At 43.0% G+C, this 121,896-nt stretch overlaps 4 protein-coding genes across 8 annotated transcripts; 2 read left to right on the top strand and 2 right to left on the bottom strand.

Moving 5' to 3' along the window:
- Positions 1-2,163: 2,163 nt before the first annotated feature.
- Positions 2,164-9,682, top strand: LOC139562892 (high choriolytic enzyme 1-like). The gene is made up of 7 exons (XM_071381022.1): positions 2,164-2,250; positions 3,338-3,380; positions 3,477-3,653; positions 3,725-3,842; positions 4,106-4,284; positions 4,561-4,630; positions 9,463-9,682. Exons 1-7 carry the CDS (start codon positions 2,173-2,175, stop codon positions 9,632-9,634), a joined length of 837 nt encoding a protein of 278 aa, XP_071237123.1. The 5' UTR covers positions 2,164-2,172; the 3' UTR covers positions 9,635-9,682.
- A 1,281-nt stretch (positions 9,683-10,963) lies between these two features.
- On the bottom strand, positions 10,964-12,391 carry LOC139562893 (FAS-associated death domain protein-like). The gene is made up of 2 exons (XM_071381023.1): positions 12,037-12,391; positions 10,964-11,597 (listed from the first exon to the last, which is right to left on the bottom strand). Exons 1-2 carry the CDS (start codon positions 12,332-12,334, stop codon positions 11,308-11,310), a joined length of 588 nt encoding a protein of 195 aa, XP_071237124.1. The 5' UTR covers positions 12,335-12,391; the 3' UTR covers positions 10,964-11,307.
- A 1,207-nt stretch (positions 12,392-13,598) lies between these two features.
- Positions 13,599-72,303, bottom strand: LOC139562737 (anoctamin-1-like). 5 transcript variants are annotated; one of them, XM_071380701.1, is made up of 25 exons: positions 72,189-72,303; positions 66,463-66,635; positions 46,477-46,821; positions 42,109-42,207; positions 41,470-41,621; positions 38,990-39,044; positions 38,534-38,585; positions 38,297-38,352; positions 38,162-38,203; positions 35,212-35,276; positions 34,895-35,029; positions 33,854-34,014; positions 31,931-32,013; positions 30,420-30,491; positions 29,312-29,386; positions 26,696-26,897; positions 26,308-26,419; positions 26,059-26,116; positions 25,560-25,660; positions 25,228-25,370; positions 23,212-23,364; positions 22,619-22,671; positions 22,293-22,477; positions 16,496-16,601; positions 13,599-16,335 (listed from the first exon to the last, which is right to left on the bottom strand). In XM_071380701.1, exons 2-25 carry the CDS (start codon positions 66,568-66,570, stop codon positions 16,123-16,125), a joined length of 2,826 nt encoding a protein of 941 aa, XP_071236802.1. In that variant the 5' UTR covers positions 66,571-66,635; positions 72,189-72,303; the 3' UTR covers positions 13,599-16,122. The 5 variants fall into 5 exon arrangements, with proteins under 5 accessions (XP_071236802.1, XP_071236803.1, XP_071236801.1 ...); XM_071380702.1 differs by lacking the exon at positions 72,189-72,303 and adding an exon at positions 71,823-71,846; XM_071380700.1 differs by lacking the exon at positions 72,189-72,303 and adding an exon at positions 71,190-71,424.
- Positions 72,304-114,864: 42,561 nt separating this feature from the next.
- Positions 114,865-120,615, top strand: LOC139562995 (apoptosis regulator BAX-like). The gene is made up of 6 exons (XM_071381218.1): positions 114,865-115,207; positions 116,001-116,049; positions 116,139-116,300; positions 118,049-118,181; positions 118,744-118,848; positions 119,953-120,615. Exons 1-6 carry the CDS (start codon positions 115,141-115,143, stop codon positions 120,049-120,051), a joined length of 615 nt encoding a protein of 204 aa, XP_071237319.1. The 5' UTR covers positions 114,865-115,140; the 3' UTR covers positions 120,052-120,615.
- The last annotated feature ends 1,281 nt before the right edge of the window (positions 120,616-121,896 follow it).

Genomic DNA, 121,896 nt, shown 5'->3' with positions numbered 1-121,896 from the left:
TAGCTAGCTAGTGTGCTAATCCCAAAAAACTAGATAAACAAATTGCATGGAAATTCTGTCATGTTGATGTTAGCTAGCGAAGCTACCTAGCCACTAAACGTGATCTACTTAGCTAGCTAACTATATCATGCCAAAGATTATCTCATGCTAAATCGTCTAGCAGAATTTCTATATTCAAAAAGACGTTTTAGGTTTTACCTAATGCTAGCTAGCTAGCTAATATTTCCTAGCTAGCTCAGTAGTTTCTTTCGCACAAACTCTTCTGTCTGGCCTCTGCACACTTCTCTCCATCCTTTCACGACACACTGTCACATTTTTTATATTTTTAAATGTAACCTTTATTTAACACATGATGTCAGTGTCAACACAACATTTTGGGCACGTTCCAGATCATCTTTATTTCAAGGGTGTTTCACAGATGGGCAGATCTCACAAATTCGGGGGAATTTCTCTGAAACCAGCGAACCACACCAATAATATGGCTTGAAATCTTCAGCTGAAGCCTTCATTCCTGGAATAAATAAGTGTACCAATGTATCATCAGCGTTTCAAACGTGAGGCAAGACACATCATGGGAGTTGACCATTGGTCTGAAAACCAACCATTTCTGTTCCTGGGACAGCAACAATTCATCACACACAGAAGTGAGAAAATAACTATTGTTTAACTGTGCAACCATTAAAAAACAAGGTTGCATGATGATACACAAGGGTTCAATATTATACGCATTTGTAAGTGTATTTATAAATGATTAATAGCTGCAGGTAAATAGTGGCTCACTATTTGGTTTTCGCACTATTTTGACCAATTATAACCCATTTATATAACCCATTTATTAATGGTTTATAATGCATTTACAAATGATTAAATAACCGTTAATAAAGGAATTACAAACCCTTGATAAACCCTTTATAAATGGAATCTTATTGTAAAGTGTTAAAAAAAAAATTACTTCTTAGGTCAATTTCTTAAAAACCTCTGATAATTGTGTCGTTTGCCCTTCTAGGACCTTGCTGGAAACCTTACATTTTACATTTAAGTCATTTAGGCACCTTCACAATCTTATCCAGTCTGTTCTTGTTGCACACATTCAAATGACTAAACCAGGCCACCATAGAGATAGAGTGAGTATATAAACACAACAGTAAGGAGATATAGCTACTTTCAGCCCCCATCCATACTTTATAGATCTGCACAACATTTGCCTCTTTCATGGAGCTATGTGCACAAGAGTAATGTAATATCTATGTTGAATGAGAGAACCCACTGACAGGTAATGAAGTTTGTTGGCTGCCAACAAAGATTTCGGAGCAGCAGATATTCCATGAGAAGATTTCACAGTATGTTATTGTGGCTCAGTTGGTTTTTCTGCCACTTGCAACACTAGGGTTGTGGGTTGGATTCCCACAGGGGACCATTGCGAACGAAAACGTATTCACTCACTTCTGTAACTTGCTTTGGATAAGAGCGTCTGCTAAATTACTCAACTGTAAAAAAGTTATTTTAGAGGCGAAGATTGTCAACGTGTATTAGATAATTTTTTATTCTGTTCAATGAGAGAATTACAAAAAAAAATTTGGGTTACACTTGTAACACACCTGTCACACCTCAATGTATAGCTACTCTTTCTGAATATGAAAAATGCAATGAAAGAAGAAAAAAATTCTAACTTTAAATAAGAGGCTTCATTAATTGAATTACTTATATGCATCCTGAAAAGGTAGAATGACACACAGAGAAGGGCACACCTGTTTGGAAAACCTCAAGGTCAACCATATTTAGCCATGATATGATGTCATGGTACAAAATGTTTACATGCACACCTCACACATGTCATGTTTCACACACGTTTCAAGGAGTTCCTGCAGAATTTCCACATGACGTGCAGCAACCTCGACTCAATATGACATTTCCTTACCTGTCAGCATATATTTGTGCCCATATTCACTTATTTGTGGGTCTGTTATCTATATCTACGTGTATATTCTTGAGGAAAGAGTATAAAAACGACGCTAACTACTTTCATTTCACCCATTCCTTCTCGGAGCTCTAAGGTAAGCACCGTGCTCAGTGTTCATACTGTATGTGTGTGAGCTTCAATGACTAACACTATGGCTGGTTTTAAGGATTGTCCCTATATGGTTGTATTTATCCTACAGTCCTTTTGCTGCCATGTTTGTGTTGAAGTTCACTGTGGGTCTCCTGACCCTGATGCTGGTGTCCTCTGCCTGGGTTGAGGAACTGACTGAGGTGAGTGACACAGGATACGAAGCTACCATGCCATAAGATCGCTGCTTTGCTAAACTCAATCGAACAGTCAACGCATATTCAAAGTAACACTAGGACCTACTTGGACCCCAGTAACATTGGGACCTTAAAAATACTTCACACAATAAAGCTCCAATGGTATTATAGTTTTGGCTATATACTCCAGCATTTTGAATGTGAAATTATACAATGTCTATGAGGTTAGCGTGCATATTGTCCGCTTTAATTTTAGGGTATTTTCATTCATATTGGGAGAACCGTTTAGAAATTACAGCACTTTTTGTCCAAACGTCTATTATGTGTATTAAATAAGTATTTGGTCCCATATTCCTAGCACACTGTGAAGCGTGTGACTCTACACATTTGTTGCATGCATTTGCTGTTTGTTTTGGTTGTGTTTCAGATTATTTTGTGCCCAATAGAAATTAATGGTAAATAATGTATTGTGTCATTTTGGAGTCACTTTTATTGTAAATAAGAATAGAATATGTTTCTAAACACTTCTACATTAATGTCGATGCTACCATGATTACAGATAATCCTGAATGAATCGTGAATAATGATGAGTAAGAAAGTTAGACGCACAAATATCATAACCCCCCCCAAAATGCTAGCCTCCCGTTATTGTAATGGTGAGACGTTAGCATGTCTTGGGGATATACTATTTGTGACATGGATGAAAATACCCTCAAATGAAAGCTGACAGTCTGCACTTTAACCACATAGTCATTGTATCATTTCAAATCCAAAATGCTGGAGTACAGAGCCAAAACAAGAAAAAATGTGTCACTGTCCCAATACTTTTGGAGCTCAATGTATATTCATGTATTGTGTTCTTCACGAGTTCATATACTCTATGTTAATTTTATATGTATTCTCCTTTGTCATTGTCTGTATTTTTTCACGTTGTCATCCAAAGTTCGAAGGTGAGAAAAAACTGTTTTGGCACTATCTCACATTACCAAGCATATAAATAATAAAAACAATGTCATGTCATGATTTAGCAGACTTAACAGATCCAATGTTCTTTCTTACAGAGATTGTTGTGGAAGAAGACACCTCTATTGAGCTCTCTGTTGGTGAGCTGCTGACCAGAGCCGACAGAGACCTCAGTAAGTTGGTTCAATGCTCAAGGAATAAAAAGAATGCAGATTAATTATTTGGGACTAGCACCCATAGTAACCTGTTCTCCATGTTCTTTACCCAAGCCCCCGAGGCCGATGAGCCTACTCTGATGGGTGACATTGCCATGCCCTCTGAGAAGAATGCTAAACCCTGCACCGCCACCGGGTGTCTGTGGCAAAAGTACAGTGATGGAAGAATCTGGATGGCCTATGTCATTGCCAACACTTCTGTAAGTGTTAGCTTTTGTATGTTGAGATATTGTACAAGCAATACAATCATTTCACTACAATCATTTCCCTATCTCTTGTTGTTAATTTGATCTCTATAACAGCATCTCGTGAGATAGCCATCACCCAGCGTGGTCTTGACTCCTTCGCCGAAACCACCTGCGTCCGCTTCTTCCAGTGCCAGAACGAGAGGGACTACCTCAGCATTGAGTCTCGCAGCGGGTGAGCCTAAATTTCAATAACATGATTAAACAATTCGAATATCACATCAATACATACGTAGTTGAATTTCCCTTTGAGGATCATAATCCATGCAATATTTGTTTTTGCAAACCTGCACTGTCAGGTGATCCCCACCACTTTTATCTCTTATGAACACATTACCCTGAGGTTTCCTAAAACCCTTACAATGAACTAGATGATTAGGGTAGGCCCTACTTCTGGCATTGGATTGGTGAACCTTGACCCTCTGCTCTTCTCCCAAGATGCTACTCCTATGTTGGCCGTCAGGGTAACACCCAGACTGTGTCTCTAGCCCACCAGGGCTGCCTGTACCACAGCACCGTCCAGCATGAGCTCCTCCATGCCCTGGGCTTTAACCACGAGCAGACCCGCAGCGACCTTGACAACCACATCCATGTCTACTGGGAGAACATAATTGATGGTCGATACCATGCATTTATCCTGTTTCCCTTTAATTGACTTTCACTTTACATGATAAGAAACTGCCTCTATCTCTAACGGCTAATTCTAACAAAAGACAATGGATTTGTTAAATTGTATATTTTGGGGGCTTGTCAGCCAACCTGCTTTTTGTTTTATGAGCTGTTGAGTCATCTATAGATATAGAGTTATCTATTGTTGTTCATTTCTATTTAATATTGTAACTGATTGATCTTGCTCATAAAGTGGGGTGAAACACAGCCTATCAGCTCTATGAACATGAAGTACCACTTCCACAAGATCGCCAACCTGAACCAAGGTGTTAAGGGCCTCCTTAAAGGAGGGAGGTGCAGGAATCAGGAGCAGGAGAACAGGAAGTCCCAGTGGCACAATCGTTTATTTAAGACGTCCCAACTCAGCAACAACATGGGGGAGAATACGCCCAAACGAGGTCGCCACCCACAGGGAAATAAACGTCACACACAGAGGAGAAACCTCTACTCCTAAACACATACCAAACGGTACAAACTGCCGTGAAAAGAAAACCCCGTGGTGCAGACACGCACCACTAACAAAGATACCACAGCAAACAATCCCGCACAAAGACTAGCAGGCAGCGGAGGTAAATAAACCCCCCGAAATCAACTAATAGGACACAGGTGTAAACAATACAGACAGACACAAACAAAAAGGAAAAATGGATCGGTGGCAGCTAGTAGGCCGGCGACGACGACCCCCGAGCACCGCCCGAACAGGGAGAGGAGCCACCTTCGGTGGAAGTCGTGACAGTACCCCCTCCCTGACGCGCGCCTCCCGCAGCGCGCCGACGCTGGCCTCGAGGACGACCCGGAGGACGAGACGCAGGGCGATCCGGATGGAGGCGGTGAAACTCACTCAGCAGAGATGGGTCCAAGACGTCCTCCACCGGCACCCAGCATCTCTCCTCCAGACCGTACCCCTCCCAATCCACGAGGTACTGCAGGCCCCTCACCCGATGCCTGGAATCCAGTATGGATCGCACTGTGTACGCCGGGGCCCCTTCGATGTCCAGAGAGGGCTGAGGGACCTCCCGCACCTCAGCTCCTTGAAGCGTACCAGCTACCACCGGCCTGAGGAGAGACACATGAAACGAGGGGTTAAAACGGTAATAAGGGGGAGGTGTAACCTATAACACACCTCATTTATTCTCCTCAGGACTTTAAATGGCCCCACAAACCGCGGACACAGCTTCCGGCAGGGCAGGCGGAGAGGCAGGTTTCCGGGTCGAGAGCCAGACCCGGTCCCCCGGTGCGAACACCGGGGCCTCACTGGGGTGGCGGTCAGCGCTCGCTTCTTCAGCCCGTTTCAGTTGCCCGTGGACGGCCTCCCAGGTCTCCTTCGAGCGCTTCACCCAGTCCTCCACCACAGGAGCCTCGGTCTGGCTCGGATGCCACGGTACCAGGACCAGCTGATACCCCAACACGCACTGGAAGGGCGAAAGGTTAGTTGAGGAGTGGTGGAGTGAGTTCTGGGCCATCTCTGCCCATGTTACGTACCTCGCCCACTCCCCTGGCCGGTCCTGGCAATACGACCGCAGAAACCTACCCACATCCTGGTTTACTCTCTCCACCTGCCCATTACTCTCAGAGTGAAAACCAGAGGTCAGGCTGACCGAGACTCCCAGACGCTCCATGAACGCCCTCCAAACCCGGGACGTGAACTGGGGACCCAGATCAGAAACTGTCTACCGACAGGTGTGACCAAGGCCGCTGTGGAATGGGGAGGGGTTGTAACTTCCCTCAGGGCAGGTGTCTAGGAGCCTTGCACTGAGTGCACACTGAACAGGAGGAGACATAAACCCTCACGTCCTTAGCTAAAGTGGGCCACCAGTACTTCCCCCTAAGGCTTCGCACCGTCCTATCGATACCCGGATGACCAGAGGAGGGTAACGTGTGCGCCCACCGAATCAACCTATCACGAACACCAAGCGGGATGTACCTCCGTCCAGCTGGACACTGAGGTGGAGTAGGCTCTGACCGAGATGCCCACTCGATGTCCGCGTCCACCTCCCACACCACCGGCGCCACCAGACAAGAGGCCGGAAGTATGGGGGTGGGATCGATGGACCGCTCCTCTGTATCATACAGACGGGACAGTGCGTCTGCCTTAGCTTTCTGGGAACCTGGTCTATACGATATCGTAAATCGGAATCTGGTGAAAAACATGGCCCACCTTGCCTGGCGAGAGTTCAGTCTCCTCGCCTCCCGGATGTACTCCAGATTACGGTGGTCAGTCCAGATGAGGAAAGGGTGTTGAGCCCCCTCAAGCCAATGTCTCCACACCTTCAGAGCTTTTACAATAGCCAGCAACTCCCGGTCCCCCACGTCATAGTTTCACTCCGCCGGGCTGAGCTTCCTCGAAAAGAATGCGCAGGGGCGGAGCTTCAGTGGCGCGCCCGAGCGCTTTGAGAGCACGGCTCCAAACCCAGCCTCGGATGCGTCCACCTCCACTATGAATGCCAAAGAGGGATCCGGATGAGCATCTGAGCTCCTAGAGTGTGCGGCTCTCCTTTATTTTCAAGTTTTCTACTCTGCTAGCCAGCACCTTGCCTAAATAGGTGTGCATTTCTTTGTCTTCTAGATGGATCCGGATGAGCCATCACGGGAGCATCGGTGAACAGAGTCCTCAAGCGACAAAATGCTCTGTCTGCCTTCAGCCGACCACCGCAGACGCACCGGTCCCCCCTTCAGCAGTGAGGTAATGGGAGCAGCCACCTGCCCAAAACCCCGGATAAACCTCCGGTAGTAATTGGCAAACCCTAAAAACCGCTGCACCTCCTTTACCATGGTGGGAGTCGGCCAATTACGCACGGCTGCAATGCCATCACACTCCATCACCAACCCTGATGTTGAAATGCGATAACCCAGGAAGGAGACGGCCTGTTGGGAACACACGCATTTCTCAGCCTTGACGTATAGGTCATGCTCCAACTGTGTGGCAGAATATATCAAAATGTCATCGATATATGCCACCACACCCTGCCCGTGCAGGTCCCTGAGAATCTCGTCTACAAAGGATTGGAAGACTACTGGGGCATTCTTCAACCCATACGGAATGACGAGGTACTCATAATGGCCGGATGTGGTACTAAATGCTGTCTTCCACTCATCTCCCTCCCGGATATGCACCAAGTTATACGCACTCCTGAGATCCAGTTTTGTGAAGAGGCGTGCTCCGTGAAATGACTCAGTCGCCGTAGCGATGAGAGGTAGCGGGTAACTCTACCCCACCGTAATAGAATTTAGACCTCTATAGTCAATGCACGGACGCAGACCTCCCTCCTTCTTCTTCACAAAAAAGAAACTCGAGGAGGCGGGTGACGTGGAGGGCCGAATGTACCCCTGCCTCAGAGATTCAGACATATGTTTCCATAGCCACCGTCTCCTCCTGTGACAGGGGATACACGTGACTCCTGGGAAGTGCGGCGTTTACCTGGAGGTTTATCGCACAATCCCCTCGTCGATGAGGTGGTAATTGGGTCGCCCTCTTTTTACAGAAGGCGATTGCCAAATCGGCATATTCGGGGGGAATGCGCACGGTGGATATTTGGTCTGGACTCTCCACCGTCGTTGCACCGATGGAAACTCCTACACACCTACCTGAGCACTCCTCTGACCACTCCTTTAGAGCCCTCTGTTGCCACGAAATAGTGGGGTTGTGAAAGGCCAACCAGGGAATATCCAGCACCACTGGAAACGCAGGAGAATCTATGAGGTAGAGACTAATTCTCTCCTCATGACCCCCCTGCGTAACTATGACCAGTGGAGCCGTGGCCTCCCTGACCACCCCTGACCCTAATGGTTGACTATCTAGGGAGTGCACATGGAATCGTTTGTCCATCTGAACAAGGGGAATCCCTAACCTATGCGCGAAACCGTGGTCCATAAAATTCCCCGCGGCGCCTGAATCTACTAGCGCCTCATGCTGGGAATGGGGGAAAAACTCAGGGAAAGAAATTAACACATACATGTGAACAACAGGGGGCTCTGGGTTAGCCTGGTGCTGACTCACCTGGGGTGCCCGAACAGTACTCGGCCTGCCGTCTCGACTCCCAGACGAGCTCCTCCAGCACCGGTCGGCAGTGTGCCCTCTCCGAACACATCCAGTGCAGGAGGAGGCTCCTCCTCCAATCGCCCTCGCTGCAGCACCCCTTAACTCCATGGGGATTGGAGCAGAGGAGCTGGGGGGTGGAACCAACAGGACCCAATCCGGACGCCCGCGCGTAGCCAGCAAGTTGTCCAACCTGATGGACATGTCCACTAGCTGGTCCAGGGTGAGGGTAGCGTATCTGCATGCTAGCTCCCTGCGGACGTCCTCACGTAAGCTGCACCTATAGTGGTCAATCAGGGCCCTGTCGTTCCACCCTGCGCCGGCGGCCAAGGTCCTGAACTCCAGAGTGAAGTCTTGTGCGCTCCTCGTCTCCTGCCGTAGATGGAACAGAAGCTCACCCACCGCTCGACCCTCAGGGGGATGGTCGAACAAGGCCCGGAAGCGGCGGGTGAACTCTGGGTAGTGGTCCCTCGCCGAGTCTGGTCCATCCCAGACCGCGTTGGCCCACTCCAGAGCTTTGCCTGACAGGCAGGAGACGAGGGCGTTCATGCTCTCACCTCCCGAGGGAGCCGGGTGCACGGTTGCCAGGTAAAGCTCCAGCTGGAGCAGGAAACCCTTGCACCCGGCAGCTGTCCCATCGTACTCCCTCGGGAGCGCGAGCCAAATACCGCTGGGGCCGGATGACGCCGGAGAAGGTGGTGGTGCTGGTTGGAGTGTGGCTGGTGGAGGGGTAGGCAGGCCACCCCTCTCCCATCTCTCCATCGTCGCCATCACTTGATCCATGGCGGTCCCGAAACGGTGGAGAACGGTGGTGTGGTGTTGCATGCGCTCCTCCATGGACGTGGAGAGCGTGTCAGCTCCTGCTGATTCCATAAGTGGTGCGGGATTCTGTTAAGAGCCTCCTTAAAGGAGGGAGGTGCAGGAATCAGGAGCAGGAGAACAAGGAAGTCCCAGTGGCACAATCGTTTATTTAAGACGTCCCATACCTTCCTCAGTGTCCTTTCATTCAGGCCAAGATATACTGTAGCTTCAGCAGTGACATTGTTGAGTAGGCCTAAATTGTGTTGCATTGTGATTTGTGTGGTTACAGGTATGCCTTCTCCAAGAACAACCGCCCCACCATGGAGCCCATCCCCAACAACAATGTGTCTTTCGGCGAGGCCACCCAGATGAGCAAGAACGACATTGACAGGCTGAACAGGCTGTATGGCTGCTGTGAGTACTGCCACACTGAACAATTTACTGTTCATGGGTTTGGATGATTAAAATCTAGGCCAAGGCTGCGTGAATGGATCAAACCTCCTCGTTCCACCCCCTTGGATGCCTCTTCCCCAGAGCTAACATAGCTCTAATATATCTAGAGCTTAATAACAATGTAAGAATTGTGACATTGAGGGTGGGAGGATATATCACACTGGACATAGCTTTATGTGTATGATTAAATAATCACTCTTTTTTTCTCTTTTCCCTCCAATAGAAACAGTTGGATACCTGTGGTCTCACTTCCGATGGACTCAAGATCATTCCGCTGAAGGAGTAGAGTGACCTCTAGTGGTAGAACTATTAATGTAATTTGTCTCTAATAATCACAATAAAAATCTGATCAATTGAAATCAAAAGCTTCATCTGTATCTATAATTCCATTTCAATACAGTTCTCCAAATAAGTGTCCATACAACACGCTTTACTCAACATAAGTATTCTAACATGCTGACCAGACACGTCACGTGCGCGAGCGTCGCAAAATTAATTTTGAAATCCATGTTATTCAATTATTGCACCCACACTGCTCGCGCGTGCCAACGAGCGTCTGCGATGCCAAGGGCTTAAATAGAACTCCTTTCTATTTCTGATGCAGATCGCGCTGCAAGTCCTGCCTCTCCCATCTCCTCATTGGTTTATAGAAGCAGGTACCCAGGTGCCATCTACTCATTGGTTATACCCACATGGGTGATTGAAAGACGAACTGTTTTGCCGGTCGTCGTGGTAATACTATGAAAGTTTAGATGCCAATCACATATATACGTTCAAAGATGAAAAAGCCTGGAAGGAGGAGAGATGACTAGAAACGATTCGGTTGGCCGTTTTGTGTGGATTAATTGTCGGAGTAGAGGACCTTGTGCATTTCAGGTAAAATAACAACTCAATGTTTATATCCCAGGACAAATTAGCTAGCAACAGCAAGCTAGCTAAATAGGACAAATTAGCTAGCAAGAGCAAGCTAACTAGCTAAATTGCCATACATGTTTAATGCTTTTTGACCTGTCCCCAAATTAATGTCATTGGTTCAGAGTTTGTTTTGATATTTTAACCTGCGTGTCTTGATCGCGTTTGTTGTAGGGGGACAAAATACATTTATGCACGATAGCGCACGATGGCGCATGCACGCAGTCGGTTTGGGTTCCGTGTAATGCTTTGGACAAGTATTACAGCAACTATGGAACATGTTCACAGTAACCCCAAACATAAACATTTGTGGGTTTTGTTGAACTTGGAATGGCATGACTACAATCATAAACAAATCAATTTTTGAGTTTACTTCAACATTAAATAATTAGAAAAGTATTTTCACCAGCTTGAGGGAAACAGACTTCTTCAGATTTTTTTTATACTAATCTCAACAGTGGATACATCAATATCACATTTAAATGCACATTATCTATACAATTTTATAATATCCATAGTTTAATCAAGTTTCTCCCAAATTCCCTTACAATATGTAGTAGGAATGTATGTACCCAGAGTGCACTGGGCTACTCTCCATAAAATTATACTGGCCCATGAATATACTGGTATACCAATATTGCCAACAAATTGTGGTGATTTACTGAATCTTATAAAAGCACCAAACTCATTGTGAAAGCAATGAATAAATAATCCATTGAGTAAACAACATAAGAGGCCTAAGAAAAGATGAAGATTGTTTGCCACACTTTCACTGTCCACCATTGGCATTAAGTTTTTCAAGTTCTGTCTGTATCAGATCAGCAGTGTAGTTCTGATCACAGGAGCGAAGGGCCTTTATCAAAGTGTCTGTTTTGGCCTCAGCTTTCTGCATTTTCCGCCATTCCTTCAAAAGCTCCACCACTTGCTCTTCCAGGTTATTCGGGTGCTTCTGCGCGATATGGTCCAGTTTGGCCTCTGGCAGACCAAGTTTACGACCATATGTTCGCCACTTCCTTCCAATTTTGTTAGTGATCACTTCTGTTGCAATGTCAAGTTTTGCTGGGAAAAGAGAAGATGCCATGGAATGTAAATAAGTCAACTACAAAAGTAATATTTCCAACACAATGCACTATATACAGTAGGCTATACATTATCTGAGGCATACAGTTGCATTTTATATTTGCCCTCAGAGGAAATACAATACACTGGCAAACATTTACTGTATGGGAGAGCATGTCAGAAAGATAGTGACAATGTAGCCTAATATCTTTCATAGCAGTTGTGACAGGGTTCCCCAGATAACATGTAGCCATGATCTCTGATACATTCTTACACGCATTCAACAAGACATTGGTCCTCTGTAGAATTACTAAGCAACACCTCCACTTTACAGTAACTGTTGAAACAGGCGTCACAGCCCAAGAACAAATGGCCTATGCTATGGTATTTCAACATTTTTCCATTAATATTCGGGAGTGGGGAAAACCACTTAATTTACCTTGCTCCTCATCGTTAGGAAGAGAATTCGGTGATCCAGCATATTGACTTTCACAGTTGGTAAGTTTGTCCGCAAGATCTAGGCGCCCAATGTCTGTCAAAAGCGAAACTAGAAATACTGTGTTGTCAGGTCCAAGTTTATTTCTTTCCATTAGGACCATGAAAAGTTGTAAGCCACTGGTCATCTTCTCGAGACGATTTTTTCCTATTTCTTTAATACACAGGAACTTCATTTTCTCCAATTGATCACCAACAAGTTCACCTGAAATATTCAGCAAAAGGCTGTTAAACGTACTCATCTTGACTGTAGTGAACCAAGTAAATATCTCACACGACAGGTCTTCTTCTTCTTTGGGATTGGGTTGGCGGGTCGCATCCAACTTTCAAGGTGCATACACTGCCACCTACTGTACTGTAGTGGGAGGCCAGGCACGGCCTAACTACTTTCAATTCTCTTAATTAGTCCTGTTCCTCTAAGAAAATGAAATAGATCAATAGACACCACTTCCCTCCTGTTGTCTCCCCCCACTACACCACCCAAACCCCAACCCTGTCCTGCCTCTCTAACCCTTTCACACAATCTCTCACTATCTACGTCATTCAATTCACAAAATAATCAACACATGTTCCACTGTTTCCTTCACTAAACACTCATCACACATACCTGTTTCATGTCTCCCTATCATCCACAACGTGACATTCAAACCTCAATGCTCAAACCATAGTCTACTCCACACAACTTCCTCTCTCCTACATCCCATACTCCCCACATCGTCCTTTACTGACTGATGCATGCAATAAAATTGCCTCACCTTACTACTAGCATCCCACTCCCTTTGCCAAAGATCCAGCCCTTTTACCCGGATCAAGGACTTGACTTCTCTGCGGTCCAGCGGGACCTGAATATCTACCCCCCCTTCTCATTACCCTCCACACCCACATGGGTGGGAACCCTACAAAAAACGACCACCACTCCCACCCTCTCCAATCCCATTAACTTCACCATCATCTCCCATCTCAAACCTACAATCATGACCATCATCTCTGCCCCATAAACTGACACAATCAGTTAACCGCTTACATGCTCCAACATTAAAATCTGGGATATACACCCCAGCCCCCACCCTTCCACTGACTAAAAACAAATAAAATGGATTATCTCTACATCTCTCCACACACCTTCTCACGTCCTCACCCCATCCTCTCCTAGACTCAGTCATGTCCACGTACGCCCTCTGCTTACCCTCTCCTTGCCGCACGCACGCACGCACGCACGCACGCACGCACGCACGCACACACACACACACACACACACACACACACACACACACACACACACACACACACACACACACACACACACACACACACACACACACACACACACACACACACACACACACACACACACACACACACACCAGCTCTTGCCAATGTTTCGCTTTTGATTTACACTGGGGGTGCTTTTGTTCCATGTTCAGGGTGAAAATGTTGTATTGCATTGCTAACAGTAGACATCAATTCTATAACGAACACATGATACAAATACATATACACTTCTCATAACTTGTATTATTTTATTGTAATTAAAATATCCTAAAACTTTTACTCTAGGCTGACAGACCTCTAGTGGAAATATAAGCCTGAAATATGAAATAAATGTAGTACTATCCTATTCAAATATAGTTGTAATGTTGCTGTACAATTCAGGCAAATATTTAAACACCAAGTTTTTCTCTACTGCTCTAGTATATCAAGATGAATATCAAGGATTGAAATATCTAAGTATCAGTTGGGAATAAGATGCCACTAGCTCAAAAGTAGTATTGTGGCTGCCATTCAGCATTGGCCTATAAGTCATACAATGAACATAAAATATTAGTAGTTGAAAAAAAACAAGAACATGTCCTTGCATCCGAAATTTAAATATGAGGTGATGCAATATTCTGCAATGGCCTAATAAATACATTTTAGACTATGTTAATGGCCATCAGAGTTCTTTCTATAAGCAAAATGAAAGACATCTCATATAATCAGTATCCAGGAGTAATGTAATATTCCAAACATATTATATTGCAAGAGGTCAATGTTGATACATTTCAATACCGTAGACACACAAAATAGAAGTTGAAGACAGTTAAATATCATACATATCATTGAAAATATAAAATATATAATAATTGTTAATTGTGAATAATGTAATACATTCCAACAGTCTGGGTGGCAGGTTCCATGTCATTCCATTGAAGTGAAGTATCTACATTTTTTTCTGTTTGATCAGAAGTCTCATGGCACAAAAGAGACTAAATCAAAGGTCTGTCACATTCCTAAACACAGACATAGAATTACAGATCCTACTGTATAAGAAACAGTGGTCACAAACAAGCAAAACATGACATGGTACCACAAAGGATATATATATTTTTTCTTTTCTAGTTTGCTTTTGTGCTTCATTTGTAAATATGTCCTTGGTTTGATCATGAGGTTTTAAAAATGCTTTTAATAATGTTGTTTTTCTTGTGTTAAGAAAAAATGTATGAACGTTTCTCCTGTTTTACAAACCATATACACTGAGTGTACAAAACATTAGGAACACCTTCTCTTTCCACAACATAGACTGACCAGGTGAATCTGGGTGAAAGATATGGTCCGTTATTGATGTCACCTGATAAATCCATTTCCATCAGTGTAGATGAATGGGAGTAGACAGGTTACAGAATCATTTTTAAGCCTTGAGACAATTGAGACATGGATAGTTTGTGTGCCATTTAGAGGGTGAACTGGCAAAACAATAGATTTAAGTGCCTTTGAACGGGGATGGTAGTAAGTTCCAGGCGCACAGGTTTGAGTGTGTCAAGAACTGCAACGCTGTGTTTTTTTTAACGCTCAACAGTTTCCCTTGTGAATCAAGAATAGTTCAGCACCCAAAGGACATCCAGCCAATTTGACACAACTGTGGGAAGCATTGGAGTCAACATGGGCCAGTAACCCTGTGGAACGCTTTCGACACCTTGTTGAGTCCATACCCTGATGAATTGAGGCTGTTCTGAGGGCGAACGGGGTGCAAGTCAATAATGTTTTGTAGACTGTGTATATTGATAGGATTCAATATTGACTATGTATTGGATATGCATTAAATAGTACAGTTTACTTACAAATTATATACAAAATGAGCTGACAAAATACCTTCTTCCTTTCCTTGAAATAGTTGTTGACATGATCATCGATGCTTGGCTACTGTTTGACAAATAAAAGTAATCTCGCTCTTTTTTCCATAATAATATCATCACGTAGACTATATACGCAGTCTAGCCAACAGCGCGCAGATACGTTGGCTAGAGCGCACTTGCCAGTACCAGAATTGGCACACTCGCTATATAAAGTATAAAACATTTTTGTGAGAAAACATCAGTAAATTTGAAAATGTGATGGAAACCTTTAACTTGTAGGCTATTTTGTGTTCGGTATGTTGGAATTTAACGCAAAATATATTCTTATGTGCACTAAGTCATCATGCACATACTTTCATCTGCAACATGTACATTTGATGGAAACATCTCTGGTGGGAAAATGTGCATATTGTTTTTATGCAGATTGTAGAATATTTGCATGAAAATCTGTCGCCAATTGGATGGAAACCTAGCCCATGATAGATATGATTTAGTATAATAACAAACAGGACATAAAACACATGACATAAGGGAAAATTGGCATGGTAAACAAGCAGAATGGCAAGCTCCTTTACCTGATCTCAGTGTCTTAAAAAGGCAAAAGTTACAAAATAAAAACATTAGCTAGCAAAATTGCATATTCAAAAAAGATCTACATGTTTTCCTGCATTGTATAATTTTTGTGCAAAAGAGAAAAACAGCCCTCTGAGCCTTCTGCCTGATACCTGGTTCACCAAAGGTTGGGCAATGACTTGCTATAAGTCAGAAGGGGTGCACGTGCAGAAGCCTGCCAATAACTGCCTCCCTCTTTTCTTGAGTAGGCCACTGTGTATGTGGAGTGTCCAAGTCCAGACAGGGGGGCTGAAGGTTTTTGAACAGACCAGATGAACGGGCAGATGGAGCCGCCCACCAGGGCACTAGCAGTTAGAAGGTGTATGTGAGGCAGGGCGAGATCGGGGCTGAAGAGGACTTTGGTTGGCGTGGCTGTCTCGGAGGAGCTTTTTGCCCTCTTCCTCCTTCATGAAGAGCTCCACCATGAGGATCTTCTCCTTGTGGATCTGCAGACTTATGTCCTTGGGGATGTCTGGGATCAGCCAGTCAACAAAGTCACTCATCAGCATCACCACATTCTAGAAGGAGAAAAGATGGTACGGATCGAGACATTTCTTTCACAATTCCTTCAATAAAATTCCAAAAACAGTCATTCAAAAGGATATGACAAAATGCTTTCAGCATAAAATGATTGAACCCTCAATGACTCATATGTTTGTTTTTGTTTAGGCATCTGACCTGAAAAACAACGACAAAGGCCAGCCGGCAAGCCAGTATAGCCCAGAACTCCTTGGAGAGGTCATAGGGGGTGTTGGACCACGGTGTCTCTCTGTAGTCCTTGTATCTGGAGAGGGGATAGAATTGGCAAAATTATTTACTATAAATGACAACGCATCCAACCAGTATGATAGACTTCACACACATTCTCATGATGTAACACCTATTTGAAAGAAGGCACAGTAAACATGTCGTCCCCCACGAATGATGCAGCGCCCCCCACTTGTAGGACAATTAATGGCAACAATTTCAAACGGGGGAGATTATACGGACACGCCTGGTGCCCAAATTGATGATGAGAGTCGACTGGAGACAAATGGATTCGGTTCAGTCAGTCGTCCTGATGAGCCCTTCCCAGCTAGCTAGTTGATGCTGGCTAGCTGGCAACAACAGCAGCATGGCTCTAGTTAAAACTTGTAAAAGAAAGTTATGTTTTTTTCGATGGGCGAGGGAGAAAACACTTGCAGTATTGGTTACCATCTGGATGTCATCGTGACATGCCAATAAGCTAACGTAATGACAAGTCGGTGTGAATGACAAGGGCAACAGTGTTATATCGAGGTATTTCCCAGTTACCAATGTTGCTTCCCACTGGGCAGCAGTTGCTTCACCGGTCAGCTGTATCACATGTCGCTGGCGGTAGCTACGTTAGCTACTTTAAGGAAAATATTTTTCATATATTTTTATTTTATGTTTAGCTCAAATAATATAATAAAAAAATATGCATTAAGGTGTCATGTCAGAAACATGGCAAAAAAAATTGTAGACATTAATAAATGCTTATTTTTTACAATGGTGGGGTAGCGTCAAGACGGATGTGCGGGGGCTTCAAAACAGCGCACTCTGTCAGTCATCTAGTGTATATATGCACTGAATAAAAATATAAACACAACATGCAACAATTTCAAAGATTTTACTGAGTTACAGTTCATATAAGGAAATCAGTCAATTGAAATAAATTCATTAGGCCCTAATCTATGGATTCCACAACTGGGAATACAGATATGCATTTGTTGGTCAAAGATACCTTAAAAAATAAAGTAGGGGCGTGGATCAGAAAACCAGTCAGCATCTTGTGTGCCTCATGCAGCGCGACACATCTCCTTCACACAGAGTTGATCAGGCTGTTGATTGTGGCCTGTGGAATGTTGTCCCACTCCTCTTCAATGGCCGTGGGAAGTTGCTGGATATTGGCGGGAACTGGAACACGCTGTGGTAAATGTAGGTCCAGAGCATCCCAAACATGCTCAATGGGTGACATGTCTGGTGAGTATGCAGGCCATGGAAGAACTGGGACATTTCCAGCTTCCAGGAATTGTGTACAGATCCTTGCGATATCGGGCTGTATATTATCATGCTGAATCATGAGGTGATGGCGGCAGATGAATGGCACAACAATGGGCCTCAAGATCTTGTCACGGTATCTCTGTGCATTCAAATTGCCATCGATAAAATGCTATTTGTTACTTGTCCGTAGCTTATGCCTGCCCCTACCATAACCCCACTGCCACCATGGAGCACTCTTTTCACAATGTTGACCTCAGCAAACCGCTCGCCCACACAACGCCATACACACTGTCTGCCATCTGCCAGGTACTGTTGAAACTGGGATTCATAATTTGTCCACTGAAGTAGGTTATGACGCCGAACTGCAGTCAAGTCAAGACCCTGGCGAGGACTACGAGTACGCAAATGAGCTTCCCTAAAACGTTTCTGACAGTTTGTGCTGAGATTTTTCGGTTTTGTGAACCCCCAGTTTCATCACCTGTCCAGGTGGCTGGTCTCAGATAATCCTGCAGGTGAAGAAGCTGGATGTGGAGGTCCTGGGCTAGCATGGTTACACATGGTCTGCGGTTGTGAGGCCGGTTGGACGTACTGACAAATTCTTTAAAATGACAGCTTTTGGTAGAGAAATGTACATTCAAATCTCTGGCAACAGCTCTGGTGGACATTCCTGCAATCAGCATGCCAATTGCACCCTTCCTCAAAACTTGAGACATCTGTGACATTGTGTTTTGTGACAACACTGCACATTTCAGAGTGACCTTTTATTGTCCCCAGCACAAGGTGCACCTGTTTAAGGATCATGGTGTTTAATCAGCTTCTTGATATACCACACCTGTCAGGTGGATGGATTATCTTGGCAAAGGAGAAATGCTCACTAACAGGGATGTAAACACATTTTTGCACAAAATTTGAGAGAAATAAGCTTTTTGTGCATATGGAAAATGTCTAGGATTTTTTATTTCAGCTCATGAAACATGGGACCAAAACTTTACATGTTGCGTTTATATTTTTGTTCAGAGTATATAGATCATTGTGCACAGTGTTTCCTTCTCTCCTGCTTGCCGACTGCCAAGCACTGCTGAGGGAAGTAGCTCGATAGTGTAGCCAATATCATCACGCCAGTGTGACAGCTAAAACACATTTATTGGAGTGATTTTCACCCAAAATGTACAAAATGTACATTAACATCTATATTTTGGGAAGGGAAAAACAAACAATTACTCTGATAAAAACAGAATGATTCTGGACACTCTCCCAAGTCCCCACTATGGCAGACAAGTTTTAAATGATCACTGAATTTTCTAGCCACAAGCATAAACTAGCTAGCTGGGGAAGGATCATTAGGATTACTGACTGAACTGACTGAACCCAATCTGTTCGTCCCTGCTCAACTCTCACTGCGTGACATACGTCATCAATTTTGTGAACAAGGTGTGTCTGTATATCCTCTCCCAATTCAACCTAGACTAACTGAAAGTAACAAAACATGTGGCCGTTATAGTGCCCCCATGTGGTTGATATGAATGTTCTTGAGTCTTGAGAAGGGTTGCAAAGAGACAATATATTACTGTAAACTTGTGAAGTTTACCAGTATACAACCAGAATGTTGGTTTCATTCAAGGATTATATGTAATCTATCACAAGACAGACTATTACAGGTGTCTGTAGTTATCTTTGGCCCTCTGTGCCCTCTGTGTGGTGAAATGTATGAAATAATGATTATTTTTTATAGAACGACAAAGCTGTTAAACATTATCCTAAACCATCCTAAACCATCAAGTGAATACCATTGGTGTTTAATATGAGGGTTTCAGCATGATCCCTTTAATTACATACTTGTATATATTTTGTATTTATTTTTCACTGAAGCTGGAGACTCACATCTCCCTCACTAGCTTTAAGTATCAGCTGTCAGAGCAGCTCGCAGATCACTGCACCTGTACATAGCTCATCTGTAAACAGCCCATCTATCTACCTACCTCATCCCCATACTGTATTTATTTATTTATCTCGCTCCTTTGCACCCCAATATTTCTACTTGCACATTAATCTTCTGCACATCTACCATTCCAGTGTTTAATTGCTATATTGTAATTTACTTCGCCACCATGGCCTATTTATTGCCTTACCTCCCTTATCTTACTTCATTTGCACTCACTGTATATAGACTTTTTGTTTTCTTTTTTTCTAATGTATTATTGACTGTATGTTTTGTTTATTCCATGTGTAACTCTGTGTTGTTGTATGTGTCGAACTGCTATGCTTTATCTTGGCCAGGTCGCAGTTGTAAATGAGAACTAGTTATCAACTAGCCTACCTGGTTAAATAAAGGTTAAATAAATAAATAAAATAAAAATACTATGTCAATATGTACACTATATATAAAAAAGTATGTAGACACTGCTTCAAATGAGTGGATTCGGCTTTTTCAGCCACACCCGTTGCTGACAGGTGTATAAAATCAAGCACACAGCCATCCAATCTCCATAGACAAGCATTGGCAGTAGAATGGCCTTACTGAAGAGCTCAGTGACTTTCAACATGGCACCGTCATAAGATGCCACCTTTCGAAAAAGTCAGTTCGTCAAATGTATGCCCTGCTAGAGCTGCACCGGTCAAATGTCAGTGGTGTTATTGTGAAGTGAAAACGTCTAGGAGCAACAACGTCTCAGCCGCAAAGTGGTAGGCCTCACAAACTCACAGAATAGGACCGCCGAGTGCTGAAAATCGTCTGTCCTCAGTTGCAACACTCACCACCGAGTTCCAAACTGCCTCTGGAAGCAATGTCAGCACAAGAACTGTTCATCAGAGCTTCATGAAATGGGTTTCCATGGCCGAGCAGCTGCATACAAGCCTAAGATCACTATGTGCAATGCCAAGCGTCGCCTGAAAGTGTGTAAAGCTCGCTGTCATTGGACTCTGGAGCAGTGGAAACGCGTTCTCTGGAGTGATGAATCACGCTTCACCATCTGGTAGTCTGACGGACGAATCTGGGTTTGGCGAATGCCAGGAGAACGCTACCTGCCCGAATGCATAGTGCCAACTGTAAAGTTTGGGGGAGGTGGTATAATGGTCTGGGGCTGTTTTCCATGGTTAGGGATAGGCTCCTTAGTTCCAGGGAAGGGAAATCTTAACACCACAGCATACAATGACATTCTAGACGATTCTGTGCTTCCAACTTTGTGGCAACAGTTTGGGGAAGGCCCTTTCATGTTTTAGCATGACAATGCCCCCGTGCACAAAGTGCGGTCCATACAGAAATGGTTTGTCGAGATCGGTGTGGAAGAACTTGACTGGCCTGCACAGAGCCCTAACCTCAACCCCATCGAACACATTTGGGATGAATTGGAACGCCGACTGCGAGTCAGGCCTAATCGCCCAACACCAGTGCCCGACCTCACTAATGTTCTTGTGGCTGAATGGAAGCAGGTGCCCGCAGCAATGTTCCAACATCTAGTGGAAAGCCTTCCCAGAGGAGTGTAGGCTGTTATAGCAGCAAAGGGGGGACCAACTCCATATTAATGCCCATGATCTTGGAATGAGATGTTCAACATCATCAAACTGGTGGCAGTTGTGAAAAAAGTCATTAGTTGGAAGAGTTGCAGAGTTTACTTTAATCATGTAGCAACCAAAAAAATCAAAATATATTTTATATTTGAGATTCTTCAAATAGCCACCCTTTGCATTGATGACATCTTCGCACACTCTTTTGATTTTGATTTGTTTAACACTTTTTTGGTTACTACATGAATCCATATGTGTTGTTTCATAGTTTTGATGTCGTCACTATTATTCTTCAATGTAGAAAATATTTAAAATAAAGAAAAACCCTTGAAAGAGTAGGTGTTCTAAAACTTTTGACCAATAGTGTATAAAAAAATGACAAAAGTTACTATAGATTGCCATAGATTCTGTTAATTGCCCAAATTATTGAAGACTCCAGTTACTTTGGTAAATTTCCGTTAGCTTTGGTCAATAGCGGCCATATTGTTTTAATTACTAGTCTGGAACATATTACGTTGAGCCCTTTCGTGCAAGTTTCGTGCAGATCAATCATTCTGTGTTAGAGGCGTAGCATTTTTTGTGTTTTTCACAACATTCAAAATGGTGGAAAATCCATCATGGTGGACCTTATGGGTCGCTGAGGCAAACATTTTACTTGTGAGGAGAGAGACCTACAGTATGTAGCAAATTTCATGACATTATGCCAAACAGAGTGAGGAGCGTGACCTTTCAAAGTTGTCATTTTCAATCGCTTGTTATAGCACTACCATCTGGCCAATCACTGTCATTATGTAAATATCGTACCTCTAAGGCAAGACATCATTCACCCAAGTTTCGTCAAAATTGGTCCAGTGGTGTCTGAGATATCGCGTGTGACGTACGCACGTACACACGTAAGGACGGAGACAGATTCATAGTCCCCTTCCTGATTTCATCGAGGGGGACAATAATATTTTGAATGTCTTACCTGCATATCTGCACTTCATACCCCAGGTGCATAGGCTGCAGAGGGGCAGTGCCAGGCTGGAAGTCACTGACGTTGAAGTAGGACAGAGTGTGGTTGACAAAGCCATGCATGGAGCCATCAGGGCTGTACATGTACTGGTAGACTAGTCGAGGGATGAAGTCTGACGTAAAGGAAATCACAAACGCCTGGAGAGAGCAGACAGAGGAGAGGGGAGAGGTGTTATGACCAAAATTATCTTCAAATGTCAACATTGTATAATCTTGATGACAGACCTGGAAATAATGAGCACTTTAAATGTTTTTATTCATGTGAAGGTATGTACTTACATTTACAATGACTGCTACTTTGCTGAGCCCTCTCAGAAGATTATACCAGATGCCTGAGAGAAGAAATAAGATATGGAGATTTGCCCGAAACACCAATAACTGGATAGACAAGCGGGCTTTATATATACCTACTTTAATTAAACATGGTAGATGCAATGGTTTATTAATTGGTTGGAAAAAATTATTATGGTCACACCATAAATGTGACCCACCAGAAAAACAATGACAAAAATAAATGTATATCCCATTGATAGTCACTGAATGGATATAATGATAAGGGGTTTTAAGGATCATTCGATTTTACTGCATTATTGTAGTATAAAAATGTATTGCATTCAAACCAAATAGCCACAGTATTTGGTCAAAGTCAGAGACTGACTCAATGATGTAATCACACAAACATTACCAAAACATTTGTGAGGGACCTGTGTTTTCAGATGGGAAACTCCTGCTACCTATTTCAATTTGGTATCTATCATGTAGGGCCAATTCTGGGAATCTCCAATTAAGTCAAATTCAATTTGAAAAGTGGAAGAAATGTTATTATAACATCAATAGACCAGTGCTGTTAAAGTGTGGAGATTGAAACCTACCAATGTCTTTGGCTCTGGCTGCAATGGGCCTCCTGACCTCTGTGACAAACTTCTTAGCATCGAGACGGATCTCGATGATGTTGTTGAGCAGAGCAAAGAGTGGCGCCAAGGGAAAGGAGGCCACAAACAGGGTCACCATCCCAAACTGGATGACTGCGAGTTAAAAAACAAAACAGATATATTCAAGTGGCCATTATGACCACAAGGAAATCAACACAAAGCATGCTGGGTAGATTAACTCTCAAATTAGATGACTGGAGCACGAGTATAGAGGGAAGTGGAAAGAGGAGCACAAGCCTAAAATAATCTACTTCTAATACCATACTACACTATATATGTGTTTCCATTTTTCCATTTGAAATACACAGTACATACTACAAGGAGAACATATGAGAGATGTCTAAGCAAAAATTAATGAGATGGTGGAATGAGGGCACGCCATGTTCCTGCACTTGCTTTCGGATGGCCACAGTCAGAAACTTTACTGAAATGTATTGGGTAAAACTTCCAGAGATCCAATCCAAAAACTTTTTTTTTTTATGTGCCCACTTCACACTCTGAATGGGTTCAAACACTCTGGCCTTTTGTGCCTGCATCCATATATTAATCCTAGCTGGTTTTCAGTTGAGTACCCTTGAAAAAGCCACTTAAACAGGCATGCCTAAAAACCTAAAGATGGACTGAATCTTTGAGTCGGTGTAGATAGGACTGCTAAGCCACAACAATATGACTGTGCTTCTATAGCTGCTACCCAGACATGAACAATTTCAAGTTGATAAAGTTCTACGGTATAACTAGTATAAATAACAACTAGACATACTGAACCTGGAATCATCACCATAATCCTTCTTTATGGCTTCTGTGTATCAGGGTATGGTCATGGAACTGCATTATCAACACTTTTGTTCAAAATACTGTGAATGAATTCCATACAGTAATTATTCATGGTTTATCCACTGCACGGATAGTGAGAGGGAGCAGTAATATTTCTCATGACTGATGTGGTGTGGGAAAAGGAAAGGGAAAGGGTATACCTAGTCAGTTTTACAACTGAAATGTGTCTTTCGCAATGCCTTAATCGACATCTACGTCATCGGCGCCCGGGGAACAATGGGTTAACTGCCTTGCTCAGGGGCAGAACGACAGATTTTTACCTTGTCAGCTCAGGGATTCGATCCAGCAACCTTTTGGTTACTGGCCCAACGCTCCTGGTATACAGTAAGTAATGTAGTAGTATAAGTACGTTATGGCACAGATGTACAGACGTTTGAGGTTTGCCCCCATCTTCGTCTTACACAATGTCTCTTTTCAATGTACATGCTGTAGGGATTGTCCGGTTATAGACAGAATGGTTCTCTGCTTCTCCACTGAAGATTATCTCATGCAGAGAATATGCATTTTTAGAAAGGGTTCCACATCGGAGGTTTTACAACTAATCAGGATCTAATACCGTGAGCGGCATGAAGTAACATGTCTTATCGTTAAATCAAATGTCACGCTCTGCTGTCGATGAAGGGATTACTGCGTAAAGAGAAGTGGTTACTGAGGATAACATTTTCTGGCTTGCTAATTCCAGTAATCAGTGACATTTATAAAAGTTGCCAATTTCATACAAACATGGTTGTATCGTCCCTGCCTAAAAACCCCCCACAAAGACCTGACCTCAATAGCAAGAGCTTAAAAGATAAAAATAATTGGTAAACTAATGTACACGCTACATTAGTTGACTAATTATGTATGTCGTGCACAGTACATTAGAAGTAATTCATTGGCAGCAATTAGTTGACCTTAAAAGGGAAAAGCCAATCAGACGTGCTTATCACACCCCTAGAATTAAATAGTATATCTATGATCTCTATGATCCTTTGCGCCAAATCTCTACTCACGGCACACTGCAGTAGTTAATTTTCCTTCTGTCTAATGTGATAAGGAGAATTTGGAATAGGGTGGCCTGAGTGCGGCTGATCCTCAGTAAGCTGTCAGGAGCTTTACTGGACAGACTGACATATGACTCACTCATCTCCATGTACTCTGGGCTGAGGCCCACGAAGGGACCCAAGAAGTGGTCCTTCTCATGACGCTGTAGGGTCATGTTATAGTCCTCCTGCTGCTGAGAGTCCATGTCAGACTTCCGTTGCCTGATCAGCTTCTTGATTTTACTGTAGCGAGCAGAGAAAAGAAATGGTAGTAATATGAGCCTGAGCATCTTTCTTTTAGTGCTTGTGTGTTTGCGTGTGTGTATGTGTGCCCGCATGTGTGTGTGAGTGGGTGTGGTGTGTGTGAGTGGGTGTGTGATTATGTCCTAGTTTCATCCAGACAGTATGGCACCTGCTCTGTACTGTACTTACGGGATGCCGATTTCAAACAGATTGTTCTGGATGAGCTGTTTGCCCAGCATGGTGATGCAGAGCTGAATACACAGCTCCATCAGACAACCTGCGTGGGCACACTGGTGTACAGACGAGACAGCAGTCAACCCAGTCAGACACACAGATAACAGAGGTAATCTCCATCTAACAGACTGGAAGGGCTAGCCTATAATTGTTACACTTCTGCTTTCTCTGATAGGTTGGTGAGCTTTGATGCTATCTACAATGCCAATTGTCTTTAGGATAGGGCTCAAGGGAACCAGGCCTGGAACCTATACAACTGCCCTGGGATACCTATAGAGGATCTTGTCCCTGTTACTTCGTAAATAAGGGAGGGTTATAACCATTACAGCATATGGTAATATTTCCATTGATTATCCAGCATTGAATCATGAAGCATTTGGACTTATTTTGGTCAACATTTAAAGGCATTCTGGTCAATGTTTAAAGATAAACAAAGATGAACACAGTTGATTACCTCCTCCATCCTGTATGACCCGATAACATACACATAGTCCCCAGGACGCCCAACCATTCTGTGGACATACAGGTTGAAAAAAGGCAACATTCATTGGCCACTATCCTTAAGAGGTGTAAAACACAATAAAAAACAAATGATTAAACATAATCAGGTTTTATGGTGAAAGTGTATCAATGGCGGATATCTGCTAAGATGTTTGAGTTGTGGAGAGGCTTATTAGTCAAATAGAGTAGAAGAAAGTTCAACCTGCCCCTGAAGAAGGCCAGGTAGACGATGGGGGAGAAGGCATTGGCAAACTTCAGAACAAAGGTCTTGATTATCAGCCTCTCCTCAAAACTCTTGTCAGTCTTTGGCACCTCTGAGATTACAAACACAATGAGTTAATATCACCTGATTGATAAAAAACTGAAGAGGATTCAGTGATCAAGGGGGTTATAATCCAGAACTGTAGTTTTTGTAGCCGACACCGAAAAGTAGTTGAGAAAGGTAGTTATAAATGTATTAAAACTGGGTAAATACTGTCAATACAGATATCACTCCCGGATAGACTGCAGGGCCTAATACACAGGGTGAGCTTTGCTAATATGGTATTGTTGTGTGATCACAGCATCCTTTTCATAGTTGAGGGACTAACCAAGAAGAGTGAGCCAGCGAGCTAAGGCACCGTAGACCTCATCCATGATGATGATAATCACCAGGTTGATGACAGCAGCCGTGCCCTTGACAGTTGCCCGGATGTTGGTGCGAGCCGTGGGATTGGAGCTCATGTGTAAGGCAGCCCTGATGGAGATTCTGTACAGGATGACCCCGAACACTACGACAAAGGTCACACCAACCTGCAGAGGAGACAAGAGAAGACAAACTTCGACTTCATGAGCTGTTTAAGACCAGCACCACACCCTAATAAGGTATATATATTTTTTTAGCTTAATCATATCACAAATCAACTTTTACCAGTTGAATGTAAACACAAATAAAATACATTTTTGTATTTCAATGTTTCTAAAATATTGTGTTAAAATATGCTAATTATATACTGAATTAAATATGCACATATTTGCATACCATTAAAATGCACTTTTCTGGACACTGGATGATGTCAGCCTAAATATTTTTGTTTCATTTTGTCAAGACACTCCATGACTGGACTTGTCCAGAGCAGATTGTGGATAATACTTTTTTTCAGCTTTCAATCTGTAAAATACTAAAGAAGAATTAGCACTGAATTATCACAGTGAATTATTGTAATGTTTGTTTATGTGTCAATTAATCCCATAAGGGATGGGTTGCCAACTGGCGATTTGACACGAAAATACATTTAATTCATTCATTCATATACAGTGCCTTCGGAAAGTATTCAGATCCCTTGACTTTTTCTACGTTACAGCCTTATTCTAAAATGGATTAAATAAAAAAAAATCCTCAGGAATCTACACACAATACCTCATAATGACAAAGCGATAACAAGTTGAGAAATTTTGAAAATTTATAAAAATAAAAGTATTCAGACACTTTGCTATGAGACTCGAAATTGAGCTGAGCTGAATCCTGTTTCCATTGATCATCCCTGAGATGTTTCTACAACTTAACTGGAGTCCACCTGTGGTAAATTCAATTGATTGAACATGATTTGGAAAGGCACACACCTGTCTATATAAGGTCCCACAGTTGACAGTGCATGTCAGAGCAAACACCAAGCCATGTGGTCGAAGGAATTGTCTGTAGAGCTCCGAGACAGGATTGTGTCGAGGCACAGATTTGGGGTAGGGTACCAAAACATTTCTGAATCATTGAAGGTCTCCAAGAACACAGTGGCCTCCATCATTCTTAAATGGAAGAAGTTTGGAACTACCAAGATTCTTCCTAGAGCTGGCCGCCCGGCCAAACAAAGTAATTGGGGAAGAAGGGCCTTGGTCCGGGAGGTGATCAAGAACCCGATGGTCACTCTGACAGAGCTCCAGAGTTCCTCTGTGGAGATGCGACAACCTTCCAGAATTAGAACCATCTCTGCAGCACTCCACCAATCAGGCCTTTATGGTAGTGGCCAGAAGGAAGCCACACCTCAGTAAAATGCACATGACAGCCCGCTTGGAGTTTGCCAAAAGGCACCTAAAGGATCTCAGACCATGAGAAACAACATTCTCTGGTCTGATGAAGCCAAGATTCAACTAATTGGCCTGAATACCAAGCGTCACGTCTGGAGAAAACCTGGCACCATCCCTATGGTGAAGCATGGTGGTGGAAGCATCATACTGTGGGCATGTTTTTCAGCTGCAGGGACTGGGAAACTAGTCAGGATCAAGGCAAAGATGAACAGAGCAAATGACAGAGATATCCTTGATGAAAACCTGCTTCAGAGTGTTCAGGACCTCAGACTGAGGCGAAGGTTCACCTTCCAACAGGACAACGACCCTAAGCACACAGCCAAGACAACGCAGGAGTGGCATTGGGACAAGTCTCTGAATGTCCTTGAGTGGCTCAGCCAGAGCCCGGACTTGAACCCAATCCAACATCTCTGGAGAGACCGGAAAATATCTGTGCAGCAACGCTCCCCATCCAACCTGACAGAGCTTGAGAGGATCTGCAAAGAGGAATGGGAGAAACTCCCCAAATACAGGTGTTCCAAGCTTGTAGCTTCATACCCAAGAAGACTCAATGCTGTAGTTGCTACTCAAAGGTGCTTCAACAAAGTACTGAGTAAAGTGTCTGAATACTTATATAAATGTATATCATTATTTTTTATTTTTTATAAATTAACACATATTTCTGCCCCAGAATCTCCCATAAATGTTCAATTGGGTTGACATCTGGTGACTGAGACGGCCATGGCATACATTGTTTTCATGATCAACAAACCATTGTGACCACTCGTGCCCTGTGGATGGGGGCATTGTCATCCTATGGGGGCATTTCTATGGTAGCCAAAATAATACATGACCCTAAGCATGATGGGATTGCTTAATTAACTCAGAAATCACACCTGTGTGGAAGCATCTGCTTTCAATATACTTTGTATCCCTCATTTACTTAAGTGTTTCCATTATTCTGGCAGTTACCTGTAGGCCTAATTGTGTGTGTGTGTGTGTGTGTGTGTGTGTGTGTGTGTGTGTGTGTGTGTGTGTGTGAGTGTGTGTGTGTGTGTGTGTGTGTACAGAAGATCTGCATAGCTTTCAATTGCCAGACTAGTGACGTCCCTGTATCTAATACCAGAGACTAACGAGCCATGTGGGCCCTGGGCACATCAACTTACCATAAAAAGCATAGTGAAAAGTCCCGTCATATATGCTGGTGCACGGTCTGTACATGTCAGTTTCACTTTTTTATCCTGAAACAGAGTAATTAATACATAATCAAGTGAGAAATAAGAGCAAACGTAAAGAAGCAAAGAAGCAGTAGTATCTGTCTGACAGCGACCGTGACCTCAGCAGTGATTGCTTACGCTGACACAGCCCTTTTCAAACAAGTCTGAGGGACTCTCGCCCCGAGCGGACTGACGCCGCTCCAATCAAGCACACATAATGGGAGCTTCCGGACACGTAACTGTGCAGTCAAATCACATCTCAATGTGTATAAAAAAAAAAGAGGGCCAGCGACTTCAGACCGTGTTTCCAGATGAGCAAGGGAAAGTAATGACCCCTTCGAGGTCTGATGAGAAAGGAGCTGACATGCCTGAGCTGCAGTTTTGCTGCTGAACAGAGAAAGCCAGACATAAACAACCACCCTGGCATGTGTTGATATCCAACATGTGCTAACTGTTGTTATGCAGCAGTACATAGAGACAGCAAAGGTTGTTCATCTTACAATAGACTGCAGAGCATCCAAGTAATACAAGAGTTGATAGCTATATCTGAGGGTGGGGGTATGGGTTGTGGACAATTCCAGGATACATTATATTTTACAGCCTAGGAGAAGATGAGACGTGCATGTGGAGACAGTGACAGTAGAATTGAGGTAATCGATATAGGAGTCCAACTTTAGATTGGCATGCTTCTGTGACATTAAATCAAGTTCCGGACTGTGACTACGTTGATAACGTTACAATGGTGGAGTTGACGTGAGAACAAAAAGTGGAGGCGACAAATGCCATGTGTGTAGAATAGAGAGAGGGGAGAAGCACTCTGTGTGCTTCTATTACGATGGTTCCAGTCCCCATCTCTGACACTATAAATCAAGCGCACCAGCGCAACAGACACTTGATGCAGCAAAATAATAGACATACACTGAACACATGAATAATCTTCAATAATTTATTTATTCTATGCACGGATGCATACATAGAATAAATAAATGATTGAATAATATTGATAGTGTGTTGTTTAACAGCCCACCAAGAGGCACAGACATAGGACAAGGCTTACCTTGGGAGACATATCCTGTTTCTTCAGGGTCTTCTGCATGACTTGGATCTCATACTCAGCCCTATGGTGGCCCTAGGGGGGGGGACAGATACACATGAATTAACATACTCGTCCAGCGGTATCACCTTAGCGGTATCAACACATTTTCCTCAAGATGGAGGAACTGACATCATCCAGGTCTAATGCCGTTTTTACCAGTTGTCAAGTACATAGCAACACCCACACAGAAAACTCTGTCATCTGCTAGGTGTTTCAGCTCAGTGCGGTGTGGGTACCACCACCGACATTTCTAGTATACAGGAGGAAATGTGTGGCAGAACAATGTTAGGAGCACAGTATCTGTAAGAGGGGATGCGGGCTTTCAAAAATGGGTTTGGCATTCATGCATTTGGAAATGTTTACTTCATTCTGATAAGGACACCTACTAGAATACCTCTACGGGTTATATTCGTTATCTTGCCTGTCTACTTAACAACCTTACCCCCATCTACCAGTCACCATAAACAGTCATTGCAGTCATTTGATATTAAACAGAAGCAAGCCCATATCTGTGCGAGCAGACAGAAACAGAGAAGGTAAAGCGAGTGTCTTTTTGTTTTAACCATCACTGACATGCAAAGAGCCAAGGGAGAACCACAGCAGTCAGTCACGAAACACAGTTTACCAGATACCCTGGTGGTAAGGCAGGTAGAAGGGAAACAATTGCTACCATCAGGAGGTGCTGCCTAGTGCCTAAATGTTTTAAAAAAAAGATGAGGACAGAGGATGTTAAGAAGCACCTTAGTGTGTGAGAGAGAGAGAGAGCAGATATTCCTTTTATATTTAGACAAAAAAATTCCTTCTTTATGCTGCCTCTTCATTATATCTAGAAAGGGGTGGGGGTAGAAAACGTGGTACATTAAATTCTGCCTCAAGACCTAGTCATTGTTGCGGTATTGTCTTGATCTTATCTCCTATTTCTTGAGTTTTATTTTATGTTTTATCTATATTATTACTTTCATCACTACACTGTTGGGAAAGAGCTCACAAGTAAGCATTTCACTGTACTGTTTTACACCCGTTGTATCCTGTGCACGTGGCGAATAAACGTTGAAACTTGAAATGATGGCCAGGTCGCCACTAGGCTACTCCCACCCCTCACCCCTCAAAGTGGCAAATAAGGGACTGTTTGACAGGGGGTCATATAAACAATGCCTTATTCTTTTTTTTACATACCATGATTTCTTTCTGAAATAGATAAGAGTGTTCGAGTGAAGGAGAGTGATATAAACCTTGTCGGGGGAAGTTGGTTAGTATTGAGTAACAGCAGCTGTAGAGAAAGCTGCAAGAAAATTAAGTTCACAAATAAATAAAAATCCATTTCAAACCTTGTGCATCTGCTTCAGGAACCACCATAATATAAAACATAAAAAACATGATTAAGAGGAGAAATCATTTTTCATTGTTTATTGTATCAGATGTTCTTGTCCAAATTGGTCAAAACAGGTTCCAAAACAAGGGCATAGGCTCACCTCTTCCTCTTCAAAGCCAGTCAAATCCCAGATGTAATTTAGTCTCATTTGCCTTCTCTTCCAGTGCTCCATGAACATGGCAGCTGGGAAACAAAACACAACACAAAAATCAGTCCCTCCAGGATTTTGCAATCAAAATTTGTTTAGCAAAATCAACAATAGCCAGCGTATTACGCGTAGTCTCGGAAACCAGACACTCGGCAACAGTGACCAGGGTCTGGTTTCAGTGATGGACTCTTTTGGCATAGAGGAACTCCGTCTCTGCCTACATCACTACTCTATCGTTCAGACAGAAAACTCTCCCAACAAATCACGAGGCAGACAAGTCAGAACGTCGCGATTCAAAACAAAAGTTTGAAGGAAAAACCTTTGCAGTGGTTTTAGTAAAGGTAATTGATGCAAACTAGCCACTAGTGAAATGCACTCACTAAAAATAACCTGATCTCCATCTTGCTGGCTACTATTTTGTATTTTATTAAAGTGTGACGACTGACGTCGGCAATGTTGAAGTTCCTCCATGCCCAGGGATCCCCTCCCAGGCAAACCTGAGGGCCAGGGACCCCCATCATACGTTAGCAAAGAATGTAATAATATGGCAACATATTAAAATGAATAGATTTGGGAGATCGTTTTTTATTATTTTGGCCTCCAAACATAATTGGAAGAGAAAGTGTAAACTAGCATAGCCCATTAGCTAGAAAGGTAATTCAAAACTCCTAAGAGCAGCTGTTTAAACAAAGGTTAGCCATGTGTTGGCAAAAATTCATATAGAATCAAAGAAAGCTTACCAGGAGCCAGTGGCACTAGCCACACTGTAGCCTATTCGAGGTTAAAGTCTGTCAGATACACCAGTGAGTGTAATTTGCTCCAATGAGTTTAATTTGCTCAATATTAGCAGTTGAGCAATAAAGTTGAAATCATTAGAAAGAAGAGATTGTCCTCTTTTCTATTGTACTTATGTAATTCAAAATTCCTTTATTCTGTTGTTGCTAGCGATACACTGGGAAGAAAAATGCGGACCCCCTGCAGTACCTCCACGGACCCCTGGTTGAATACCCCTGCTACTGTGTATGCCAAAATAGTCCAACATTGAAACCAGACCCTAGGTCTAGTCACTGCCTAAGGTTTGGTTTTCGAGACTATTATGCAAGAGCTTGCAAATTTGACCAATTACTGCAATATTACCACATAAAACAGTCAAATCATTTCAGTTGTATTGCATTAAAACTGACAGATCACTGCATAACAAAGAGGACTCGCAATGTCAACCAATCACGGCACATTTACCACATAATATGGTTCAAACAAGCCACACGTCAAACTTTTTCCTTCATCAACCTATTTGTGACAAATTGGACAAAATCATTGCATATTGCAATGAACAATATTATAATTGCCGCAGTATAATCAGGCATTTTTGCCCACAAGTATTTTTTATTTATCACCACGAAATCCTGGAGGGACTGCTTAATGACTACAGTACGAGAAAGACATAGCAAAGTGAATGGACCAGGGTTTAAACTTCAAATATAGTCCAAAAGATCAACATCTCTGAAACTCAAACAGATTATGATCTTATCTCCTCTTAATATAGGAACCTACAATCCAAACCTTTACCACAATTTTAACTCAAAAGACTGTCTTCTAATGGCAACTGACACTGGTCTCCCGTGGCCCTGCACAGCCTGGTCTCATAGAATAGACGTAACATAGTAAATGTAAATCCAGGACACTCAAATTAGTATTACATGTTATGTTTGGTATGGTTACATAAGACAGATGGTTATTTAAGTAAAAAACAAAAGTAGGTTGGCTCTGAGACCAGGTTGCCCTGCAGGACTCTGCCTGGTCCTGTGGTCTGTAGCAGATGGCATTGTTTTATTGGCAGAAGATGAGAGAGAGAACATGGGAGGGATGGCTCACCCCAGAGGGCCATGAAGATGGAGAAGAAGACAGTGGCCGGGTTGTCAAAAAGATGGCTGGCCCTGGCCGTGCCGCATGCGGTCTTCAGCTTCCAGTAGCTGCAAGCGCGGTCACACAGTGGGCACATGGTGATGTTGTTTCTCGCATCACAAATCTCCATGCTGTGTGGGAGAAGAACATTTGAGGAAAACCTCAGTAAAAGTGATCTAACCATAATGATCAGCATAAACTCAGTTACCAGTTTTCGAGGCTATAGAGTCCAACAGCAACGAGGAATGAACGAATGTAGTAGTGCACAAAAAAGACTAATCCTTGCATACGCCAGTTCCCGCAAAGGTTATTATTTATCAAATTTTGAATTTGACGGGAAAGTGTGTGCGTATCTCCACGCAAATCTCAGACCATGCGTATGCACAACTTCTAGTGGTTAATCAACAGTATTGCAAACAAATATTGTCATTATGGGAAATGGAGGTGGTTGATGAACAGTAATTATAATAATGGTAGGCTAATAACAACACAGGTCTAATGATAAAACGGATGCTTTTGCCGTTGGTAAGAAGATCACATAGCAGCATTTATTTACTGCTACACAACAAATATTAAGCTACCATTCCATCGCTCATTTAATAGACAGGTAGCCTATGACAGTATGGGTAGGCTACAGTATTGCTGTGCAATAGGAACACGACATAATGGCCTATTTAATCTCAGAGCCTTATAACAAGGCAAGAGATAGAAACACAATCATGTATTGATGAACAAAATATTGAACAACAATCCGTGTTTTGCATAGAAGTGCTGGCTGTAGGCAGCATTTACTTTAAATACCAAGAACGCACAGACTCCAAATGAAAAGCAATAACAAAACATTACGGCATATCTGTGCAAGGCAACTGTTACAACACTGTGTTTAGCAACTCTTGGGTTATTGATAAACCCTCACTAGTGCTTCCATGCCGTTAGAAATCGAAACATATTGGTGTAGTTGTACGTGTAGTTATAAGTGACGTTGTTTGTAGTTGTGGGAGGTCAGTGTACCTGGGAATGTCATTGTCCACAGTGGCACAGCCGTACAGGAACACTATGGCCCCCACTATGGCAGCAGGGATCAGCATCTGGGTGTAAACCCCCAGCCAGGCAAAGTACAGGCCAATCTTCTCCCCAAAGTACTTCCTGCAGGAGAGGAAGGAAAGCAGCACTGAGTACATACATCAGGAATCAATTCCGATATGGTGATTAACTAACGTTAACTCAAGCACATGATATAATGCTTTGTCTGTTTGATTGCTACAATACAGTATAGTATGTACTCTCTGCATTGTCATGTCCTAGAATTTAGAGCAGGATTCTCTCACCTGATTAACCCAATTGGTTGGTACTTGTAGAAGACACTGTAGCTTGCCCATTCTTCATACAAGATCTGACAAGACAATAACGGGTAAAACAACGTCTTTAATTAAACAAAATACTTAGAGGCAAATCCATGATAGAATAAAAAAATAATTAATTACTATTTAATCTAGCTTCTTATCTTACTTCTGAGACTCATTATAAAACAGAGGACAAGTCGGTTTGGGCTCATAAATGATTGAAATTCATCATGCAGATTATGCATTTAAAAAATGCTGATAGGAAACGGTCAGTCCCATCACAAAGCCCTTATGAAATATTGCATGGCCATTACTAGTCCCAGCTGTGCTGTGATCTCAATGCTATATCTGCAGCCTGAGTTTTGCCAAAGGCAAAGTACATTATGTCTGTGTGATTGAGTACATCTGCACACAGAATCAGTGCCATTAAGGCCCAGGGGCCGGTTGCATAAAACCCCTTAAGTTTATTTTCCCACGATATTTTCCCTTAAAGTTTCCTTAACTTTAGTCAGTTGCAGAACACGTTTTAAAACCTCTTAAGGATCCACCCCTTTTTTAAAAATTGTTGCCAAAAATGACACCCAAATCAGGACCTGAAGCAAGGATATGCATATTCTTGATACCATTTGAAAGTAAACACTTTGAAGTTTGTGGAAATGTTAAATTACTATAGGAGAATATAACACATTTGATCTGGTAAAAGATAATACAAAGAAAGAAATATGATTTTTTTGGTATTTGTTTTTGTACCATCATCTTTGAAATGCAAGAGAAAGGTCATAATGTATTATGCCAGCCCATGGGCAATTTAGATTTTGCCCACTAGATGGCAGCAGTGTATTAGCAAAGGTTTTGACTGATCCAATGAACCATTGTATTTCTGTTCAAAATGTTGTACCAAGACTGCCCAAATGTGCCTAATTGGTTTATTAATACATTTAAGTTCATAACTGTGCATTCTCCTCAAACAATAGCATGGTATTCTTCCACTGTAATGGCTACTGTAAATTGGACAACGCAGTTAGATTAACAAGAATGTAAGATTTCTGCCAATATCAGATATGTCTATGTCCTGGGAAATGTTCTTGTTACTTACAACCTCCTGCTAATCACATTAGCCTACATCAGCTCAACTATCCCGCGGGGGAACAACTGATCCTGTAGAGGTTAACATGTTAAACTCTGACCCCCTCTGGTGGCATTATCTAAATTATGCATAATAATGTATACTATTCTCATTAAGTAAAAATGGAAGAACTGTGGGAATCTGATAAAGGTGTCAGAAATAATGTTACTGGGCCTCCCGAGTGGTACAGCGGTCTAAGGCGTCACAACAGACCCGGGATCAATCCCGGGATGTGTCACAACCGGCCGTGATTGGAAGTCCTATAAGGCGCCGCACAATTGGCCCAGCATCGTCTGGGTTGGGGGAAGGTTTGGCCGGAGGGGCTTTTCTTGGCTCATCACGTTCTACCGACTCCTTGTGGTGGGCCGGGAGCCTGCAGGCTGACCTTGGTCGCCAGTCGAACTGTTGGTCGCCAGTTCTGGCTGGCTTCCGGGTTATGTGGGCGGGTTTTAAGAAGCGCGGTTTGGCGGGAGAACGCATGACTCGACCTTCGCCTCCCGAGTCCGTTGGGTAGTTGCAGCGATGAGACAAAATCGAAATTGGGGAGAAAAAGGGGGTAATAAACAAACAAAAAAAATTATAATGTGACTACTACAGGACCTGAGATACTAGACTCTGCCGCCTCAGCCATACTGACAATCTATCATCTTTACGTCCACTCCTATTGATAGAGTTTATCTCGTGATCTCGACAAAACAACTTTTATGTCATGATCATAAGATAAATAAGTTGTGATCTCGATAACGAGGGAATAATTTTTATTCCTATGTCCTCTCTGGACTTTTGTACTTAAGGGAACCACTTAAGATGTTTTATGAAACCGGGCCCAGGATCAGCATGTAGGGACAGGGTGCTGTGGTCTGCGTCGTCTGACAGGTCAAGATCATCCTTGAGCATCAAATGTTATTTAGATGACTCTTATATTGCTACTCAGTAGTCGCTAGCGTGCATCTACATGAAATTATATAAGTAAATTTCACTGTTGGTCTCATGTTGTACTCCTCTGCCTGTCAGACATGAGGTTTCACTAATAAAGTGCCATCGCTCTCAGGCAGGGAAATGGGCACCCAGGGGTCCTGCCATCAGAGTCTCACAAATATTTTTTTTTACTGAACAGTGAACTGTAGTCCCAATGGCACAGCACCAAACAGAGCTTCAGTAGGTTACCATCCTCCACCCCAATGGCTCTGTCTGTTCCCAAACAGAGCTCCCACTTTGCAAGACAAATTAGTGATGCCTGTGACTCATCATAGACCAGCGTAACACAGGACTGGAAAAACAACAAACCATGGAACAACTCATAACAACATCACCTCTAAAATGTGATCATGCCATCATCTCAAGGAGATAAGTCATTTCTGTGAAAGAGCAATCAATTTGCTCTGTGCACGGACTACAGAAGATGGGTGGGAAAAAACATACCGCTGCCATACGGCAGCTTGGAAATTCTTTAGATTTTCTTTGCTCTGGGCTTAAATCGCTTAGATTCGACCAGACTGGTTGTTGCACAATGCTTGAGGATGGTGAAAAGGGATTATGCCTGTTGCCGTGGTGACACTTTCAATACAGTGTAATTATTCTCTAAGCCAAATGGGGCTTTTCCTCTCCATCGTTGCTGAGGGCTTGCGTTTAGACAGCATTTGAATTCTGTGCTTTAACCTTTTCAATATGCTCTGTCGCTAACGACAAGACTTTCCTGTCTTCACAATAAAATGGTTTATGATAATCGCTAACAGTGACACAAATGATGGATTAGTTGGTGATTTCATTGATTGCATATTGACATGACCGATGATTTGCTCGTCTCACCTTTCTGTCATTGGCCTCCGGCCCCAGGCCGTCAACATCCCCCTGCAAGACAAGTAATGACACAATGAGTGTTGTCTGGTCACAGAGCGCTTGGCTTTGCATGGGTATTGATAATATGTGTAGTAATATACCCACATCGTGAAGAGGGTACGCAGCAGTGTAAACACCATTGCCAAGGAGACTGGTGATTCCTGTAAATGTCATTTTCAAGAGATCAAATTTACTATCAAACAGAAGGCGCACAATAGCAATACTATTCTACTTCAGCATACTAGTGGTGTCTAGAAAGATAAGACAGATGTAATTTACAACCCTAAAGGATCCACATTCATTGTAATATCCACGAGAGAGAGGGGACGTGGCTCGGCTTACCCATGGTGTATTTGGCTTTCGTGCATCTTGTACGTTTCAACACTTCATAAACCTAAATGGGTAAATAACATAAATGTAAAAATTAAAAAAACTTCCGCAATGTATTAAGATGATCTCAGGTAATAATCACATCCAAATAGGGCAGAAATCCTGTCTTGTGCAATGAATTTGTTAAGAAATGGACCTCAACTCCTGGCCATTAATGAACAACTCAAAATGCATTGATGGGCAAGTTGTTTTCAAACTTCCTGGCTATCTCCAAAGTCATTTTAGCTCAGTATTGATGTTTCTGTGGAGCGGTAAAGTTCTACACCATCTCCACTGGGAGCAACATCCGTTGATTGAGAAAGAATCCAATGGAAAGTAAATCACATGAACAAAAAAAATACGTTTACTTGTGGTGTGAAGGGCTTTTTATTGACTTGCCCATCATTCAAGCAGATCTATAGTACTTACTATTGAGGCCCTGGTTTTGCTGTCGAAGAAAGACTCTCTGTCTGAGAGATCAAACCTGTTAATACAGAAGACAGAGGAGCCTTCTGTCAGTGGTTTCTTTAAAGAGCCATGTACTCAACCGGCAGAAACTATGTTACTGTTCCGTGCAGACACATCATATCAGATTTGTAGGTACGTGGACAGCAATGTTTTTTTTTGAGGCCTAGATTACATACACATGTGTTGTCATTAGTTAGACCAGACATACAATACAAGGTGGTTACAAGGAGAATATGGTTGCAACATGTCTTGGTAGCTAGGGTTAGTCAGCAGCCTGGCCTACACAGTGTTCATTGAGAGTCAGGAGCTCAAAATAGCCTGTAACCTCTATGCCCACTCTCTTGAATAAAATCTAGCTTGTTTACTAGCCTCGCTCAAAACAAATTAAAATATGGTGCTTTTTACAATACATAATATTCTAACATCCAAACGCGGATGAATTATTCCTTGAACATCAGAGGATAAGTCTCTGTTTAAAAATAATATTGAATCGCAGTGTGGATGTCTTCCGAACAACATCTTTGTTCAGATTTTGTATCCGTTGATTTTGTATCCGTTGATTTTGGGCCTGTTGATTGCACCTCTACATTATTACCGTCATGGCACAGTGGGGCCATTAACCATGTCAAAAATGACAAAGAGCTCAAGACTGGTGAAGACTGCGGGGGTAGAAGAACAATTTCAATTCCATTTATTTCAGCTCAGCCATATCCCATTATGGGGAAATGCACCTACTGAGATGAATAATTACAGGTAGCAGCCTGTATCATTCATACATAATCACATATTCTGCACTTAAAAGCATCCAGCTCACTAATTACAATCTTTAACACTAAAACTGCTGGGCTGTGTGGGACCCCCCTTCAAGCAAATGAGCAGCCATTTTGACTGCGACATTCTTACAGTGTAATTCATATTTCATATACGCTATCGCAAAAAGTATCATTTGGTTGTGTTTATGAAGGTAACAGAATACTCTTTATTTTATTTCAAATAACAATTGCATTTTCATTTGTTTATGTTACTGTAGGCTATACAGTATGTAAAATGTTTGTTTTTTTTAAACACAAAAACGCAGGTGTTCAATCAATTTTTTTAGTGGGGTGCCTTTGTTACAGCTATGAAACAGAAAGCATACAGTACCTCCATTGAACACACTAACAGATTATTTTTATAATGACCCCCCCCCCCCCCCCAAAATACCCCAAACACCGCGCAGTCAGCAAGACGCACAATCTAATGATGAAAACATCAGTAGCCTAAACATCATCATAAGTGGGATTGATAAATAGTGAAAATCAGCACATAAGCAATAATGGCATTATAAGAAGTGTCGATATGACAGTAGTGAAAAATAGTCAATTATCTATTCGCTGGATACCATGGCGAATTTGTTTGTTTCTTTGTCATCAAAATGGAGGTAACGCATGATCTCTCTGAAGCAATCCCGTGACATGTTTTCTCAAAATAAAAGTATCCCATTCAAGTCTGACCAAAAGCTCCCCATACACACGCTCTTTCCACCGAATACTCCACGGACGTACAGGATTAAAATGAACACTTCCAGGTCATCAACAGACAGATCCCAGGCAGTGTCCTTACTCCGTAATGACATATGGTGTTGATAATCTCCATGTAGCAGTGTCATTGGCTTGTTCTATCTAAATGGTGCCATCCCTTCCACTCTCCTCTCTCACTGTTCCATTTGGTTGTGGCGGGGGAACCTACGCAGTGCACACCATTTGGGCTTTTTTTTTGCACTTAAGCATAGAAGGTGTAGGTTATTCAGGCTGCAGCTCAGAATCAGAAGAATAATCATCATGATTCATTTCTTCCCCGCCATCTGAGTCATTTTCATTCGGATCTTGTAGCATCGCTAAGGCAACATGTTCATCCATTCATCTAGGTCTTCTTGCCATTGTAAATTACGCACGCTCTCACTATGTACACTATGTACTCCCCCAATATATATATTTTTAAATGGCATGTCCTCATAAAACTGGTTATAACTCCAGTTCTGTTTGTCATATTCGGATTCTAACAACGGCAGTGTGTTATGTAGACCTATTTAGGAAAAGTCAAGGACGGAGGCGGGCAAAACTGAAAAAATGGCAGCGTAATAATTGTTTTAAAACTTATGAGCAGTCAAAATGACTGCTTTAGCGGTTCTAGTGTCAATAACGCCACAACCAGTGCTGTAATGATTTAAATAGCTATACTGTGGCATTGTACCCATCTCTTGCATTGAAAATACATTTCTTTCCGATTGCAATAAACATTTCAAGCCACTTTGAATTTCTCACATGCATAGAACTGGGAGTACACCCATTAACCTTTGAGCTCTGCATCGTTGATCACTTGTCAGAATGCACTTAATGTTCAATGATGAGACTAAACCCCTGAACCAATGCCACAGGTCTCAGTGCTACTACTATACTCACAGGTGCTGCTTTTCCCTGGAGAAAGGGTGGGAGAGATGCTTCACATTTTGGGCTCTATTCGGCTCCACTTTAGGATGAAGTGGTGCAGTCACTTTGCGGATGAACAGATTGATCCTCTCCACCACATTACTTCCCTGATTGACCTCGTACACCTGAAGGGAAAGGGAAAACAGGAAGAAAACACGTTGAGAAATGAGTGCATGAAAGGCTATCAGTTACATTATTCTTGTTTGTTTGAACAATTTAGTCATTTAACAGACCCTCTTATCCAGAGCGACTTACAATTAGTGCCTTCATCTTATGATAGCTAGGTGAGACAACAAGCCATCACAATCGTATCAAGGACATGTTCCCTCAACAATGTGTTTATCAGCAACGTCAGTGCGAGTAGAAAAAGACAAGTCCATTTTTTATTTTTTGGGGGGAGAGGGGTGGGGAGGGTAGCGCCGGGGCGCTGTGAGAGTTATTTAGACATTTCAGAAGTTGTGCAGGGACTCTGCTGTCCTGACTTTAGGGGGAAGCCTGTTCGAGCATTGGGGTGCTAAGAGAGGGAAGAACTTTGACTGGCCTGAGCGGGAGCTGCCTTCCCATAGAAACTGACCAGTGATCTACAGTGATCCATCTAAAGGCAGGCCATACCTTTTTGGTGGGCATCTTGAGCTTCATGAATTCTGCCTCCCGACAGAGCACATTCCAGGGAGCATGGATCTTCAGGAAGCCAATTCCTGGGATTTTGTTCTGGAAAACAGAGAACGTGATGTTGAATAAAATAATAATAATAAGGCAAAAGGCTTTCATGGATATTTTAATGTGTGACGAAATAAGTTTCCCCTGTTTTATCTGCGTGATATATGTGTCCCTAGAATGAAGCTACTGTCACATCTATAAGGACTAATCAGTCTCTCCAAGGTAAAGCACAGCAATGATACTGCAGCATTGTAACTGAAAAAAAAGTCGCAATGCTACAATAGCAAGGATTGTTGTTGGTTTGAGTCAGCCAAAGGCTGTATCCACTTGAATAGAAAACCATGTCTCATAGTCTAATATATTCCGGATAAAAGTTCTCTCTCCACAATCTCCTCTATCAAAAACAACAGTGGTTATGTAAGTCCCTCTCGTATGCTCCTGACCTACATCCTCACACCTCCCAGCCCACTTCAGGGTCCTGGCCCTGTCTGTTGAGAACACTGTGGCAGACTACACTTTCCACAGCAATATCAAGCAGAAAAGATCCTGCCAATTCTATTTTGGGGCTTTGGTTCGATTATCCACAAACAACCCTCATTCATGGACAAAGTAAATTAATAAAATAAAACGGGGAGGGTTGTTCCGACTTACTCAACAAAGCATACAGATGTTGTCAATAAGTATGAAATCCTTTTGAATTTGCCTTAATATCACTCAAAACAAATCTTCTCCCATGTGAGCAACAATCACTAAATGGTAAGAGACCTCTTCATGCATGCAATGGGAACCCAACTCCCACAGAACCACATGTCTCCTACCATTTTTCAGCAAAATCTCACGTAACAGACATTACAAAACACACATCAACGATAAAAGATAGAACAGTAAACACATGTCAAATCTTTACTTAAGTGATTTCTGTACTGGTTTGCAAAATGGAGTGGTTACGAACTAGGCCTTACCATTACTCTTTCATACAGGGAAGTTTCCCATGGTTTTGAAATCCCAAATATGTTTTATGCTGTATACTGTAGGTATTTCAATCTGAATGGGAGACACAATGGCTGCAGTCCAAACACATAAAAGATACACCCTCGTCCACTTACCATCGCCTTGTGCTCTTTGGGGAATCCCCGTTGCCATCTTGGAGGGTGGGTCAAATGATTAGCCAAGCAAGGGAAGTTTGCAACGTAAGCCCCTCAGCCCTCGTTTTTAGTAGGCTTTGCGAGTGTACAATTATGTTCACTCCGGGGCCTGAAACTCCCCATATGTCACGCCCTGATCTGTTTCGCCCATCTTCCCCATTATCCCCTGTGTATTTATACCTGTGTTCTCTGTTTGTCTGTTGCCAGTTCGTTTTGTTCGTAGAACCTACCAGCGTTTTGTTTTCCCTGCTCCTGCCTGTTTTCCTGCTCCTGTTGTCTAGTTTCCCGGATCTGACCGTTCTGCCTGCCCTGACCCTGAGCCCGCCTGCTGTCCTGTACGTTACACACTCTCTGGATTATTGACCCGTGCCTGCCTTGACCTGTCGTTTGCCTGCCCCTGTTCAAGGAATAAACTTTTGTTTTCATCACTTTTCTTCACTGTCTGCACCTGGGTCATACCTTGTGATACCATAATTCAATTCGCAACGATTGTACATCCGCTAAGAAAAGTCAGCGAAAACTCAATGGAGAAGTCAACATACAAGTGTAAGTAAAAACAAAAGCAAATAAGTTAGAAATTGTGTTACTAATGCACATGATGGCAAAAACACGTCTAATAAAAGGTAAATATGGCTTTTTTTAAATATCTTTTGGAAGTTCCATCTAGGCAGGCTAGCTAGTTAGTTAGCTAATTAATTTACTAGCCATCATTCAGTAGGCGTATATTAATAATCAATTATTTAATATACAGTTGAAGTCGGAAGTTTACATACACTTAGGTTGGAGTCATTAAAACTCGTTTTTCAACCACTCCACAAATTTCTTGTTAACAAACTATAGTTTTGGTAAGTCAGTTAGGACATCTACTTTGTGCATGACCCAAGTCATTTTTCCTACAATTGTTTACAGACAGTTTATTTCACTTATAATTCACTGTATCACAATTTCAGTGGGTCAGAAGTTTACATACACTAAGTTGACTGTGCCTTTAAACAGCTTGGAAAATTCACGAAAATTATGTCATGGCTTTAGAAGCTTCTGATATGCTAATTTACATAATTCGAGTCAATTGGAGGTGTACCTATGGATGTATTTCACGGCTTACTTTCAAACTCAGTGCCTCTTAGCTTGACATCATGGAAAAATCTAAAGAAATCAGCCAAGACCTAAAGAATTTTTTGTAGACCTCCACAACTCTGGTTCATCCTTGGGAGCAATTTCCAAACGCCTGAAGGTACCACGTTCATCTGTACAAACAATAGTACGCAAGTATAAACACCATGGGACCACGCAGCCGTCATACATCTCAGGAAGGAGACGCGTTCTGTCTCCTAGAGATGAACGTACTTTGGTGCGATAAGTGCAAATCAATCCCAGAACAACAGCAAAAGACCTTGTGAAGATGCTGGAGAAAACAGGTACAAAAGTATCAATATCCACAGTAAAACAAGTCCTATATCGACACAGCAAGGAAGAAGCCACTGCTCCAAAACCACCATAAAAAAGCCAGACTACAGTTTGCAACTGCACATGCGGACAAAGATCATACTTTTTGGAGAAATGTCCTCTGGTCTGATGAAACAAAAATAGAACGGTTTGGCCATAATGACCATCGTTATGTTTGGAGGAAAAAGGGGGAGGCTTTGAAGCCAAAGAACACCATCCCAACCGTGAAGCACGGGGGTGGCAGTATAATGTTGTGGGGGTGCTTTGCTGCAGGAGGGACTGGTGCACTTCACAAAATAGATGGCATCATGAGGCAGGAAAAGGTATTGGAGTGGCTATCAAAAGCCCTGACCTCAATCCTATAGAAAATTTGTGGGCAGAACTGAAAAAGCGTGTGCGAGCAAGGAGGCATACAAACCTGACTCAGTTACACCAGCTCTGTCAGGAGGAATGGGCCAAAATTCACCCAACTTATTATGGGAAGCTTGTGGAAGGATACCCAAATCGTTTGACCCAAGTTAAACAATTTAAAGGCAATGCTACAAAATACTAATTGAGTGTATATAAACTTCTGACCCACTGGGAATGTGATGAAAGAAATAAAAGCTGAAATAAATCATTCTCTCTACTATTATTTCACATTCTTAAAATAAAGTGGTGATACTAACTGACCTAAAACAGGGAATTTGTACTAGGATTAAATGTCAGGAATTGTGAAAAAGTGAGTTTAAATGTATTTGGCTAAGGTGTATGTAAACTTCCGACTTCAAGTGTAGGTAGACATGCACTCATAATTGACTGTAGCCCATATAAAGTACCCACAAGCTACCGGTGGCTGAAAACACAATCATCACGGGATGAACAAGTGATGAATTTCCGGCCAAGGGTGGTCCATTTAAAAATCATTCCTTCCTCCCTTGCCCCTTGCCCTGCAAGTGTATACTCGTCAGACGTCATGATACGTAATCAGAAGTGTTCACTTAATTTAAGGACTGAGGGGATAGGGTGAGTCTTTAAAGTGTTTGGTCCGCAGACAATTTATCTTGGGTCTTGATCAATGTAACAATTTATGATAAATGAGTAATGATTAATAGGTCAATAGCCACTCTAGAGTGTATATAATAACCTATGATATTAGGCCTTCTTTTGCTTGTAAGGCTGAAAATAATTACTCCCATTGTAGAGAAAATCTATTGCACACGCTGCCCTTTCTTATCAGATCTATATTTGATGAAAGCTGTTCATTTGATAAAGATCAATAATGTGACGAATGCAGGTCAATTGTAGATTTGAAAAATCATATCTGATCACAGTAAACCCTCAACGCAAGAGGAAGTTCAATGTGCTTTGTTCCAGTATGAAGTAGATACATGATACAATCGCTACATGAACACTAGATGGACAAATGTCAACCAGTCAATATAAGGAGGAATGGAGAATTAAGTCGCATTCAATGGAACAACATGACCTCAAAGACAATATCTGAACATTGATTGCCAAGATGTGAAAGAATGCAGCTACAAGCAAGCATCTAGTCTAAATGCACAACCACACCAGGGCTTGAATATTACGCCAGATTCTACTACAAAATAGGTTGCTCAACATTTTTGGTATCATTTTAGGTTAGGCAGTCTAATTGCTAGGTTATTCCAAAAAGACCTTGAGATGTTCTACTGTTGAGGTTTTCAAACGTGTGGGGAAAACACACAGTCCAAGGCCACTAACTCACCCCCTCATCCTTCTCTAGCTCCAGGCCCATCTCTCGAAGGTTATCCTCAAACTCAGTCTGGCGGAAGCGCTTGTCATCCTCATGGTAGTCAAGCCGATGCTTGTGGGCAGCAACCTCAGGGTCTTCTTTGGGTGGTGGCGTGTCCCGACCTCTCATCATGCTCAGACTGCGGCGCAGGCTCCTGAGGATGCGGTAATCCCCGAAGTGGGATGTCTTGCGACGAAAACTCTGGGGTTTCTGGATATGATATGTGAGAACATAGTCCACCCGCCGCTGGCCATCCTGGAATGTAGGCCCCTGTTTTGGGCCTGAGGCTGCCTCATCTGACTTGAGGGAGTTCAAGGGCTGAGAAGAGAGAGAGGGGGATTATAGTTTTAATGGAGACATGTTGGCAGATCATGAGGAGAAGGCATGTGTCATTCTAGCCTGTGAGAGTTTGTTGTGTGTACATTTGTTTATCTTTTAAATTACAATAGCTTAAGCCTTGTGGACAGTCAAATCCCCTCCACCGTGATAAATCAGTGCACTCAACCACATCTCTGCTACTGCCTTCTTCAAGGAGTGGGAATTTATTTATTTATACTAATTTTGTACAGATTAAATGCTGCCCCTCAAAAGATGACAAAATAAACTTTGCACCCTGCAACACATTACGTTAGACTTTCTCATAACACTGTCCTAATCCAACTCATGAAGACATACTGTACCTGAAGACCAGTGACCAAATCAATTATACGCTACTTGACAGTACGACTCACAGTACGACTCATATGGTAACAAAGTGACTCTGGTGTTTGTCTTCGCCTGTGACCTAAAAACATTTTTGCTTCATTGTCCTTGAATACATTATTTGTTAGTGTGAAATGTTCGAGTGAAATTAGATTTGGCAGCAAATTGAAGTAAGGCTTTAAATTAAATGGAACGTTTAAAAAAAAAATATATATATAGTGCCAGTCAAAAGTTTGGACACACCTACTCATTCAAGGGTTTTTCTTTATTTTGACTCTTTTGTAGAATAATAGTGAAGACATTAAAACTATGACATGGTCCCGTGTGGTCCCGTGTGGCTCAGTTGGTAGAGCATGGCGCTTGCAACGCCAGGGTTGTGGGTTCATTCCCCACGGGGGGACCAGGATGAATATGTATGAACTTTCCAATTTGTAAGTCGCTCTGGATAAGAGCGTCTGCTAAATGACTTAAATGTAAATGACATAGCATATATGGAGTCATGTAGTAACCAAAATATATTTTCAATTTTAGATTCTTCAAAGTAGCCACCCTTTGCCTTGATGACAGCTTTGCACACTCTTAGCATTCTCTCAACCAGATTAAACTGGAATGCTTTTCCAACAATCTTGAAGGAGTTCCCACATATGCTGACTACTTGTTGGCTACTTTTTCTTCACTCTACGGTCCAACTCATCCCAAACCATCTCAATTGGGTTGAGGTCGGGTGATTGTGAAGGCCAGGTCATCTGTTGCAGCACTCCATCACTCTCCTTCTTGGTAAAATAGCCCTTACACAGCCTGGAAGAAGGTTGGGTCATTGTCCTGGTGAAAAACAAATGATAGCCCCACTAAGCGCAAACCAGATCGGATGGCGTATCGCTGCAGAATGCTGTGGTAGCCATGCTGGGTAAGTGTGCCTTGAATTCTAAATAAATCACAGACAGTGTCACCAGCAAAGCACCCCCACACCGTCACACCTCCTCCTCCATGCTTCACGGTGGGAACCACACATGCGGAGATCATCCGTTCACCTACTCGGCGTCTCACAAAGACACGGCGGTTGGAACCAAAAATCTCAAATTTGGACTCATCAGGCCAAAGGACAGATTTCCACCGGTCTAATGTCCATTGCTCGTGTTTCTTGGCCAAAGCAAGTCTCTTCTTCTTATTGGTGTCCTTTAGTAGTGGTTTCTTTGCAGCAGTCTGATCACGAAGGCCTGATTCATGCAGTCTCCTCTGAACAGTTGATGTTGTGATGTGTCTGTTACTTGAACTCTGTGAAGCATTTATTTGCGATGCAATTTCTGAGCCTGGTAACTCTAATCAGCGTATCCTCTGCAGCAGAGGTAACTCTGGGTCTTCCTTTCCTGTGGCAGTCCTCATGAAAGCTAGTTTCATCATAGCACTTGATGGTTTTTGTGGCTGCACTTGAAGAAACTTTCAAAGTTCTTGAGATTTTCTGGATTGACTGACCTTCATGTCTTAAAGTAATGATGGACTGTCGTTTCTCTTTGCTTATTTGAGCTGTTCTTGCCATAATATGGACTTGGTCTTTTACCAGAGAGGGATATCTTCTGCATACCAACCCTACCTTGTCAACACAACTGATTGGCTCGCATTAAGAAGGAAAGAAATCCCACATATTAACTTTTAACAAGGCACACCTGTTAATTGAAATGCATTCCAGGTGACTACCTCATGAAGCTGGTTGAGAGAATGCCAAGAGTGTGCAAAGCTGTCATCAAGGCAAAGGGTGTGTAATGACTGTACTGTGAGGAACCAGATGGGTCGGATCAGCTTTTCAGTGGATGACTTCGGCCAGACCCTCTCACCCACAGAAGGGGAGAAGGGAGCTGGTGGAGGGTTGACAGTTCACACCCTATTGTAAAATCAGGGATAAGAACTTTCAGCTATCTCCCTCTCCAAAATCACACAGGAATGTGCCTTTGTTTTCACAGACATTTCCCGCCCGAAACTCTAACACGTTCTAATGCAAATACTGTAACAATATTTCTAACATAGAATGTGGGGAATGGTCAGAGGCGATCGAAAGAATAATAATGTAATTTCGGTTGTTATTTTGTGATGTCATAAAAAAATTATAAAGGAAATACTGTAACTTGAAAAGTATACACACTACATGTACGAAGTCTACATCCGCCCCGTTGTGTATGAAATATGACAAATTATGAAAGTGTTTTTGTTGACCTTTTCATACTGGAGTTCCAAATATCTCTAATATCTCTTTTATGCATGTGATGTCAGAATGCGCTCACTATTCAAAAATGTGATTGTTACGCAACAGGACAGTTAATTCCCGCTGCTCTCAAACTAAGGCACGCTGCCTGTTTTTATTTATAGATTGTTTCAACTTGTCAATTTCAAATTATTTTCGAACAAGTCTTTATTTTCTAACAACAGTTTGAATTGAGGTGTGTTCCGCCTCCTTATTAATTCACATAAAAGTAGGCCATTTCACCTTTGCGGACGATAACTTTTTGGGCATTACTGACCCGGATAAACTTCCCTAAGCACCAATTGTTTCTGCAAATCAAGTCTACAGAAATTTGCACGTCTCCAGTCAAAACAGGACCTGCACACACGTGTTCACATTTTCCATCTGGTGCCCGCATCACATTCATTGTTGTTTTCATTACTACATGATAATACATTTGGAAATGTGTGCGTTCATATCAAAGTAAGTGCCTTATTACGTTATAATAGTTTCTGTATGTCGTGTTATGTCGTTTCTACTGTAGCTCACTGTATGTATGGAGTATAATATATTTGTGTGTAATCCTTATAACCGCGGACACACGAGGTAACGTTATTAATTTCATATAACCTTTATGGTGTTATATTCAATCGTGCTTATCCAACTAGCTACATTCTTCTATTAGCTCTGTAAAACAATGCTAATTGCGTCAGAGAAGTATTAGCTTTGGGTTGTATTTTGAAGCTACCCTGGCCTTATGACCATGGTTTGTTTTCATTCAGCCTATTTAGCATAGCTCTGTTCTGCCCTGCCCTGCCCTTGTGGAGCAGATTCTTACTGTTATAACTCATATTTGTGATTTTGTCAATGCAATATGTTATTTTTATAGCAGTGTTATTATGTTGCTTCTTTGTAATATTGTTTTATTGCTATATCCTGATATTGTATTCTAATTAGTAATAATTCCTCTTTACTCTGTACTTTCAGAAACCACACACACAAACAGTATTGTCAATATCATAACTGGAAGTGGACATCTTTCGAGTGGAAGACTGAGGACAGCTTTTGTATGATATGTAGACTATGTCCTGGACAAATCCTGTCTTCACGTCGCACATGACAAAGAACTTGACCCCAAACCTGTGCCTTTTGGAGGGAATATATTGATGGAACGCCAGCTGACCCTTCCATAACATCAGGGACTCATCAATGCATAGGTCCTTCTATTGCACAAAGACCCGACCAAATGCTGATGTCAGGCTGATAAGAACATTTGCTATTTTGTGTAACGGGTCATACGGGTCATTTAGGTTGGCATTAGCATTGTTGACAAAATGCAGGCATCGCAGCAGAACTAGGAAGCGGTCTTTCGAAAAGAGGTTGGCAAAGACGGGAGTTACAAACATAGGATCTGTGCTCCAGTATTATCTTAGGGAGTTCTTCTTTACTATTTCCATGAGAAGGACTGTCACCAGGAAGGTATATATTTCACTAGTTGTGGTTGTCACCCATTTAGTGAGTTTCCCCCTCACACCTGGCTCTCTCTTCTCCTGTAGCTCCAAGGCATAGCAATTGGTCTCCTCTACTATGTCTCCCAACAGCTTCTCTGTCAGAAACAGCTTGAAGCACTGCCTCAGGGGGAATGGAAAGGGGCTTTGCACTCCAGACTGGGACTCATCAAAGCAAACAGCAGGGCCAGGAGGGGTGAAATGGCTGGCGGCCTTCCAGCTACCACAGAACTCCTGTACTGCATCCACTGTCAGTCTGCCTTCATCACCACCAGCATCTTCAAAAGGACCTGGGACTTTGTCAGTGGACAAGGGGTCCTCAGATTTAGGGTTCTCAATGGCTACAAGGTTGAGGGCAGCTCCTCACTGTCACTATCAGAATCTGATTCCTGACTTTCATACTCAGACTCATTGTCAGAATTTATAAAAATCTCTGGAATTTCCCCAGTTGTGAGTTGTCTCCTTTTGAGAGACATTAGTAATGCTACAGCTTATCTCACTATCTACTTACATAAACAACAACACTGAATGTCTCAGAGTGGGAGTGAGAGGTTACGTGATTTACTGCCGGCACGCGCCACTTATATCAATACATCACTATCACAAAATGTTTGATGTGGTAATTATTTATTAATTTACTGTTTTATTCACGTTTTCAAGTACTGGTGACAAATCATGCATTCTGATTCTTACATAGATTGTAATGGACACATATTATGTGTGTAACATACTTTTTTGAAGGTTGCACTGATTATGATGAGCTAAGCTAATTCCAGCTATGTGTGGAGCCATGTTTGTTGACATACAATGAATTCTGGGTTTCACGTAAACGTCTGTCGGACCAAAGCTGCTATAACAAAATGAGGTGAGGGAGGGTTCACTCAGTTTTCAAGTAAACTTCCGGAAGTGAAAGATGTGATGTGAAAAATGGTAGACAACACACCCTCTTCAACATGCATACTATAGACAAAACTAATCTTGTCTCCTCAAATTATCTTTAGTTGATGCGAAAAAACAAACATGGGGGCTCGCACATCGTCGGATTACTTTCGATTTCTAGAAAGTGTTTTACTCAATTATTTCTATCAATGGTGAGCTCACCCCGTGATGTGATTAATTATAAATAGTAATTGCTATTAGCTAATTCATATTGTAGTTTCTGTCAACCGAGAGTTATAAAAATATGACCGCTTGTGTAACCTCAATCTATCCTCATTTAGCACTAGGACAAATGTAGTCTACATTTTCTGGTTTGGATGATTGTGTTATGCTGTAGCTACTGTGAATGTCTGAACATTGCATCCAAAACTGGTCAAATTCTGGTCAAATAAGGACTGTGTTTGTGCAAAATGTTTCTGTGAAAAAACAGTGTGGCCAGCTCAAATGCTGATTGTTGCGTCAATCGAAACTGGACGTTCTAAATAAGCGTTCTAATCAGACCGGTTTGAGCGTACGCTACAGGGACCACTGTAGAATGATCACACAAGTTTGTTGGTATGTATGAAAAGGTTAAGAGATGGATGTGATCTTAGAAACTATAACCAAATTGAGATGGTTTGGGATGAGTCGGGAACGCAGAGTGAAGGAGAGGCAGCCAACAAGTGCTCAGCATATGTGGGAACTCCTTCAAGACCGTTGGAAAAGCATTCCAGGTGAAGCTGGTTGAGAGAATGTCAAGAGTGTGCAAAGCTGTCATCAAGGCAAAGGGTGGATATTTGAAGAATCTCAAATGTAAAATAAATGTTGATTTGTTTAACACTAATTTGGTTACTACATGATTCCATGTTTTATTTCATAGTTTTGATGTCTTCACTATTATTCTACAATGTAGAAAATTGTATAAATAAAGAAAAACCCTTGAGTGGGTAGGTGTTTTACATTTTTTGATCGTTTTTGCAGCTTCCAACGACTCAAAACCTAAACTTTAAATAAAACATTTTTAAAAATTAAAATAATAATGAGCAAGCTATCAGAGGGGGTGGCCCCCATTCTCCCGCTAATTAATGAACCCTCACCCATAGAAAGATTGATCGCTGATCTCAGCAGCGATATAAACCCAAACTATACCATAAGAAGAAAAAAACGTGCAGAAATTGCGACAGACGCCCTCCAGAATAAACCTTCAGGCGCAGGCATTGTAAAGGTTCTCTCCAGTATAGCCCTGATATATGGCCGCCAGCAGAGATTGACATCGGTCCTGTACCACAGTGCACAGCAGAAGCACGAGCAAGAAACGGTTGACATATAGGGACAGGTGGAGAGAACCGGGAAACGAATGACAAAAGACGGGAAAAAAATACTGCTAACCGAGGACCTGCGTTTGAGAACGGAAAAATTAAAAGAAATGGCAAAAACGTATGACGACGAACGAGCACAAACTCTTGAACAAAATCTTCTTCCACAGGAACAAAATCGTCTTCTACATTAACAACTCGATTTAGCCAAAAATAAATACGATGAAGTCCATGCAAAACTAGATAAATCTGACGACTTATCCGCAAACAGGGACGCTCAACTTGATAACATGCATGCAGTTTTGATGAACAACACTCAAAGCAAAAATGTTCTAGTCCAAATGCTGCAGACCAAAGACGATCAGTTAATGAACACAATGACCAAGTTGGATGACAAAACAGTGGAACTCATGGAAGTCTCTGACCAAGTGATTGATGAGAGAACCCAGGTGAGCAAGATGAAAAAAATGATCTCTATTCAAGCGGAAGAAATCTTATCATTGAATCTTTCGCTCCGCACTCAAGACCTCTACCTGCAAACCATAACAGATAAGAATGAGACTGAACAGAGCCAGTGTCTAAAATAAGTACTCTAAGCGCCCAAGTGGACTCTGCTATGCAGCAGAATACCACCCTTAGGTACCATCTGGAGGAATTCCAAATGGTAAAGCGTGACTACCCAACAAAGCAACCAAGCTCGCAACCGGAGTTCGGTACACAAAGGAGTGAAGACGACAGAAGGTTTCTGACTTTACCTCTCTCAGGTGTCCCTCAGTCTTTTCCTCTTGGCCATTTGGTACAGAGTAATATGGAGCTATCTTGCCAACAAAGCCAAAGCTTGGTTTCTTCTCTTGGCCTTTTGGTCCAAAATCTCCCACAGGATGAAGCCAACCCTCTCTGGCACGGAACGCCTTGACAACATCTTCAAAAACCTCTGCACTTTTGACCCCGTTCCAGGGAAGCCAAACGACACTGAGACGCTCGTAGCAAATATAGAGGACGCCTCTGATGGCTACGCCAATGCTACGGGTACTGACAGGCTTTACCTGTTGAAGCGAACATCGAATAAACATTTGATGAGGTTCATCTGTCTACAACAGCAACACGTGCTGCAAACACGACAGCTCGCTGGCTAACACTATCAAACAAGCTCAGAATGAACTCCCACAAACATACTATCATAGGCTTCGTTCAGCTTACTTTGGTCTACTCACTGAAACAGGAATGAAAGAGCGATTACCATTCAAACGTGTTTCTGTCGAACCAATAACCACCATGGTCAAAATAACTATAAAGAACGTTGCCAGCGAAACGACTACCGCTACAATCAAGTTGATCGCTACGTACCTGCTCCCAACCCACACAAAGGGTCAGGGCACAAGAGTAACAAAGGATAACAACAGGTTCAATAATGATCAAAACGTAGACCAATACTCTCTAGAAGCTCTGCTAAGAGAAGTACAAAAGCGGCAAAAATTTGACAAAGAGGAAAAAGCTAAGACACCATGACTAGGCGTGGATTTGCAGGAGAACAGCTCCGCCGAAATTAACACCATTAGTGAGGACGTAAACGATCAAATTACCCCCACTCTCACTCGAAACCCTATCCAGGGCCTGCTCGATCAAGAAACAAGCCCACGGGCTTTGACTATAGACTCAAATACAAATGTTGCGACGCACAGGAGCGTTGGTGAGCAGCAACATGTGAAGACGCGTTTTCTCGGTGCTCCTGTCCAGAGCGAACAATTTACTATTAATACTTGGCCAACACCTCCCCTACTGTGTTAATTTTGTAACATTTAATTTGGAATCAATCCTAATTTACAAATATGGCAAGGTTTTCTGTAATATTTGGCCTTTTCATTGTAAAATGTCGAAACAACCACGGCCATGAGTCACAAAAGAGCAGGCCTCTACTAAAGCCTCAGGCTCACTGGACTGACTCTGATCCCCCCGACTTAGCCAAGGTAATGGCGGCTATCATTAAGTCTGAACAGTCTGTCCTGGCTAAAGTGTCACTATCCACTGACCTCTCCGCACAAATAGCCATTCTCGCCACTGAGTTCAACACAAAGATCGAATCGGTTAAAGACGACTTGGCGAAACATGACACCCGTCTGAATTTCCCGGAAGGTGGCTTAAATACTTTCTCCGACAAAGTGGTGACAATGGAAGAGCAAGTCACCTGGCTTTCATCAGATGTCGTCAAACTAACTTCCAAGGTCAAAGACCTCGAGAACAGACAGCGCGGGGGTCGCATTTTTGTCGTGAGAGAGGGCCGTGAGACCGGAGGCGGATTGCGGCCTACCCTGTCCATAGCTAAATTGCTCCAGGAAATTCTAGACCTCAATTACGCCCCCACCCTTGACCGTGCGCACAGAAGCCTACAGTCTGCACCAAAGAATGGGGAGCTGCCCAGACCCATCGTAGTTAAATTCCACTACCTTCAGGAGAAGGAGGATGTCTTCCGTAAGGCATGGCGAGCGGCTCCCATCACCTACGGCGGCCAGAATATTTGTATTTACCCAAACTACACGGCGGCAGCCATGAAGAAAAGGTCAGCCTTCAACGAGGTGAGGGGGCTCCTGCACCGCTGTCTGTGCACCAAGTTCGGCATTCTTTACCCAACTGTACTGAAGATCACTACTCCCTCCTGCGAGCAGAAGACATTCTTAGACCCAACCAGGGCCAAAGAATACATCGTCAAGCACCTACATCCACCAGAGGACAGGTGACATACAACTAACTAGCTATTGTAGGCCCATAATCTGCCCCTGCGCTAACCATGCTAACGCGACAAAGGACCAACTAGTGAACTCATCTTGATTAGAAACGTGCCTCCACCCTGCTGCCAAAAAAGGACAATTATACTTCCAGTAACTTAACGTTATGAACAATGATGATATGTATAGGGTGAAATGTTCTCACAAGGACAATATAGATTGAATAGTATTTTATTTACAGTACATGGAACAATTTGCTTTTACCAACTAGCTGCGGCTGTACAGCCTCAGTTCTAGGTGGTGCAGTACTAATTAGCCTAGTTGCTACCTAAGGCTAGCCACTGAGCTCTCTTTCCATGCCTTAATAGGATACTCTAATAACATACTGTGAGCATGTTTAAAACATACTCCCAAAGGAACATGTGTATTATTCTTTACTATTTGACTGGTTGGTCATGCTTGGTGCTTAGTGGAGGCAGGTTGTATAGCTGAGCGAGCAGTGCAGGACGGGTATTAATCACCAAGCGTTTGCCAATCATTTTTCGGTGTTCTGGGTTGTTAGGATGTTCAACCGAGGGTTACATTTATACAAATGTTGAATTATACTGGGTTTGTTTTCCTATTTACTTATTATTTAAATATTTTCGATATATATATTTTTTTCTTAAGTCATCCCAATGGGATGGGGTTGGTGGGGGGAACATATACCGCCTTTTTTATATATTGTTTGACTATCCTTCAAATATGCATATTGCATAAGATACATTAGAGAACTGAGGTGGTCCCCTCCTGAATCCCTTCCCTATGTGTAAACTTGATTATGTTCGCCCTGGATAGAGTACTGCTGAGGTTCGGTTTAACATGGTAGTATTTTGCTCTAGTCTAGGAGAGGTAGATGCATCCTTCCAACAGGGGGAAGGCCAGCATAGTAGTCCAAGGTTTTTTTCTGAGTATTTTGTTGTTCTTTTCTTTATATTTTATTACTCTGACCTTTCAGCACACTGGCCATGTGATCGTACCAACATTAATTTCTAATTACTATAGCTATGCATAATTCACATACTCTCGGCTCCACTTGTTTTATCAGCTGCAACTTAAAAGGAATTAACCATATGGCCAAGCGTAGCCGAGTGTTGGCTCATCTTAAGTCTAAGTCCGGACATTGTTTTTCTCCAAGAGACCCACCTCCGGTCCAGCGACCATGATTAACTAAAGACAGGATGGGTAGACCATATATTTCACTCCAACTTTGGTGCTAAGGCCAGAGGGGCAGCCATCCTTATCAGAAAAGGCACCCCGTTTGTCTCCTCCAAAGTTATTTCAGATACTAATGGCAGATATATTATAGTGACAGGGAAATTGTTTAGCACACATGTTATTCTGGCTAACCTCTATGGTCCTAATTGGGATGACGCTAAATTTTTCTCTGACCCATTGCAACACTTCCTGACCTTAACTCTCATCACTTGATACTGGGCAGAGATTTCAATTGTGTATTGCATCCAAGTCTAGACAGATCCAGACCGAAGCCCAACAATGTAATTTCTAAATCAGGTGCAGTAATCAACTAATTTCTAGAATCTTATAATTTGTCTGATCCATGTAGGAGGAGCATTCCCTAAACATTACTCTTTTTTTTTCTCCAGTCCACTGCTCATACTGTAGGATTGACTTTTTCCTGCTGGACAATATCATTCTTCCTTTTGTAACTAATAGTCAATATCACAGCATCATTATCTCGGACTCTAGCTAGATATCCGCTTTCTGGACAGTACTCTGTCACAACGAGCGTGGCAACTTGACCCACTACTACTATCCTGTGGTGCGTTAAAAAAATACATATCAACTAATATTGATGTATTTTTACAGATCAACTACACCCCTGACGTGTTTTACTCTACTATGTGGGAGTCGTTAAAAGAATATCTAAGGGGCCAAATTATTTCATACTTTGTTGTATGACAACAAAGAGCACACTAGATTTGGACAACAGATGTGCCTCTTCTCCGACTCCTGAACTCTACAAAGAGAGACTGCTACACCAATCAGAATTTGACAATCTCTCCACTAAACAAACGGAGCAGCTTCTGTTTATGTCGAGGCAGACATTTTATGAACATGGAGAGAAAGCTGACAAGTTGTTATCTCATCAGCTTCCACAATCCGCTGGTAGCAGCACCATACCTGAAATCTGTGTTGCAGCTGATTTAACGTCTACCAATACCAAACAAATCAACAATCAATTTAAGCAATTCTACTCTGCTCTTTACTCGTAGTCTTCCTGACACATTTCGTATGCATGCATTTCTAGACAATCTGGACATCCCCTGTCTCAATTCAGATAAACAAACCATCATGGATGCCTCAATAAGTGATAATGAAGCTACTCTGGCAACCCAGTCCATGCAGAGCGGTAAAGCTCCTGGGCCTGATGGTTTCCTATTGAGTTTTATAAAGCATTCTCTTCTAAACTATCCCCTATCCTCAGCTCAATGTACAATGAAATCCTTTATAGTCAGAAACTGCCACAGACACCTACCCAGGCGAGTATTTCGGTTTTGCTTATAAAGGACAAGCCTTCTGTGCTGCAATTTTAAAATTCTCACTAAGGTCCTCTCACGCCGTTTAGAGACAGTGATGCCTAATATAATAATTAACTCTGACAGGTAGGCAATCTTTCTATAATATGCGCTGGCTATTTAATGTTCTTTATTCTGCCCACTCAACTCAACAGCCAGAGGTTGTCATCTCTCTTGATGCTGAAAAGGTTTTCGACCGGGTTGAGTGGGAATATCCATTTACAGTACTAGAGAGACTTGGGTTTGGCCCGTCATTCCTTTCCTGGATTAAGATTTTGTACTCGTTCCCAGTGGCTTCCGTTCGCACCAACAATGTTACCTCCAGCTACTTCCCTCTTCACAGGGGGGCCAGGCAGTGTTGCTGTTTATCCCCTTTCCTAATTGATATGGCTATTGAGCCTCTTGCTATTGCCCTGTGGGCGGAGGAGAGGATTAAGGAAATACTAAAGGGCGACATAACTCTCGTTTATACATTTCTAACCCTGTGGAGTCTATACCCTATCTCTTGTACATGCTACAAGGCAGAAGGAATTGGGTATGTCAACTTCCCACTTAAGGTGGAGCATCAGGTCTTTACTTATTTGGGGATAAATGTCATATGCTCATTCAAGGCTCTGTTTAAACATAACTTCAAAACACTCCTGGAGCGCACTAAGCAGGATTTCATAAAGTGGTCTTCCCATTTCATCAGCAGGTCGCATTAATTCTGTTAAGATGACTATACTACCTAGATTTTTGTACTTATTCCAAATGATTCCCATTTTTCTCCCACAGTCGATGTTCAAACAACTGGACAGCTACATTTCCAACTTAATTTGGAATAAGTCAAATACAGGAATGAGAAAGGTATATCTAAAGAGACCTAAGCCCGCAGGCCTTCCACATTTTTTACACTAATACTAGTCATGCAAATATATCTAAATGTGTTTATTGGGTTTCTACATTTTAAAACAATGATGGTTCAACTTGGGCCCTCATGGAGCTACAGCCTTCCAACTTCTCCTGTCTCGCTCCTGTGCTCCCCACTGTCCATGAACTTTGGCACCCATGTTTTGAATCCCATTGTCAAGAACTCCCTTAAAATCTGGTCACAATTCCGAAATCACTTCAGCCTTAAATAAGCAAGCAACGTCTCTCCATTAACATCTAATCATATCTTCCCAGCGTCACAGACTGACACGGCATTCCAGTTCTGGCATAGGAACGGTCTGGTGTTTTTTGTGACCTATTTGTTGACAACATATTCGTCTCATTCGATACTCTGAGGGATGACCATAATGTTCCCAATACCCACTTTTTTTTAGATATCAGGGTTACAACGGTTTTTGGGGTTTGCCAACTTCTACACGGCTTCATCAGGAACTTCAGCTCCGTCGCCATCCCTCTCACCTCTCTCCTCAAGGGTGTGCCTCGTAGGTTGGTGTGGAGACCAGCAGCCGACAAGGCCTTTCGTCTCCTCAAGGGACGTTTCGCCTCCACCCCATTGCTTAAACACCCAGATCCCACGTTTTCCTTTGTGGTTGAGGTGGACGCGTCAGAGGTGAGCGTGGGGGCAGTTTTGTCTCAACGACAGGGTAACCCATTCAAATTGTATCCATGTGCATTCTTCTCTAAGAAACTGAGGAATTACGACGTCGGCGATCGTGAGCTCCTGGTGGTGAAGTTGGCATTAGATGAGTGGAGACACTGGCTGGAGGGTGCCAAGGAACCTTTCGTCATCCTCACCGACCATCGGAGCCTGGAGTATATACAGACAGCGAGCAGACTGAATCCGCAACAAGCCAGGTGGGAACTTTTCTTCACCAGGTTCGACTTCATACTGACCTATCGCCCAGGTTCCAAGAACATCAAGGCTAATGCCTTGTCCCGTATCTACGATTCGGGAGAGGGTCCTGTCCAGAGTGCACCTATAATCTCATCCTCCCGAGTCGTAGGTCCAGTGGCCTGGGACGTAGATGTGGACATCCGCCAGGCGTCAGAGAGGGAGCCCGCATCCCTGAACTGTCCTCCTGAGCGCATTTACGTTCCCACAGGGATAAGTGATCGGCTGCTGACCTGGGCACACACAGCTGTCGTCGCTAGACATCCAGGTATTTCTTGCACTATCCACTCCATCGCTGAGAAGTACTGGTGGCCCACCTTGGCGCAGGATGTAACTCGTTATGTCAACTCCTGTTCCGAATGTGCCCAAACCAAGTCCCCCCGGAATGCACCAGCAGGGAAGATCCTGCCGCTCCCGTGCCTCAACGACCCTGGTCTCATTTATCCATTGACTTTATAACCGATCTCCCCTCCTCTGACGGTTTCACCACCATTCTGGTGATAGTGGATAGATTTTCAAAGTCATGTCGTTTAATCCCTCTTCCTGGTCTCCCCACTGCTCCCCAGGTCGCTGAGACACTCTTCCAGCAGGTCTTCCAGCTTTATGGCCTTCCGGAGGACATAGTCTCCGACCGTGGCCCCCAATTCACATCACGAGTATGGAGTGTCTTCATGGAGAAGCTCGGGGTCACGTTCAGCCTCACTTCCGAGTACCGGCCTCAGTCCAATGGGCAGGGGGAGAGGATGAACCAGGAGCTAGGGAGGTTCCTGAGGAGTCACTGCCAGGACCGGCAGGGTGAGTGGGCACGATTCCTTCCATGGGCAGTGTACGCCCAGAACTCGCTGCGTCACTCCTCCACCGGGTTGACCCCCTTCCAGTGTGTTCTGGGTTTTCAGCCGGCCGTGGACCCCGGGCCAGACCGAAGCTCCTGCGGTTGATGAGTGGTCCATTGTCAAAAGGAACAGGCCACCGCAGTGAGACCCCTGTGTTCCACCCTGGGGATCGCGTCTGGCTCTCTACCAGGAACCTCCCACTCCGCCTGCCCTGGAAGAAATTGAGCCCCTGGTTTGCGGGGCCGTTTAAGGTTCTCCGGAGGGTCAACGAGGTGACGTATAGGTTACACTTGCCCAGTCACTATCATATCTCACCCTTGTTTCATGTCTCCCTTCTCAGGCCGGTGGTTCCTGTTCCCCTAGCTGATGCTGTCCCCCACGACACATTTTGGTTGTTATTTTGTGATGTCATTAAAAATGTTATAAAATAAATACTGTAACTTGAAAAGTATATTATTTAATTAATTAATTAATTTAATTTGAACCTTTATTTAACAAGGAAGGGCTCATTGAGATTTGAAATCTCTTTTTCAAGAGCGCTCTGGCCAAGATAGGCAGCACCAAGTCATTACACAATTACAGACAGACAACATGAAAAACTACAAGTAATCTAGTAAAAACCATATAATTCACAAGAGTATAACAAAATCATAAAACAGCAAATTAAAAACATTGACAGGTCAGGGAATCAGCCTCAAAATCCTTCATCAGTGATTTAAAAACACCAATCGAGTTCTTCCAGTTTAAGAGTATTTTGTAAGGCGTCCCAAGCCGATGGTGCAGAGTACATAAAAGCCCTTTTACCAAATTCAGTTCGGACATTTGGAACAGTTAGCAGGATAAAGTCCTGCGAACGAAGAGAGTACCCACTACATTTCTGAACAATAAAAATGCCCAAATAAAATGGTAGTAAACCCAAAATGGCTTTGTAAATAAAAGTATACCAGTGACTGAGCCTACAAGTGACTAGAGAAGGCCAGCCAACCCTGGTATATAAAGCGCAGTGGCGCGTAAGGGTTTTGCAGTTTAAAATACATTTCAATGCACCGTGGTAAAGGGTGTCAATTGATCTCAAACACTGAGCAGAAGCATTAATTTACAAAAATATCCCCAAAGTCTAGTGAAGGCATAAATGTGGCTGATACTAGCCGCCTCCTAGCTTCAAAAGAAAAACAGGCCTTATTCCTAAAATAAAATCTCAACTTCAGCTTCAATTCTTTTGTAAGTTGTTGAATATACAATATAAAAGAGAGGCCGTCATCAATTAAAATTCCAAGATATTTACATAAGGTTACAGTCTCATTCTCATTGCCCTGACAGGTACTGATAGGTGAAAGGTTCAGATATCTATTTCTTGCTTTAGAAAACACTAAATAGATCTCTGAACTTTTCACCTATTACTACCTGTCAGGGCAATGAGATTGAGACTGTAACCGCATATAAATATCTTGGAATTTTAATTGATGACGGTCTCTATACACTACATGTATGAAGTTTCCATTATGTATGAAATATGAAAAACAATTAAAGTATTTTTGTTAAGAGAGGGATGTGATCTTAGAAACTATATGAGGAAATTGTTTCTATTACTTTGTACAAGTGAGTAGTCACCGCCCCCTTGAGTGAGATCAGAGAGTGTCAGCCTGACGAACCGCCCCTTTTGAAGAACTGTATAAAACGAGGGGTTGAGAATTAACATATCAGACCAGAGAGGCGTGTAGATGCAGCTCATTGAACTCTGAAATCTCAATACGAGGTAGAGACGATAATGTCACCTCCTGGACAATCACTGGTACGGCTGATTAGCTGTCCTAAGTAAAGTATCTAGAAAAAGTGAACTTAAGTGGGACCATTCTAATACTCTTCTCAAATCACTGTAGTACGCTACTCTCATCACCCAATGGGAACCATCGACATGGCTGGCTAGACTATCTTCAAAGAGGCAGTTTCAGGAGCGACTGGAAGGGAAATCAACTCTGTAGTTCTGTTCAGGACTACACGATGAACCAAAAACATTTACACGTAAATACATTCATGATTTTTTACTCCAAACGGGTGGTGGTTTGTGTGCAAAGTATATGATTACTGTAAGAGTAGTTTCTAAATGTACCAAAGTATTATGTCTCTGTCCCTCTCTCTCTCTCTCGCCCTCCCGATCTCTGTAATAACAAGCCGCAATATTGTGTCAGTCCGCTAGGGACCTGTTTCTAATGTATTAAGTGTGTATGTTTATCCTGTGTTATCATTTAGTTAGCTAATAGATAAATAATTAAACCAATTTGTGTAGTACTGAATCATACTGTAAGTAAGGCTGGGGGTTTTGCAGATGCAGGAGGTCAGAACTGTTCAGAATGATGATATGATACCAGGTTATGATTAATATGTTGACTGTTTTATGGATGTGATAGGTAAAGACCTTTAGAGTTTAATTTGGGAGATAGTAACTCTTTAAACAACCTCTCTCGTGGTGCCCCAAATCCTAATGAGTTAATTGTTAAATTATTAATTTCATTGGGTAACAATTAAACATAGTTAGTTGATTAGATAAATAACAGTCATCAGATTAATGAAAGTATAGTCACGACAGGTGGCTACTTCGAAGAATCTCAAACGTAAAATATATTTCAATTTATATAACACTTTTTTCATTACTACATGATTCCATATGTATTATTTCATAGTTTTGATGTGTTCACTATTATTCTACAATGTAGAAAATAGTCAAAATAAAGAAAAACTCTTGAATGAGTAGGTGTGTTCAAACTTTTGACTGGTACTGTACAACAGAAACAAAAAAGAAAATCAAAAACAAAACTATATCTAAAAATGCAAACAAACAAAACAAACAGGGCAGATCCGAGTTCCCCTAGGCCACCCCTGTCAAAACGTGCCCTCGACCCCTCCCACCTTGAGCCCCTGGCCCGGCGAGGCCCCCGTCCCTGGCCCAAGGGATAATAAATGATAAATGTTGAAGGTAACATTGTCCCCATTTACAAAATCAAAAAGATGTATGTTTTACAGATGAGGATTGTGTAAATGACGCATGTATTGTATTTCATCTTTCAAGAATGGACTGCACTTGTCCACATTGAACTCATGACCTTGTCAAATAAAATGTACTGCATCTGATAACAGCTGATATCTGAAAAGCTAAATGCCATATAGCATGTTATAAACAAACACCACATCTTTCACTCTGAAATAATCCTACTCTGCGGGGAAGGGTTCATGAATACAATGCTATACAGTCATGTTTACACATTTATATATTAAGTTCAAATATTTTCCCCTTGTGCTATATAGATGGGTTACTGCAAAATAACTGTCAGGTATAGTGACACACATTGATACATAATAGGGATATAGGTATTTTTAATTTAAAATAACTAATTCAAAATGGATTGTATGCATTAACAGAAACTAAACGCGTGTAGATATTGTTTTATGGACTCTAGTTTGAATGGCCTCACCTGTATGTTCTCTCTACTGGTACGGCACACCCAAACACAATATTTGCTCTGCAATTATTTGCTTGAAATTCATCGCTTTTGTTGAGAACAAACCGTAGCTTTCTTATGGAAAACAAACCTATTTGATAATCGAGAGACAAAAGAGCTCTAGTTGTTGGAAAACATCTCAATACAAGCATCCCACTGGACGACAAGCCTCAGCCCCCTCAGAACAGGAAGTCACAGCAAAGGTCACTCCTCACAGGGGAAAATAAGGATGTGGTTACGACATGTTACAGATACAGGAACGGAGAGAACCAGAACCCTTCCTTCAACCACCCACCTCCTAACTCCTGTGCTGTGAGTAAAACCAGCATGCATATCAATAGTGTTATTACTCAGCCACAGGCCCTCTAATCTAGGGAGGCATGCATATCTTCTTCCACATTTGCATATAAACCTTTACAGCTGTATAGCTACTAGATCTAAGCCATCTAACTATCATGCCGATTCACTAACAGCAGAGTCCTGTGGGAGAGGTTTGAACATAACATCCGTAGGGTCACTATAGGATAGCTGAATAACAATACTGCATCATTTTTTATATCCTAATGAATACATAAACTAATTCTGGAAATAGGTCCTCACAACATCAAAACATCCATCAGTGTCTGTTTTAGCAGTCACTTGATACATAACAATACATCCGTATTCCGCACTGATTTAATTGACTCGGCGTTCCAAACAATGTACTTGACCTTTCTTGCCTGCTTTAGGTGCGTATATGAGCTTGCTTAATAATTCCAGTGTGTCTGTGATTAGATAGATCAAGACCGCAATTACTGTCCAAATGACCCTCTGACCCAATGGAAGGTCCACAAGTTTGACCTAATACAGTTTCCACAGTGATGGGGCAGTATTCCTCATCAAGAGAGGAACACCAACTCTGACTTTTTAACCTTCTACACTACTAACACAGGGCAGTACATGAGGGCGACTTCCTATGATAATTCATTATTTGCACCATTTCTTTTTTTCAAAATGGGGCGGCAGGTAGCCTAGTGGTTAGAGTGTTGGACTTGTAACCGAACGGTTGCAAGATTGAAATCCCGAGCTGACAAGGTACAAATCTGTCGTTCTGCTCCTGAACAAGGCAGTTAACCCAATGTTCCTAGGCCGTCATTGAAAACAAGAATTTGTTCTTAACTGACTTGCCTAGTTAAACAAAGATAAATTAAATAAAAGCCAGTTGAACAGTGCTGAAGAGATTATTTTGAATGGTTTTAGGTTATTAACATACAGTAATTATACACAGTTCCTCTTAGTGTTGGTAAATATGATGACTGAAGATCCAAACAAAGATTCCACCCATGATTAGATATGCCCATCAGCTGTTTACACACTTTGAACTACTTTATTAAATGCTTTGATCTTGAGAAAAAAAAGTTCAATGATTTTGTGTTATACCCCACAAGACATGCTATCAGAGGTCTCTTCACAATTCCCAAGTCAAGAACAGACTATGAGAGGTGCACATCAGGTAGCTGATGCAAGCAGTAGAATCAGATTAAAAAAAACACATAAAAATACACCTTATTGAACAGTGGAGACTGTGTAGAGATACACACACAGGTACACACATACGCACACACACACGCATTCTATCCACAAAACAAAAGATAAAACAATACATCATATAACATTATTACACCACTACATATCTACAATACAAAATGTATAATACTACCATACAACAATATTACAATGCACGTGTGTGATGTAAGTGCCTTCACGTGTTTGGACCCCAGGAAGAGTAGCTGCTGCCTTGGCAAAAGCTAATGGGTATCCCTAATAAATACAAATACAAATTCTCAATGTAGAGAAGACCACTTACGATGGAATCATACTTGTTATATTTGCTATCGCCACCATCCTTAGTGTTCCCAAAGTCAGCTGCCTTCTCCTCGCAGGATACAGGGATATAATAGTCATTCCTCCTCATGGTGCCTTGCTCTTCCAACTCAGGGAGAAGACTACCAGAGAGGTCGTGTACTAGGAAAGTTTGACCTGTGTGGGAGGAAAGAGATATGATTAGTATGGAACAATATAATGTAAGTATTTGATACTCTGATATGTGCTTCCAGGTCAAATGGTGCTAAGAGTGTACAGTCCAGCTCAATGGCATGAGAAGCATGAGAAGCATTCCACCATTGTACAGTATATTGTCTGATGAGGTTCTTGACAGCCACATAAAATAACCAACATGCTTTGGGTATTCATTTCTAGGGTAAACTAACAATGTGGACTGGCCACCCCTCATAGCCTGGTTCCTCTCTAGGTTTCTTCCTAGGTTTTGGCCTTTCTAGGGAGTTTTTCCTAGCCACCGTGCTTCTACACCTGCATTGCTTGCTGTTTGGGGTTTTAGGCTGGGTTTCTGTACAGCACTTTGAGATATCAGCTGATGTAAGAAGGGCTATATAATAACATTTGATTTGATTTGATTTGGATGAGGAAGTACCCATATAGTTGACTATAATCACTGAGAATCTGACCATAGTTTAATTGCACTCAACATCTACGTGCATGTTGTGTGAATGTTGAGCAAAAAGGTTTTTTCAAAGAGCTAATGTAAAGGCACTGGTTGTGTAAGCACGTCCATGAATCTCTCATGGCCTAAAGGCTCATGTTGCCCCGGTTTACAGATTGGTATTTTGTTCATTTGTCACCCCACATGCCTGTATGGTGATATTTCTATAAATATTTGAATATCTGAGCGTACCTAGACAACGTACAGATCTGGTCTTTGATCACGAAACATTAAGAATCATTTTACATTGAGAAAACCTTTTAGAGGGAATACAATGGAACCCCACCAAGTATCTGCCTTTTCTTGGACAACGACTTACAAGGATTCCCCTACCCGTGGCAATGCTAGGGACAGCTTCTGACAGTCAAAGACTCATATACAGTGGGGAGAACAAGTATTTGATACACTGACGATTTTGCAGGTTTTCCTACTTACAAAGCATGTAGAGGTCTGTAATTTTTATCATAGGTACACTTCAACTATGAGAGACGGAATCTAAAACAAAAATCCAGAAAATCACATTGTATGATTTTTAAGTAATTAATTTGCATTTTATTGCATGACATAAGTATTTGATACATCAGAAAAGCAGAACTTAATATTTGGTACAGAAACCTTTGTTTGCAATTACAGAGATCATACGTTTCCTGTAGTTCTTGACTAGGTTTGCACACACTGCAGCAGGGATTTTGGCCCACTCCTCCCTACAGATCTTCTCCAGATCCTTCAGGTTTCGGGGCTGTCGCTGGGCAATACGGACTTTCAGCTCCCTCCAAAGATTTTCTATTGGGTTCAGGTCTGGAGACTGGCTAGGCCACTCCAGGACCTTGAGATGCTTCTTACGGAGCCACTCCTTAGTTGCCATGGCTGTGTGCTTCGTGTCGTTGTCATGCTGGAAGACCCAGCCACGACCCATCTTCAATGCTCTTACTGAGGGAAGGAGGTTGTTGGCCAAGATCTCGCGATACATGGCCCCATCCATCCTCCCCTCAATACGGTGCAGTCGTCCTGTCCCCTTTGCAGAAAAGCATCCCCAAAGAATGATGTTTCCACCTCCATGCTTCACGGTTGGGATGGTGTTCTTGGGGTTGTACTCATCCTTCTATTCCTCCAAACACGGCGAGTGGAGTTTAGAGCAAAAAGCTCTATTTTTGTCTCATCAGACCACATGACCTTCTCCCATTCCTCCTCTGGATCATCCAGATGGTCATTGGCAAACTTCAGACGGGCCTGGACATGCGCTGGCTTGAGCAGGGGGACCTTGCGTGCGCTGCAGGATTTTAATCCATGACGGCGTAGTGTGTTACTAATGGTTTTCTTTGAGACTGTGGTCCCAGCTCTCTTCAGGTCATTGACCAGGTCCTGCCGTGTAGTTCTGGGCTGATCCCTCACATTCCTCATGATCATTGATGCCCCACGAGGTGAGATCTTGCATGGAGCCCCAGACCGAGGGTGATTGACCGTCATCTTGAACTTCTTCCATTTTCTAATAATTGTGCCAACAGTTGTTGCCTTCTCACCAAGCTGCTTGCCTATTGTCCTGTAGCCCATCCCATCCTTGTACAGGTCTACAATTTATCCCTGATGTCCTTACACAGCTCTCTGGTCTTGGCCATTGTGGAGAGGTTGGAGTCTGTTTGATTGAGTGTGTGGACAGGTGTCTTTTATACAGGTAACGAGTTCAAACAGGTGCAGTTAATACAGGTAATGAGTGGAGAACAGGAGGGCTTCTTAAAGAAAAACTAACAGGTCTGTGAGAGCCGGAATTCTTACTGGTTGGTAGGTGATCAAATACTTATGTCATGCAATAAAATGCAAATTAATTACTTAAAAATCATACAATGTGATTTTCTGGATTTTTGTTTTAGATTCCGTCTCTCACAGTTGAAGTGTACCTATGATAAAAATGACAGACCTCTACATGCTTTGTAAGTAGGAAAACCTGCAAAATCGGCAGTGTATCAAATACTTGTTCTCCCCACTGTATGCTGTAAGTCAAGTCCTTGTAATAACCTTCACAGATAAGGGCCCTTGGGTGCTCTTTTTGAGAGAAAAAAAGGAGTGTGTGCTGAAATTAGCAGGAGCCTGATATGGACCATAATAGGTTGAAGGATTACATTATATAATTACACTGACAGCTCCATTCAATCAAAACTAGTGACCTGATGTTGTCTTGCACTGCAAAATTGTATGTTGGACTTTACAATTCAGTAATATTCAGTAATGATACAAAACATATTTTGTATCTCTCCATAAAGATGCTATATTGATCAAAATTGCCAAATAGTAAAGTAATTTTTTTCGATTTAGAAGCTTGATTTGTTATATCAACATGAAACAAAACTATGTGAACTTATTGAGAGCTGAAGGAATATGATGTGATGGAGTAGCTAAAGTAACATTAAATCACACCAATTAGATTTCCCATCTATGAACCAGTCTTCATACTTCTCAGAAAGAACATCTTTCTTTGCTAATTCCATTCCTCATCCCATTTAACATTTAGAATAATTCAATAGTAGTCGTAGATAGATACTGTATATAACAAAAGCTATCAAAAACATATTTATTAACATATTTGTTTTTATGAATTCAAGTTAGAATGGTTTGGATGACAGTATAAGGCATGCTTAAATGGAGTCGTGCTTCCATAAATATATCCGTCTGTGCGTCTTTCTCTATCAGCTACTGTAGCCGAGGGTGTGAACACAGTGAACACTTGTCTCGGAATACTGCTCAGCACTGACAGCCAGGTAAACAAACCTCTCAAAGCTACATTACAGTAGGCTATAACCTTACAGTGAATGGTCATTATGACAAATGTGTAATAAACCGTTTCCAACCCCCAAAAATGTCTAAAATATAAACATGCAAAAAGGATGTGTTAAAAATACATCGAGTGGGCTTTCATATAATTAAAGATTAGGCTACAGCCTGCCTTCTTACATTTTACATCTACTTTAGTCATTTAGCAGACACTTATCAAGAGCGATTTACAGGATCAATTAGGGTTAAATGTCTTGCTCAAAGGCACATGGACAGATCTTTCACCCAGTCGGCTTGGGGATTCTAACCAGCGACCTTACTGGCCAACGCTCTTAACCGCTAACCTGCCGCATATCCATCCATCGAATGTAGCTCTATACCTTATGCAACCATATCCTACCTGTGGTGCGCTTCTTCTTTATTGGAGCTTGTACATTTAGAAAATAATTTCAAATGAACCATTAATCAAACAGCATTAACTTACCAGAGACTTTATCAAGACTGTTTATGGTTTGCATCGGATCATCATCATCCTCACCATGTCTCTCCATTTGAACAGACTATTTACACCCGTGATCTCAACAGATTTCCTCTCTCTTTCCTCCACGCTCTGAAAACCATATAGTCGATGCCTTCACTGCGCCCGTGGGCTCAATGCTGTGGTGTGGCATGGAAACGATGTGTTTCCCACAGTACGTCCCCCTGCCTCCCCACGAAGGCTAGCCTACTTCAGAGGCTCTCTCTCTCTCTCTCTCTCTCTAAACAAGAGATAGAATCCATACGCGTTACGAACTACATCATGTCCATTATGTGCCCTCCCACAACACGTCGTGCAAAATAGCTGTAATATATTTCAGTGCAGTGCATCAATAGGATGGTCAATATGGTTGTGAGAGCACCAGCAAGAGACAGCTGGTGCCGCCCACGCCACGATATGATGTCTCCTCCAACATGGGTAGGTGTGAGGCTATCCGTCAAACACAGGGGATGTTTCATGCTTGAAATACATGAATTACGACACACTAATTTGACTGAGCAAAGCGGCAACATCTTACGGTTATATGGTTATATGATTTCTAATAATGTAATGATTTGACCTGCACCTTATTGGCCTGTACTGTCATGCACTCAGATTTTCATACTCGTATCAAAAACTCGATTACTGATTTTGTGAACCCCCAAAATCAGCAAATGGACTTAATCAATGGTTACATTTTTCAATGAAAGAACCCATTATAGAGGAATTCAAATGAGGGCATTTCATTTACCTCGAGCCTGGCGACCACGTCGATACCTGGAGACAACAGTCCGTGCGCAACGCAATGCTTGTGTGTCCAATGAATTTAGGCTACTCTCTCTTCAAATAGGAACCCAGAGTGACAGTCACAGATGAAGTGTTGACGAAAAATGACAGAAGTAGCCTAGACCGTGTACAGCATGTCAAATGTAGATGCCCAATCGCCCACTATATCTAACTTTTATGCGGGACATTCTCGATACCCGCGGAATTTGAATTTTACGCAGCCTGAGTGGAAACGACTTCGTTCTGTATGATGCTTAAGTTTGCCAGGCGCATCATCATAGTACAAATGTAAATCTCCCTAACAAAATATTTTAAACGTTTTTTTATATGTAGCAATAGTTCGTCGTGATCAAAAACACACTTGATCGCCTATATCCGTGTACGATGTTAGGCCTATATTTACATGTGGATAATCCGTTTTTGAAACATTCTGGAAAGTATACTCTTTACGATTAGGCTACCAGGATGCCACAGGGAAAAACTGGTATTTTATAGGGAAACCCCCACCCCGAAATCAAGGCGCATCTGGGCTTTGAACCAACTTGGTCAAACCAAACAATATTTACTGAAATTACTGAAAGACAGCAATTAGGCCTACCTTAGTTAAGCACAATAAAGCAATGATGTCCAGAAACACAAGTCAACAAAACTTCACTTCCCCACATGATTCCAGGATCACCTTTGTCAGCGACTCACCTGTGTCAAAGATGATCTGTTAAAATGACAAGATACTCGAATGACCGCTCTAATAATGGAAATACATGTCCTCAATGATTACGGGCAAGCGCGGTCAGGTGGGACCATTCTAGCCAATGAGAGGGCAGATAGTTGTGCCTGTTGTTCACACGCGTAGGCTAAGTCGTTTTTCTCAAAGTTGCCAGAATGCCACTTGCATTCACTTATGTCAATACATCTGTAAAAGCCTAAACATTACGAAACTTATATTTGATGAAATATGCCTTACCTAATTCGACACTCTCTTATAGACCTCCAGGCTCATCTCACGCGGACAGATTTTGAGTGGAGTAAATACTCTCCCTTCGCCTCTTCCTCTCTGCCTGTGTCTACCTGTTCGCAACGTCCCTGCTACTCCCTCCTTGAGAATCAGGAAATGTCAAATTGTCGTCGTCACCTTAGTGACACAACAAACAATAACCTACAGAGTTTGGCATTGAATTAAGCTTACAAATAGTCTTGCAAGTCTGTGAATCAGAATAATGATATATCAATATCAGGTAGGCCTAGGATGACAGTAGGAAACGCAATTCAAAACATTAGGAATGTTTTCAAATGTAATCTCTGCACACACATTCCAGCCTGGGCGTGTAGGGACTCTTATGAAGCAGGGAATAAGAACCAAAAGGATGGGATTCCCAGCTGTTCTCAGATCAGAGCCAGAGTACCTGAGACTTCTAACTAAAGTGAATGTACATGCATAGAAAGTATAATTTTGCGCATAATTCACATCTGGATTCAACCACCTGTTCTTTAAAAAGTAGCCTGTGTCTGCATACAGTCTTGTTTAAAATGTTGAAGATACTGATGGGAAATAGAATGGAAATACCTGTTGACGGGATGGATGTAATTCGTTTAAAAAAAAATCTGAATATATTTCCCTACCAAATGCTTCTGCAACAACAGTGACTTTACATATGTAAAATGTTTCCTGCAGTGATCTGGTGAAATGCTGGTACATAAACTACAGGTCTATCTCAATTGATAAACACTAGCATTAAACACAGTAATTACTATATACAAGTGGAATATAGAATAAAAGGGATATCATTCTGGGTGGTAACAAAAATTATTTCCCCTTCAAATTTATCCAAGCATTGGTATCCTTGTATTGTTCATTTGATGAGTTGTCTGTAGTCTTTTCATGATATCAGTCCTTTGATAGAGGCTGTGGTCTTCTCAAACTACAATCCCAATGAATGTATCCATTCATTAACTTTATGTAGTAATCAACTGAATCAATGTGTGTTTTGCCTCAGCTAACAGTTTGGTATGGTGGAAATGGACTGGGAGACTAGTCAGGATCGAGGGAAAGATGACCGGAGCAAAGTACAGAGAGATCCTTAATGAAAACCTGCTCCAGAGCGCTCAGGACCTCAGACTGGGGCAAAGGTTTACCTTCCAACAGGACAATGACCTTAAGCACACAGCCAAAACAACGTAGGATGGGCTACGGTACAAGTCTCTGAATGTCCTTGAGTGGCCCAGCAAGAGCCCGGACTTGAACCCGATCAAATATTTCCTGGAGAGACTCAAAAATAGTTGTGCAGCGACGCTCCCCATCCAACATGACAGAGCTTGATAGGATCTTCAGAGAAGAAAGGGAGAAATTCCCCAAATACAAATACTTGCGAAAGTATTCAGCCCCTTGGCATTTTTCCTATTTTGTTGCCTTACAACCTGGAATTAAAATAGATTTTTGTGGGGTTTGTATCATTTGATTTACACAACATGCCTACCACTTTGAAGATGCAAAATATTTTTTCTTGTGAACCAAACAAGAAATAACACAAAAAACAGAACTTGAGCGTGCATAACTATTCACCCCCCAAAAAAGTAAACACTTTGTAGAGCCACCTTTTGCAGCAATTACAGCTGCAAGTCTCTTGGGGTATGTGTCTATCAACTTGGCACATCTAGCCACTGGGATTTTTGCCCATTCTTCAATTCTGCTCCAGCTCCTTCAAGTTGGATGGGTTCCACTGGTGTACATCAATCTTTAAGTCATACCACAGATTCTCAATTGGATTGAGGTCTAGACTTTGACTAGGCCATTCCAAGACATTTAAATGTTTCCTCTTAAACCACTCGGGTGTTGCTTTAGCAGTATGCTTAGGGTCATTATCCTGCTGGAAGGTGAACCTCCGTCCCAGTCTCAAATCTCTGGAAGACTGAAACAGGTTTCCCTCAATAATTTCCCTGCATTTAGCGCCATCCATCATTCCTTCAATTCTGACCAGTTTCCAAGTCCCTGCCGATGAAAAACATCCTTACAGCATGATGCTGCCACCACCATGCTTCACTGTGGGGATGGTGTTCTCGGGGTGATGCGAGGTGCTGGGTTTGAGCCAGACATAGCGTTTTCCTTGATGGCCAAAAAGCTACATTTTAGTCTCACCTGACCAGAGTACCTTCTCCCATATGTTTGGGGAGTCTCCCACATGCCTTTTGGCGAACACCAATCGTGTTTGCTTATTTTTTTCTGGCCACTCTTCCGTAAAGCCCAGCCCAGTGGTCCTATGGACAGATACTCCAATCTCTGCTGTGGAGCTTTGCAGCTCCTTCAGGGTTATATTTTGTCTCTTTGTTTCATTCTCTGATTAATGTTCAACGTTTCAGATATTTTTTTATAATCCAACCCTGATCTGTACTTCTCCACAACTTTGTCCCTGACCTGTTTGGAGAGCTCCTTGGTCTTCATGGTGCCGCTTGCTTGGTGGTGCCCCTTGCTTAGTGGTGTTGCAGACTCTGGGACTCTTTCAGAACAGGTGTATATATACTGTGACCATGTGACACTTAAATAAAGTCCACCTGTGTGCAATCTAACTAATTATGTGACTTCTGAAGGTAATTGATTGCACCAGATCTTATTTAGGGGTTTCATAGCAAAGGGGGTGAATACATATGCACACACCACTTTTCCATACATTTATTTATTTATTTTTTAAGTTATTTTTTTCATTTCACTTCACCAATTTGGACTATTTTGTGTATGTCCATTACATGAAATCCAAAATAAAAATCTATTTAAATTACAGGTTGTATGGAAACAAAATAGGAAATATGCCAAGGGGGATGAATACTTTTACAAGGCACTGTACAAGTGTGCCAAGCTTGTAGCGTCACACCCAAGAACAACCAAGTCTGTAATCGCTGCCAAAGGTGGATCAACAAATCAAGTCAAATGTTGTTGGTTACATACACATGGTCAGCAGATGTTAATGCGAGGGTAGCGAAATGCTTGTGGTTCTAGTTCCGACAGTGCAGTAATATCTAACAAGTAAACTAACAATTCCGCAACAACTACCTAATACACACAAATCTAAGTAAAGGGATGGAATAAGAATATGTACACTACCGGTCAAAAGTTTTAGAACACCTACTCATTCAAGTGTTTTTCTTTATTTGTACTATTTTCTACATTGTAGAATAATAGTGAAGACATCAAAACTTTGAAATAACACATATGGAATCATGTAGTAACCCTTTTTTTTTAACAAATCAAAATATATTTTATATTTGAGATTCTTCAAATAACCACCCTTTGACTTGATGACAGCTTTGCACACTCTTGGCATTCTCTCAACCAGCTTCATGAGGTAGTCACCTGGAATACATTTCAATTAACAGGTGTGCTTTCTTAAAAATGTATTTGTGGAGTTTATTTTTTTTCTTCCTTACTGCAAAGGTAAGATATCTATCTCTCCTCAGCATGACTTGAACCACTTCTGTCCTGCTTAACTGTTCACAGGTGACCTGTTCAGCCACCGAGCCAGGACTAGCTCCACAGCTAAGGTTGGCCAGCAAACGATTAAAGCTCACTCTTTCTACTAGTTATTTCTATCTACAGTTTGTGGCACGACTTCTCTCCTCGTTTAGCTTATCAGCACCCGCACTAGCTAGACTAACTGCTAGTTACACAGCAGGGAAGTAAGGTCAAAAGAGGCTCTCTAGACTGAATAGCAACATGGTTCTCTTCAGCTAACACTGTGCTAGCTATAGCTAAGCTAGTAGTCCACTGGGTGACCACTTAGCTAGATAATGCCAATTACGAGAACCTCACAGCTAAGCATCGTCTAGCACATGCATAACCCGGTTAACATGCTCAGGCAGCTCTCGGTGACCCGAGTCCTTTGAGTGTTGTACAGCGTTATCTAGAACTGGTCAGTTCTACCTGGGCGAGCCTGATGGGCCGGCAGAGGCATGGGCGCTGGACAAGACAGACGAGCCGGCTGAGACGTGGGAGCCTGGCGAGCCGGCTGAGTCGTGGGAGCCTGACGAACTGGCTGAGGGTAATGTTGGTGACAGGTGTGCGTAATGAAGGGCAACCTGGTGCCCTCAAGCGACATAGAAGGAGAGCAGGAACAGGCGTGACATTTGTCTCTATCGATCATAAGGTACACATAGAATGTAGCCTATGGACAATACGTTCAGAATGGAGCTCAATGGAAGATAGTCATCAAAACATAGGCATATAGCCTCCCGAGTGGTGTAGCGGTCTAAGGCACTGCATCGCAATTCATGCAACTGTGGTGGTGTCACTTGTTTAGCTATTTATCTGCTTAAAAGAGTGAAAATACTCAAGCCTTTATCCATACTAGCAGGTCTCCCATGAAAAAGTAATGTTGACTTCAATGAGACATCCAGGTAATTAAAGCTAAATTGTTCTGTGCACTCTCACTAGATAGAAGTGTGTGGTTCAGTGCCAGATTTTCTAAAGATAATATACATAGAAGGGATCAGCAATTCTCAAATCAGATGAGACACACCTAGTCTCATTCATAGATGTTACTTAGATTGAGAATGATTTCCATATCTTTTATTGCTCATGGTTTAACGATGTGCTGTTATTTTTAAACACACAGCAAACAAAAAGCTGCCACCAGCTCCAGCCACACCAAAAGAGGATTCCTCTGAAGAGTTCCTGCTGATGTCACACACAAGCGCACACTTGATTTAGGTTAGTGTAGAATAAGACTTTGCCACACAGCCACATCACCACTGCCCTTGAAAGCTTCTCCACTGGACCCATCAAGAGATGAGGTTGCCTCTTCATCTTGGACCACGGGCGATGCACAGAGCCCATTAGAGCTGCCAGTGATGTCCTACTGGCCAGGCACCACGGGGAGGAAGAGATCCTGAAGTGGGTAGATCTGCTTTGCTCTTAACACCAGCCCAGAGAAGCTCCTAGAGACACCCAGCTGTGACATTATGTTACTGCAGAGAGTAAAATGGTCAGTGTCCTAGTCACGTCCCCTGCCACCTGCACTTACACAGCAGAAAGCCACACCAATTCAAGAATGCCATTTGAGGAGGATTTTGCTGCCGCTGCCTTCTTTCAATGGGAGCTGGAGGCCTCAAAGCAGAGGGAGGCAGTGAGGAAGGAGCGAACTGAGAAAATCCTTAGAGCAGAATCCCTCCGTCCGTCTGTACAGGTTCTGCCACCAGTCACTGAAGCAAGGCCCCAACAGCCATCACACACACACACACACCGGCTTTCCTTGAGTGGCAGGAAAATATCTACTGCCTAGCCAAAGTGTTTTCCCTGTACCTGGCACAGGGCATTGGCGGGAGCTCCAACAGTCTGCCTTTTATGAGACTGAAAAGTAGAGATGGATGGTGGGGAAGGGGGAGTGACTCTACACACACACAGAAATAAATAGGAGCTGAAAATCTATTTCCATTGATGGAAGTAGTTTGGACTCTTGTTCGATATGTATTTATTTCACAGGTACTGTTCATTCTTTTACATTACTGTACATACATTGCTGTACTTAAACTTAGTACTTAAAGTACTTAAACTACTTAGTACTTAAAGTACATAAACTTAAGTAGTATTTTAAAGTATTTTTACTTAAGTCGTTTTTTTGGGGTGTCTGTACTTTACTTTACTATTTATGTTTGACAAATTTTACTTTTACTTTACTATATTCCTAAAGAAAATATTGCACTTTTACTCAAGTAGTATTTTACTGGGTGACCTTCACTTCTACTTGAGTCATTTTCTTTTAAACATTGTGTTTAACAGCAGAGAAACTTCCTAAATGATATGTTTTCAACTTAAAATTTGATGACTTTTCCTGGAGTCACCCCAACATTTGAAAAAGTGAAACATCGCCTTTGTTCATATTTCCATGAAAGCTGTACACCACCAGGGGACAAAGATTGCCGGGTCAAAAATGACCCTGAGACAGTTATAAAATAATTGACACACCAAACAAAACACAGACACATACACACACGAGAAATTGAGATTGTGTGTGCTACTGATAGAATTCAGCCAGTTGCTCCTGAAGAGGAAGATCACCATGGTTGGCACAGTTAGAAAGAACAAGCCCGAGCTCCCCCCTGCACTCTTCGCAACAAGGGGGAGAGAGGCCTTTTCATCAAAGTTTTCCTTCACCCCCACCACCACTCTAGTTTCTTACCTCCCAAAGAGGAACAAGAATGTGGTCCTCCTGAGCACACTTCACAAAACAGGTGAGATCAGTGATCGTGAGGACAGGAAGACAGCCATCATCCTGGACTACAACCACAATAAAGGAGGCGTGGACAACCTGGACAAGGTGATTTGAACTTACAGCTGTAGGAGGATGACTGCCCGCTGGCCCCTGGTCATCTTCCATAACATCATTGATGTGTCCTCATACAATGCCTTCGTGATATGGAACAAGAGCAACCCTACCTGGATGCCTGATAAGCGAAACAAGAGGAGGGTGTTCCTGGAACAGCTGTTAAAGGCACTTGTAATCCCAAAACATTCAAAGAAAGCGCCACCCCCACACAGCAGCCTCTGCAGCGCTTGTGAAAGCTGTTCAGGGGGCTGAATCTTGTTCTGATCCACCTGAGGCTGCAGCTGGGGCAGGCAATAGGAGATGCCAATTCTGCGCCCCCAAGAAGGACTGTAAAACAAATACTATGTGCTGCACATGTTATAAATACATCTGCAAAGTCCATGCACGCACACTTGCAAACTGTCCTCCATGTGCTAATTAGACTTGATTGATTTATGTTCTTCATGTTTTTGTTTTGGATCTATCATCTTATTTTATTCTTATTTATACACCTTGTGGGTGGGGGCAATGATTTTAAAAAATGGGAGAAGACTAGTATTTTGTAGTTGAATTCCTCATTGTACAGTATATACGAATATATCACTGTTGCCAAAAAAGTTCAAGACTTGTTTCCCTTCAATAAAATGCATTCAAAACTAGTTTCTGCAACTTTCTTAGGATATACAAGTGCTATCTCTTGCAAAAAAATTGTTTACACCAACGCAGTACCTTTAGCAATAATAATAAACCTCTACTTTAGTAAAGAAAACAATTTACAGGTGTGTTGTAAAACAATTAGTGGTGTCCAATGATTAAATGCAGTCTTTCTGCATTGTGAAGAGGGAAAACCCAGATATTCACAAAGTTTGTGATGAATGACTGTCACGCCCTGACCTTAGAGAGCCTTTTTATGTCTCTATTTGGTTTGGTCAGGGTGTGATTTGGGGTGGGCATTCTATGTTTTGTTTTTCTATGATTTTGTAGTTCTATGTTTTGGCCGGGTATGGTTCTCAATCAGGGACAACTGTCTATCGTTGTCTCTGATTGGGAACCATACTTAGGTAGCCCTTTTCCCTCCTTTCTTTGTGGGAAGTTAACTTTGTTTGTGGCACATAGCCCTTAAGCTTCACGGTTGTTTATTTTGTTTATTGATTTGTTGGTGTCATTTTTCTAATAAAAATGATTATGTACGCTGCACCTTGGTCTTCCTTCAACGACGGCCGTGACAATGACAGGTTGTTTCTTCATGCAAAATAGATTTGGGGTTTAAAATTCAATTAAGCTGCTTTATTTTAGGGGTTTAGTGAAGGCGGGTAAAAAGATGTACCCTTAAGACAAAGGGAGTATACATAATGTTAAGACTACACAAGGGTTAAGGTAACTTTACTTTTAATCAAGTATGATTTCATTAAATTAAACCTTAACATAAAGCAATCTTCTTGTTTTTTTATATTGTCTTTATATGCATTACAATGGTAGATGTAACGTCCTCTAAATGCAAGACGTCCTCCAGCGATATCTGAACTTTTACCTTTGAGCAATATCCCAAATATAAATACAGTAAAGTACACAGTATACAAATTAAATTTAACAAGTGTTTTTTTTAGACACAATGTTTTAGTCATTCAAGGTGTTGGTCTGATGGGAATTTGATGTCATCTTGCTTGAGGAACAATACAGGAAAAATATAGAACAAATGAGGATAGCCCCCATTTTTTTCATGTCATGACTTACCTGGACCACCAACTGAGATGTGCCTCTAAGTAAAATCAGGTGTTACATGAGGTGGAAAGCAGATGCTTTATCTTTTCTTAAAATGGCACTCAATGTATTTACATTCACATAAACTGTTTACACTAAACAGACCTAAAACAACTATCAAGGTTTGTTGCATGAAGAAATTAATAAATAGGTGTTGATCATGAAGCATGGAACTGCTGAGGTAGAATATTGAAAGTGTGTTTATCTTCAGATATTTGGTTTTAACTTTACATCTCACAGGATATAGATGCCATGCTCTGAAGAGGCACTCTATCCTGTAAAATTAAATAATCACAGTCGGTGCCTGCTTCTCCCGTAAAACTAGTTATTCACAGTGGGTTCCCTCCTCCTGTAAAACTATTTGGTTTCAGGGAATTGTAAGTTATTAGAATAAAGAATTGAAGACAAAAACATTTTATAAACTGATTAAACTTTATTAAAACTTGTAATGTAATTATTGTTTTAAGTACAGTGCACCAACTTCTGACGGAATAAACTCATGTTTATTTTAATAAACAGAGTAAACTTTTATCATATGATTCATGTTGAGTACAGTGTAACAAGTATTGTAAATAATCATGTGTCCCTGGGTGGGATCGAACTATGTCTCAAAACAAGGCATTAAAGGTCAAATAAGGCAATTAAAATCTTGTTGTGGCTACGCACGACAAGCCAGCACCCGAGGTCTGGTGTTGCCTATCCCTACTCTAAACAAACCACATTTTCTCTGCCACTCCTTTGGCTTTGTCATATTTCCCTACACCTTGTTTGACATTGTTTTGGACACACCCTTCATTGAACAAGGGAAAAAAAAGTGAGGACTTGAAGAGGAGTTTCTGTTTACATTGAGTGCAGTTGTGAGTGTGAAGTTGGGGGGGGGGGGGACTAACGGGCTAATGCAATGCTCAATTAGCATTTACAGGATAGGTACTGTTTGGGGTAGCACAGAGAATTTTTAACCAACCTTCACTTGTCGATACTCTGTTCTCGAATCGGCCAAACACATACAGTTGAAGTCGGACGTTTACATACACCTTGGCCAAATACATTTAAACTCAGTTTTTAACAATTCCTAGTAAAAATTCCCGGTCTTAGGTCAGTTAGGATCACCACTTTATTTTAAGAATGTGAAATGTCAGAATAATAGTAGAGAGAATGATTTATTCCAGCATTTATTTATTTCATCACATTCCCAGTGGGTCAGAAGTTTACATACACTCAATTAGTATTTGGTAGCATTGCCTATAAATTATTTAACTTGGGTCAAACATTTCAGGTAGCCTTCCACAAGCTTCCCACAATAAGTTGGGTGAATTTTGGCCCATTCCTCCTGACAGAGCTGGTGGAAATGAGTCAGGTTTGTAGGCCTCCTTGCTCGCACACGCTTTTTCAGTTCTGCCGACAAATTTTCTATAGGATTGAAGTCAGGGCTTTGTGATGGCCACTCCAATACCTTGACTTTGTTGTCCTTAAGCTATTTTGCCACATCACTGGAAGTATGCTTGGGATCATTGTCCATTTGGAAGACTCATTTGCGATCAAGCTTTAACTTCCTGACTGATGTCTTGAGATTTTGCTTCAATATATCAACATAATTTCCCTGCCTCATGATGCCATCTATTTTGTGAAGTGCACCAGTCCCTCCTGCAGCAAAGCACCCACACAACATGATGCTGCCACACCCGTGCTTCACGGTTGGGATGGTGTTCTTCGGCTTGCAAGCCTCCCCTTTTTCCTCCAAACATGCCGATGGTCATTATGGCCAAACAGTTCTATTTTTGTTTCATCAGACCAGAGGAAATTTCTCCAAAAAGTGTGATCTTTGTCCCCATGTGCAGTTGCAAACCATAGTCTGGCTTTTTTATGGCGGTTTTGGAGCAGTGGCTTCTTCCTTGCTGAGCGGCCTTTCAGGTTATGTCAATATAGGACTCGTTTTATTGTGGATTTAGATACTTTTGTACCTGTTTCCTCCAGCATCTTCACAAGGTACTTTGCTGTTGTTCTGGGATTGATTGGCACTTTTCGCACCAAAGTACGATCATCTCTAGGAGACTGAATGCGTCTCCTTCCTGCACGGTATGACGGCTGCGTGGTCCCATGGTGTTTATACTTGCGTACTATTGTTTGTACAGATGAACATGGTACCTACAGGCTTTTGGAAATTGCTCCGAAGGATGAACCAGACTTGTGGAGGGCTACAATTTATTTTCTGAGGTCTTGGCTGATTTCTTTTGATTTTCCCATGATGTCAAGCAAAGAGGCACTGAGTTTGAAGGTAGGCCTTGAAATACATCCACAGGTACACCTCCAATTGACTCAAATTATGTCAATTAACCTATCAGAAGCTTCTAAAACCATGACATCATTTCCTGGCATTTTCCAAGCTGTTTAAAGGCACAGTCAACTTAGTGTATGTAAACTTCTGACCCACTGGAAATGTGATACCGTGAGTTATAAGTGAAATAATTTTTGGAAAAATTACTTGTGTCATGCACAAAGTAGATGTCCTAAGTGACGTGCCAAAATTATAATTTGTTAACAAGAAATTTGTGGAGTGGTTGAAAAATGAGTTTTAAAGACTTAGGTCTTGACTCAAGACTCAAGACCTAAGTGTATGTAAACTTTTGACTTCAACTGTATCTAAAATGTCCGTGTCCATGTAACGGATGTGAAATGGCTAGCTAGTTAGCGGTGGTGCGCGCTAATAGCGTTTCAATCGGTTACGTCACTCGCTTTGAGACCTTGAAGTAGTGGTTCCCCTTGCTCTGCAAGAGCCGAGGCTTTTGTGGAGCGATGGGTAACGATGCTTCGTGGGTGACAGTTGTTGATGTGTGCAGAGGGTCCCTGGGTCGGGGCGAGGGGATGGACTAAAGTTATACTGTTACATCCAGTTGCAGGTGTTTCGTTATTAAAACAAATACATGTTTTGCGCCTGCTAAGTCCACTGAGGCAAGAAGACCTCTCGAGTCAGCTAAGGTGTGGAAGCCCGACGAGCTAGCTGAGGCACCCCCGGTTCCATCGGCAACAGCACCCAGACCCGACGTGTCAGCATTCTGTAAGGATCAATGCTGCGGACGAGAAGCAGGTAAAGGGAGTGAACACTTAATGAAACAACTGACATGAAACAGAACAGATCCAGTGTCTGGACTGGGGAAAATGAATGACATCAATGCTGACACAGGGAACAAAGTGAGGAGCAGACAGGTACAGAGGGGGTAATCAACAATGTAACGGAGTCCAGGTGAGTCCCATATTGCGCAGCTGCGCGTAATGTGGTGACAGGTGTGCGTAACGAAGGGCAGCCTGGCGCCCTCGAGTGCTACTGAGGGAGAGCGGGAGCAGGCGTGACATTCGTCTCTATCGATCATAAGGTACAACTAGAATGTAGCCTATGGACAATACGTTCAGAATGGAGCTCAATTGAAGATGGTCATCAAAACATAGGCATATAGCCTCCCGAGTGGTGCAGCAGTCTAAGGCACTGCATCGCAATTCATGCAACTGTGGTGGTGTCACTTGTTTAGCTATTTATCTGTTTTAAAGAGTGAAAATACTTAAGCATTTATTCACACCAGCAGGTCTCCCATGAAGAAGTGATGTTGACTTCAATGGGACATCCAGGTAATTAAAGCTAAAATGTTCTGTGCACTCTCACTAGATAGAAGTGTGTGGTTCAGTGCCAGATTTTCTAAAGATAATATACATAGAAGGGATTCTCAATCAGATGAGACACACCTAGTCTCATTCATAGATGTTACTTAGATTGAGAATGATTTCCATATCTTTTATTGCTCATGGTTTAACGATGTGCAGTTATTTTTAAACACACAGCAAACAAAAACCTGCCACCATTGTGGGTGCCGTATAGACAATGGTGGTAAATATCTCATTCAAATCTAATTTAATTCATAAATGTGCCCACTTAAGTTGTGTGGATATCTTTCAAGTTGATATTTAGGTTTAGAGTAACTGACATGAATTGGAGCATGACCAGGCTTAGTCTACACTCAGGTGGAACAACGGATATGTAATGCATTTGCCAACAACTGTTGTGCCAATTAATGCATATCACAATGGTCGAGAGGTGCGTACACACTGTAATCTACATCCGTTGTTAAACTTGAGTGATGACTAAGCCCAAGAGGTTTTGTAACCTCACGTGATTAAGCCTATGTCAATACAGATCTGAATGTTTGATATCCTTTTTACTCTACACTGTTGATAGTAGTTGATGCCAAAGCTAATCATTGAATGTCCTACTACAAGGACTCAGTCAGCTTGACAAACTTCTGTGTCATATGAACACACACCAGGGATTGCCAGGGCGGGTAAACTGATCAGTCGGGACAAGTTAATATTGTGCATTTAGTGACTGAATGATTGATCACACAGTTCACATGATTGATCACACAGTTCATCTTTATGAGGCTGTCCTGATCCGCTCCCCTTTGACACCAGCTCCAGCCACATCAAAAGAGAATTCCTCTGATGAGTTCCTGCTGGATACAGGTAATTCGAATGACATCACACACATATTGTTTGCAGGCACGAACTCATTGTCTCTCACACACACACACACACACACACAAGCGCACACTTGATTTAGGTTAGTGTATAATAAAGACTTTGTCATTAAAGTAATATTGATAAGATCTTCCAAGCACACCTCTGCCAGTCACACCACCACTGCCCTTGAAAGCTTCTCCACTGGACCCATCAAGAGACGAGGTTGCTTCTTCATCTTGGACCACGGCCGATGGACAGAGCCCATTAGAGCTGCCAATGATGGCCAACTGGCCAGGCACCACAGGGAGGAAAAGATCCTGAAGTGGGTAGATCTGCTTTGCTCTTAACACCAGCCCAAAGAAGCTCCTAGAGACACACAGCTGTGACATGTTACTGCAGAGAGTAAAATGGTCAGTGTCCCAGTCACGTCCCCTGCCACCTGCACTTACACAGCAGAAAGCCTCACTAATTCAAGGATGCTATTTGACGATTTTGCTGTCGCTGCCTTCCTTCAATGGGAGCTGGAGGACTCAAAGCAGAGGGAGGCAGTGAGGAAGGAGCGAACTGAGAAGCAGAATCCCTCCGTCTGTCTGTGCAGGTTCTGCCACCAGTCGCTGAAACAAAGCACACACACCGGCTTTCCTTGAGTGGCAGGAAAATATCTACTGCCTAGCCAAAGTGTTTTCCCTGTACCTGGCACAGGGCATTGGCGGGAACTCCAACAGTCTACTTTTTATGAGACTGAAAAGTAGAAATGGATGGTGGGGAAGGGGGAGGGATTCTACACACACAGAGAAATAAATAGGAGCTGAAAATCTATTTCCATTGATGGAAGTAGTTTGGACTCTTGTTCGATTTGTATTTATTTCACATTACTGTACATACATTGCTGTATATATTATCAGTGCTGTAAAGTACCTTAAAATATTTGTACTTAAGTCGTTTTTTGGGCTATCTATATTTGACAAATTTTACTTCACTACATTCCAAAAGAAAATATTGTACTTCTGATAAAATAATTTAAATGTTGAAAGATAATGATTAAATAATTCCACTCTGAAACCTTATAAATGTATGAAATTGATTAGAATCATAAAATTATAACCTGATGATGTGTGTAGTTTTAGTCAGAATTAGATTAAACAATGTATCTGTATAGTGGAAAAGCACAGACTGTCTGAGCAAGGCGTAGCTTAGGATTTGAACTTGTATGTGTGTGCCTAAGAAAATACCGAAGAACAATTAAACTGTGTTTGAACCGACCTGGCTAGGCCTCTGAGAAACTTATGATAGCATAGGGAGTACTTCTCAAGGTTTCCCTAATCTCGAGGGAATGGAACTGTCGGCTGGGTAGTGATACACAGTGTTGAGAACTATGGAGAAGGATAAAACTCACCTACTGTTTGTGTGTATGTATGTGCGTAGGATACCTACTGTTTGTGTGGAAGTATGTGCACAGCTATAAAAATGTGTCTTTGTATAATGGACTTCAGAGCGTTCTCGTGAATAAACTGTACAATCTTTTTGCATAAGCTGAGTCTTTGACTAATTATTATTAAACCCATGGTCTTACAGATCTCGGGGATTGGTCAGAGCTATTGATTGTCAGTTAATATCATTGGGATTGAAAATTCTCGTGACAACTTCTTACTCCATACATTTTCCCTGATACCCAACAATAATCATTACATTTTGAATGCTTAGCAGGAAAGGAAAATGGTCCAATTAACGTACTTATCAGGAGAACATTCCTGGTCATCCCTACTGCCTCTGATCTGGCTGACTCACTAAACACAAATGCTTTGTATGTAAATTATGTCTGAGTGTTGGAATGTGCCACTAGCTTTCTGTAAAAAAAAAACACATTGTGCCATCTGGTTTACTTAAGTACAAATAATTTCAAATTCCTTATATTAAGTATCAAACGTAAGTGTATTTAAACCAATGTCACGCCCTGACCATAGAGACCTTTTTATGTCTCTATTTTGGTTTGGTCAGGGTGTGATTTGGGTGGGCATTCTATATTCATTTTCTATGTTTGTATTTCTTTGTTGTTTGGCCAGGTGTGGTTCTCAATCAGAGGCAGCTGTCTATCGTTGTCTCTGATTGAGAACCATACTTAGGTACCTTTTTCCCACATGGTTTTTGTGGGTAGTTATTTTCTGTTTTGTGTTTCTGCACCTGACGGGACTGTTTCGGTTTTCATTTATTCTCTGGTTATTTTTGTTAGTGTTAAGTTCTGAAATAAAAGCATGAACACTTACCACGCTGCGCTTTGGTCCACTCCCTTTTCTTCAGACGGCCGTGACAACCAAATACTTTTAGACTTACTCAAATAGTATTTTACTGGGTGAACTTCACTTCTACTTGAGTCATTTTCTATTAAGGTACCTTTACTTTTACTCAAGTATGATTTCATAAAATTAAACCTCAACGTAAAGCAATCTTCACTTGTTTTTTATATTGTCTTTATGTGCATTACAATGGTAGATGTAACGTCATCCAAATGCAAGACGTCCTCCAGCTGTCACGGATCCCCCCGGTACTGTTGCTCATTCCGTGCGTCTACGTCTACGTTACTGGCCTTCTAGGCGTCACTGAACTGTCTAATTAGGCACACCTAGTTCCCATTCCCCCTGATTAGTATGTGGCCTCTGTTCCCCAGTGTTTGGTCGGTTATTGTTCCCGTTGGTCTTGCGAGTACCTGTGCGTCGTTGTCGTCACGGCTTTCATGCACTTATTTCGGGTCTTGTCCCATGTATTTATTAGAGGTTTACCTCGCTCGTTTGGGTTACATCTGTGTTTTTGTATACGTGTTTGTTTTGGGCTTCGTCCCCGTGCCTTTTTATGGCATGTTGTAGTTAGGTGGAGTATTAAAACCCCCTATTACGTATACCTGCGCCTGTCTCCAATAATCTATACAACGTGACACCAGCGATGTCTGAACTTTTACTTTAGAGCGATATCCCAGCTATAAATACAGTAAAGTACACAGGTTACAAAATACATTTAACAAGTGTTTAGACAACATTTTAGTCATTCAAGGTGTTGGTCTGAGGGGAATCTGATGTCATCTTGCTTGAGGAACAATAGAGAACAAATGAGTTAAGCCCCCACGTTTCCTGCAGTGCCTTGCAAAAGTATTCATCCCGTTGGCGTTTTTCCTATTTCGTTGCATTACAACCTGTAATTTAAGTAGATTTTTATTTGGATGTCATGTAATGGACATGAAGAACAGTCCAAATTAGTGAGGTGAAAAAAAAACGGAAAAGTGGTGCGTGCATATGTATTCACCCCTTTGCTCTGAAGCCCCTAAATAAGATCTGGTGCAATCAATTACCTTCAGAAGTCACATAATTAGTTAAATAAAGTCAACCTGTGTGCAATCTAAGTGTCACATGGTCTCAGTGTATATACAAACACACCTGTTCGGAAAGAGTCCCAGAGTCTGCAACACCACTAAGCAAGGGGCACCATCAAGCAAGTGGCACCATGAGAAAATTTGAAAGAATATGTCACCACAAACCTGCCAAGAGAGGGCCGCCCACCAAAACTCAAACCAGGCAAGGAGGGCATTAATCAGAGAGGCAACAAATACACCAAAGATAACTGTGAAGGAGCTGCAAAGCGCCACAGCGGAGATTGGAGTATCTGTCTATAGGACCACTTTAAGCTGTACACTCCAGAGCTGGGCTTTAAGGAACAGTGGCCAGAAAAGCCATTGCTTAAAAAAAAAATGGTGTTCGCCAAAAGGCATGTGGGAGACTCCCCAAACATATGGAAGAATGTACTCTGGTCAGATGAGAATAAAATTGAGCTTTTTGGCCATCAAGGGAAACGCTATGTCTGGCGCAAACCCAACACCTATCATCACCCCGAGAAAACCATCCCCACAGTAAAGCATGGTGGTGGCAGAATCATGCTGTGGAGATGTTTTTCTTCGGCAGGGACTGGGAAACTGGTCAGAATGATGATGGCGCTAAATACAGGGAAATTCTTGAGGTAAAACCTGTTTCAGACTTCCAGAGATTTGAGACTGGGACAGAGGTTCGCCTTCCAGCAGGACAATGACCCTAAGCATACTGCTAATGCAACACTCGAGTGGTTTAAGGGGAAACATTTAAATGTCTTGGAATGGCCTAGTCAAAGCCCAGACCTCAATCCAATTGAGAATCTGTGGTACGACTTAAAGATTGCTGTTCACCAGTGGAACCCATCCAACTTGAAGGAGCTGAAGCAGTTTTGCCTTGAAGAATGGGCAAAAATCCCAGTGGCTAGATGTGCCAAGCTTATAGAGACATACCCCAAGAGACTTGCAAACTATTGACTTTTGGGGGGTGAATAGTTATGCACACTCAAGTTCTGTTTGTGTTATTTCTTGTTTGTTTCTCAAAAAATATTTTGCATCTTCAAAGTGGTTGGCATGTTGCGTAAATAAAACCATACAACCCCTCCAAAAATCTATTTAAATTCCAGGTTGTAAGGCAACAAAATAGGAAAAATGCCAAGGGGGTGAATACTTTCACATGTCACTGTATGTCATGACTTACCTGGACCACCTATTGAGATGTACCGCTAAGTACATCAGTTGTTACATGAGGTGAAAAGCAGACGAGTGCCATTAAGAAAATAAAAAGCAATGTATTTACATTCAAACTGTTTACACTAAAACAGACCTAAAACAACTATCTAGGTTTGATGCATGAAGAAATTAAATTGGTATTGATTATGAAGCATGTAATTGCCAAGGCAGAATATTGGGTGTTTGTCTTCAGATAAATATTTTACTTCACTTTTTTTTTTTACAACTCATAGGATATAGATACCTTGCTCTGAGAGGCTATCAGGATAAGGTAAGACCCAGATGCAGCCCGTGATGAAGTAACAAAGTTTATTACCTCAAAGGCAAAGGTACAGGACGGCAGGCATGCTCAGGGGCCGGCAGAGTGGTCAGGTGGGTGAGTTCAGGGTCAGGACAGGCAAGGGTCAAAAACCAGGAGGGCGAGAAAAAGAGTCTGGGAACTGGGAAAAAACAGGAGCTGACAGGACAAATGCTGGTAAGCTTGACAAACAAGACAAACTGGAAACAGACAAACATGAAACACAGGTATAAGTACACAGGGGAGGACGGGCGACACCTGGAGGGGGGTGGAGACAAGCACAAAGACAGGTGAAACAGATCAGGGCGTGACAGAGGCATTCAGTTAATCAGTGGGTCCCCGTCTCTCCTGTAAAACTAGTTATACACAGTGGGTTCCCTTCTCTAAAACTATTTGGTCTCAGAGAAGTTTACGTTATTATAAAAGAATTGAAGACAAACATTTCATAAACTGAAATAATAAAAAAATAAACTTGTAATAAGAATTTTAAAACAGTAAACTTTTGTCATATGATTCATTTTGAGTACTGTGTAACAAGTATTGTAAATAATCATGTCCCTGGGTGGGATCGAACCATGTCTCAAAACAAGGCAGAAAAGGTCACAAATCTTGCTACGGCTATACACGACTGGCCGGCCCCCGAGGGCCACTCATTTTGTCTTTGTCATATTTCTCTACAGTTTTTGGGACACAATGTGAGGACTGGAAGAGGCATTTCTGCTTCCATTGAATGCAGAACATCTTCCTTGGGCTATGTGTGTAGTTGTGGGGGAGGGTGGCTAGCAGACTAACGGGCTACTGCAATGCTCAAATAGCCTTTACGGGATAGGTACTGTTGTATGCTGAGAGTCGGGAAACGAGTCCAGGCGTCCCCGAGGATCAGGAGTGGACGGGTCGCCTCCGTAGAGGCACAGGAACCTGACGAGCAGCCTGAAGCACTGGAGCCTGGCGAGACAGCTGTGGAATGGGAGCCTGCCGAGCCCACCGAGTCTTGAAAACATGACAAGCTAGCCAAGGCATGGAAGCCTGACAAGCTAGCTGAGACATCCTCAGTAGACTCGCCAACAGACGCTTGACCCGCCAACCGAGTCTTGACACCCCGATGTACCGGCATGAAAGCCTGAAGAGCCGGCTGAGGCATCCTCGGTTGCTCTGGCAGCGGAACCCAGACCCGACTCACCAACACAAAAAAACATTCCCTGATGCTTACCTTTGTTGAGGTGTTATTCTGTAACATTGTACGCTGAGAGTCAGGAAGCAAGTTCAGGGAGTGAATACATTTAATAAATAAGAAAACACAAATAGCGCACCGACATGAAACAGAAACAATAACACATGGGGAAGGAACCAAAGGGAGTGACATAAATAGGGCAGGTAATCAAGGAGGTGATGGAGTCCAGGTGTCAATAAGCGCTGGTGCACGTGACGATGGTGACAGGTGTGAGTAATAATCAGCAGTCTGGTGACCTAGAGGCCAGAGAGGGAGTATACGTGACAATTGTTTGGGGTAGCACAGATCATTTTCAACCAACCTTAACTTGTCGATACTATCTTCGTTCTCGATTCGGCCAAACATATATCTTCTAAATCTTCTATACTCCCATGAAAACGCTGGACAAGCAGAAGATTGGACAGTTTCAGAAATGCTTCCTTCCAGTCAACATCCGACAGACCCTCCCAGCCTGAATTACTTTCTCGCTCGTTCACTCATACACGCGCACATACACAGCAATGAATACAATTAACTGCACTAGCTCCGCTTCCACTTTCACCCATGCCCTGTGGCCTTTTGATTAGTGTAAGCAATCTCTGCATGGATGATCGTACTTCTGCTAAACAGGTCAAACAAAGAGATGGGTAGGGATGAATGTTGTATGCTACCAGTGTTCCTTCATTTTATACTCTGATGGTTGACATTCACAGATGGCAAAGAATGTAATTTTAACAACTGGAGTTTGTTTGGGAGGGAAGATCTATGTTCATATCTCATTCAGATTACCAGCTATGAAAGTGTTTACTGTTAAAAACAAAATATTTTATTTGGTTTCGGCTGAGAACAGCATGAATTTGTTTTTAAGCCTATCTTTCATCATCAGTAAAACATTATTTACTTAACCTCAAGGTCAAGTCAAGGTTAATCTGTCAGTTACAAAGTCAAAATAAATATCCTAATATTTTGATTGCAGCAAAATCACTAGCCATGGTTTTGCAAAACATGGGTCCTCGTAATTCTCCATGGGAAGCGTTTTGAGTGTCCTCCTCACACCACCAAACACTCTCGTCTAAAATAAGTGTATTAACCATTTCCCATGCACTGCCATTTCCTGTTGGCCCCCACACATCATGTCATGACAAGGCTGAAACTAAAACAAGCTGGCAGATCCAACCCCTTAGAGCAGACAATGAGAGTGAGAACATTTTCTCACAGATAGAGTGTCAATCGAGATTGATAGAGCACCGCTGGATGTGGGAGTGATTTAAAAAAAACTGGAACGGAATGCTGTGTCTTTTATGTTATTTTTAAATCATCACTCTGTCTAATAAATCACAGTGTGTATTTATTTCATGAACATAGCTCAAAATATATCTTTTTTATCATTTATTTCCTTGGGTTTCCTTTTGCCATTGAAATGCTCAGTCTGATCATGTGGGCATGTTCATACAAATTGGAAATATATTTACACACAGCCCTGATTGGCGGACAGGTTCATCTACTCTAGAGCAGGTCTGGGCAATTATTTTCCACATAAGAATATCTTTTTGCCATTTCGGGCCAGAATCATACTACAGGATTATACATTATACATCATGTGTATGACTGTAAATCACATCCAGATATGCTACTTATTTAACTTTTTAACATGCACAGATATAAACCAAATCCATGTCCTCTTTTTGGTAGGTATTTTCATTATTTATCATGCAATGAACTACACGGAGGGAAAAGTACACTGTGCATTCAGCACCACGTACAGAACTCTTGTTAATGGGTAAGAGAGAGCTCAACATTACTTTTAAACTACTCAATCAGTGTGAGGAGTGAAGTCTCTGATGGGCATTTACTAGAGCAGTGAAGTCAGGTATAGTTTCTGACATCGCTATACGCAGGATTGCTGAGAGGTGAGAGTCAGTAAGAGATGATTTGTGCCTTGACTTGTTACGTTTCGTCTGTTCACATACATAGCTTGACCCAAACAGTACAAACATCTTCTGAGCATGACTCCTAATCTTTGGAAAGTATTGTTCATCAAGAGATGTATAGAACCTCGTCAGTGACATTGTTTTGAATAGTTCTCCGATCGCTGCATCGGACTGAAGATTGATAAGCTCAAGTTGCAGGTCAGTGGGAGCGTGATCCACATTGAAGTTGAAAGGAGAGGAATACAACAGCATGTCATTTTCCAACACTTTGACATCCTCAAAACGCCAAGAAAACTCACCATTCAAAGCACGCATCAGCGATGTATACTTCTCCCGCTGATCATCTGAAAGGGAACAGACTAGTAGTGTCGGAAGGTGGGTGAGATTGTTGGTTTCTACTTGGCGGGTCAGGAGTAATTTTCCCTTGAAGGCTTTGACAAGGCTGTACATCTGATGTGCAGAAAAGCCCTTCCCTTGTAATTTGGAATTCAGTTCATTCATGAGGGCCATGACGTCCATGGTGAAGGTAAGCCCTGATACCTCAATAAATAAATATTTCGATGTCCACTCTTGCTCGAACACCCTACATTCACTGTCTACTTTCCTTTTCTTTGAAATCATTGAAAAACTAATTTTTTCGCAATTTTCTAGCTAGCTACTATTTGTAACTGTGACATGTGTGTCAGCCTGTCAGTCACTGTCTGTCCTCGTGCAGTTGTTATTTATACGTGCCTTCAAAATAAATGTCCCACAAGCGGTGAGAGTTGAATCATTACACAAAGACGAGTATTCATTGGGCTTTTAATTTGAATAACAAATCCGTTTTTCAAAACTTTATCGCAAATTCTTTATGTGATCTGAGCATGATTCCACGGACCGTATTAATCAGGTCGCGGGCCGCATATAACCCCTGGGCCGGCCTTTGCCCAGGCCTGCTCTAGAGCCAACCCTGCTCACCCCTTCAAAGTAGGAGGATACATACGCAAATAAAAGATGACTGGTCATTGGTCAAAATAATCAGATCAGATTGTGATGTCATGCTGTAGGCCAAAAACTCTATCCCAACTGAACAGACTGAAATTCCAGGCATTTCTTTTTTAAGCTCTTACACTAAAAGGGCATTAACATAATTTTCACAATTTCTGAGTAATTTTGACCACATAGTACGAAAATGTCATTAAAAAAACAACACTGCCCCTTTAATGGAATTGCTGTCCCAAAAATAGAAACATACACTACTCGCCTCAAGTACAGGGGCAGTGTAGTGGAGTCTGGCTACTTCCATTTTGTGATGCTTTGGCTCTCCCCTTTCTGGAGACTTGGAGGCAAATATCACAGGCTAATTCTCAGACACACAAGTTAATCACTTTGGTTAGTGTGATGCCCTAAGGGCAAGTGAAGTGTTATTTTATGGGGGATCACTATGTCTACTCTAAACAGTAGTCATAAATGCCTTTCCACAAGTTGCCAGACATGGTGTTTTATGTTTACACAATGTGATGATGTTAGAAAAAGCCGTGCCCTAACATGTGGGAGGCACTCTTTTCAGGTTATTCGACCACAGTATACTACCTCTCTAAAGTCCACTTGCAGCCATAAAGGCAGAGGAAAAACAAATACTCTAAAAGGCAACAACTGTGGGTGATATCAGTAATACATTTTAAAAGCTTCCCTATTGGAAGATAGTCTGTAAGAGACATCAAAGTGCCTGGGCATCATGTATTAAGGTAACATTTTGACATCAAGCTATTTTTTTTGCCATGATTGACCCCAGTATGTGAGGGGTTATTATCTACTTTGGTTAAGGCTTATTTATGAATGCATATTTGAACAACACACAGTTACAGTATGTCTGTTTTCAGCTGCTATACAAACCTCTGTCCATTTTAACATAACTCAACAAGCTAATGTTGAGTTCACTTATCACCTCTATTGGAGCGGTTATTAAGCTGATAAATCATTCACTTTTTAATAAAAGCACCAAATTTGGCAGAGATGCTGTTTTATGTACCCTTAAAATAATTAGATAAGGAGCCACCCCAGATTTGGCCCCTGGAGCCGAGGCAGCCATATTTCAAAATGGCACGTACTGGTGTACTACTATTTTACAAACCTTTAATATACAAAAAGTTATGGCCTATAAGTCGTGGCCTGGATCTCCGGAAAACCAAAAGATTTTGCAGTTACACACAGTATAATACAACGAGGGTCAGACGGAAATAATAGCAGTCGTGTAGGCCAAATTGTAGAAAAACAATATTAATGGGATTGTATGTACAGCGGAGGTGATTTTGACTACCCTGCCATGAACCTTAGTCACTGTTACTAGCCGGCTACCACCTGGTACTCTACCCTTCACCTTAGAGACTGCTGCCCTATGTACAGTATATAGTCATGGAACACTGGTCACTTTAATAATGTTAACATACTGTTTTACCCACTTCATATGTAAATACTGTATTCTAGGCAAGGCTCGTCCATTATAACTACTGCTGTACACACCTTTTATATTCATATACTGTCCATACTGTCTGTACATACATACTGTATATACAGTGCCTTCGGAAAGTATTCAGACCCCTTGACTTTTTCCATGTTTTGTTACGTTACAGCCTTATTCTAAAATGGATTAAGTAAAGTTCAAACAGGTGCCATTAATACAGGTAACGAGTGGAGGACAGAGGAGCCTCTTAAAGAAGAAGTTACAGGTCTGTGAGAGCCAGAAATCTTGCTTGTTTGTAGGTGACCAAATACTTATTTTCCACCATAATTTGCAAATAAATTCATAAAAAATCCTACAATGTGATTTTCTGGATTTTTTTTCTCATTTTGTCTGTCATAGTTGAAGTGTACCTATGATGAAAATTACAGGCCTCTCTCATCTTTTTAAGTGGGAGAACTTGCACAATTGGTGGCTGACTAAATACTTTTTTGCCCCACTGTATATTTGTATGTACATATTCTTATTCATTCCTTTACACTTGTGTGTATAAGGTCGTTGTTGTGAAATTCTTAGGTTAGATTACTTGTTAGATATTACTGCATGGTCGGAACTAGAAGCACAAGCATTTCGCTACACTCGCATTAACATCTGCTAACCATGTGTATGTGACAAATAAAATTTGATTTGATGGTCACTCTGACAGAGCTCCAGAGTACCTCTGTGGATATGGGAGAATCTTCCAGAAGGACAACCATCTCTGCAGCACTCCACCAATCAGGCCTTTATGGTAGAGTGGCCAGATGGAAGCCACTCCTCAGTAAAAGGCATAAGACAGCCCACTTGGAGTTTGCCAAAAGGCACCTAAAGACTCTCAGACCATGAGAAACAACATTCTCTGGTCTGATGAAACCAAGATTGAATTCTTTGGCCTGAATGCCAAGCTTTCACGTCTGGAGAAAACCTGGCACCATCTCTTCGGTGAAGCATAGTGGTGGCAGCATCATGCTGTGGGAATGTTTTTCAGCGGCAGGGACTGGGAGACCAGTCAGGATCGAGGGAAAGATGAACGGAGCAAAGTACAGAGAGATCCTTGATGAAAACCTGCTCCAGAGCGCTCAGGACCTCAGACTGGAGTTAAGGTTCACCTTCCAACAGGACAACGACCCTAAGCACACAGCCAAGACAATGCAGGGGTGGCTTCAGGACAATTAACTCTACCTCAATGTACATACTACCTCAACTAACCGGTGCCCCCACATATTGACTCTGTACCGGCACCCCCCTGTATATATTGTTATTTTTTACTGCTGCTCTTTAATTACTTGTTACTTTTATCTCTTATTCTTATCCGTATTTTTTGAAACTGCACTGTCGGTTATGGGCTCGTAAGTAAGCGTTTCACTGTAAGGTTGTATTCGGTTGTATTCACTGTACCTGTTGTATTCGGCGCATGTGACGAATAAAATTTGATTTGATTTGAAGTCTCTGAATGTACTTGAGTGGCCCAGCCAGAACCCGGACTTGAACCCAATCCAACATCTCTGGAGAGACCTGACGCTCCACATCCACTTGACAGGACTTGAGAGGATCTGCAGAGAAGAATGGGAGAAACTCCCCAAATACAGGTGTGCCAAGCTTGTAGCGTCATACACAAGAGGACTCGAGGCTGTGCTTCAAAGTACTGAGTAAACGGTCTGAATAATTATGTAAATGTGATATTTCAGTATGTATTTTTATACCTCTGAAAACTTTTCGAAAAACCTGTTTTTGCTTTGTCATTATGGGGTATTGTGTGTAGATTGATGAGAGAATTTTTTTTTTTACAATAAGGCTGTAACGTATCAAAGTGTGGAAAAAGTCAATGGGTCTGAATACTTTCCGAAGGCACTGTAAATATATACACTGCTCAAAAAAATAAAGGGAACACTTAAACAACACAATGTAACTCCAAGTCAATCACACTTCTGTGAAATCAAACTGTCCACTTAGGAAGCAACACTGATTGACAATAAATTTCACATGCTGTTGTGCAAATGGAATAGACAAAAGGTGGAAATTATAGGCAATTAGCAAGACACCCCCAATAAAGGAGTGGTTCTGCAGGTGGTGACCACAGACCACTTCTCAGTTCCTATGCTTCCTGGCTGATGTTTTGGTCACTTTTGAATGCTGGCGGTGCTTTCACTCTAGTGGTAGCATGAGACGGAGTCTACAACCCACACAAGTGGCTCAGGTAGTGCAGCTCATCCAGGATGGCACATCAATGCGAGCTGTGGCAAGAAGGTTTGCTGTGTCTGTCGGCCGTAGGAGGGCAACAACCCAGCAGCAGGACCGCTACCTCCGCCTTTGTGCAAGGAGGAGCACTGCCAGAGCCCTGCAAAATGACCTCCAGCAGGCCACAAATGTGCATGTGTCTGCTCAAATGGTGAGAAACAGACTCCATGAGGGTGGTATGAGGGCCCGACGTTCACAGGTGGGGGTTGTGCTTACAGCCCAACACCGTGCAGGACGTTTGGCATTTGCCAGAGAACACCAAGATTGGCAAATTCGCCACTGGCGCCCTGTGCTCTTCACAGATGAAAGCAGGTTGACATTGAGCACATGTGACAGACGTGACAGAATCTGGAGACGCCGTGGAGAACGTTCTGCTGCCTGCAACATCCTCCAGCATGACCGGTTTGGCGGTGGGTCAGTCATGGTGTGGGGTGGCATTTCTTTGGGGGGCCGCACAGCCCTCCATGTGCTCGCCAGAGGTAGCCTGACTGCCATTAGGTACCGAGATGAGATCCTCAGACCCCTTGTGAGACCATATGCTGGTGCGGTTGGCCCTGGGTTCCTCCTAATGCAAGACAATGCTAGACCTCATGTGGCTGGAGTGTGTCAGCAGTTCCTGCAAGAGGAAGGCATTGATGCTATGGACTGGCCCGCCCGTTCCCCAGACCTGAATCCAATTGAGCACATCTGGGACATCATGTCTCGCTCCATCCACCAACGCCACGTTGCACCACAGACTGTCCAGGAGTTGGCGGATGCTTTAGTCCAGGTCTGAGAGGAGATCCCTCAGGAGACCATCCGCCACCTCATCAGGAGCATGCCCAGGCGTTGTAGGGAAGTCATACAGGCACGTGGAGGCCACACACACTACTGAGCCTCATTTTGACTTGTTTTAAGGACATTACATCAAAGTTGGATCAGCCTGTAGTGTGGTTTTCCACTTTAATTTTGAGTGTGACTCCAAATCCAGACCTCCATGGGTTGATAAATTTGATTTCCATTGATAATTTTTGTGTGATTTTGTTGTCAGCACATTCAACTATGTAAAGAAAAAAGTATTTAATAAGAATATTTCATTCATTCAGATCTAGGATGTGTTATTTTAGTGTTCCCTTAATTTTTTTGAGCAGTGTATATATATATATATATATATATATATATATATATATATATATACACTACCGTTCAAAGATTTGGGGTTACTTAGAAATGTCCTTGTTTTTGAAAGAAAAGCACATTTTTGGTCCATTAAAATAACATAAAATTTATCAGAAATACAGTGTTGTCACGTCCTAACCATAGTGCTTATGTGTTTTGCTTGTTTAGTGTTGGTCAGGACGTGAGCTGGGTGGGCATTCTATGTTGTGTGTCTAGTTTGCTGTTTCTGTGTTCAGCCTAATATGGTTTTCAATCAGAGGCAGCTGTCAATCGTTGTCCCTGATTGAGAATCATATATAGGTGGCTTGTTTTGTGTTGGGATTTTGTGGGTGGTTGTCTCCTGTGTCAGTGTTTGTGCCACACGGGACTGTGACGGTTAGTACGTTTGTTGTTTTGTATTCTTGTCTAGTTTTCATGTCATTAAATTATGGAAACTTACCACGCTGCACATTGGTCCTCCGATTCTTCTCGCCTCTCCTCGTCCGATGAGGAGGACGACTTAGACTGCCGTTACAGAACCACCCACCTAACCCGGACCAAGCAGCGTGGAAACGGGCAGCAGCGACAGCAGCAGCGGTACCAGGAGGAATGGACATGGGAGGAAATCCTAGACGGTAAAGGACCCTGGGCAGAACCAGAGGAGTGTCACCGCCCCAAAGCGGAGCTGGAGGCAGCGAAAGCGGAGAGGCGGCATTATGAGGCGCTAGCAAGGCAGAGCGGCTGGAAGCCCGAGAGGCTCACCCAAAAATTTCTTGGGGGGGGCTAAAGGGGAGTGTGGCGAAGTCAGGTAGGAGACCTGCGCCAACTTCCCGGGCTTACCGTGGAGTGAGAGGGCGTCGTACTGGTCAGACACCGTGTTATGCGGTGGAGCGCACGGTGTCCCCAGTAAGTGTGCTTAGCCCAGTGCGGGCTATTCCACCTCGCCGCACTGTCCGGGCTAGAGTGGGCATCGAGCCAGGTGCCATGAAGCCGGCTCAACACATCTGGCCTCCAGTACGTCTCCTCGGGCCGGTGTACATGGCACCAGCCTTACGTAGGGTGTCCCCGGTTCGCCAGATTAGCCCAGTGCGGGCTATTCCACCTCGCCGCACTGGCAGGGCTACGGGGAACACTCAACCTGGTAAGGTTGGGCAGGCTCGGTGTTCACGAGCTCGTGTACGCCTTCACGGTCCGGTATATCCGGCGCCACCTTCCCGCCCCAGCCCAGTACCATCAGTGCCTACACCACGCACCAGGCTTCCAGTGCGTCTCCAGAGCCCTGTTCCTCCTCCACGCACTCTCCCTGTGGTGCGTGTCTCCAGCCTAGTACCTCCAGTTCCGGCACCACGCACTAAGCCTCCTGTGCGTCTCCAGAGCCCTGTACGCACTGTTCCTGCTCCCCGCACTAGCCTTGAGGTGCGTGTCTCCAGTCCGGTACCACCAGTTCCGGCACCACGCACCAGGCCTACTGTGCGCCTCAGCCGGCCAGAGTCTGCCGTCTGCCCAGCGCCGTCTGCGCTGTCCGTCTGCCCAGCGTCGCCTGAGCTGCCTGCCTGCCCAGCGCCGTCTGAGCCATCCGTCTGCCCAGCGCCGTCTGAGCCATCCGTCTGCCCAGCGCCGTCTGAGCCATCCGTCTGCCCAGCGCCGTCTGAGCCATCCGTCTGCCCAGCGCCGTCTGAGCCATCCGTCTGCCCAGCGCCGTCCGAGCCATCCGTCTGCCCAGCGCCATCCGAGCCATCCGTCTGCCCAGCGCCATCCGAGCCATCCGTCTGCCCAGCGCCATCCGAGCCGCCCGTCTGTCCCGAGCCGTCAGAGCCGCCCGTCTGTCCCGAGCCATTAGAGCCGCCCGTCAGTCAGGAGCCGCCAGAGCCGTCAGTCAGTCAGGAGCCGCCAGAGCCGTCAGTCAGTCAGGAGCTGCCAGAGCCGTCAGCCAGTCAGGAGCTGCCAGAGCCGCCAGCCAGTCAGGAGCTGCCAGAGCCGCCAGCCAGTCAGGAGCTGCCAGAGCCGCCAGCCAGTCAGGAGCTGCCAGAGCCGCCAGCCAGTCAGGAGCTGCCAGAGCCGCCAGCCAGTCAGGAGCTGCCAGAGCCACCAGCCAGTCAGGAGCTGCCAGAGCCGCCAGCCAGTCAGGAGCTGTCAGAGCCGCCAGCCAGTCATGAGCTGCCAGCCAGTCATGAGCTGCCAGCCAGTCATGAGCTGCCCTCCAGTCATGAGCTGCCCTCCAGTCATGAGCTGCCCTCCAGTCATGAGCTGCCCTCCAGTCATGAGCTGCCCTCCAGTCATGAGCTGCCCTCCTGTCCGGAGCTGCCCCTCAGTCCGGAGCTGCCCCTCAGTCCGGAGCTGCCCCTCAGTCCGGAGCTGCCCCTCAGTCCGGAGCTGCCCCTCAGTCCGGAGCTGCCCTTCAGTCCTGAGCTACCTCTCTGTCCTGAGCTACCTCTCTGTCCTGAGCTACCTCTCTGTCCTGAGCTGTCTCCTAAATCTAGGGGGGACCTTTGTGAAGGTTCCTAGACCAGGGTCGGGGGCGAGGGTCGCCACTCAAAGGACGCTAAGGAGGGGGACAAAGACAATGGTGGAGTGGTGTCCTCGTCCTGCGCCGGAGCCGCCACCGCGGACAGATGCCCACCCAGACCCTCCCCTTGAGTTTTAGGGGTGCGTTCGGAGTCCGCACCTCAGGAGGGGGGTACTGTCACGTCCTGACCATAGTGCTTATGTGTTTTGCTTGTTTTAGTGTTGGTCAGGACGTGAGCTGGGTGGGCATTCTATGTTGTGTGTCTAGTTTGTCTGTTTCTGTGTTCAGCCTAATATGGTTCTCAATCAGAGGCAGCTGTCAATCGTTGTCCCTGATTGAGAATCATATATAGGTGGCTTGTTTTGTGTTGGGATTTTGTGGGTGGTTGTCTCCTGTGTCAGTGTTTGTGCCACACGGGACTGTGACGGTTAGTACGTTTGTTGTTTTGTATTCTTGTCTAGTTTTCATGTCATTAAATTATGGAAACTTACCACGCTGCACATTAGTCCCTCGATCCTTCTCGCCTCTCCTCGTCCGATGAGGAGGACGACTTAGACTGCCGTTACAAGTGTAGACATTGTTAATATTGTAAATTACTATTCTAGCTGGAAATGGCAGATTTTTTATGGAATATCTACATAGGTGTACAGAGGCCCATTATCAGCAACCATCACTCCTGTGTTCCAATGGCATGTAATGATAGCTAATCCAAGTTTATAATTTTAAAAGGCAAATTTACCCGCAAAAAAACAGTCTCAACGTCAACAGTGAAGAGGCGACTCCAGAATGCTGGCCTTCTAGGCAGAGTTGCAAAGAAAAAGCCATATCTCAGGCTGGCCAATAAAAAAAATAAAAAAAGATTAAGATGGGCAAAAGAACACAGACACTGGACAGAGGAACTCTGCCTAGAAGGCCAGCATCCCGGAGTCGCCTCTTCACTGTTGACGTTGAGACTGTTTTGCGAGTACTATTTAATGAAGCTGCCAGTTGAGGACTTGTGAGGCGTCTGTTTCTCAAACTAAACTCAACAAAAAAAGAAACGTCCCTTTTTCAGGACCCTGTCTTTCAAAAATAATTCGTAAAAGTCCAAATAACTTCACAGATCTTCATTAAACACTGTTTCCCATGCTTGTTCAATGAACCATAAACAATTAATGAACATGCACCTGTGGAACGGTCGTTAAGACACTAACAGTTTACAGAAGGTAGGCAATTAAGGTCACAGTTATGAAAACTTAGGACACTAAAGAGACCTTTCTACTGACTCTGAAAAACACCAAAAGAAAGATGCCCAGGGTCCCTGCTCATCTGCGTGAATGTGCCTTAGGCATGCTGCAAGGAGGCATGAGGACTGCAGATGTGGCCAGGGCAATAAATTGCAATGTCCGTACTGTGAGACGCCTAAGACAGCGCTACAGGGAGACAGAACGGACAGCTGATCGTCCTCGCCGTGGCAGACCATTTGTAACAACACCTTACACAGGATCGGTACATCCAAACATCACACCTGCGGGACCGGTACAGGATGGCAACAACAACTGCCAGAGTTACACCAGGAACGCACAATCCCTCCATCAGTGCTCAGACTGTCCGCAATAGGCTGAGAGAGGCTGGACTTAGGGCTTGTAGGCCTGTTGTAAGGCAGGTCCTCACCGGCAACAAAGTCACCTATGGGCACAAACCTACCGTCGCTGGACCAGACAGGACTGGCAAAAAGTGCTCTTCAGTGACGAGTTTAAATTAATGGCTAATAAAGCTTCTTTGCAATGCAAGGAGCCATTGAGTTAGAATTGTTTACAATTTTTGTGGAACATTTCTAAAGCTGTGCTTCAATCAGACAAGAACTGTGGCTGGCACACATCTTTTACATTCAACCCGTTTCATGAACAAAAGTACTGTATGATACACTAGGTTTTCTACTTGCAGTTGAACATAATGTCCTGCTATTTCAACAAAGTAAAGGCTATGCCACAGTTCGCTATGCTATGGACATTTGGTGGTGAATATTGGTTTAAGGCAACATCAGGTCATGGTGTACTTACTGCTCCCTAAGAGACCTCCAAAATCTTAATTCAAGATAGCCTAATTATTATCTTGAAGAACAATCTGGCCTCAATGGCCATGTACTCTTATAATCTCCACCCGGCACAGCCAGAAGAGGACTGGCCAACCCTCAGAGCCTGGTTCTTCTCTAGGTTTCTTCCTCGGCTCCTGCCTTTCTAGGGAGTTTTTCCTAGCCACTGTGCTTCTACATCTGCATTGCTTGCTGTTTGGGGTTTTAGGCTGGGTTTATGTGTAAGCACTTTGTGACATCTGCTGATGTATAAAGGGCTTTATAAATACATATGATTTGATTGATTGGGTCAGTGAAGCAATACACAGCAACAGACAGAATATCAAAAGAGATGAGCACAGCATCAAAAGCCCTAACCTGATACCCTGTATTTAAGTGTACGCTGTACAACCAATTCTGTATATCAACCAATAGCAGGTATGTTACAAAAACGTTGGGAGATGTACACAAGGGTCTCTAAACTATAATTAAGCAACAAGGCCCAAGGGGGTGTGGTATAATGGCCATTATAAACTGGGAGGTTCAAGCCCTGAATGCTGATTGGCTGACAGCCTTGGTTAACAGACCATATACCACAGTATGACAAAACATTTATTTTTACTGCACTAATTACGTTGATAGCCAGTTTATAATAGCAATAAGGCACCTCTGGGGTTTGTGATATATGGACAATATACCACGACTAAGGGCTGTATCCAGGCACTTGCGTCGTGTGTAAGAACAGCTGTTAGCCTGGTATTTTGGCCATTTAAACAATGGGTGGGTCTAATCCTGAATGCTGATTGGTTAAAACCGCATTCCAGCGGTTTCTATTCCACAAATTGCCACCGGCTATGACGTTAAAATGCCTATTTACTCTGTTCCATCTCACTGCGCAATCCATTGTCTCGTCAGCCCAGCAAGTTATTTTTTTTAAATGTTATTTTACCGTTATTTTACCAGGTAAATTGACTGAGAACACATTCTCATTTACACCAACGACCTGGGGAATAGTTACAGGGGAGAGGAGGGGGATTATAAACTTGATCTCCACTATAAAAAGCATCTAGACATTATCTCAAAAATTTTTTGACTAACATTTCGTTTTCATTAGCGGCGATTTGCATAAACCTTGCTTTCTGTCACGCCGACATTTGCAACATTGTTTCAATATTCAAATTCGATCTGCTGTCCCATCATAATGAACGTGTCGAGAGTCGGGATGAGCAGACAGGCAGGCAGCGTTTCTCATCCGAAATTATGAATCAGCTGTCATCATTTTTATGGATATATACCAAAAAAATGCAGTTGAAAAAAGCTACAACGAAACGCAGCTAATTTGCAGTCTTTCCAGCTTGAGGTGATTGTGTTACTGTAGCTGTGTTGTTGGCTAGCTCATCTGAACAACAGTGTCCTGACGAGTGAGCACATTTTCTATGTCAGTTTATAGTGATGGATGTATCCAAATAAATGTCACTAGAAAACACCTTAAACAAATGCAAATGCAGCTACTTTGCTGTTATTCTGGCTGCACTTTTTGACATGACTGTAAATTAGCCTGTAGTTGGCTAGCGAGCAAGCAAGGGATAAGAACGTTGCCAGCCAGTATGGCATTGGAGTTGTTTGATGTGAGTCTGGAAGGAGAGTTTACAGTCTAACCAGACACCTAGGTAGTTGTCCACATATTCTAAGTCAGAACCGTCCAGAGTAGTGATGCTGGACGGGCGGGCAGGTGCAGGCAGCGATCGGTTGAAGAGCATGCATTTAGTTTTACTTGTATTCAAGAGCAATTGGAGGCCACGGAAGGAGAGTTGTATGGCATTGAAGCTCGTCTGGAGGGTTGTTTACGCAGTGTCCAAAGAAGGGCCAGAAGTATACAGAATGGTGTCGTCTGCGTAGAGGTGGATCAGAGACTCAGAAAGAGCGACATCATTGATGCATACAGAGAAGAGAGTCGGCCCAAGAATTGAACCCTGTGGCACCCCCATAGAGACTGCCAGAGGCCCGGACAATAGGCCCTCCGATTTGACACACTGAACTCTATCAGAGAAGTAGTTGGTGAACCAGGCGAGGCAATCATTTGAGAAACCAAGGCTATCGAGTCTGCCGATGAGGATGTGGTGATTGACAGAGTCGAAAGCCTTGGCCAGGTCAATGAATACGGCTGCACTGTATTGTTTCTTGTCGATGGCGGTTAAGATATCGTTTAGGACCTTGAGCATGGCTGAGGTACACCCATGACTAGGTCTGAAACAAGATTGCATAGCGGAGAAGGTGCGGTGGGATTCAAAATGGTCGGTAATCTGTTTGTTGACTTGGCTTTCGAAGACCTTAGAAAGGCAGGGTAGGATAGATATAGGTCTGTAGCAGTTTGGGTCAAGAGTGTCCCCCCCTTTGAAGAGGGGGATGACCGCAGCTGCTTTCCAATCTTTGGGAATCTCAGACGACACGAAAGAGAGGTTGAACAGGCTAGTAATAGGGGTTGCAACCATTTCGGCAGATAATTTTAGAAAGAAAGGGTCCAGATTGTCTAGCCGGCTGATTTGTAGGGGTCCAGATTTTGCAGCTCTTTCAGAACATCAGCTGACTGGATTTGGGAGAAGGAGAAATGGGGAAGGCTTGGGTGAGTTGCTCTGGGGGGTGCAGTGCTGTTGACCGGGGTAGGAGTAGCCAGGTGGAAAGCATGGCCAGCCGTAGAAAAATGCTTATTGAAATTCTCAATTATAGTGGATTTATCGGCGGTGACAGAGTTTCCTATCCTCAGTGCAGTGGGCAGCTGGGAAGAGGTGCTCTTATTCTCCATGGACTTTACAGTGTCCCAGAACTTTTTTGAGTTTGTGTTGCAGGAAGCAAATTTCTGCTTGAAAAAGCTAGCCTTGGATTTTCTAACTGCCTGTGTATATTGGTTTTTAACTTCCCTGAAAAGTTGCATATCACGGGGGCTGATGCTAATGCAGAACGCCATAGGATGTTTTTGTGTTGGTTAAGGGCAGTCAGGTCTGGAGAGAACCAAGGGCTATGTCTGTTCCTGGTTCTATATTTCTTGAATGGAGCATGCTTATTTAAGATGGTGAGGAAGGCATTTAAAAAAAAATAACCAGGCATCCTCTACTGACGGGATGAGGTTAATATCCCTCCAGGATACCCGGTCCAGGTCGATTAGAAAGGTCTGCTCGCTGAAATGTTTCAGGGAGCGTTTGACAGTGATGAGTGGAGGTGTCACGGTTTTCTTCCTGGGATGAAGGAGAGGACCAAAATGCAGCGCGGCTAGTGTTCAACATGATTTAATAAAGAATAATTGAGAACACTACAAACAACAAAACAAGAAATGTGAAAACCGAGACAGCCCTATCTGGTGCAGACAAAACACAGAGACAGGAAACAATGACCCACAAAATCCCAACACAAAACAAGCCTCCTATATATGATTCTCAATCAGGGACAACGATTGACAGCTGCCTCTGATTGAGAACCATATTAGGCTGGACACAGAAACAGACAAACTAGACACACAACATAGAATTCCCACCAAGCTCACGTCCTGACCAACACTAAACAAGCAAAACACATAAGAACTCTGGTCAGGACGTTACAGTACCCCCCTCCTGAGGTGCGGACTCCGATGCACCCCTAAAACTCAAGAGGAGGGTCTGGGTTGGCATCTGTCCGCGGTGGCGGGTCCGGCGCAGGACGAGGACACCACTCTACCACTGTCTTTGTCCCCCTCCTTAGCGCCCTTTGAGTGGCGACCCTCGCCCCCGACCTTGGTCTAGGAACCTTCACCAAGGCCCCCCCTAGATAGAGGAGATAGCTCAGGATAGAGAGGTAGGTCAGGACAGAGAGGTAGCTCAAGACAGAGAGGTAGCTCAAGACAGAGAGGTAGCTCAAGACAGAGAGGTAGCTCAAGACAGAGAGGTAGCTCAGGACAGAGAGGCAGCTCCGGACAGAGAGGCAGCTCCGGACAGAGAGGCAGCTCCGGACAGAGAGGCAGCTCCGGACAGAGAGGCAGCTCCGGACTGAGGGGCAGCTCCGGACTGAGTGGCAGCTCCGGACTGAGTGGCAGCTCCGGACTGGAGGGCAGCTCATGACTGAGTGGCAGCTCATGACTGGAGGGCAGCTCATGACTGGAGGGCAGCTCATGACTGGAGGGCAGCTCATGACTGGAAGGCAGCTCATGACTGGAAGGCAGCTCATGACTGGAAGGCAGCTCATGACTGGAAGGCAGCTCATGACTGGAGGGCAGCTCATGACTGGAGGGCAGCTCATGACTGGAGGGCAGCTCATGACTGGAGGGCGGCTCATGACTGGAGGGCGGCTCATGACTGGCTGGCGGCTCTGGCAGCTCCTGACTGGCTGGCGGCTCTAACAGCTCCTGACTGGCTGGCGGCTCTGGCAGCTCCTGACTGGCTGGCGGCTCTGGCAGCTCCTGACTGGCTGGCGGCTCTGGCAGCTCCTGACTGGCTGGCGGCTCTGGCAGCTCCTGACTGGCTGGCGGCTCTGGCAGCTCCTGACTGGCTGGCGGCTCTGGCGGCTCCTGACTGACGGACGGCTCTGGCGGCTCCTGACTGACGGACGGCTCTGGCGGCTCCTGACAGACGGGCGGCTCTGGCGGCTCCTGACTGACGGACGGCTCTAGCGGCTCCTGACAGACGGGCGGCTCTAACGGCTCGGGGCAGACGGATGGCTCAGACGGCACTGGGCAGACGGATGGCTCAGACGGCACTGGGCAGACGGATGGCTCAGACGGCACTGGGCAGACGGATGGCTCAGACGGCACTGGGCAGACGGATGGCTCAGACGGCACTGGGCAGACGGATGGCTCAGACGGCACTGGGCAGACGGATGGCTCAGACGGCACTGGGCAGACGGATGGCTCAGACGGCACTGGGCAGACGAGCAGTGCAGGCGGCGTTGAGCAGACGAGCAGTGCAGGCGGCGTTGGGCAGACGGCCAACTCTGACCTGCTGAGGCGCACAGTAGGCCTGGTGCGTGGTACCGGAACTGGAGGTACTGGGCTGGAGACACGCACCATAGGAAGAGTGCATGGAGGAGGAACAGAGTTCTGGAGACGCACAGGAAGCCTGGTGCGTGGTGTAGGCACTGGGCTGGGGCGGGGAGGTGGCGCCGGATATACCGGACCGTGAAGGCGTACAGGAGCTCTTAAGCACCGAGCATGCCCAACCTTACCTGGTTTAATGCTCCCCGTAGCCAGGCCAGTGCGGCGAGGTGGAATAGCCCGCACTGGGCTGTGCTGGCGAACCGGGGACACCATACGTAAGGCTGGTGCCATGTATGCCGGCCCGAGGAGACGTACTGGAGGCCAGATACGTTGAGCCGGCTTCATGGCACCTGGCTCGATGCCCACTCTAGCCCGGCCGATACGTGGAGCTGGAATGTACCGCACCCGTACTCTCGCACCCGTACTCTCGCTCTCCACGGTAAGCCCGGGAAGTTGGCGCAGGTCTCCTACCTGACTTCGCCACACTCCCCTGTAGCCACCCCCCAAGAAATTTTTGGGTGAGCCTCTCAGGCTTCCGTACCTTCATAACGCCGGTTCCTCTCTCCGGTTGCCTCTGCTCTCCTAACTGCCTCCAGCTGTTCCCATGGGAGGCGATCCTTTCCAGCCAGGATCTCCTCCCATGTGTAGCAACCCTTGCCGTCCAAAACATCCTCCCATGTCCATTTCTCCTTTCTCTGCTCCTGCTGCCGCTGCTTGTTACCCCGCTGCTTGGTCCTTGGTTGGTGGGTGATTCTGTCACGGTTTTCTTCCTGGGATGAAGGAGAGGACCAAAATGCAGCGCGGCTAGTGTTCAACATGATTTAATAAAGAATAATTGAGAACACTACAAACAACAAAACAAGAAATGTGAAAACCGAGACAGCCCTATCTGGTGCAGACAAAACACAGAGACAGGAAACAATCACCCACAAAATCCCAACACAAAACAAGCCTCCTATATATGATTCTCAATCAGGGACAACGATTGACAGCTGCCTCTGATTGAGAACCATATTAGGCTGGACACAGAAACAGACAAACTAGACACACAACATAGAATTCCCACCCAGCTCACGTCCTGACCAACACTAAACAAGCAAAACACATAAGAACTCTGGTCAGGACGTTACAGGAGGTCGTTTTGACCGTTGACCCATTACGGATGCAGGCAATGAGGCAGTGATCGCTGAGATCTTGGTTGAAAACAGCAGAGTTGTATTTAGAGGGCAAGTTGGTTAGGATGATATCTATGAGGGTGCCTGTGTTTACGGATTTGGGGTGGTACCTGGTAGGTTCATTGATAATTTGTGTAAGATTGAGCTTAGATTAGATTGTAGGATGGCTGAGGTGTTAAGCGTGTCCCAGTTTAGGTCACCTAGCAGCACGAGCTCTGAAGATGGATGGGGCCAATCAGTTCACATATGGTGTCCAGAGCATAGCTGGGGGCAGATGGTGGTCTATAGCAGGCGGCAACGGTGAGAGACTTGTTTTTAGAGAGGTGGGTTTTTAAAAGTAGGTTCAAATTGTTTGGGTACAGACCTGGATAGTAGGACAGAACTCTGCAGGCTATCTCTGCAGTAGATTGCAACACCGCCCCCTTTGGCCGTTCTATCTTGTCTGAAAATGTGGTAGTTAGGGATGGAGATTTCAGACTTTTTGGCGGTCTTCCTAAGCCAGGATTCAGACACGGCTAGGACATCCGGGTTGGCAGAGTGTGCTAAAGCGGTGAATAAAACAAACTTAGGGAGGAGGCTTCTAATGTTAGCATGCATGAAACCAAGGCTATTACGGTTACAGAAGTCATCAAAAGAGAGCGCCTGGGGAATAGGAGTGGAGCTAGGCACTGCAGGGCCTGGATTCACCTCTACATCACCAGAGGAACAGAGGAGGAGTAGGATAAGGGTATGGCTAAAAGCTTTGAGAATTGGTCGTCTAGGATGTCTGGAACAGAGAGTAAAAGTAGCAGGTTTCTGGGGGTAAAATAGCTTCAAGGTATAATGTACAGACAAAGGTATGGTAGGATGTGAATACAGTGGAGGTAAACCTAGGCATTGAGTGATGATGAGAGAGATATTGTCTCTAGAAACATAATTGAAACCAGGTGATGTCATCGCATGTGTGGGTGATGGAACTGAAAGGTTGGATAAGGTTTAATGAGCAGGGCTAGAGGCTCTACAGTGAAATAAGCCAATAAACACTAACCAGAACAGCAATGGACAAGGCATATTTACATTAACGAGAGGCATGCTTAGCCGAGCAATCATAAGGGTCCAGTGAGTAGTGAGGTTGGTTGGGGTCACGGCGATTCAGACAGCTAGCCGGGCCATGGGTAGCAAGCTGGCAGAGGATGGAGGTCTGTTTTTAGCCACCTCGTGCGTTTCCGTCAGTAGATTAGTGGGGTTCTGTATGGTAGAGGGGACCAATCCAATTGTCAAAATAGATATAGTTATAGTGGCCCAAGAAAATTGTCCGATAGACCTATTCAGATAGCAGCCGATAAGACAGCTAACGATTAGCGGGCCGCAGATGGGCGTTCAGGTAACGTCGCGTCGGAGGGGCCAGTTGGATAACTCCCTCAGGCAGAATAACGTCGGTAGTCCAGTCGTGAAGGCCCGGTGGGGCTCCGCATCGGCAGTAAAACGGGTCCGGATAGGTGATTGTAGCTCAAGAGTGGCTGATGGAACTCTTCAGCTGGCTAGCTCCGGAATAATTTATGTTTGCTCCGGGACCGACGTTAGCCAATAGTCAATCGGATAGCAGCTAGCTAGCTGCAAGATCCAGGTGTAAATGTCCAGAGCTTGCGGTAGAAATCCGGGGATATGGAGAGAAAATAGGTCCGGTATGCTCTGGTCTGAGTCGCGTTGTACAAAACTGGCGATAGCTTTTCGAGCTAAAGGATAGCTGATGACCGCCAAACGTGGTTAGCTGAATACTAACGTTAGCCAGTGAACTGGCTAGCTTCTGGCTAGCTTCTGGCTAGCTTCTGTTGTGGATTTCAGATTTGAGGTGAATAATATATTTTTTTTTAATTGGTGAGGCGGGTTGCAGGAGAGTGTTTTGAAGTTGAGTTTTTAGAAATAAAAAAATATATATAAAAAGATATGCGAAGAAAATATGTAAATATATATATACACGGGACACGACAAGACGAGGACAAAGGACGTCTGACTGCTATGCCATCTTGGATATAGGTGATAGATATAGGGAGGAGGTCAGAGACTCTCCCTCAACGTGATCAAGACTAAGGAGATGGACTTCAGGAAAAGGAGGACCGAGCAAGTCGCCATTCTCATCGACGGGGCTGTAGTGGAGCAGGTTGAGAGCTTCAAGTTCCTTGGTGTCTACATCACCAACAAACTAACATGGTCTAAGCACACCAAGACAGTCGTGAAGAGGGCACGACAAAACCTAATCCCCCTCAGGAGACTTAAAAGATTTGGCATGGGTCCTCAGATCAGTTGCACCATGAAGAGCATCCTGACTGGTTGCATCACTGCCTGGTATGGCAACTGCTCGGCCTCCAACCCAGAGGGTAGTGCGAACGGCCCAGTACATCACTGGGGCCAAGCTTCCTGCCATCCAGGAACTCTATGCCAGGCAGTGTCAGAGGAAGGCCCTAAACATTGTCAAAGACTCCAGCCACCCTACTCATAGACTGTTCTCTCTGCTACCTCACGGCAAGCAGTACCGGAGCGCCAAGTCTAGGTCCAAGAGACTTCAAAACAGATTCTACCCCCAAGCCATAAGACTACTGAACATCTAATCAAATGGATACCCAGTACCCAGACTACTTGCATTGCCCCCCCCCCCCCCCCCACCATTTTACACAGCTGCTACTCTCTGTTATTATCTATGCATAAGTCACTTTAATAACTCTACCCACATGTACAGTACATATTATTTCCTCAATTACCTCGAACCAAACGGTGCCCCCGCACATTTACTCTGTACCTGTTACCCCCTGTATATAGCCTCGCTATTGTTATTTTACTGATGCTCTTTAATTTAATTTTGTTGTATTTTTCTTAAAACTGCATTGTTGGTTAAGGGCCTGTAAGTAAGCATTTCACTGTAAGGTCTACATCTATTGTATTCGGCGCATGTGACAAATTAAATTTGATTTGATATGCTGAGGCAGTGAGGAAACACTTTTGCCAAAGACCCAGCTAAAACACCAGACTCCAATACTCAACTAATCATGATCTTCAGTTTAGAATGCAATTCGTTTAATCAGCTGTGTTTGCCAGGGATGGGGAAAACGTGTGACACCACTCCGGCCCTGAGGACCTGATCTAACAGCGGTCAAAACATTAAGAACACCTTCCTAACATTGAGCTGATTTAACAAGTGACATCAATAAGGGATCATAGCTTTTTCCTGGATTCACCTGGTCAGTCTATACAGTTCAAGTCAGAAGTTTACATACACTTAGATTGGAGTCATTAAAACTAGTTTTTCAACCACTCCACAAATTTCTTGTTAACAAACTATAGATTTGGCAAGTCGGTTAGGACATCTATTTTGTGCATGACACAAGTAATTTTTCCAACAACTGTTTAAGACAGATTACTTCACTTATAATTCACTGTATCACAATTCCAGTGGGTGAGAAGTTTACATACACTAAGTTGACTGTGCCTTTAAACAGCTTGGAACATTCCAGAAAATGGTGTCATGGCTTTAGAAGCTTCTGATAGGCTAATTGACATTATTTGAGTCAATTTGAGGTGTACCTGTGGATGTATTTCAAGGCCTACCTTCAAACTCAGTGCCTCTTTGCTTGACATCATGGGAAAATCTAAATAAATCAGCCAAGACCTCAGAAAAAAAATTGTAGACCTCCACAAGTCTGGTTCATCCTTGGGAGCAATTTCCAAACGGCTGAAGGTCCCACCTTCATCTGTACAAACAATAGTACGCAAGTATAAACACCATGGGACCACGCAGCTGTCATAACGCTCAGGAAGGAGACGCGTTCTGTCTCCTAGAGGTGAACGTACTTTGGTGCGAAAAGGGCAAATTAATCCCAGAACAACAGCAAAGGACCTTGTGAAGATGCTGGAGGAAACAGATACAAAAGTATCTATATCCACAGTGAAACAAGTCCTATATCGACATAACCTGAAAGGCCGCTCAGCAAGGAAGAAGCCACTGCTCCAAAACCGCCATAAAAAAGTCAGACAACGGTTTGCAACTGCACATGGGGACAAAGATCGTACTTTTTGGAGAAATGTCCTCTGGTCTGATGAAACAAAAATAGAACTGTTTGGCCATAATGACCATCGTTATGTTTAGAGGAAAAAGGGGGAGGCTTGCAAGCCGAAGAACACCATCCCAACCGTGAAGCACGGGGGTGGCAGCATCATGTTGTGGGGGTGCTTTGCTGCAGGAGGGACTGGTGCACTTCACAAAATAGATGGCATCATGATGCAGGAAAATTATGTTGATATATTGAAGCAACATCTCAAGACATCAGTCAGGAAGTTAAAGCTTGGTCTCAAATGGGTCTTCCAAATGGACAATGACCCCAAGCATACTTCCAACGTTGTGGCAAAATGGCTTAAGGACAACAAAGTCAAGGTATTGGAGTGTCCATCACAAAGCCCTGACCTCAATCCTATAGAAAATTTGTGGGCAGAACTGAAAAAGCGTGTGTGAGCAAGGAGGCCTATAAACCTGACTCAGTTACACCAGCTCTGTCAGGAGGAATGGGCCAAAATGTACCCAACTTATTGTGGGAAGCTTGTGGAAGGCTACCCGGAACGTTTGACCCAAGTTCAACAATTTTAAAGGCAATGTTATCAAATACTAATTGAGTGTATGTAAACTTCTGACCCACTGGGAATGTGATGAAAGAAATAAAAGCTGAAATAAATCATTCTCTCTACTATTATTCTGACATTTCACATTCTTAAAATAAAGTGGGGATCCTAACTGACCTAAAACAGGGAATTTTTACTAGGATTAAATGTCAGGAATTGTGAAAAACTGAGTTTAAATGTATTTGGCTAAGGTGTATGTAAACGTCCGACTTCAACTGTATGTCCTGGAAAGAGCAGGTGTCCTTAATGTTTTGTACACTCAGTGTATATACCACTATCCCCAACACACCCCGCCTCCCCTTCCCACTACTTTGACCCAAACAGATCCTACACCAGGCCGTCGGCCTGGGAGGCTGGACACCCTTCTCTCAAAACCCCCTGTAGTTCTTTCGCACTAAAAAATGCGGACATATAGACTGACCAGGTGAATCCAGGAAAAAGCTATGATCCCTTATCGATGTCAATTTTTAAATCAACTCAATATTAGGAAGGTGTTCTTAATGTTTTGTACACTCAGATCAGGTCCTCAGGGGCTGGAGTGGTGTCACACGTTTTCCCCATCCCTAGCAAACACAGCTGATTAAACAAATTGCATTCTAAACTGAAGATCATGACTAGTTGAGTATTGGAGTCTGGTGTGTTAGCTGGGTCTGGGGCAAAAGTGTGACACCAATCAGGTCCCCGAGGACTAGAGTTGCCCATCCCTGGGTTAGATGGTGGTGCAACACATTTTCTTTGAGAACGAATGTGCAATGCACTTTCCAAACTGTGAAAGGCAGCAATACGCAACATATTGTCTAGTCTGCCGGAAAAACACACGAAGAAGAGGCGTAGTTTAGACACACGACAAGCAGCCCAGGGCACGTACACAACCCACTGTGTATTTCCGTGTTACTTCCTTGTTCTGTTTTATCTTTGGTATTTTTCTGGAGAGAAATGTGTAGACAGCGGTAATTTTTTTGGGATTCGGATACTTATCAATGCGAGCGACACATACGTCTAATAACTGTTTTCTTTAGATCCCCGCCTTGCGGTTACTGATTCGTCAAGACCCGCTGAGGTGATCAGGAGCTGTAGGACTTCTTCACCCCAGTACTTCTCGTCGATGGCAGACTCCCGAGAAAGAAGGAAAACAGGCGAAGATGAGCCTCGGGGTGCAGTTGGGGGTGAAGGTAAATATTAATATGCGCTTGAGACTTTGCAAGATCGTCACCTGAATTTTTTTAATCTAAAATATTGTCAACTAACACAATAGGGTCCCGTCAGAATCCTTGGTTGTGGTCGAAGCTAGACTTTGTTTTCCCCTGATCTTTCAGCATGTAGGCGTAGTTAGACTAATTAGCGAAATGGTGAAAACAGTATTAGTGAGGTCGGCTATTTCAACATGTAAAAATCTAGCACTAAAAATCTACAACTATTTTGGGCTACACACTTTGAGCTTGGAAGGCCATGGGAATGTCCTCTGACGTCACTTCACTGTAACAATGTGAAACAAAAAGTGTAATACTAGGTCAAATCAACATCATAAGGTCGGAAAGTCGAACTCTAGAAAGAGGCCCGAGTCCCCGAGTTGGATGACTGTTCAAGTCGATTTTTCCCAGTCGGGGGTCGTTTTTTTCCGAGTTCCCAGTTGTTTTGAACGCACTGAAGTTGGAGGTTAAAGATTTCCGAGTTCCCGAGCTTCCAGTTGTTTTGAACGCACTGAAGTTGGAGGTTAAAGATTTCCGAGTTCCCGAGCTTCCAGTTGTTTTGAACGCGGCATAACTCTAACCCCCAAGTAAAGTGGCATACAAAGTCTACATCATAAACGAAACATGCAGGTCCTGGGAGTGAGAAAAAGTCTCTGCCAATTTGAATTGGAGCGCAATGCGTGATTAACACATCTATCTTATCACCACAATAAACTGTCATGTCATTAAACATTGATAATAAAACATAAAATCACTAACAACATCTTTGTAACAGATGTCATCGACGACAGAATTATGGAACAAGGAGCTGTTGTTTTAAGAGGGTAAATAAACTTAGCACTACCATTAGTATCCATCCTGATGATCACATTATCCATTTTCACAAAATATTTGTACATTTTTATCCATGAAGGTATGTCATAGAGAGGGTCAGTGCAGAAAACCCAGAGAGGCGTTTGACTCCAGAGGACCTTGGTGGCAGACCCAACGAACTAGAGGACCACCAAGTCAAAGACGTGGTTCACCAGCTGCTGCTGATCGCTGATGACCTGAACAAAAATGCTGAGCTACAACAGTATGACATTATTTTCTTCTGAATTAGCAAATTAGATACAGTGCCTTCAGAAAGTATTCATACCCCTTGACTTCTTCAAAATGTTGTTGTGTTTCAGTCTGAATTCAAAATGGGTTCAATTGTTGTTTTTCTCACCCATCTACACACAATATCCCACTTGACAAAAGTTTTTATTTACATTTTCTATGTTTGCAAATTGATTGAAAATGAAATACAGAAATAGCTCATTTACATAACTATTCACACCCCTGAGTCAATACTTTGTACAATCACCTTTGGCAGCGATTACAGCTGTGAGTCTCTCTTGGTAAGTCAAAAAGCGCTTTCCACACCTGGACATTTCCCCTTAATTATTTTCAAAATTCTTCAAGCTCTGTCAAATTGGTTGTTGATCATTGCTAGACAACCATTTTCAGGCATTGCCGTAGATTTAAGTCAAAACTGTACCTCGGCCACTCAGGAACATTCACTGTCTTCTTGGTAAGCAGCTCTAAGTGTTTTAGGTTATTGTCCTGCTGAAAGGTGTATTCATCTCACAGTGTCTGGTGGAAAGTAGACTGAACCAGGTTTTCCTCTAGGATTTTGCCTGTGCTTAGCTCTATTCCATTTCTGTTTTATCCTGACAAACTCCCCAGTCCTTAACGATTACAAGCATACCCATAACATGATGCAGCCACAACTATGCTTGGAAATATGGAGAGTGGTACTCAGTAATGTGGTGTATTGGATTTGCCTTAAAAATAACACCTTGTATTCAGGACAAAAAGTTAATTGTTTTGCCACATTTGTTTCAGTATTACTTTAGTGCCTTGTTGAAAACAGGATGCATATTTTGGAATATTTTTTATTCTGTACAGGCTTCCTCTTCCAAAGTCACCATTGGCCTCATGGGGAAGTGGTTTCCTTCCTCTCCGGTAACTGAGTTAGGAAGGACGTCTGTATATTTGTAGTGACTGGGTGTATTGATACACCATCCAAAGTGTAATTAATAACTTCACCATGCTCAAAGGGATATTCAATGTCTTGTTTAGTTTTTTACCCATCTACCCTTCTTTGCGAAGCATTGGAAAACCTCCTTGGTCTTTGTGGTTGAATCTGTGTTTGAAATTCACTGCTCCACTGCAGGACCTTACAATTATCTGTACGTGTGGGGTACAGAGATGAGGTAGTTATTCAAAAATCATGTTAAACACTATTATTCCACACAGAGTGAGTTCATGCAACTTCTTATGTAACTTGCTAAGCAAATTTTTACCTCTTGAACTTACAGTATTTTGGCTTCCTATAACAGAGGTGAATACTTACGGACTCATGACATCAGCTTTTCATTTTTAATTAATTTGTAAACATAAAAAATAAAAAAACATAATTCTACTTTGGCATTATGGGATATTGTGTGTAGGCCAGTGACAAAAAAAATCAATTTAATCCATTTTAAATTCACACTGTAATGCAACAAAATGTGGAATTAGTCAAGAGGTGTGAATATTTTCTGAAGGCACTGTATTTGGCTGGTCTATGTGATTGTGGTGGTTTTATGTACTATTTCACTCAACCAACAAAGAATATAAGCCTGGATGTGAACACAAATGAGTATATTCCCATATCCTATTGTAGTGGTTTGGCAAATTGTCATCAGATTAAGAACTTTATTATTTTATCATTGTTTCGTTTCCTTGACAACAAGAAACATGGAAAAAGAAACTCTTCCTCAGTTTCTAATTATTTGTCTTTCCTTCCTCTGACAGCCTAATAAGCACAGTCCAGGTAAACTGTGCCCAGGATGTGTTCTTCTCCGTGGCCAGGGAAATCTTTGCAGATGGTATCAACTGGGGCAGAGTGGTCTCCCTGTTTCACTTGGCCTACAAGCTCATTTACAAGGTAACACTTGGAATGTGCCCGTTACTGAATATGAAATCATTGAAACTTACAAATGTAAAGTTTTTAAATGCCAGCAGCATACAAGCCTGTATCCCACTGCTGGCTTGCTTCTAAAGCTAAGCAGTGTTGGTCCTGGTTTGTCCCTGGATGGGAGACCAGATGCTGCTGGAAGTGGTGTTGGAGGCCCCCTTTACTCTGGTCTAAAAAAAATATCCCAATGCAGTGATTGGAGACATTGCCCTGTGTAGGGTGCCGTTTTTCGGATGGGACGATAAACGGGTGTCCTGACTCTTTGGTAACTAAAGATCCCATGGCACATAACCCCGGTGTCCTGGCTAAATTCCCAATCTGGCCTTCATACCATCACGGTCACCTAATCATCCCCAGTTTACAATTGGCTCATTCATCCCCCCTCCTCTCCCCTGTAACTATTCCCCAGGTCGTTGCTGTAAATGAGAATGTGTTCTCAGTCAACTTACCTGGTTAAATAAAACATGAGTAAAATAAAGCAGAATGAATCTCCCCTCACACTATATGTATATTTGTTATCCCCCTTTCCAAGGCACTGACACAGAACCACTTAGAAATCATCAAGAAGGTTATTAGCTGGGTATTACAGTTCATCAGGGAAAATGTCTCCTCTTGGATCCGACAGCAAGGAGGATGGGTGAGTACCCTGCTGGAGTATACCAACATGCCCACCCATGAAGACTCCACCGCCAGATGTACAATGAGACTATATTTTACTTCAAAATACCACAAGAGCAGAGACCCTATCACAATCAGTACATGCATGCAGTAAAGAGATTAAATGAAAACGGACAGTGGGGTGATAGAGGACTGACTTCGTCAGTGGTGCCCATTTAAAAAAATTAAATTAAAAAAAGCTGATCTAACAAAGTGGATATTTGTCAAATCTGTCAGGATGTATGTTTTCGAGAAGGCCCACAATGTGCTTACTAAAATCTGATTTGGTGCATAATATTTAATGTCCTTTTTGCATGTCTGCTAAATGTCAACCACCGTTCGGATAAGCTGATAGCGTAGCTAGCCATATAGCAATTAGTGGTGGTATTTTTAAGTTGTTTTTAAGTGTAATGCAATTGATTGGTAAAGATGACGTGAACATGTATTGCGGGTGACATACATACAAGCGTTGTACACCTATTTTTTTTTTACACCGACATGGTGTCAAATACACATGTAAACAATAGCTTAAATGTAGGCCAACTGATGGGCGGTAATGAGGAGATTCTGGACCTATCCCCCACAGCGTTTCCATGGCCTGTCCATTGTTTTGGACAAACTCTTATTAACTGATCTATTCAAGAATGCACATCTGACAAGTATAGCCATAAGTCGCACGCCCGTCTGACCAACCAAAATGTAAACGATGCTAGTTGATAAGTTCTTGTACATACTACGTATGGTGACTCACACATGCATGCACATCAAGAGGAGGAAGCGCTCACTCCTACTCAAATACGACCATGCACATGTGTGTACTCGATGGCCAATGCAGGCAGGCAGTTCCGATGTGGGCAACACCAAGTTCAACTACCTGTGCCACGTCGCAGTACTGTCAGTTCATAAAGCTAAGCTTGTTTGATGATGAGTAACCTTGCCTCACGCCTATAGATCCCAGAACTAGCACTAAGGCTTTAGCTCAGCAGGCTGAATGGTATTGAGTCCAGCCTACGACTATGGTTAGTATGGACAATTGTGATGGTTCCACTGTTGTGTGATTTGACTTTTTTCTTTTTGCTTCCAGGAGGCGGTTGTTAGCACCGTGTCACATTGGCGTACTGTGTCGCTTGTGGCTGCAGTGGCTTTCGTGATGGCCATGGTTTACTGGAGGAAAACACGCTGACATCATCTCAGGAAGTGCCCTTGGTGAAATCAAAGTGCCCTTAAAAAGTGGACAGTTCTCTAGGAAGACGGGTTAATGTGTTATGTCCTGTGCAGTTGATTTGACTTTGGGACAAAGGTGACCTAGTAATCTTTTTTTTTTTTTTTTTTTTTTTTTTTTTTTACATATATATATATATATATATATATATATATATGAATGAATGATGAATTGATCTGAAAATGGAGAGTCTCTAGAGGCTTTTTGGAACTGTACTCCACACTGAGCAAGTATTTATTAGTACCAATGTGAAACAGAATTTTTTCAAACATATTTTTCTATTGCTCAAAAAATAACCTTGTAAGGTGTTTTATTAAATGATGTTTTATTGGACATTAGATGTTTTATTCAATCCCTAATCTATTGATTTTGGAATTAAAAGTAAACCACTAATATTTTTTTCACAGCTCTAAATATGTATTATTTCTATGTATCTGAATGGACCAAATGGAATGGACCAAATGTCTTTTTAAATCGTGGCAAACATGCACGCATGTTTAATAAAAATACCTTTGCCAAAGCTAAGTAATATTGAATTTGTAATTTACTTTTAAGTGTTTGCTCGTTAACTCCACTTCCTGAGTAAACTTTAGTTTGGGACCATACTAACTCTATCATGGTTTGACCAGATCCCTCATTCACTAATATGTTTTAAGACAGACGCAATAAAATGCAAATTAATTACTTAAAAATCATACAATGTGATTTTCTGGATTTTTGTTTTAGATTCCGTCTCTCACAGTTGAAGTGTACCTATGATAAAAATTACAGACCTCTACATGCTTTGTAAGTAGGAAAACCTGCAAAATCGGCAGTGTATCAAATACTTGTTCTCCCCACTGTATGTGTTCCCTTCTGCACCTGTTCAAACCCTAGGGTCTCCTGACCACAGTGGATTCCAGGGGGGAAGAACACAACGCAAACCACTGGCACGTAGTGAGGGCAATGTACCGGAAGAAAACAAACAGAAAGGAGAAAAAAGCTGAGCACGTGTTTATAATTGTATTATCAGAAATGTTGCTTTACTATGAACAAATAGGCCAACTGCCTAAATTCCAACTGGACAATGTAATTAGCACATTTCACACTGCAATAGTCTTCATGTGGACATATTACATTAAAGCAGTATCCTTGATCATCTGAATGTATAGCTAAACAACATTGAAACAAGTTTGGCGATGGAAGTGTACATTGGGAATAGCTAACCTCTCCATTAGGAAAAACTCAAATAGAATGAGATTATGCAATTTAGTAACAGATAGTATTCGAGCATCATAATGAGCGTCTACATCAAAGAATGTTGTATGACTGTTGATAAGGTGATATTTTGTGCAAAGAGAGAAGACTTTTGGTCTGAAGCCCAGTATGTGCCCTGTGTTTGTGTCACAGCACCTGGGCATTAATGTACCCTTTTTCAATGGATAAAATACTTTTTTGTGTTCAACTTTTTTTTAATGATATTTCTCCAAACTTACACAAAGAGAAAAGTAAATTAGGTCCCTGTCACGATCGTGTGGAAGAGATTCGGACCAAAACGCAGCATGAGGAAAATAAGCCATCTTCTTTTTAATAAAATGAACGAAGATGAACATGAAACGAAAACACTATACAAACAAAACAACAAACGATCGTGAAGCTAAATAACGTAGTGCACACACACACAGGCTACAAACGTTCTACATAGACAATTCCCCACAACAAACTAAAGCCTATGGCTACCTTAAATATGGCTCCCAATCAGAGACAACAGAAACCAGCTGTCTCTAATTGGGAACCCATTCAGGCAACCATAGACTTTCCTAGACA

The sequence above is a fragment of the Salvelinus alpinus genome, chromosome 33 (genome assembly GCF_045679555.1).
Source record: "Salvelinus alpinus chromosome 33, SLU_Salpinus.1, whole genome shotgun sequence".
Classification (NCBI taxonomy): Eukaryota; Metazoa; Chordata; class Actinopteri; order Salmoniformes; family Salmonidae; genus Salvelinus; species Salvelinus alpinus.
Note: the sequence above shows the minus strand (reverse complement) of the source record. Positions and strands in the feature narration are given on the sequence as shown.

Excerpts from the sequence above, each read along its gene's own strand:
- LOC139562892 (XM_071381022.1), top strand. The coding sequence starts at position 2,173 with ATGTTTGTGTTGAAGTTCACTGTGGGTCTCCTGACCCTGATGCTGGTG. Across the intron at positions 3,381-3,476 it reads CAGAGCCGACAGAGACCTCA|CCCCCGAGGCCGATGAGCCT; the intron begins GTAAGTTGGTTC and ends TCTTTACCCAAG. Across the intron at positions 3,843-4,105 it reads AGCATTGAGTCTCGCAGCGG|ATGCTACTCCTATGTTGGCC; the intron begins GTGAGCCTAAAT and ends TCTTCTCCCAAG.
- LOC139562893 (XM_071381023.1), bottom strand. The coding sequence starts at position 12,334 with ATGAGTACGTTTAACAGCCTTTTGCTGAATATTTCAGGTGAACTTGTT. Across the intron at positions 11,598-12,036 it reads TCCTAACGATGAGGAGCAAG|CAAAACTTGACATTGCAACA; the intron begins GTAAATTAAGTG and ends CTCTTTTCCCAG.
- LOC139562737 (XM_071380699.1), bottom strand. The coding sequence starts at position 70,472 with ATGGAGAGACATGGTGAGGATGATGATGATCCGATGCAAACCATAAAC. Across the intron at positions 38,586-38,989 it reads GCAAAACCAGGGCCTCAATA|GTTTATGAAGTGTTGAAACG; the intron begins GTAAGTACTATA and ends TTACCCATTTAG. Across the intron at positions 35,030-35,211 it reads CAACCAATTGGGTTAATCAG|GAAGTACTTTGGGGAGAAGA; the intron begins GTGAGAGAATCC and ends CCTCTCCTGCAG.
- LOC139562995 (XM_071381218.1), top strand. The coding sequence starts at position 115,141 with ATGGCAGACTCCCGAGAAAGAAGGAAAACAGGCGAAGATGAGCCTCGG. Across the intron at positions 115,208-116,000 it reads GGGTGCAGTTGGGGGTGAAG|ATGTCATCGACGACAGAATT; the intron begins GTAAATATTAAT and ends TCTTTGTAACAG. Across the intron at positions 118,849-119,952 it reads TCCGACAGCAAGGAGGATGG|GAGGCGGTTGTTAGCACCGT; the intron begins GTGAGTACCCTG and ends TTTTGCTTCCAG.